The following is a 144,179-nucleotide window of genomic DNA, read 5'->3' as shown; positions in this document are numbered from 1 at the left end:
AACATCATGCAAACATCTGCATTATCCCTGTGCCAAGCGTTTTGGCTTAGCAGGCACTACATGAGAGATGCTCTCCCTTCCAGTCAGTTCTCCCAGTGCTCTCTTCTTGGGAGGCTGAATCTGATTAGGTCTTGGACAGGAGGACCTGATGGAAACACTGCAGACAGCGACACAGCAGGCTCCCTTTCAACTCCAACTCTTCAAATATTCAAATAATTAACTCCTTCCTACTAGAGGGAGACTAATGCTTTTATTGTACATGAAAATCTGAGGATATAGCTGAGAGTGGCAGTAAAGCATGTCACAGACCCCCATGAATGTGTCTGGTAAGACAACCAATGCTAAGAGAGCTGAACTCAATCTCTGGACTGGAAGCAGAGGTCGTCTGCAAACCTGGCATCTCACACCATTTGACATCTTTCTACCCCATCTCCATGTATGAGCTATGGGAGTGCTGCCACCAGTGTGGATAATGGGCTGTGGAGGCTTGAACATACCCTCTAACCATTGCAGGCCTCAGCGGAACCATCTACTTGGGGTCCCGACCTGTTCTCCACAAGACAGAGATAGTTACTGTGTTTTAATAAGATGTTGATGCACATCAGTGATCTGTTGCCTGGCACCACACAGTCTCAAGTTACTTTGATGAGATGATGCTACTCCTTTACATCCAGCACTGAAACTGGGTGGAGCTACTGCACTTCAGCCCAGAATGAAGGAAGGAAATTGATGATTTTAATAAAATAGAAAATCCTGTAGGTCAGTTTATGAGTAAATTGCATTTACTAATAAACAATATTTAAGAATGTAGAGCTTGCAAGAAAAGCTGATACTTCACATTTGAAAATTTTTCTCATAATAATGGAAAAAAATACATTGTGATGTCACTGATCTGATTTCTTTACTTTTAAACATTGGAAGGCACTGGTACTGTTATGGATAACCAGGTGCAAAGCTATTATTTAAACCTTTGCCTCTTATGGGTGAGAGTAACATAATGGGTGTTGGCACCTATGAATCAGCTGAGGTACACCATTTAGGCCCGTAGTCAGTTGGCATAAGGAAGAAAGTTGGCCAAACAACTGTTGCTTGTGCTAAAAGTATAGTCACCAATGTGGCAAAAGAATAGCATCACCACTAAATAAAGACTGGAGATTTATAACCGTGGTTCCCAGGTGAAACTTTGCAACATATGGAAAAATTCAGAGAGCTGAAGGTGAAGAAAGCCTGCAGGAAGACAGTCCAGTGGGAATATGCATCAATAATAAATAACAGTCATTTACATTGCCTAGTTAGGTGGAAAAAAACAACCCATTTCATCAATAAGACTAAGAAGGGGTACCTTGAAATATTTTGCGTGTGTGTGTGTGGGGGGGGTGTTATATTTTCTGTTTTGTTAGTTTTTATTTTTCCTTCTTCTTTTTTCCTTTTCCTTTTGCTTTTTTCCTTTTCCTTTTGCTTTTTTCCTTTTCCTTTCCTTTTCCCTCTTTTAAAAAATACTTTGGAAACATATACTTAAGAAGCCAGGGCAATTAAGTACTACAGGACTGAGAATTCACTGGAAAATGACATGGAAGCAGTGTCGCAGGGTGTTTGCCAAGCAAAGTATGAAAATTGGTAGGGAAAGGTCTCACAAGGAGTAGAGGTACTGAAGGAGACCAACAGTATGTGTCTGGAACCGTTGTGCAGTGACATCTGACATTGGAGGCTTAAATGTAGCAGGGTGTGCCAGCTGCAGCTGTGTGCTGGGAGTGTGATATAATGAGACACCTTGTGTCTGGCACGATCTGACACTGCTGGAGAGGAGGCTTGCACAAGAGCTGTTGGCGGAGTGACCAGGCCACTGGAGCTGCAATCCTAAAAGCTCAATAGCTTTGTTCCATTGTTGGGTGAACGCAGTCACATGCAAAACACTGGGATGAGCTGCAGTCAAGTGCCCTATCTCTAAGAAAAGGAGAGCCTGAAAGAATTAAAAAAAAGATGAAGGACATTTGTCTCTGGCATCTACATTCTTACTGCTGTGTGAGCATACTCCTAGAAAGTAGGACTTAGAGGCAGGAAAATGGCTTTAAAGCAGCCCTAAGGAAAAGGATTTGGGGATGTTAGTTGATGAAGCTGGCAATGTACTCTTGCAGCCCAGGAGGCCACCCATATCCAAGAGAAGTGTGACCAGCAGGTCAAGGGAGGTGATTCTGTCCCTCTACTCTGCTCTCGTGAGATCCCATCTGGAGTACAGTGTCCAGTTCTGGAGCCCCAACACAAGAAGGACATGGAGCTCTTGGAGCGGGTCCAGAGGAGGGTCATGAAGACGATCAGAGAGCTGGAGCATCTCTCTTATGAGGACAGGCTGAGAGAGCTGAGGCTCTTCGGCTACAGAAGAGAAGCTCCAGTGACACCTTAGGTCTCTGAAGGGGGCTTACAGGAATGTCTCCCTACATGAGGGACTTTTAATAAGGACATGTAGCAACAGGACATGGGGAAATTGTTTTAAACTGCAAGAGTGTGGATTTAGACTATATATTAGGCAGAAATTCTTTACTGTGAGGTGGTGAGACACTGGAATGGTTGCCCAGAGAGGCTGTGGGTGCCCCCTCCCTGGAAGCATTCAAGGCCAGGCTGGATGGGGCTTTGAGAAACCTGGTCTTTAGAGAGGTGTCCCTGCCTATAGCAGGGGGTTGGAACTACATGATCTTAAAGGTCCCTTCCAACCCAAACCATTCTATGATATCTCTGTGACTAGCAAAGAGCACTAAAAGGATGGTAGAGAGGTTGAGTTTATCTCGTAGTAAGGAAGGATGATTTGGCTGTTATAATCTATAATCTATGTCTTGAAAGAGTTGGGTTTGTCTGGACTTCTACAGATTTTATGCTCAAACTTGGGCAAGACATTCCATCCACATCATGTTTAGTTCTTTGTCCTGAGTTTACTGGGCCTTGTACGGTGATCCAAAGATTCAATAAGAACGTGTGTCTACTTCAGTTCATGGTATCTGAAATAGTGCAGGGGCCGTGTGCAGGCTACAAAATTGTTTTTTTCATAACCTGTAGTGTAATTATGTATTGAACATCCTGGAGAGAGGGAGCACAGGAGTGTGTGTGGTGTGTTTCAGGGTGCAGAATTTGAGGAGGTTGCAGGACAGGAAAAAAACCTGATGTAGTGGTTTCTATTTTGCCTTTTGGAGGGATCCCTGCACTGCCTCATATCCATAGTCAGACTTTGCTTGGGAGAAAGCTAGCTGGAGCGTGCTGTGGAAAAATCTAAAAATACAGCAATATGGACAACCGGTGTCAAGCTGTGTCCCCAGCCTTTTCTCATTTAGTGGTGCATGTATTTCATTGCTTCTATTTGCCTTCACTTCTGAGCAATTTCTAATTCACACAGATGGTATGTCAGGAGGAACAGCAGGGACAGAGAGGCCACTGAGAACTACAGTAGTGATGCTGGATTCACATTTAAGTAGCTTTGAAAACTGCAACATGAAAACACTATCAAAAATAGTTACACTGAATAAAAACCTAGAATAAAAAAGTTCAGAGCTAGGAGAAAATAGGGTCACTAATGGATTAAACAGAATGTCTCTAGCAAGAAGCAGAATTAGGCAGAACTGGGAAATAAAGTGTTTTAAAAGGCTGCACGATGCTTGGGTTGTCTTTATAGGAAAATCTGTCTGTCTTTAAAGGTTCACTGCAGGCAGAGATGAATAAGCAGATTTAGAGATGTCTTCCATGTTTGAATCTGATACCCAGAATTATAACTTTCATTATCTGGTTGAATATCTGGAAATTGCCCTGGGCCTGCTGTACATGTCTCCCAATACCAGCATGACTTCTTTCTAGAGAGAATTTTGAAACTTCAGAAATAGGTTTTCCTTCAATTCTAGAAATCCCCAAATAAGTTTCCCATTTGCAGAGCTCTCTCCAGGGAGTGTTACTGATGCATGGTGGAACAGCTGGCTGTTGTTTCTCTGGGACTGTAGGCTGCCCATGCAGGAATGCAGCTCCCTGCCAGGGGGGAAAGTTCAGGGCATACCTGATGGATCTTGTTGGAATGGCTTGGTTTCCATCAGGTCATGATAAAACAGCATAAATATGTTCTCTTGGAAGCTTCCCAAGTGGAAACACCCATTAGTGACACCACATCAAAAGCATCCAGTCTCCCTCAATCATAAGCGCAGAGATGAGCTTGCTAAAGCATAGCAGACAAAAAGTTTTAAAAAGATATCATAGAATCATAGAGTTATAGAATAGCCTGGGTTAAAAAGGACCACAATGATCATCTAGTTCCAACCCCCCTGCCATGTGCAGGGTCACCAACCACCAGACCAGGCTGCCCAGGGCCACATCCAGCCTGGCCTTGAATGCCTCCAGGGATGGGGCATCCACAACCTCCTTGGGCAACCTGTTCCAGTGCTTCACCACCCTCTTTGTGAAAAACTTCCTCCTAATATAAACCTAAACCTCCCTGTCTCATTTAAAACCATTCCCCCTACACAGTGTCCCTAAAAATGGCTTGCCAATTGAAAACACTTGACAGCAGGAGGATCCAGTTCTCAAGGGCTGCATCTTTTTGCCAAAATGTAGTGATGAATTCATGTATCCTTTTATTTACCTGAGGAAAAAGGCTTTTTTTTTTTTTTTTTCCAATTTAATCAGTCAGGGTTTTGTGGGAATTTGCATGTTGTGAGGTCACGAGACAGACATTAGTAGTGATCATCCTGTGGAGGGTTTCTTTTACAAAGTTGGCTGTGCTGGGTTTTGGACATGAGAAATGTCGGTGTTTCCTTGAGAAAGGAATACTTCTCATTGGGTCCTTGGAGACAGGCATAGTACAACAGCTTTTAAAAATGAGGTGATTATGTGGGCAGATAGCATGGATATTGGTTATAATCAATGCAAGACAGAAACAAAAGATGAGAAGTCAGGACCGAAGCATGGATGATTAAATGCTTGGGAGGAGAGGATTTTAAAGTTGGAGTAGGTATCTCTTATAGATGCTCTTTATCTCCCATCTCTCCTGGATTCCTCATTTGCAGTTAAGTACTGAAAGTCACCTTAAGTACTCAGTTCATAGAATCGTAGAATTGCTCAGGTGGAAAAGACCTTCCAGATCATCAAGTCCAACCACAACCCACATGTTCCCCAGGCTGGGAGAATCCTGGACAGTTCAGGAGCTATGAAGGGTTAACACTCAAAATAAATATTTGGAAAAAAAAAACAAACACAAAACCCAACACTTAAACAAAACACTTTAAACACGAAATTTGTAAATCTGCATACAGAAGAGATTAAAATCAGAGACACTTATTAAATGTTTTCAAAGCTCTTGAAGCCTGTAGCAGCTACACCATTGCAAAAGCACTGCAAGAACAAAGGAGACAGAGACTGCAAAGTTTTCTAATAATCACAGTCCTTACTAAAACTGGAAAGGAAAGCTATAAAAACTTATACTGAGTCTTGCAAAGCACAGGGGAAAGATATAGTGCAATGAACACTTAAGGTCATAATATTATAATCCGAGAACACAACCACTGCTGGCAGTTACGCTGTCAGAGGGTGCCAGCAAGAGTCTCAATGCCTTTGTGATGAATGATCTGGAGCCCTCCTGCAGCTGTGAGTCATTGTGCTCGGAACTGCACAAACAGGGCTGACACCCGGTGGTGTGCTGGGGTGTGGGAGTCCGGGAGGGAGAATGTTGCATGTGAGCAGGTGGAGCTGGGTGGAGGAACTGCCCTGGTCCTATGTGGTGTGAGCCCTTGCTGGCACTGCTGAGAGAGAGCTGTTACTTCAAAGCCCTGTGACTGGATCTGTCCCTGCAAAATAGAGTGTACATTTTCTCATTGCACCCTCGTGAGATTGCAGGAGTAGTTGGAAAATTCAGCTCCTTAAGTATTCTGTTGGCTGAAATTTGCATAGTCATATCGCTGTTATAATAAAAGAAGTATTTATCTCATTCTGTTTTTTTTTTTTCTCTTTCTTTTTTTTTTCTTCCCTGCCCATCAAGTGAGATATAAAGAAAAGGTTACGGGTATAGTGTAGCATGTATCACTTCTACATTTTCCAACTTCTTTGCTCTGGGAATGGCCGGAGCCCACTTCATGTTTTTAAGAAGAAACATTAGCCATATTTAAATATCTAAGCCTGAGGTCATTTGGCTGCATGCAGCGATGTATAAGTAGCTGTATATTGTAACATCTTTCTCAAATACTCATGAACTTTTTTTCTTTATGATGGATTACACAGGGTTGCATTGTTTCCCTCAAATCGGTGCATCCCTTAGCGCTTACTGAGCTCCCTGCTTTGGCTCTGTTTTTCTTCCTCATCTCCCCTCCTCTACACATATGGCCTCATCCCACTTCTCTGATGCTGTCTTAAGGATTTTCCTTCTTTGTTCTTCACTGTCCCTCTTTCAGCTCCTACCAGAATTTGGTCATTGTCATTGTCACTTTATCCCACTGATTCATTCAGAATCAGGAAAGCCTATTAGTACCAAATCTGATTTCTAATACTGGCAGGTGATGGCTTCATTCTGATGTGTGCACACACACCTGCGCTGCCTGATGGAGACAGGTGCATTCTCCAATCCTGGATACACCACCTGGAGGACAGTGATGAAGCAAGCCCAATTTTCTAACTGTTCTTAGGAAGTGAGTTCCAGCATTAATTCCAAATCAAAAAGAATGAAGTTATATTATAATGATATACCGAAATGTGGTAATAACAACTTCTTACTGTACCCTGGCTGTAGCCTGAACCTGATTACCACTCCACATGTTTTTGTTTAGCACCAGTGTGTTACTGGAAACATGGAGAAAACCCCATGCAGAGAAACATGACATTTCTTTTGAAAGAACTAGCACATGATGAAGTTAAAATTAGAAATTATGACAAATGAAATAGAGAAACCCTTTAAGCTGCTCTAACACAGCTTGTGCCTGCATTTATCTTCATCTGCATCTTTGTATCTTCAGTTATTGTTCTATGTTCTGATGTTCTAGCAACATCACTGGGAGGATGGTCACAATCAGTTAGGTCTTACTGGAGCAGGAGCAGCTTATGAACCATTTTCAGCCTCTGCCTGCCATGTTCCCAGGTATCTGGAGCTGGTGTTAAGCTTTTCCTCCTGTCATTTCCATTTCTTCTGAGATCTCCAAGCATAAATAGTCAAAATATTTTTGGCTCTGACCAGTGCAGGTCCACTAAATTCTCCATTAGTTCCTGTAGTGTAGTGGTGGATCTCACCTCATTTCTTTCCTTTTAAAATTTGACATTCTAGACATTTTCTTACAGCGCCACTTTAAAAGACAGCTTTTACCACGTGTCCTCTTTGCTGTAGCCAAGCATTTGTGCATTCGTTACAAAGGAACTCACTAAGTGGTCTTGTTACCGGAGTCATTTGTGCTGTCTACAGATTCATTGCCACATTTCTTTCTCGGAACAAACTTTCATTACGCACACAACACCTTCAATAATCCTGGACTTGATTTTTTTTTTTTTTCCTGATACTGCTTTGCGCCTTTTATGCATGTTCTTGTAATTGGCTATTTTTAGTATTGAATGCCCTTCCTTGGTAATTTTACAAGGACATTTTTTGTTAAAAGCCAGCATAATCTGTTATTTAAAGAGCCACATTCACAAGATTGACATCTTAGTTGTAAGCCTGTGAAAAACTCAGTTCCCTTGTACTTTGCTTTTATCCTGAGCAGATACATATATAAGTGAGAATAATCTGCTTACAAATGAAAATCTTCCAAGTTTTTCATCCATTCTTCAGAGCTCCCCTCTTCACTGCAGCTCCACTGCGCACACTGGACGGAATTTTCCAGGCAGGCAGTGCTGAGTGCAGGTGAAAGATCTGCTTGGATTTGTAGTTTACTTACCTCTCTGGCTTTCCTATAATGTTCAGCTTGCTGTCTGAACCCTTTCCATGCATGTGTTTCTCTGGTTGGTGACAATGTCCTTATACAGGTGCCCTGGTAACTATTTGAAACTTTTTGGCACTCTGTATTGTACTTCTGGCATCACTTAAATTTCATTAACAAGTGCAACTGGTTTCAAAGTAAAACTGTTGTTAGAACCTGAAAATACATGCAGGAATGAAGTAAGACAGTGTCCTGAATTTTGCTAGGGGTACCCAGGGAGAGAACCATTGAGCTCATTGTTTCCATTTCAGTTCCTTTCAAAAAATAAGAAATGACACTGACATCAAGAGTTTTTCTCCTTAAAACTCCTATAGGTTCTGACTCAAAGTGCTTGTGCTCTGGGCCAACAATCACAGTGAACATGGCTCAACTTGAGGGGTGAAAGTTGATGTAAATCTATTAGATCCGTTTATCTTCATTTCTGGGTCTCAAAAAGTACAGCCATGAGGTCACAGAATCACAGAATCACAGAATTGTAGGGGTTGGAAGGGACCTCTAGAGATCATCAAGACCAACCCCCCTGCCAAAGCAGGTTCCCTACACCAGGTCATAGGATATGGTCTTCCTATCTGAGTTCCTTCCAAAATGCTTCACTGACAACTTGGTTTATCACAGTAACAGAAAGAATAGTATGTGATAAATCCCAAGGGGATAACAGAGATTGAACTTCGGAACTGTCTTATTGGAAATCTGGCATGTTCAGAAATGACAATATCATCTCTCCCAGTCAGTCTTCCCAGCCCTTCTGAGTACCTGACCATGTTTGCTCTCCATACACTCAAAAGAATTTGAGAGACACATAACTGCCTGTCCCCATTGCTTCTTTCTTCTCTTCAGTATAAAATAATAAATAAATAAATAAATAAATAATAGTTAATAATAAGAAAAGAAAGATCGCTACAATCCACACCTGAGATCATTTCTAGGAACAAGGACAAGCGCTTAAAAAGGTTGGGCTTGGAAAAATTTGATGTGAGGGAAGAGACAGTGAAAATGATGTTAATTTGCAAATGTAAAAATATTAACATGAATACCAAGGTTGGGAGCCAGGAAAAAAAAAAAAAAAAGAAGAACCACAAACACAAAACAGGCAAAGAAACCCTGATACTATATATTTACCACTTCCATAGCAGAGAACTAAAGAGAAGCATTTGTGAGGAGCAGCTCAGCAGATTGTAGAGTCTGTTCTGTATTAGTGAGCATCTGGTTGCTTGTCTGCCGTGCTTTCTTATTGCACAGCTGTTCATATATTTTATCTGGAGTGAAACTCAGTTTTAAAGAGGGAATTGAACCTCATTCATTACCACTGCCCCCAGTTCATCCAGATGTATTTGAATGATTTACTATTGATACTGTCATGTAGCATATATAAAGCTATCTTGCATCCCTTAAAGAAAAAAACTATCACTGACTTCAGGACTTGGCATTGTCTGGTCTGATCTGTCCTCACAGCACTGGCCCAACAGAGAATTCTTAATAATATTAATTCTACCTTAGGAAACTCTTGCTACTGAGCTTTTGTGAATGGGTTGATTTTGGTACTGGGGACCTCTGGCAGATGAGACAATATTACACCTCAGTGTAACTATATATTTAGTCTTCTCACTGACTTTAGATATGCTGAGTTAAGCAGCAGCTTTCTATCTTGCTCTGAAATTTGTATAGATATGAGCAGACCAGTTTATGCATAGTAAGTTATTATGCTGAGCTTCAAAGAAGCAGTTATGCCTTCTTCAAAGAAGAAGGAGATGTGTAATTCTGCAGTTTTAGAATTAATACACATTTCACTATCTTTTTACTTCTTTATGTATTTTTAACTGAATAAAACTACAAATGTCATTTTGGGGCTTGCATTTGCCTTTTCTGTCAAAACAAAAACGTTTATCTAATCCTAAATTCTTCTTTGACTTCTTCCTGCCCATTTTATGGATCTACTTCTAAAACCATGTGCAATTTAAATATTGTACACTCTGTACTGTACAGGTACTGTACTCTTCATCAGTTTTATTAATTATCTTTTTTCCTTAAGAACATCTGCTGCCTGGGGTAACAGAGGAAGTACTGGTTTGGCTCCAGACTGAAGAGATGAAGAATGTCACACCTCTGCTTGTAATAACTGTGGCCTATTTTTCCTTCCATGTCTGCATGTTCATCTCCCCAGTAATATGTAAATAGGAATAGAAACATGAAACTTAAGAACTGGATTGCTCTGAACTTTAAGCCAACTAAACCACATTTTTTTTATTGTCTCTTTTTCATTTCCAAGAGAATTTTGCAACTTAGGGAAATGAAATGACAATCAACTGAGTTTTGATATGCCCCAAATAGCTAACCAGAAGTACACAGAAACTGTTCTTGTAATTACTGTATTTTAATTATAATTATGCTAATATTTATTATTTAATTATAAATATTCATAATTACTTAACAGTTATTTATTATCCCAGTAATAAATATGGTATTGATGTTCTTGAATAAAATAATAGTTTGGGCCCAAGTCAGTAGTCTCCTTCCTTTTGTGGTTCTTACCTGAATGTGCTATGAGTTTGTGTTTGAACCCTGAGACTGAGGGCTGGATAGCTGAATCTGCATGCAATAGAGGTGACCAAGTGAACAAAGCCCTTTGACTGAGTTACCTCATGAAAGAGATGCCAGACCAGAGCATGGAACACACCGAGACTGCTGCTCTTGTGTCTGCCTGTCCTGAAGCAGAATTAGTGGGTTTGGTCACAAACCTTCTCTTAGAAGAGGATAGTTTTGATGGAACACACCTGACTGAGCCTCTGCAGTCTGGCCAGCAAAGTGAAAAACAGTGTCGCTAGACTCCTCTGTGTCTCCCACTACTCGCTCCTGGGGAGAAGGAGGCCAAGAGGTGATGCCCTCTGCCATTCCATGAGGAGGGGAAGCAGAAGGAGGTGCCAGGCTCTTTTCTCTGTTAAACAATAATGGGATGCATAGGAATGGCAAAAAGCTGTGCTAGAGGAGGTTCAGGCTGGACATTAGGAAAAATTTCTTTACTTTGAAGATGTTCAAACACTGGGACAGGCTCCTGGTAAGCCAGTTAATGCCCTGAGTGTCAAGAGGCTTCAGTCTTGCAGGAAGTCCTGGATGGAGCAGGGCACTGCAGCTGCTCAGAGAAGCTCCTGTCAGTGTATGGGAGTGCTTGTCAGGAGTTTAACATCCAAAATTCCTTCCCTGCCCAGGAGGACTTTCTGGCAGTAGTCCATTTCCAGGCTGTTCTGGGTGGGGATGGGAGTGGAGGGGTATCTCTCAGAGCACACTGTGTGCAGAGCTGCCAGCAGAGGCAGCCACCTCTACCAGCCTGCGGGAAAACTATCATTCAGCATCTTGGGAAAACATCCTTGACTTGTGAAGGTGTTTTCACCTCGGGGCATAACATTATAGGCAAAGCCCCAGCTGCTCCCAGCTTCTGCCAGTGCTCACCTTCCCTCCCTGTCTTCCCGGTACAACCATTTAGGAAGTTAGGACTGTTAGGACTACTTTCAACACATGGCTCAGTTGCACCCTCACCCTATACTTCACAGTTTCAGCAGGTCAGATTATTCCCTCAGCTCTGTCTTTTCCTGCCTTCATTTATGGATGAAGAAAGTGCTTACTCTTTAAAATGTAATTGGTGGTTCAGGCTTTAGGAAATCCTCCTATTCAGTTAAAGTAAATTATTTCTTTCCCACATAACTTTTGACTTCCTAGACTCCTCTTCTTTGAGTAGATCATGGCAATTTTCTGTAAAAGTCAGCAGGCTCCTGTGGAGGAGCAGATGTAGCCTTTGGGCAATTTGTAGGCAGCAAATGATGGCAAAAAGGAGGAATGTGGTGACCTTGGGAAAATCACAGTTATTTGTACAGCATGGATACTAGTAAGGCAGGACTTAATAAGTTATGTCATCCCAAACTACTTTGTGCTCAGTCTGGATGTCTCTGCCTCCATGACGAGTTTTGGCCTCAAACCTGATAATATATCTGCTGACACCAGAGAAAAATGTTTTTTCTCTTTTTCTACATCAGGGACATTTTAGATGCTAATGTGATACAACTTCTAATTTAGATGTCACATTTAGTTATCAAACAATGTTAGAGTTATAACACACCATCTTCTGTGTTGCGTTACCAGCTTAGATGAAGAAATACTAGTTTAGTAAAAAAAAATTGCTGAATGTAGCTGTTTGTACTCCTTTCCACTACCAGGTCCAAGACAAAGAGCCATATTTCCTGTTTTTATCGAATGAGTGTGAGACAATAGAGAGCTCTGAGTAGCGGTTGTTGTACTGTCTCAGAAAAGAAGAGCACACTTTAGCGAGAAGGAATATCGTTATTACTTAGCTCTATGTCTAGTTTAAGTATGCAGTGAGAAATTAATGGAATTTCCATGCTGGTTAACTCCCACCATAACTTTCGTAAGGTAGTACCAAAGGGCAATAAATTACAGAGGTTATTTTATGTGTTATTTTAAAGTAGTTAATGACATTCTCACAACCTGAGCTAGTACATGGTCTAGCAGTTGGCAGCCCTGTCTGGGGCAGGTGAGTTGGAACTTAGTGATCCTTGAGCTTCTTTCCAACCCAACCATTCTATGATTCTATGGTTAAAATAAACAAAACAAGGGATGGACAAAATAAATGAAATGCATTAGCATCAGAAGCCTGCAGAGATACATTAACATTTCTTCATATCTTCAAAGCATTGGTGCACAGTTATTCTTACTTTCACACAGTAAATATGTGCTGAACTGCACCAGGAAATAAAATGACTCTTAGTAATGCAGCTTTGCTGGAAAGGAAGAATAATTGGATGGATTGGAGAGGACAGGGTATTTTAAATGGTCAGGAATTGTAAGACAGATTGCAACATATTGCTGCAGAGTGAATGCAAATTTACATGTTCTTGTCACCAAAAACAAACAAACAAACAAACAAAAAACCAGTCACAACTTTCTTTTCACCATGTTCTTCTTTTGCATTTTAGTAAAAGGCTAATTTCAAGGGCTGAAATCTCAGTCTGACTATAGCTGAAAATAGAATACTCATTTTCTTCCATGCATGGACATTGCTGGGCATGTCTAGTTTATGCATTTTCTGAAAAGAATGTTTTAGTCATCTTTGTAAATCATTAAGTATTTTCCAAATTCACACCCCTGAGCCTGCAAATCCAGCCATCACAGGGCATCTGAAAACAGAAGAGACAAAATCATTAGTGGTTTAAAAAGAACATGACCTTTTTTTTTGGCATAATCTTCATTTGGTATATTCCACATGCAGAAAAAAAATGCACACAGCATTTGAAGGCAGCATAACTGTTGCTTAACATAATCTCATGCGTCTGAACATTTTTTTGTTTATTCTAATAGTCAATTTAATATTTATGGAAATTACTTTTTTTCAGGCAAGAAACATTTGCAATTTCAATACTGAGTTGTTTACCTTCTTAATGGCACTGCAGTTTGTTTTTGAAAATATTTATTGTACAAGGCAATTAGACATTAATTTTCCCATTCCAATATCTTTCCAAGAAGCGTTGGTTGCAGAAGATGAGCAAAACTACCCCAGTAAGGGTGTAAGGCACATTGTTGGCCCAGGTGAAACAGCTGCTGGTTTGAATGCTAATAAAACAATACTTTTTTTTCTTTTTTGTCTCTGTAATCACACAGGCCAGAAATGAAAATGAAAAATAATCTAGTCTGTTTGCATGGAAACTTCCTATATGCTTTTGATTACCTTGTGTTGACAGCCCTTTGGATTATACTGCTTCTGATGCCAATTTGCACAGAATTTGCAGACAGAATTTACGAGGTACTGTCACATTTCTAAGCTGTGGGTTTCATACATTTTCATGATGTGCTCTGTGTTTTGACAGAAACATTGCCTCTTGGAGAAACTCCCTTCCCTTTCTGAATCTTTTGTCGCCGATGAAAAGTACAGCTCACAGTTTTTTGGTATAGTCATAAATCAGTATTATATTACTCATTGTTTCACTAAAGGCTCCAATTCATTTTCTTCTCTTCAAACATTTTTTTTTTTCAGTCCTTTTGCCTTTTAAAACCAATTTCTGCATTAGCTGATTCTCTCTATGATCACTGTCCCTCTTGTCCATCTATCCTTTTCCTTAGGTCTCCTCACTTGGATTTGCTGTGACTTCTCTCCACCATGTTGTCCAGAGACCTGTGTGCATTACTTCTGGGCTCTGCTGTTATGCTGGTGGCAGTGAGTTACTGAGATAGTAACTCAGAAAATCGTAACACTAGATGCAGTACTAGATTGCAAGTGACATCTGAAATACTGTTTTTAAAGCAACTTCACATGTTGCTTGTGGAGGAAAGTTATGAATTTTGAAACAGTTACAAGCTTTGAAACAAGACTTTCTGCCCACTAACTGTGTTTAAACCAGTTTTGCTGGATCCCTTCAGCAGCGTCTGCCCCTCCATTGATTAGAGCATTCAAGCTCTATACTTAGGGGATTGGTTTATCAGGCCCTTACAATTAGATATGTAAGCCAGGGATGTAAGGCAAAGAGCTGAGTTTTCAAACACATTTAATACTCTGTTGGGAACAAATACAGTCTGAAAAACTCCCTGAGTCAGATAGAGGTCCTCATCTTATAAACAGTGAATTTGTTTTCCTACTTGCTAACATGTTTAAAAATATTCATTAGTATGCATTCAGCTTGGACCCTTGCCATAGCACTGACTTCCAGATATTAACTTTATTCTAATAATATTCTTCACTTCTATTGCCTCTGGATCTCAGATCAGATTCTCATAGCTGGAAAATCTTGCACACTTTACACTCATAAAGAAACACTTATATGCTTAATAGCTAAGCCAACCATTCTAGTAACCATGGTGTTTCTGAAAGCTTGTAATTCAAATGAGAAAATATCAGCTTGATTTGCATTTTCTGTAGAACCAATGTAATCCAGGATTAAGTAAAACCAGTTTAGTAAAATTTTTATTACTTGCTGGCTTTAATGTTTTTACATAATATTTCTGGTTGATTGATTCCTATAAATGAACATTTCAAGCCCATTCACAAAATATAAAAACTTCAAATGCATCCCTATTACGCATAAAATGATATTGCTTAAATCCATCCGGTTACATGTATAATGACATCAAATAAAAAGAACTCAAAGCTCAAAGGGTGCTATAAAACCATAGTCTTACTCAGCCTTATAAACAAAGTCATAGAGATTCAGCCTCAACAGATATAATTTGTTTGATACTTATATGTCCAGAGAAAAGTTACCTATAAGGCCACAAAAGAAGTGTTAAGGTGTCTGATTTTAATCTGCTAGATGGCAAGTTTCTTGCACTTTCATAGCAGTTTCATGTGGAAGCTGCATTGTATTATTACTGTTAATATCAGGTTTCCTATTTTTTTAGGTGATGGGAAATTTTTTCCTCTGCTCTGACTGTTTTCTCATGAAACAGCTACCAATACTCTAGGTGCAAAAGCCATCTGCCTTCTAGTATCTAAATGTGCCATAACTAAGCTAGAGAAGGGGAAAGGAAAACAAAAAGAAAAAAAAAGGAGTGTCAAGGAAATAAACTAAAATTATTAGTTGATTAGTTGATCATTAGTTATTATTAGAAGAATATAGACAATTAGGCACAGATGAATAACAATTCATCATTCATTTCATATTTACATGAAATAACAGAATTTTGTGAGCATGAACATCTGTATTGGGTTGGAAAGAATTGCTTCAAATCTAAGTTTTACTGAAAGCATACAGTGAATCTGTGAACTGTTGTCAAGATGACACTTTTCTTGGGATAGTATCCACAAAAGACATGAGCAAGTTGATAAATCCAGCCCTGAAAAATCCCCACTGAAGCAATAGCCAAACTGATAGAGAGAGCAGCAATGTGACCAACATTAGACTGAAGGGCTTCCTATGGAATGTAAAAAGCCATGGACATTTTGGTGAATTCGGGTCTTCTCTGAAAACTGAAAGGATGAGGAAAGTGAGAAGCAAGGAACAAAGAACAAGAAACACAAGAGAACCTTGAGAAGAAGCTTGGTGACGGGACTCCAGGGCCTGCTTCTTTATTTTTCCCCTAAACAAAACTCACTGCAAAGAAGATAGCTTAATCAATTTTCATTTTATCTTAGCGTAAATTTTTATGGAGACCAAACAGTGGGCATGAGGCTGTGGGTGGTGTATTTCAGCAGTGGTGACAGTGATGTGAAAGACAAACCATGTTCTGGATGGCCATGCAAATGTTCATGAATGTGGCATTCAGGCTCTTCTTCATCTCTGGTAAAAGTGCACAACTTATTGTGGTGTGTATATTGAAAAACAGTGTTTTGTATCTGAGAATTTGCTTTATCAAATAGTGCTGTTGTGCTCTTTGTATCTGTTGTAGTTTCCATGGAAATAAAAAGGAGGCACTACTTTCAGAACAAACTGTCTTAAGGACTATAGTGGTGCCATGCTGGTGAAAATCAGGTGCTGCGCTTTGGCAGTTATGCCATTTCAGTTGAACTGATCTAGATTTTTCTCTTTCTCTCTCTTTTTTTTTTTTCTTTTTTTTTTTCTTTTTCCCCCATAAATCAGTCATTATAGTTTGTGTGATTTCTTTCTTGAGCAAAAGATTATTGATTCAAGTAAATGGTATCTGATAACTTATTCTCAAATATTCATCTCTTCCCCAAATAGCATTCTTAAAACATTCACTTCTCCCCTTTTTTTGCTTATCTTCTATGAACCTTCTACATTCAATCTGCAGTAACAACACGAGTTTGAAGAGAGACTTTTGGGAGGCCCAATAGAGGAATTGGTCAGAAAGGTTTTATCAAATTGCTGCTGAAAACAGGAGTCTTTCCTAATGCGATAAAACTATCTCCACACTGATAGAAAAAGTTCCTTAAGCAGCAAGTATTACTTATACATGTGATTAACTGTCTTCACCAGAGCCTTTTATGAGGTTTTTCAAAACTCAAGTGAAGAAATCTTGTCTCAGTGCTTACTTCACTAAAGAGCTTCATGTTACTGTACAAAGAAGGCAGGTTTTCGTATCCTGAATCTCTCAAAGCTTCTTAGAAATTATTCAGTTCTTGGCAGTTTATTTTTTATCCGAAGTTGAATCTATGATATTTTAAAATTAAATTATTATGGAAAATGAAAATAATAAGTTTCCAATACTCTTACCCAAAGAGGCAAAAAGTGTGATATTTTAAAAGGAATGCAAGCAGAATTTGGCTCTGAAACGTGAAGTGTAGCTTATAACATTCCTTGGGTATTATTTCATCTAGCATACAGCAGCAAATAAGTTTTTTAATTGAAATGTTTTTGTTGTTGTTGTTGTTTTTGTTTTGTTTCATTTTTTGTTTGCTTTTGTTTTTTGTTTTTTGTTTTTTTTTTTTAATTACCAAGAGATCCAAAAAAAGAGGAGCTTCCAAACACATTGATTTAACTTCTGGAGAATCCTTCAGTGGCTCTTTATTGCCAGGAACAAGATGCTATTGTGTTGATCTGGAGTCATGGCAGGAAAACACAACAAAGATGAAATCAAAGTTCTGTGTCACACATGTTGGCTGGAAAGCCTTTAGGCAGTTAGGAAGGGGATATTTTTCTCTTCTGCTTTTCGTGTTGCCTCCTGTCTGACTAGTCCTGAATTTACCTGGTGAATGGATGTAAGAAATATTTTGCCTTTTTCTGTGAAAGAAAGTGTATGCAATATTCCCTTTTACTCAAATCAACATTATGGAAAGTTGGAGTGCCATTGTTTTGTTACATATTTCAGCAGATAATCAGCCCCAACCATAATGACTTAATCTAAGCCTCTGTGAGCTTCTCCAGAGAGATGTCTGGAAGATGACATTTGGAAAACTATCATTATTAATTTGGAGGCTTAGAAATGGAATTAATGTAAGATCTGGGCTAGCTGTGTAAAGTTTAAATTAGAAATTGCGTGTCTAAAAGTACCTGACATTTTCATGGTAATACTTTTGCAAACCAGGCTGTTATTTTGGTATCTCAGATCGGATGTATGATTCTTGGCCTTACTTGAAAAGTGTGATGGCCTCAAATCTCTCAGAATTACATGTACTAACAGCTGAAATCAGACTGATTCTTCCATCCTGTGATTGTTAACAATTACTGAGATGGTGCAATTGCATAGCATCCATACAGTCTATTCCTAAAAGTGCCCATACAGTAGAGCCCTGAATACTGTGGGCTTGTCAAAGGTGCATTTGTACTGCAGCTCACAGGTGAGGACACAGATGAGGCCCGTGGAGTCTGCATGCTTGATCTGGATGTGAACCTGTGGTAGTAGGTGATGCTGCATGGCTTCCATAACTTTATGTTATGCTAGGGCTTCTTTCAACCCACAGCCATACTGTGCAATGCTCATATAGCAACAGGGCAATGTGACAATTCTCTGCATTGGAAACCTGTGTATCAGCTCTTCCAGCTTGTCTCATTGCAGAAATACCTGCCAGCTGCTGTCTGCTGCAGCAGGAGAGGTGTTCCAGAGGAAGGTGGTGGAGCAATGGAGTATTGCAAAGACCACAAGATTTGACACAAGTCTGATAGTACATAGATTTTGGCATGCAAAGACTCTGCTGCAAGCCTACCTGCTCTGCTACAGGTAGCTAACATCTGCTAACATCTGATTTCAGAGCAAAACCATCTCACCTGGAACATTTTTTGGATCAAAACATAAAGTTAAGGACTCTTAGAAAAACAATAGCCAGGATCATACTTCAAACTCCTCTAAACTGAGGAGTTGGACTAGATGGCCCTCAGAGGTCCCTTCCAACTCTAAGGATTCTATGATTCTATGATTCTATGATAAATCAATACTTGTTCAGAGTAATAGTTTTGTTTCAAACCCTTTTCTACTTATTCTGAATAGGGGGAGGAGCTGAAAGCAATTTTAATTGTGGAACAAAATTTTAAAATAAATGAGGTGTTCTGAATATTGAATTCACTTTAGTAGTGTTTTTTTTCTCAACATAGTCAGACACATGCAAATATCTCACTTCCCTCAAAACCGCATCACCTACTGGAGCAGGAAACTAATTGATTTGAAGTTTTCATCACTCTTAACCACTGAGACTAGAGAAATGATATCTTCACAATGTTTTCTCTTACTTTTGCAATATTCCTCCTAAATTCATTACATGAAAAGTAAAAAAAAAAAAAAAAGAAAAAGAACAAAAGCAAAATTAGGGCTTTCTCACATTTATTAATTCTTTGGAAATAAGTTTGAAGATTTAATTAAAAACAAAAGCTGAAAGAGTTTCTACACTGAAATCTTCTGTGGAAAAATTGAAACTTTCTATTTTGAAATTGTTACACAAAATGCACTTTAACTGAAACCAAAGCAAATATCTTTTTCTCTTTTCAAGTTGCTGAATCTTGACCTTTTTCTAAAAAAAGTGTCTGAAAAAATCTGCTTAACCTTATTTCTAAAGCCTGAGCTAGCACATTTCTAAAGAAACAATCTCAAATGCCCTGGCTGTTCTTTTAGCAGAACAATACACAGCAGCATTTTTAGCACTCAGTCTTGAATACAGTATGATAAACTGCGAGTTTTAGCCTCTTTAAATTTTTACTTGCTGAGTTAAGACTCACTATAATACTCTGAACAAAATGGGTTTGTGTAGGAAAAATATACTGGCTTCACAGCAGTTTCTGAATCCTCAGTAACTCTGGGTGCCAGGATTGCCAGTCAGAAAACAAAGCAAGAGGGAAAACAAATCATAAGAGTGTAAGTGATCCCTGATTCACTGGTCTATGTGCTTGGCTACACTGGCCATCATATAGCCTCAGCTGTAAACATACCAATATTCTTCTTTAAGTCTGCTGGTTTTGAAGGTAGCTGATTTTCTAATTTGTTTTAAATATTCAGTAGAATTGTTTGTTCATTATGGTGCTGTTCAAGTAGCATAAAATCAGGCACTAATGCATGCTAAATCTGAAAGTATAGATAGATAATATTTAGTTCATGTAGAATAACTGTCAAAATAAGATAATTTTGGAGAGAATATTATCATTTGAGACACAATCTGCTTTTATAACTAGAAATATTTTGCCAAGAGGATCTAAGAAAAATATGGAACTCCTCTATGCAAAGTCCTGTTTCTAGTAATCACCTCTCACTTTCTTAGCATCTGTTGAATAGTTTGTTTTTACAAGCCGGTGGAAAGCTCACTCGAGTAGGTGAAAGAAGAAATCTGTGATTAGGCTCTACAGAACAATATACAAATGGTTTCTACTAAATTTAGTTTATCTAAGAAGAAAACGAACAAACAGTATTTGGTGCCAAATAAAACAGGAGGTACCTTCTATGAGGTAAATCGTCATTGGATTGTTTTACGGTTCATTAACAACACAATTTTCTCAGAAAAAAAAAAAAAAAAAGATAATCATTTTTTTGAACACAAATATATTAGAAAATTGATTTTTTATGTGATCATCATTTGATTAGGTATGATAAACAACATGAAATTAAAGAGGAACTTGCTAGCAAGCAAGCAAGAGTTCTGAAAAAAGGTATAAAGGAATCATAAGAAGAGATTTCTTCAAAACTTATAGTGGAGTTAATAGGAATATTTCCAATTAAGCTTAATGTGTAGATCATTTACATTGCTTGGTGGCCTGATTTCAGTCTTGTACTTTGTGGTACTTCTCTCTGTTTTACAATAGTTTCAGCAATCCTATAAGCCAATAATGAATAGGTAAGACCACAGTAAAAGCATCCATAGAAGAGGGCATGTTCCTCCTTACCATCTTTTTGAACCTACTGTCAGCTAGTTAGATTCAATGTTGAACCTACCAACACTCTAACTACCTAACTTCCTGTAGCAACAGATTACAGAAGATCACCATTTTCTGAATAAAGAAGTATTGCTGCTATTCATTTCAAACTGATCTCCTGTGAATTTTAGTGGTTTTAGCTAGTGCAACCTAGCTGTGGAAATGTGAGATTGGTGAAAACAACCCTGCATATGCCTTACCCACTGGCTCTGATGCTGCAATGAGTGTGCTAAAGAGGTAGAAAATAAATCTGAGAAGTGAAAGAGCAGACACTTCACCACAACTATAACAAAAGCAACTCCTATTCTCCTTGTTTTGTGTGATGGAACGTTCCATGCAGTGTCAGATGACCACCCAGAAGTGGAGCAAGGGAGAGCTTGGGAGTCAGAAGGATGCGTTGGACCACTGCCATCAGCAGTTGGATAGTTTCAGGTTCCTCAAGTGTCAGTCTTCTGTATTTGGAGTAAGCAAGCAGCAAACCCTTATTAAATATTTGCACAGCTCTTAGGAAATCACTGCAGTACTTCATTTGATCTCAAAAATGAAGAAAACTGTCCAGTTCTGTTAAGCGTATGAACTTTGTCATATGGCTGCAAAATAATCTATTTTCAAGCTTCTATTCCCATTGTAAATAATTATCACCTTTGAATGAGTAGCAGTATGCCTTTGAATTACCTACTTTGAGTTAATTTATTGTGTCTTTGAATCTCAGACATTTCTCAGCCCTGTCATGCAGTGGTTTCTGAATGAGGCTTTCACAATGACCACCAAGTCATCCTCAGGGATTTATTCCAAGGATAAATTGCTTATCATAGATGTCTGACCTCAAATTTGCTGATATTTGAAAAACATATCACTTGAAATGGGAAAAATAACTCTAGATTATTATGAATTATACCTCTCATATTTCTGTGATTTGCAATCTCTAGCAGTAAGGGTGTATGCTTTTATTAATAGGAGAGTCAATGACAGATCCTTCCAGGACATCACCTGAATAATGTCTGTGTGATGTATCTTTTCCTAATACCTGTTGGCAACTACAATTTGAAACCTGTCATTAAGGATCTAAGCCAGTAATACGTCTAGTTTTTTTCTTAGCTAGAAATCTTTTTTTTTTATCCCAAGATTTTATCACTAACATTTCCTTGAGACATCTAAAATTTAAAAGTGCACCATGATTATTGTCTTACATAAGTCCACTTTATGTAGACTTATATAGAAAAATGGATCTTATCAAGAATTATATTAGTGGACTATAGTACCAGTGAGACCTGAAATCAGAATTGCAGCTTGTAAGAACTTGTAGGCTTAGAAAATTATGTAAGTTATACACCAGTGCTGAATGTTTTTAGGTCAAGAAAGAAGCAACAGAAGACATTTTTGTTTAAGAAATCCCATCAGAACAGCAGCTGAAAATATTTTCATATCCCTCAAACATTTAAGAGATTACTTAAGAACATTTTTCAAGTAATCAATAGTGCTTTTTAAAAAAATTCTTACTGATCCATGGATATTCTGATTTTTAAATGACTTGGCCGCACTTTGATAATATGTTTTTCTCTGGAAAAGAAATACAGCCAAATTGCTGCCAAGTGAAAAACACAGAGCAAATATGTGAATTACAGTATCTTTTACTGAAGGAGTGCTTTTGTCAATTAGCATTAGCATTTGTACTCCTTGAGAACAGATGTTTAAATGCTCTCATGCCTGACTCAGTCTTTTGGCCTTTCAGGACAGACAAACCATGTATTGTTGTCTTTTCACTGACATCTTAGTAATAAGTCTAAGTCATCAGTGCCTCTGTGAATACCACAGGAGAATGGGTTTGTTCTATACTATTGCACAAAACAGCTTTTCTTTTTGTGCTCTATTTGTCCACTTGCCACCTTTGAGAGATCTTTATTTAATACTGCTTCACGTATTTAGTCTGTGAAAAATATATAGTCTGTAGAGTTCTTGAAGATTAGCAAAAAAATCATTTTTGATGTTCACATAAACCACTCCAAACCTCAAAAATTTGCCTGGAAGGAAAAAGTAATACACTGATTTTCTTGAAGTGCTACTGTGATGCTTCATCACAGTTTGTTTTTGGCTGTCCTAGGAGCCTCTGCCTTTCTGTGCCCAGTACTGGACCTGGAAACTTTATAACCAGTCACGCACCATTGCCTTTGACTAAACTGATTAAGTGCTATAGGTTATGGTGAACGATGGGATATGTAGTCTAGAAAAGACAGTCTAGACAGGAGGGTGGGATCATGAACAGTTCTACTTAGTATACTCCTGTGAGGCACCGTGGCTGCATTTCAGAAATAATTTGGAACCTATGTTTCAGTTTTGTAACTTTTCTGAATATTTTCTATGAAAAAAATACTTTCTGCTCTATTTCTTTTTAATACATGTGTCTCATGTATCTCATCATAAAGTAAAATCCATCACAGATTTTGTGACTTGAGTCAAAGTTTTGAGAGAAACAGGGCCTTGACCATTGTTTGTCAGTACTGCCCAGATTAAAAAAACAAAACAAAACAAAGCAAAACAACCCCCCCCCCCGAAAAAAAAAAAAAAACAACAAAAAACAGTAAGGCAGTTTGCAAACTGTTTTCTGTGTTGTTTATGTTGCTTAGATAATACTATAGGTCAGTAATATATATTGGTAAGTAAATATAGTATCATAATGGCAGAAAAAAAGATTATAAGAACTGCAAGACACATGGTAAATTAGCTGAAATTAATCAGAAGTTTGTTGCTAGTTGAAGCAGGACCAGAATTTAATCCTTCAGATTATATTTTAGAACTCACTTTATGCAAAACAAAAGGTAAGATAACATTTCAGTGAAAGCATTCCGTTTCAAACCAGAGGAATAATTGAGAGATTCTGTGGAGTTAATAATATTTATCTTGTGCTTTGTACGGTTAGGGTATAGCACAGTAAGTAAGATATCTCAGTGGAGACCTCATTGTACTCTACAGCTTCCTGAAGGGAGGCTGTGATGAAGAAGGGTTTGGCCTCTTCTCCCAGGCAGCAAACAGGACTGAGGAAATAGTTACAAGTTGTACCAGAGGAGGTTTAGGTTAGACATAAGGAAAAACTTTTTCTCTCAGAGAGTGGTCAGGCACTCTCATGGCTGCACAGGGAGGTGGTGGAGTCGCCGTTCCTGGCAGTGTTCAAGAGGCGTCTGGATGAGGAGCTGCGAGATGTGGTTTAGTGCTTGTGGTAGCAGTGGTAATGAGAAGACGGTTGGACTAGATGATCTTATAGGTCGTTTCCAACCTTGTGATTCTATGATTCTGTGATTCTATGATATAAAGAACTTTATGATCAAAAGGTCGAGTACCAAAATAGAAGAGAAAAAACATACTGGTTGAAATGAAATTAAAGTGTACAATGTAGTCAATTTACAAACACCAAGCTTCTTGGCATTATTCATATTTTTCCCTTTATTTATAAGGAAAATAATTCATCATCGCAATTCTTCCACTTTAGCTAAAATCTTTCCAACACCATTAATCTATAATTATAACTTAAGATAATATTCATCTGTCTTCTCTCACAGTAGATAATGTTTTTCTCTAAGTTCTGGCCACTGAAGGTGGATATTTTTAGGGTATAATATTAATTTTATGTGAAAGAGAATCTGACTTCTGGAAAAGAACATTTTCTTTAAATAAAATCCTTAAAATTTTTTAAGCACATAATTTGAAGTAGTTCGTCACAGACTCCTTTGGGAGGTATTTGCTTATTTTCATACAGCAATAGGTGATATATTGTTCTTTGTCCCAACAGTTATTCTGTGCGTATGTACTACATCACATCAAGCAAGACTGTAGCTGTTTTGAACAACTTCTATAGTCAATGGCAGATATGAAGAAGTACATGGGAACACTTTTCCACAGTTTAGATGTCTTAAACAGGTATGATGAGAGTGTAGTTGATCCTGGTGCAGCTATTTTTCTTCCACTGACAGTGACTCAAATGACTAACTCAGGTAAATAAACATTTATACTGTTTATTTAAAATTAGATGACCAGAGTCCTACTCATCCAAGAGCTATACTAATCCCCTCTTCTCAGTTAATATACAGAGACCCTAAAGAATCTAGACTACTGAGTACCCAAACCTATCTGCAGGTCTTTTTATGCAGGGATAGCAAATCTTTGTGACTCAGTGGAAGATGATTATAGAAATATGGTAAAGTGACCCGAAGGAAAAAAAATAATAAAAAAAGTGAGTATTTCCTTACATACACCCATACATTTCCCACTAATATTGAAAGGTTCCTAAGAAGCTACCGAAAAAAGCCTAAATTATGGAACTGTAAAATCATAGAATCACAGTATTATAGTATAATAGAATCATAGAATGGCTTGGGTTGAAAGAGATCTCAAAGATCATGTAGTTCTAATCGCTGCTGTAGGCAGCCTCGCCAGTCACTAAATCAGGCACTAGATCATGTTGCCGATTCTAATAGAAAATGTAGAAAGGATTTGTTGGTGTTAGGACTCTCTATGTTGTGGTCAAACAGGGAATGACCATATATTTCTTCTTTGAATCCATCTAAGGAGCATGTCCAGAGAAGGCCAAGAAAGCTGGCGAAGGGTCTGGAGCACAAGTCTTATGGTGAGCAGCTGAGGGAACTGGGATTGTTCCATCTGAAGAAGAGGAGGCTCAGGGGAAACCTTACCACTCTCTACAGCCACCTGAAAATAGGCTGTGACGAGGTGGGGGTCAGCTTCTTCTCCTGGGTAACAGAGATAGGATCAGAGGTATTGACCTCGGTTGGATCAGGGGAAGTTCAGGTTGAATAATAGGAAAAACTTCTTCTCAGAACAGGTGGTGAGGCATTGGTACAGGCTGTCCAGGGAGGTGGTGGAGTCACTGTCAGCTGAAGGTAATAAAAAATGTGTAGATATGGTAATTAGGAACATTGTCTGTGGGCAGTATTGGTGGTAGGTGGATGGTTGGACTAAGTGATCTTAGAGGTCTTTTCCAACCTTCTTGATGCCACAGTTCTGTGATTCTAAGATACTATGACACAGATTTTTGTCTGTATCCCTTCTAGGACAAAGATTGCATATTTGGTATTTTTTTGTTCTAGGTCTTATCCAGTGTTCAGCGAAGGAGGCCTTTGAATGCTGATAGATTGATACTTAACAGACACAACAACATTTTTTGTCCTAGATAAACTGCACAGAAATAAGCTTGAACTGATTATCTAAATAAGGGAAAGCTAATTAGCCTGGTTTAATTATTAACTGTAACATTTTGTGTTGTATTTACATTACTGTGCCACTATGTTAACTAGCACATGATGCAGCCTTATGGCTTTGTGTTCTGTATGAGTAAATGAGTTCTTTCTACCACACAAGTGACTTCCCACAGTGTTTTGTAATTGATATAAATACTGACTCTAGCAGCGTTTCTGAGGAATCAGATTGCTGTGTAAACTCCCTCACTGTCAGTGAGAAGAGAAAGCTGTCTGAAAACTATTGTTCCCAGGAGCATAGGTTTCATGAGAGGGTCTGAGTCAGTAATTGTAGCCATATGTAAGTTCAGTTTATTTCACAATAATTGAACAGTTGTAGATGCTATTCAAAAAATAAAAAACAATTCCATATTATGCATATATAACAGACTGACATTATCCCAGCTTGCACAAAAATGTGTCTATTCCTAAAGATGACAGATGGTGCTGGTATCAAGAATACATTCTACTGTATTCTGTCATTTTTAACTGATGTTTTAAGGCTCCCTAGAAGTGTTCTTACAGCTTCACTGCACCACAGTCTGACACTCCTCAGGCATTACCCACGAGTGAATCAAACACAGTGTAACTTGAGGTTAACACTGAGGGTACTACAAATTTCTGAAATTTTGTATTTTTAGTTATTCTTGGTCAGCTGAGCTCTCTGTTTTCTTTTTGTCTTTCACAAAGCAGCACAACATTGGTCACATCCAGTCATCTAATCCTGGTCTCTGAAGTCACAGTTGGTAATTACACAAGCTGTTGCATGGGGCATAAAAACTCCAGCTTAATATCCATGTTTTTGGAGAGATGAAGTGATGGGAGTTCAGGAAAAAATTAGAGATCTGCCAAACTATTCGAAATATCTGATGTTTTTAAAATCGTCCTAATCAGATTTTCATTTTAGATGATATGGTGGGAAGCGTTTTGCAGGTTCTCTAACAATTGGAAGGAACCATTCAACATTTTCAGTGAAGAAAATATCTTAGCATTAATATCAAAGAATATAATTGATATGCGATCAATGTTTCTTAAGGTGGCACTAATGGATTTAAAGAATTGGCAGCATATTGATATTCTGAATACAATCATGCATTATTTTAACCAGAAATGAATTCTTAATGCTTAAAGCCTCTCAGCACGTTATTTGCTGTTGATAAACAAGACAGATAATACTTGAAGAAGACCAATTTCTCTGCACTTTCCAGAAAGTTCTTTTACAAGTTATCTGGAACTACATTAATATTTTAAGTTCAAATACTGATTAAGTAAATGGAATCAACAAGACCATTCACATAGAAGCAGAGAAAATCCCCATATTTATCAGTTTTAAGTTTGAAGTCCTGTCTCAGATTAGATCTTCACATTCACTTGAAACTGACTTGAATGATCTGAAACTAGCTGATGGGTACAACTGTAATTGTAAAGGGTTTTTAGATAGATCAACTCAGTGTACACCTGCTCATTTGCAAATGATTAATGAAGAATGAGTGAGCTGATGGTCAAAAAAAGAGATCCAGACAAGTAGCAGTGAGGGGGAATTGTGAGCTGTTGGAACAAGTCTAATTGATGCAGAATGAGGACAGCAAATGTAGCCACAGAATTTACAGGAAGTGGTTGGGTGGCATAAATTCTTGTCTAAAGCTGTGGTTTGCTGAAGGGTGAGACAGAGCAGAAGGAGAACTAGTGTACAACATGTATCTGGCTCTTTCAGCAGTTAAACTATAAGGCAGAGAGGATGGAAGGGCGACATCACTTAGATTTTCCTCTTTCTAGTCTTCTTGACATTAATTGTCCTGGTATATTTTCATTTTCTTCTTCTTCTTCTTCTTCTTCTTCTGCTTCTTCTGCTTCTGCTTCTTCTTCGCAGTGAAACTATTTCACTCATTTCCTTTCTAAACTGGGCAGACATTAATGAAAGCCAAATGACACAGCAGTTTCTGAGTGCTGGAGGCTAGAATGCTAACAACTTTGCAGACATCATAATGAGTGCAAGAACCTAGCAGTATTTCCTTTTCCTTTGTAATTTAAAACTAACTTAAATATAATTGCTTTTTAGGGCACACTAACTGGGATAATTATATGACTGTATGAAACTGACGCATTGGCTTGAAACTCACCATGGCCATAAAAGAATAGTGGCTGACTTGGAAATGTAATGCTTTGCTCAGTCTGTACAAAACTGGAATGAAAAATACTCTGGTTATTGCAGAGAGACATGTCTTATTTTTCTAGATTGCAATTCTGATTGACTCTGAGCTCTAGCAAGCTTCTTTATAGAAGAAAGTACTGGATTGCAGGACAGATCTTGGCACAGTGATTGTAGGGTCTTAAAGTTCATAGGACACAGCTTGAGAAAACAAGATGAATTACATTAGTGGTATGTCCATGGCTTCAAAAACTGGGATGGGCTCATACTTCTTTCTATGCTAGTGTAACTGCGAATGTGTATACTTATGGAAATGGATGTATATGTAAAATGATGAATCTGTATGTAACACAAACTTTGAAATGCATGACATAAAAATACATTTAAACAATCTTAGAAATGGAAATCATTAAGATCTTTCTTCTGGAGACTTGTATAATTAAAATGGAAGACAAAATATGTCATGCCACTTGGTGGGATTTGTTTGTTGGTAGTTTCAAGCTAGAAGAGTCACATGCCTCTTGCACAAGAAGTCAAGCATGCAAAATTTAGCAGTATTCAAAGTCTCAAGTGAGGTGCTTTTTCTTGAACAGGGTTGGTGTTCAGCCTCTAAAGTAAATGAGAGCATTCTCTCATTCCTCCTTAACTGAAACATAGAAACATATTCATAACCCATAGGGACAGACTTCATCGTTGTATGGTGGGCGATATAAAATATTTGCTCAAACTGCAATGGGTCACAGAACTGAAAGCACTCAACCCTTAAGCTTCAGCTCCAAATGTGAAATTTGCTGATCTGTTAGGTTGCTCCTTTTGCATCTTTTCTCTTTCCATCATCAATTCTTTCCCCCTGAAACATATCATGTTTTCCTTCAGATAAACATACAAGATTTACTTAAAAAGGCAATATATATTAAAAAAAAAGATACCTTCACCTCTACGTATCAAAGTAAAAATGAACAATTGTTTTTCCCTGCCTCTAATTCAATCAAGCAGCCACTGAATAAAAATGATGCACAGTTACATTATTTTAAAAAATGAAAATAATCTATGAATGCGTAAGAGGTAGCACATTTGGATAACAGGGCAGGATGCCTTCAGGTACTGAAACAGAAGTATTTTAGCCATGACTATGAATCCAACTATTTTTATACAAAATCTTTTATCTTCTGCAGCCTCAGTGTAAGCCTCAGCATCTCTACTGATATGGTAATGGTAATGCTTGCTCTCCTAAAATCTCCAAGGGATGTACAGAAAAGTCTTTTTCTGCATGGGATGAGATAGGTAACTCAGAGAGAGTGGTGAGGCACAGGAACAGGTTGCCTAGTGTGATTGATACCCCATCCCTGGAGGCTTTCAGGGTGAAGCTGGATCAGGCCCTGGGCAACTAGATCTAGCTGTGGTGTCCCTGTTCATTGCAGGAGAGTTGGACTAGATGGCCTTTAAATGTCCCTTCCAACTCTAAGGATTCTATGATTCTACGCAAGAGATTCAGCTGAAATCTGATTTGTTAGATAAATGGAATATGTTGCAGTAAATCTGACAATGACTTAGTGACTACAACTGAAGACTGCAAATTTGATTATACCCTCAGCCTCTAGAATAGTGACCGAGCATTATTAGTGGCATAATTTTATTTTGTTGAATAAAAATGCTGCCAAATACTTTGAAGTTGTTAATTTAAATTGAAAATCCCTCATGTTCAGATGGAAATTCCTGTGTTGCAGTTTCTTCCCATTGTTCCTTGTCCTCCCATTGGGCACCGCTGAAAAATGTTGGGAAGTATCACAGAGGACTCACCATATACTTATAATCTTTCTTAAGCACCTGCTGTTGACTACAGAAGGAAGGCCGGGGGCTATGGGGACCTTTGAATTAACCCAGTACAGCTATTCTTATTTTCTTTTATTTCATAGGGATAAGGAATGAGGATGAATATGCAACAGCACTACACAGAAAATTTTAAATTAGAAAAAGAAAGCTGTATATAAATTTGATGAGAGAACTAGCCTACATGAATTAACAAGGAGCTATGACAATCTATGACTGTCTAAATTAGATTACAAAGAAGACATGTTTGTACTTCAAGAGACTCAAAAGTGGATGAACCAGTGATCTTTACAGTACAAGGGAAACATTGTGCAATAGTATTTCCAACTGGAAACAGATGTTGAAAAGTAGGTGCTATTCAGGGAAGACAGTTAAATAGGTTACAAATTGCAAAGAAATATGTGACAAGGAAGGTAAAAATAAACGTCATATCGAAATCAGCTAGAGAAAGTAGAACTGAGTAGTGTTATAGTACAATAATCTTAAGTTTGTTTATAACTCATATATTGAACTTAAATTGAGAAGATTGATAAAATAAAGGAAAAAACTAGTGACATTAAATGCTGAACTCTGGAAATGAAGTACAAAAAAAGCCTTGAAATTTCTTCATGAAAGAGATCCAAAACTTTTTGGAGCTTATATTCAAGTGAATAGAATAACTTGTAAAAATATCTTAACCTAATTGAGTGATAAATCACAGGGAAGGATACCAACCACAGGCTACTGGGAGTGGAAATCCACACTTATCAGTTTGTCCTTTAGTACAGTGTGCATTGCTATAAAGTGAGGAATTCTGGAAAGTACAAGATAACCTTTGCAGCTGTGAGAATCACAGAATCGTAGAATGACTTAGGTTGGAAAGGACCCTGAAAATCAGTAAATTCCAACCTCCCTGCCACAAGCAAGGCCACCAACCTCCAGGGCTGGTACTAGACCAGGCTGCCCAGGACACCATCCAACCTGACCTTGAACACCTCCAGGGATGGGGCATCCACAACCTCTCTGGGCAGCCTGTTCCAGCACCTCACCACTCTCTCTGTAAAGATCTTCCCCCTGACATCCAATCTAAACCTTTCCTCCAGGTGCTTAAAACCATTCCCTCTTGTTCTATGACTATCTACTCAAGTAAAAAGTTGATTCCCCTCCTTTTTATAATCCCTTTTTAAATAATGGAAGGCTGCAATGAGGTCTTCTCTTGTCCAGGCTGAACAAGCCCAGCTCCCTCAGCCTGTCTTCTTAGGGGAGGTGCTCCAGCCCTCTGATAATCTTTGTGGCCTTCTTCTGAACCATCTCCAACAGCTCCACATCTTTCTTGTACGGGGTGCTCCAGACCCGGAAGCAGTATTCCAGATGGGGCCTCATGAGGGCAGAGTAGAGAGGACAATCACCTTCCTGTCCCTGCTGGCCATCCTTCTCATGATGGAGCCCAGGATATCATTGGCTTTCCAAGCTGCAAGAGCAGAATGCTAGCTCATGCTCAGGTCCTTCTCCACAGGGCTACTCTAAAGGAGTTCTCCCAGTCTGTATACATATCTGGGATTACTCTGACCCAAGTGCAAGACCTTGCACTTTGCTACATTAAACCTCATTAAGTTCACATAGGCCCATCTTTCAATTTTGTCGAGGTCCCTCTGTGTGGCTTCACTTCTTTCTAACATGTCAACCGCAACACTCAACTTGGTGACTTTGGCAAACTTGCTGAAGGTGCACTCAATTCCATCATCAGTGTAATTGATAAAGATGTTAAAGAACACTAGTCCCAAGACAGACCCCTGGGGTATGCAGCTCATCACCAGCCTCCACCTGGACATAGTGCCATTCACCACAACCCTCTGTCTGTGGCCTTCTAATCAATTCTTACCCACTGAATAGTCCAACCCTCAAATTTGTATCTCTCCAACTTAGTGATAAGGATGTGGTGGGGGACCATGTTAAAGGCCTTGCACAAGTCCAGGTAGATCACATCAGTTGCCCTTTTGTCCACTGATGTTGTCACTCCAACATAGAAAGCCACCGGATTGGTCAGGCATGATCTGATCTTCCCTTTGAAAAGCCATGCTGGCTGTAACGGATCACCCACTCATCCTCATGTGCCTTAACATGTCTTCCAGGAGGATCTGTTCCCAGGCACAGAGGTGAGGTTCTCCAGCCTGTAGTTCCCTGGGTCCTCCTTCCTCCCTTTCTTGGGACTGACATTTCCTTTTTTTCAGTCCCTGACAGCCATGACTTTTCAAATATGATGGAGAGTGGCTCAGCAAACACATCAGTCAATTCCTTTAGGACCCTGGGATACATGTCATCCAGCCCCATATACTCGATATATGTTCAGTCTGATGAAAGTATACAAGACCAGACCTCATGAGTTGGCCTTGGACTTGCTCGGCCTTTACAGTGGGGAATGATTTACTCCCCTAGTTCCCATCTAGAGGCTCGGGGATGCAGAAATATGAGAATCATAGAATCATAGAATAACTTGGGTTGAAAAGGACTAGTTTAATTGTCTAATTTAATTAATCTAGTTTCAACCCCCCCCTGCTATGTGCAGGATCACGAACCACTAGACAAGGCGAGGCAAAAAACTCATTTAGTACCTTAGCCTCCTCTATATCTGTTGTAGCCAGTTCTCCTTTCTCATTTACCAAAGGAGGTATGCTCTCTTTGGCCTGCCCCTTCTGGGCAATGTACCTATAGAATCCTTTAATATCCCTCACCAAGTTCAGTTCCATCTGCAGTGAGGGAGGAACTATCAATTCCTTGCTCTTGTGTGTATAGTCATTCCTATATGGAAACAGAAATGTAAACATCAAGGCAGAAGTATAGCTCTATAGAGCTCTCTAGTGCAGAGAGTAATAGTGCCTTTCATACTGAAGAAAGATGAATTCACATTGCTTGAGTAGGTAAGATATTGCTGGAGAAGGCTATGAAGGTAGAACATACAGCTAGGCATCCAAAGATTGCCCGTCTAATCAAAGTGAGAGGTGCTGATTCTGTCATGCTATGGAGAAGAACATGCACTGTCACAGGGTTGTCCATCTGCAGCTGCTACTGACTAGGCCCTTGGGATCTGTGTGTGCTGAGTCTCCTGAATGTGGTACGTGGTGTCTTGTGTGGGCTGGATGTCTTCCTTTTTTACATGTTCACTGCTTGCATAGACAACAAATTCCTATCTCTGTAAAGCCATTTGGATTTTACAAAGAAAATGAGTCATATCTCTGAGTGATCACAGAATCACAGAATCACAGAATTGTAGGGGTAAGGGGCCTCTAGAGATCATCGAGACCAACCCCCCTGCCAAAGCAGGTTCCCTACACCAGGTCGCACAGGTAGACGTCCAGGCGAGACTTGAATATCTCCAGAGAAGGAGACTTCACAACCTCCCTGGGCAGCCTGTTCCAGTGCTCCGTCACCCTCACCACAAAGAAGTTCTTACGCACATTCGTGCGAAACTTCCTATGCTGCAGCTTATGTCCGTTTCCCCTCGTCCTGTCTCCGCGTACCACTGAAAAGAGACTGGCCTCACCACTATGGCCGCCACACCTCAGATATTTATAAACCTGGATCAGGTCCCCTCTCAGTCGTCTTTTCTCAAGGCTAAACAGACCCAGTTCATTTAGCCTTTCTTCATAGGGGAGATGCTCCAGGCCGTTCACCATCTTTGTGGCTCTCCGCTGGACTCTTTCCAAGAGATCCCTGTCTTTTTTGTACTGGGGAGCCCAGAACTGGACACAGTACTCCAGATGAGGCCTTACCAGGGCAGAGTAGAGGGGGAGGATAACCTCCCTCGACCTGCTGGACACGCTCTTCTTAATGCACCCCAGAATGCCATTGGCCTTTTTGGCCATGATGGCACACTGCTGGCTCATGGCCAAGCTGTCGTCCACCAGGACACCCAGGTCCCTCTCTGCAGAGCTCCTCTCCAGCAGCTCATCCCCCAGCCTGTATTGGTGCATGCAATTATTCCTCCCTAGGTGTAAGACCCTACACTTGCTTTTGTTGAACCTCATCCGGTTTCTTACTGCCCAGCTCTCCAGCCTGTCCAGGTCTCGCTGAATGGCAGCACAGCCTTCAGGCGTGTCAGCCAATCCTCCCAACTTCGTATCATCAGCAAACTTGCTGAGGGTGGCCACTATCCCCTCATCAAGGTCATTGATGAAGATGTTGAACAAGACCGGACCCAGCACAGACCCCTGGGGGACACCACTGGTTACAGGTCTCCAGCCAGACTCTGCACCACCAACGACGACCCTCTGCGCTCTGCCAGTCAGCCAGTTCTCAACCCACCTCACTGTCCACTCATCTATCCCACACTTCCTCAGCTTTGTTATAAGGATGTCGTGGGAGACAGTATCAAACGCCTTTCTAAAATCAAGGTAGATTACATCTACCGCTCTTCCCCCATCCACCCAGCATGTGACAGCATCATAGAAGGCCACCAGGTTGGTCGAGCACGACCTCCCCTTGGTGAACCCATGCTGACTACTCCTGATAACCTCCTTTTCTCCCAGTTGTCTGGAGATGGTATCCAGCACAAGCTGTGCATCACCTTTCCAGGGACAGAGGTGAGGCTGACAGGCCTATAATTACCCGAGTCTTCCTTCTTGCCCTTTTTGAAGACCGGAGTGACATTGGCTATCCTCCATTCTTCAGGGACCTCCCCTGTTATCCAAGAACCTCCCCTGTTATCCAAGAATGTGGCTTCATTGTGTGTCTAATCTTTTCTACAAAATATTTTGTCTTAAGCATATCAAATTCGTGTGGTCAAGATTTCTAAGGAACAGATAATGTAAACAAACTAATGAATTTGTTGTTGAAAATTTCCCAACAGATCACAAACTGTTTAAGAATGTTAACAGATGTATTTTGAGATAGTAAAAACAAATAGAAATAGTATCTGGAGTGTCCTTATTGGTCTGTCCTTCCACAGCAGTTGTAGTATCCGGAATGAATTAACATAAATTAAATGGACTTTTGTTATAGAAGGTTGTAATTTACTGTTCTTAAACAGAGGTGTTTTTTTTTTTTTTTTCCCCAGGCATATGATACTCTACAACCATCTCATTTCTTCATTTGATTAAATAAACCAAGCAAAACCACAAAGACAAGGGAATTATATGGAGGCTTTGAATTTATTCTCAGTACATATTCCAACAACTGTGGCATATATGTAAAGTCTGCATTCAAATGGCAGCAATACACGTGACAGCACATTTGAAAAAGATGGTGGAACAGATCACTACAGGGACAGATAAACAGGGACAATCTGTTCACAATCACTGAAATCTCCATGAGTACGGCTTCACATTTTGCTTGAGCAGCTATAACTTTAGTACAGTACCTGGGATATCAAATCAGAGGAAAATCAAAGCATATTATTTTTTCAGAGGCTTATATATATGTCTGTATATATTCCATGTGACTTCACTGAGCAAGCAGGTTTCTTTTCCTTATTGATTTGCTCAAAATAAATATAACGTATTCACATGTATGAAGGCTACTGCAAAAATAGTGCCTCCTATTTTATTACCTTAGTCCACAACATCAGAGGTGTATGTTGGTGCTTTGGCAGCAGAAGTTGGACCTTCCTGTCAGTATTCTGTTATATTTTGTTGCTGTGCCACGGATAGCAGCAGAAGGGCAGTCTGACAGAATGGCATATGACGTTGAAGAGCATATGAAGGAAAGGTGTGGTTGAATCTCTCCATGTGGAGAACACTGCACTCACTGACATTCATCAACACCTGTTGAACATTTATGGAGACTGAACAGTGGATGTGAGCACAGTAAGGCATTGGGTGGTGCCTTTCATTGCAAATTTTAAGGAGCACGGCATCCAGGCTCTTGTTTATTGCTGGTGAAAACGCACAGCCACTGCGTTTCAACTATATGGAAAAATAGTGTTTTCTATCTGAGAATTTACTCTATCAAATAGTGGTATTGTGTTTTTTTTAATCTGTTGTAGTTTCCATGGAAATAAATAAAAGGCATTACTTTTGGACTGACTTAATTGTGTGCATGTGTATGTATATATATGAAGCATGACTTTATCATGAATGAGGGATTTGTTATACCAAAATTTCTGTGGTCCTTCTGATTTACTTGAGTTAGATGAGTGTCTCTAATTTCCTAGTGTGTTTTCAGCTGGCTTCACCTTTTGGGTTTTTGTATATGCTACCTCAGATATAACTCTAAAAATATTCCTCTAGACATTTTTGCTGTACAGTGTGTCTGGAAGGAGAGATTCGTCTGCTTGCCTTCCTGAATCAGACTTTCCTGAATCAAACTTTCCTGCAGAAAAGCCAGAAGAAACTGCAGAACACAATTAAAAAACTAAAAATGAGAATTGCAGAAATGCTGGATTTCTCTTGAAATGTCTCTTGCAGTCCTGTATGAATGTTACAGCCTCTGGAAAGAGAAAACAATAATGGGCTGTAATGGGTTTATCATCTCAAAAGCACATGACCTGATGCTTTGGATACCTCTTTATGTTATTAATTTATACTATATCCTTCTGTACATTACCTGATCCTGACAGGGAGGTTTAAGCTGTCATGCTGCATAGCGCAGACTTCCCATTCTGAACTCTTTCCTTTCCATACAGGAGAAGAGTATCGAGGCAAGTATTTTATACTCAACTAATAGAGTAAATGAAACCACTTTCTAAGAAAATACCTTTGTAATAAATAAATCAGTAAATCTCTGAGACTATCATGTTCAAGAGCAATCCAGTGATTTCTAGAGAACATCTAGAATGATGAAGTTAGAATGGGGGTAACTCCATGGGAAATGTGCCAGTAGTTCAAAATGTAGATTTGAATTCTGAGAGAGTTCTTAAATTAAATTGTCCTGCAAATCTTCAAAACTTGAAAACTCTAGTACAGCATCTATTTACTCATTCATATTGAAAAACCAAAGAAATCTACAACCGTCAGTTTCTATCAGCATTGTTACAGGGCTCACCATCAACAGAGAGGTCCAGCTTCTTGATCTTTATTGTTTTTCAAGGTTTGTTTTGGATTTAAAGCCAGAAATCAAAATTGAACTAAAGAAATATAGTTCTGATTGATAAAATAAAAGACAAGCCTTCTTTCTAATTTTGATCAAACTAAATTTCTGAGCAGCCTAAATTATTTTTTTTAAATTATATCATTTTTTTTCTGGGCATTTTTTCAGCCTCCTTATCTCCAGACAGTTCAAGTTTCTGTTAATCTCATCTCTTTGAAGAGTCATATTGATTGTATTGCATCATATTGGACACATTGGTTGTGCATCCAGTTCTGGGCCTCACTACACCAGAAGGACATCAAGCTGTTAGAGCGGGTCCAGAGGAGAACATGAAGATCATCAGAGAGCTGGAGTACCTTCCCTTTGAGGACTGACTAGGAGAGCTGTGGCTCTTCTGCCTGGAGAAAAGGTCTTGGGAGAACTGAGAATGGTCTTCCAGTACCTGAGGGGAGCCTGCAGAAAAGCTAGGGAGGGACTTTTTATAAAAGCACGTAGCGACTGGAGAACGGAAAATGACTTTAAATTGAAGAGGATGCATTTAGACTAGATATTAGGAAGAAAGGCTAAGTGAACTGGGTCTGTTTAGCCTTGAGAAAAGAAGACTGAGAGGGGACCTGATCCAGGTTTATAAATATCTGAGGTGTGGCGGCCATAGTGGTGAGGCCAGTCTCTTTTCAGTGGTACGTGGAGACAGGACGAGGGGAAACGGACATAAGCTGCAGCATAGGAAGTTTCGCACAAATGTGTGTAAGAACTTCTTTGTGGTGAGGGTGACGGAGCACTGGAACAGGCTGCCCAGGGAGGTTGTGGAGTCTCCTTCTCTGGAGATATTCAAGTCTCGCCTGGACGCCTACCTGTGCGACCTGGTGTAGGGAACCTGCTTTGGCAGGGGGGTTGGTCTCGATGATCTCTAGAGGTCCCTTCCAACCCCTACAATTCTGTGATTCTGTGATTCTGTGAAGTTCTTTACTGTCGGTGTGGTGAGACACTGGAACAGCTTGCCCAGGGAGGTTGTGGCTGCCCCCTCCCTGGAAGCATTCAAGGCCAGGCTGGATGGGGCTGTGAGCAACCTGGTCTAGAGGGAGGTGTTACTGCCTATAGCAGGGGGTTGGAACTAGATGATCTTAAAGGTCCCTTCCAACTCAAATCGTTCAATGGTTCTATGATTCTATAAAAGTACAAAATGCTTTTAGTATCTTCTCTATTGCCACAGAAACCACTGATCTGAAATAAATAATATTTAATATAATCTTTTGTAGTGGGGACTGTTTTAGATAATACAACACAGAGGCAAATCTAACAACGCAGTCATTTGTGCCCTTAATCTGTCTTATTAACTGTGGATGTGAACAAATAATTGACCAAAATTAGTCTTTACACTCAAATCTCATCTTACAGCACAAATGGTAAGCGAGTAGGCTGCTATTAAGAACTTTTCCACATGAGGGAAAAGCACAGCAATATGTAGTTGGGTATCAGGTCTCTTGTTAATTACATATGTCAGTTCTACAACAGCAAGTATTTAAAAGAGTAATGATACAGCATCTGTGCTTACAAATCTCTTTTACTGCTTAGTTTGGCATTAAAAATTTTTGAACTAATTCTTTTGCATGCAAAGTTATATATTATATATAATTTATATGCATTTGATTTGATTCTTCTGTTATAATTCATAGCTAATGTCATACTATTTTAGTAGATAAGCATGAAATTCTAAACTTTCGTGTTCTGGAATATTTAACATCTGTGTTTGTTTTGGCTGACCTCGTCAATATGATGTCTACATTGTTAAATACTCTCCAGTTCTGCTGCAAGACTGGCCACTTCATATCAGAGCTGAGTCCAGCTTCATGATTGTTGGCTGCTGCAGGGACAGGAAATAACAACAGCAACAAACTTATAAACCAACATGTGTCTTCACCTGTTTTTTTTCCTTTTTTTTTTTTTTTGCTTTTATTATAAAATGGTTTTAGCACTAGCAACTATTTCTCTGGAGAGAGGTCGTGCTGGTTAAAGCTCTGCAGTTGGTGTTTTCAGTGTTGCAGTCCCTGCAGTCCCTGGCCCCCTGTGGAAAGTGGGGGCGTTTCCAAGATGCACAGGGATACGTGCCCAGTTTTACCCCTTCAGTTATCTCTTTCTTTAAAATTGAAATAATGGAATAGAGTAAAATAGAAGGAAGGGATCTACAAAGATCTTCAACCCATCCAACTGAGGCTGATAAGGATGTTAAGAGGGAGTCTGCTGTGACAGTGACATAAAGTGCTTGGCAATGTGGCAGAGCACCATGATGAGCTGGTTCCTCACCCAACACAAGTTCATTTTGGAACTTTGGTACTTTAGAACCACATTTTGGCTTAGGAATGATTCATGGTGAGAATATGTGAAAGTGAATTTGGGAATGGAGAAGGAGAGGTGCCTGGCTCAAGATGAAACTGGGGAAGGAAGAGAAAATGTATTTTCTTAAGTGTTCATTTTATTTTTTTTTTTCTCAATACCAAATGAGTGACACTGAAGGCTCTTATTCATCACTGGCAAAAATGTATAGCTGATGGTGGTGATATACGAGAATTTATCCTATCAAATAGTGCTCTTTGTGCTTTTTGTATCTATTGTAGTTTCCATGGAAATAAATAAGAGGCATTACTTTCGGAGTAACCTACTTATATACTGAAGGGGAAGAAGAAAATAACTTTTCTGTGCAGAAAGAAATTGAATTTTGCAGATATTAAATTTTAACGGAATTATATCGTCTTGTTGACACATCTGAAAAGACATTCCTGAAATATTTTCTCCCATGTTTTTTGAATATATTCCATTATATATATACATGAATACAGATACTAGCAGACTTTACCTTTCCTAATACCATTTCTTTGTTCTGTCTCTCACTGATAACTTTTATTTCCACATGAAATTATCATGCTTAAATAGATATGCAACATTCTACCATCCTGATATTCCAGAGACAGTGTCAGACACATGTCTTCAGTACTCGAAGAAGCAAAAGCGAACAAATGAATACCTATTACAAGTATTTTACAGCTGGTAGCAAAATCTGATTATTGGGAAGCTCATGAGAAACGCTGTAACTAGATCACATAAAGAGATGAAAGCTATTCACTTCTAGAAAGAATATTTCTACAACTGATTTATTTGGAGACAAATTTTGAGGGAGTCTTGGTTAAGGCCTTTTCAAGCATAAGGAAGATGCCTAAGATCCGATTTCAGAAGTATGCACACACAGATTTCTAGAGTTCACAATGCACAGACTCCCATCTACCAAAAACAGTGTCAGGCCATAGACTTTCTGTTTCTTGCTAGCTTGAATTTCTGGGAAAATTTAGGCTTGGTATTAAAAGAAAAAGATTTATGTGTATGTTTGTGATTTGCAAAGCATCGCTGAATATCCTGAGATAGGGAGCTCTCAAGATCCCTGTGCAAGACCTCTCTTCTACTAAAGGATTTAACAGCTCCTCCTAAATTAGCGTTGTCTGCAAACTTAATTAAGATGCATTTGACTTCTGTATCTAGATCACTTATAAAAACATTGAAGAGAACCAGCCCTAAAACGGAACCTTGGAGAGCCCTACCAGTGGCCAGCTGCCAGCCTGATGTAACCCCTTGAGTCCAACCCATCAGCCAGTTGTTTACCCATTGTACCTTTCTAGCTGTATGTTGCATCTTTTGTGCAAAGATGCATATCCTGAGAGGGAAGCTTTCCTGAAAGTAAATCAAGCTACCAGGTAGCTGAATTTCTCCAGTTTCTTCTTTCTACCTGCATAATTTTTCTTTCCAAAATAATTATATGCCTTTTTTTTTTTTTTTTAATTATTATTTTGGAAATCTAATGGTTCCACTATTTATATTGCATGGTACTTCTAACTGGGCTTGTGTGCATTTCTGCAGATGTGTACAAATGACAGTGCAGGGTATGACAGTCAGTCTGGAAAGGTTGACGGATGCTGTGTTTGCATGCACATCGTGAATCTGATACCCTCCAACTGCATCAGATTTACTACATGGATTTCTCATCATTTTCTCAAGATGTACGGACAGGAACTGATATTTCATTCCTGCATAAAAATCACTACCCAAAGCAATAAATGTTAATCTGTCTTTGCTGCTGATTTTTTTTTTTTTTTCATGGATTTTTTTTCTTCTCAGTTAGCTGCTGCCCAGAGTGGGGGATATGGACTGACTTCTACCTGCAGTCACAGAATGTTTTTTCTCTGCTTAAACCTTATCAAGAGAGCTCTTTGAGAATTGCTGAGGAACTTGTTATACAGTCCCTGAGAATATTGATCATTGCTAGTTGGGTTGGACACTTTGTGACAGACCATATTAGGGACCTCTTGAAAAAAAGAGCGTGTGGGTGTTTTTTCCCCTGCAAAATGTTGGCTGCTCGGAAGGGTATTTGCTGCCAGTGCTCCTGTTCTTCAGAATCATAAACTATGTCTACTAGCTTTTTATCCTCCAGTCTTGTTTGGTTTTTATAAATTTGGCTGATCTTATTCTGCTACTTTGGTTAAATAAAGTTCTTCTTGAAAAGAGAACTGACAGAAGTCTTATGGTAACTAAGGCACATTTTGGAATGAATACCACTTATTTTTAAACAGAATATAAGGAGTTCTTAGTTCTTCAGATTTAATTGGCATCAGTGTGTACTAGAATTGACAGACCCATCTTAAGTTATTTCAGACAGTAGAAAAATATTTCTATCTAAAGTAATGTACTCTCCATAGGAAAAATGACTCAATTCCTTACAACTTCCATGTGGAGTATTTTAAACATGAGGTAATTCAGGATCAGATTATGCTTAGGAAAATTGTCTGTACTGAACTTTCTGCCATGAAAGTCAACAGCTAAATTCAAGTGGTTCTGCAAATCTTCACAGAATTCATAGTTTCAAATAAAAGTACAGGGCAACCCCGATGGGAGTTAAGTTTCTGAATGGAGATATTACAGCAACATGATCTGAAAAACTGAGATCTAGTTGTGAGAGCAGGGCTTGGTTAAAAGCGAGCTAGGAAAGGAGGTAATCTAAATTGATTAGCTAGAAACAGCCAAAAAGCAGTTTGTGTAGATATCTTTAGGCACAGTACAGGATTTGGCAGATGCTTGAAATCAGTGTGGGTTAAAAAAAGATCCTGAACAGTGTGATCTAACACGAAAGGTGACTTTGCTCTGAGCAAGGGCTGGACTGGACCTGATATCCTGAGGTCCCTTCCCTCCTGAATTAGTCTATGATTCTGAGAACTAAGATGCACTTCCCAACTGGTACAAGAGGGGAAGTTCACAGCTAGTCAGGTATCCTTTCAGGAAAATAAATTTACTTATCCAGACATATTTAGTCTGTGTATTAGAGGCCAGAAATGCTTCTGGTCTTGATCCCTTTTTTGGGATGCACAGGGGAGCCTGGATTAATGCTGGGACTGGCTGAGAAGCTTTAATTGAGTGGTTCCAATTGGAGCTGATCTAGGCCTTGGAGTGACGATTAGGATCAGTGGCAACACTGATGGAGCAGAAAAGGACCCAAAGGGGCAGCCATGGCAAAACTGATACCTGCATAGACACACATTCCTCCCCACATTTCTCATGTCAGAAGTCTTGGAGCTTAATCACCATTTATCTGTTCTCCAAATTTCACGGCAAGAGACTGTCTCCCTCAAGCCAGGAGTCTGTCACAAATAGAAAATAATTATTTTAACGCACCCTTCCCTGATTCAGTACTTAAATGTAAACCTCTCTACTGGCCAAAAAATTTGTTAATACAGTTGTTGACTTAATAACCAATTGGTCCTGTGAGAAATTATATTTTTAGTTGAAAAGAAGCTATAATCAGAGCATAGTCAACAATATCTTGAAATACAAAGAAAGAGTGTGGATCATCTGGCTTTGATTAAATTATCCAGAGAATTGTTATATGAAAGAAAATCCTCAGTTCCCAAGTAGTTGGAATCACTGGTGAAATTAGCCATCACAGTCTTAAATTAAAAGCTTTTTCCTTTTAGAGAATACATTAATCTGAGGATCTCTGACAGGCAGAGAAAAACAAATAAATATCCATTTAATGGAATGATGTACTTGAAACAAGAAGGAAATGTTAGATCAGTCCTCTTCTACTGCAGCTAAAGCTTATCTTTCAAAAAGACATCTAATCTTAATTTGAAAACATAAGAAGCATCTTCACCAGAAGGCTGGGCTGTCATCCAGAGGGACTTTGGTAAGCTGGAGAGGTGAGCTGACAGCAATCTCTGCTTTATCTACATCTTTGCTCTGCCCCTAGCTGATAGAGAAAATTCTGCTGCAGGGAGCAAAAAGGGAGCAGGAAAGCTGCTGAATCTGTAGTGCCTCTCAGAAGTCTGCTTGCTGCATATTTTATATTTCCTGTGTATGAAAGTCTATTCCTATTATATCTATTTCCACCTCTGATATCAACTTTATGTCAACCAAGATTCATTTAATGGGTTAATCTAAACTGAGAGGTATTTTTCTCATTAGATAATAGAGCAAATATGAGTGAAAGTAATTTTCTTCCAACAGCCAGTGTTAATTTCCCAAGTACATGAAAATTATTTCCTGCATTTTGGGGGATATAGAACGAATTTCTTCCTATTTCAGAAGGTGAATTGGCAAAAAAATTATATTCCTTTTTATGGTTTTTTTTTTTTTTTTCCCTATTTATGATTTGGAAAATCTGTAAGAGGAAGACAGTATTTTCAGAGGACATACTTTTTTTGTCTTTGATGTTCTTCATCACTTCTTAGCTCACAACACTGAGTTTTCACATATTTCCGTGGTTAAAACTCATCACTTTGTTTTTGCAACTTTCTTGATAATGGGACAATCAATAAATATTGCAAGAGCTGAAAGTCAGCTTGCAAACTGCAGGGTGAATGACACATAGGTAAGTACCTAAAAAGCTTATTGGAGCAAAGCTTATGGAAACATAGTAGAGTAGTCCTGTCAAAACTGGATGAAGTTCTCAACTTGGGGTAATTTGCAATAGCCCGTTTCAAACAATGCTGTTTCGAGCAACAGTAATATTCCATATCACAGATTTTTAAAAAATCAACCCAGGACTTTGCTTGATTATCCCTCTCCTCATCTGAACTGAATCCAAATATATAATTCTACTGAAGAAATGAGGAATGTTTCTCTGGAATTAACTATCAAGCCAAAAAGAACTCACACTTTTTATTCCTCAAGTCTTAAAGTTATTGCCTGAGAGTTTTCATGTACTCTGTAAAACGAAGACAACCTTTGTCTGTGATAGGACATGGAAGACTGTTCAGCAATAAGTGAAGCTATAAACATAGAAGAGAACTGAGACATATGTCCGTGACATATGGAAAGATACTTCCATGTCCTTTGCTTTTTTCCATTAAAAAGATGAAAGAAGTATCTCTTCTTCCTACAGAGAAGTACCTGAATATTGACCTGAATATTTTTTTTAGCATTAGCTGGACAATTCACAGACTTCATACCACACAGATTACTTGAAAGCATCTCCTGGATGGCAATGACAGGAAACTGATCTGTAGAGAAAAGTGCACAATGAAGACAAGCAAGATATGTTGATAGGAACGAATAATTAATTGTACTCAAAGGGTTGCTGCTTTGCTAGAAGATTTACTCAGACTTTTAATATTCATCACATTTTACACAAGGGAGTTCTTCTGGGGTATCTGGCCATTTCTAGGTTCTTTGGGTAAACAAGAGAAATGAGAAGGAAAAAGTTTTTTCTCACCTTGTATGGCTCTGAGTGTTTGTGGAACAGCATTTGTACTGGTGGAAAAGTATTTGTACTGAAAGATCTTCAGTGCTTACTGCTCCTTGCTGTACAGAAATGCTTAACCTTTAAATGGAATTTGCTTACACATCTAAATCTAGTTTTTATTCAGCAGTGCAGTGGCTTTGCAATTTCCATAGGTTTGTTTGGTGTTTTTCCTTCTGTGATGATATGTTCTGCAGAAATAGCTTTCTAAGAATTTGACATTATTACCATGCTGCTTTGAACTTAGAGAATATTGAATGGTTTGATGATGTAAATCTAAGAATGTCCCTTTGGTTTATTTAACATTTGCTGTGCATATAGAATCTTGATTCTTTGTCTTTACCATTAAATTATACTGTATGTGTTTTTTCTATTATTATTGTTGGCTCCCACTGCTAGAGAACTACATTCAATCTGGCTTTTATCTGGCAGTTATGTAGAGCTCTATATTCCTGCCCAGTTGATTTTTTCATTAATTCTTTTGTGAGTTGGTTTGCTCACACACATACAAATCTTCAGCTGCTGCGTGAGGAACTGGTACAGAGTAGATGGAACAGATAAGCCTCTCTTGCATCTTGGTATCTAGGGTCTGCTTTACAGCAGATGTTTCACTCATGTCAATAAATGACATATGTATTAACAATACAAAGAAAAAAATAATATATATTTTTTTCATTCACAATATACAGTCCCAAATAATAAAATGATGCGTATAGTTTAAGAAACAACAATTTTTTCATAAACATGCAGTTTAATAAACAATCTTCTGTTTTCCTCTCCAACCAATCGGAAAAGTCAGATGGTTAATGTGCTGGCTGGTTACCACCAAGTCTGAGTGCTCCCCTTTGATTCTGCTTTATTTTATTGGATCAAATATATAAATATGTTAAGATAAATGGGCTTAAACAAGAATTTACCTGACCAGTTCCTTTATCAGGTATTAAACCAATACTTCTAATTTTTTATGATGTTAAGCATTAAAAAACTAAGAAATAGCTTCCAGTCCTGTCTTTGCCATTCCTGTCATCGCCAGTTCCTGGCCTTATAACTGATACTTGATTTGATGCTAGCAAATGGATTATATTTAGTTTTCTTTTATGGTTGGGAAATACTTGCAGTCTTTCTAAAACATTTGAAAAGGAGATAGATCAGTGATATACTTATGTTGTACCTGAAAATATTTGTAGGCAAGATGGTTTCGTTAGTGTGCGTACTGGTGAGAGCTTCTGCATGACTCATACAAACTCTGTCAAAAAACTGCAACTATGGCTTTATTTAGAAATCAGATAACTACATAAATACATATGCCTTTGGTATGCCTCCCTGTTTCCATCAGTAAGTACTCTGTCTGACTCAAACCAAACCAAATAAAATTGAGAAAAAGATCACCGCGGGCGAGGAAAAGCCTATGCAGCATGGAAAGGTGAAAAACGTGATTCTAAGTGGAAAATCATGGTGCAAATATTTATGCTCATATCCAGGCATCTGTGGCTTTAGTCTATTTCCAACTTCTACATTAGATAAAATAAAATGTACACAGTATGCTTTAGGCTATAAGATCTGAGAAAAAATACTTTATCTGCTTTAAAAAGAACTATGCCTAGATGTTCTTAGGCAAAATTCTGAGAAAAATGCCTGAATCAACTTACTAAATATTTAACAGGATTTTGTTCAGAGCTTTTTGCTTCCATTCTCCCTGACTTGGGCTGCTAGAATTTGGTCTTTTGGAGGTAACAAATTTTATGGCATGTTCAATTCAATCATTAATGAGGGCAAAGAGTCTCTCTGAGCCTATCTTGGGCAAATGAGTAGGATATATTCTAGAAACCTGGAGATGTGGAGTCTTTCATTATCTCATATATGACCTCTAGAAAAAGCTATTTAATGATTAACTACTAGTTTCCTTTCTCTCACAGTTCCTTTTCTTTTACAGTTTATCTGCTCTGTCTACTCTGACTCAAAGGTCTTTGAAATTGAACGTGGCTCTGCAAATGACAGGTAAAGTCCCTAGATGTTGAAATGCTGTAGAGAGTTTCCAGTTTTCTACACTAAAGAGTTTTCCCAGATACGTTAGATTTGCAACAAACCTTCCAAAAATAAATAAATAAATAAATAAATAAATAAATAAATAAATAAATAGATAAATAAATTCTAATGCTCACTTATATGAGCTTTGGTCAAAAGCAACAAGCAAGAAAACTGAACAACAACAAATAGCTGAAAAGGTAAAATGTCTGTTTTGACCTCATACCTCGATTACTATCTTCTACATCACAGTCTGCAGTCATGCTGCCTTCTTCCTCTTTTTTTCTCGTCTTGGAATTGCACTGCTCTGCAGAAGTAAATATGCCTGAGTCTTGGGAAGATCAGGATCTCTCACACACTAGGCAACTGCCATAACTGCTAATCTGTGAGTACAAATTCTTGACAGTCTCTTTCTGTTTCCTTGGCTTTTGCTTCTTCTCATGGAAAAAAAAAATCAAAACCTGTAAGATTTGTCTTGATGAAAACTGGGAATATTTGTCTAAGCTCATAAAGTTATGTGAGTTGGGAACTCTTTCCAAGTTAATTCTATTAGGATTTTCTAGATATTCTGTAGCGCAAATAAGAAGTGTGTTGCCAGCAACTGCAGGTCAATTTCTGGTGTTGTTGCTAACTGTAATTTTTAGCAACAGCTCTAAGGGTTTTGGGTAGAAGAAGAACAAGTTTTTTCAGAGGCCACTACACATTGAATGGAGAAACCTCTGAGAATCCTGAAAGTTAAGCTATGTGACTGAAACTCCCACTTACAGAAGCCGCAAGGATCATTGTGTCCATGCTGACCAACCCTGTACCTCTCTCCTCACTTAGCACAATCAGATGTCCCAGTAAAGTCATGAGGGCCAATTTTTATCATTTGTCCCAGTGGAAATGGAGAGTTTTACTGCCTATGTCCTAGAAGCATGGCTACTAACCAGCTGCAAATTTCTCTAAACAATTGCTGCCCCCATTGGCCAAAGCTAATCACCAGGGAGTAATAGTTGTAATTTTCACTGGACAGATTTAGCAAATTAACAAATGATGTTGGCATAGTTTTGGTTTTGATGTTAATTTTTTTCAAAGAGACTTGTATGATGCTGTATTTTAGATTTTAATTGAAAATAGCAGTGATAACAAACCAATCGGTTGTGGTAGAGCAGTGCTTACACAGAGTCAAGAACTTTTCTACTTTGCATGCTGCCCTGCCAGTGAGGAGCTGGATGTGCACAATGAGCTGGGAGGGGACAGAACCAGGGCAACTTGCTCACACTGACCGAAGGGGTGTCCATCACATCCAGAGTGGGATGCTTAACGCTAAAAGCTGGGGAAAGAGGAGAAAAGGGAGGAATATTTAGAGTGATGGTGTTTGTCTTCCTAAGAAACCACTGCACATGATGAACCCTGCTTTCCTGGAAGTGTCTGCTGATGGGAAATAATGAACAAGGCCCTTATTTTTATTTTCTTGCATGCTCAGCTTTTGTTTTACCTAATAAACTACCTTTGTTTCAATCCATGAGTTCTTGCACTTTTCCAGTTTTCTCTCTCATTCCATATGGGTAGACTGAGCAAACAGCTGGGTGGTACTTAGCTGCCTGCTGTGGTTGAACCACAACAGATGTTAATGTATAATCTGCAAAAACACAGATCCTTCCCGAATGAATAAACAATTCAAAGGTTTAGCTGGGGATAAGCCAGGACACAACTAACCACAAATGATAGATTCGTGTTCATATCCCTTACTGGGATACTGGAGCTGCTCGGATTTAGTCAGAAGACAAATAATGTGCAGAAGACAGACCAGATGAAGTAAATGTACATATGCCTCAGGAGTGTGGGAGCCACCCTGTTTTGTCAGTTGTCGAGTCAAAATACTACATCTAGCATGTCACTCTGTGAGATAGACTCCAGATTAATAGCAGTGTTCATTGAATTTTGTGAATGAAAGATCTTTTTTGCTGCCCACAGTACTTTTTTTAAGTGAAAAGGAAAAAGCCTTTTGTCAGTCTTGCTTTGAAAGGAAAAAAAACCCCCGTATATTTGCTCAGCTCCAACTTTGGTAGGTCCGCTGCTATCTGATTTCATTCAAAACTTCCATTACCAAAATGTTTTACCTGAACGTGGACAGGTAGACATAGAAACAATTCAGAAATGATGATATAGCATAAAAAAAACACAAACCCCATATTTTTTTCTATTTAGAAAATCCTGGGAAAGATTTATGTCTCTGCTGTTGCCATATACAAATCTCGGACTTTGTGTTGTAACATAATTTAAATAAAAAAAAAAGTAATAGATTTGCTCTGGTAGCTGCCACTAAAACATTTAAACATTACAATAAATTTTCACATTGGCAGTTCACCTGGTATGTGGTAAAACATTTATTTTCATTTATATTCAGGCTTCTGAATTAACACATTTTGACTCTGAAATCAGAATTAATAGTTTTGACTAATGACATTAGTTTTCAGACCATTCGTTTTCAGGAATGTCTACTCAGACTTCTTTGGCAATATTTACACTTGCTAGTAATTAGACTACAGCTGTCAAAGCTTGCTGTTGAAAATATATTCTAAAATCTCAGACTCATCAATGGCTTCAATTTTTTTATTGCTCACGTAGTTATTGAAAAGCAGAGTATTTCAACTTCCTACCTCAAAATAAAGGCCTTTTCTTTTTCAGTGGTCTCTGTGATATACAAGAAGTCTATTGTGGCCGTACCAGAAACTCCTCTCCATTCGGAGGGAATCAGCAAATGAAAGAAGTCTGGGACTGGAGTGATAGATTAGCTGTTAATTTGCAAATCCTTTTCTTAGACTTGCCTGTGCACAGGGACACTCATACCTCAGTGGAATTCATTCTTTTCTACTCACTTCATATCTATCACAAGCAAAGAAGGTTCAGAAACTAAAGCCTGCTATCCCTTTGATATTATTCATGAGCTGTGAGTCTAACTCACCAAGTTCAAGGCCTTGCTTTTATAGGTAACAACCACTGTACATTTTTTTCAAGGTCAGATCTATTTGGGTCTTTTGGTTAAACTCATATGATCCAGTAGTATCTGTTGTGGCACTTGTAGAAGTTAAAAGAATTTATTAAACATATCTATAAAAAGACTTAAGCAGAAATGGAAAACACCTTTAGGTCATCTAGTCCATGTCTTTGCCAAAGGGGCATTGTTCCCTCGAGTATAATTTCTAGGACTTGGAATAGATTTCCAGGTTTGTTTTTTTTTTTTTATTGGTTTCCTCTTTTGAAAGTTAACCCAGGACTATAGCTATAAAGTTCAGATTGAAACTGAAACTCAGTGTTTCCAAGGTACATAGACTGCTGATCCTTCTGGAAATATTGTTCTATTTTGGACTATGATTCTATGGTAAATGGAAAGAGAAATATCCATTATTATATTTTGAAGATGTTAATATTTCTGAAATAAAGGAATGGAACCTTCTACTTTAGCAGTAGTTGTTAATGTTGTCCAATGAATGCTGTCCTGCATTTGTTCACCTTTTTGTAAACTTTCTGTTACGAGCTGAAAAAAACACATATGAGGCAGAACTGTGAAGAGAAGAAGTGTTGTTGTTCACTGTAGATCTCTTTTGCTTGATCTTGTCCTTTCTCTTCTGTCACGAACTGAAATGATATGCAGAGAGTCATCAAACAGAAATCTGGTTGAAAAATAGATTTTTTTTTTTTCAGCTCTAAGTGTATTTTCACTTAGATTATTATTAAATGTGGTCTTGATTTGCACTGGATTTATGTTTAAAATCTCGGAAGTAGACTGAAATGTTCTGTTCATTGTGATATAAAATAGGTTATGATGATACACTACTTTGAGTGAAATCTCCTTGGTCACTTAGAGAGGCTCTCCTCTGTTAACTGCAGAGGAAGAAATTAAATTATAATCAGGAAGTCACAGAGAAGCTGAATAAATGAATCAAAATACCATCACAGCTTCTATTTTGGTGTGTTTACATAAGTCAGACTGAAAGTAATGCCTCCTATTTATTTCCATGGAAACTATAACAGATACTAAGAGCACTATCAATATTTGATTGAGCAAATTCTCCACTACAGAACACTGTTGTCAAAACAGTCACCACCATTGTATTGTTGTTAGTGATGATGCATGTTATGCTCATAAAAATCTGCACCAGCAGAAATGACCTACTGTCACCACTGCTGAAACACACCACCCACCACATCACTGTACTCACATCCACTGTTTGATCTCCATGAATGTTCAGGCTGCAACCATCCAACAAATTCTTTATCCACCTATTAGGCCAGCCTTCAAATCCATATCTCTCCAATATAGAGACAGGGAGATATGATGCAGGACCATGCCAAAGGCCTTGCACAAGCCTCTTCCTTTGTTATCACTCTACCATAGAAGGCGAGCAGATTGATCAGGCATGATCTGCCCTTGGTGAAGCCATGTTGGCTGTCTTGGATCACTTCCTCATTTTGCATGTGCTTTAACAACTCTCCCAGGAGGATCTGTTCCATGATCTTCCCTGGCACAGAGGTGAGGCTCAGTGGCCTGTAGTTCCCTAGGTCTTCCTTTCTCCCTTTCTTGAATATAGGACTGATGTTTCCCTTTTTCCAGTCTCTGAGATTTCACCTGACAGCCAAAATTTTTCAGATATGATGGACAGCAGCTCGGAAACCACATTAGCCATTTTTTTTAGAAGCCTGCAATGCATGTCATCTGGCCCCATAGACTTATACACATTCAGACTCATGAGACTGTCAGACTTGCTCTGGAAGTAATTTTGCTCCCCTGACCCCAGCTTAGAAGTTCAGGGACATGAGAGACGTGAGGAGCCTGACTGGCTGTAAAGACTGAGGCAAAAAACTCGTTTAGTACCACAGTCTTCTCCATGTTGGAGGAGGCCAGCTCTTTTCATTTATCAGAGGTAGTACACTCTGCTTGTCTCTTTGGCCTAATGTATCTGCATAAACCTTTTTATTGTTTTTCTCATCCATCACCTAATTCAATTCCATCTGTGCCTTGACTTTCCTGATCCTATCCCTGCACATCTTGACAGCATCCCTGGATTCTTCCCAGGCCACCCATCCCTAATTGCACTGCTTATACTTTTCCTTCTTTTCCTTTTGTCCTGGCAGCAGGTCCTGCTCGGTCATGCTGGTTTCTACCTCTTCTGCCTCATTTTTTTATTTGGGAGATGGAGAGCTCTTATGCTCTCAGAAATGTGTTCTTAAAGTGCTGCCAGCTCAGTTCTGTTCATTTGTCCCTAAGGACAGTTTCCCAGGGATCTCATCCAACAATTCCTTAAACAGCCTGAAGTTTGCTTTCCTGGAATCGGTTTAGCTTGGTCTTCAATTCACTCTAGGCGTCTTTATAGGGGAATCAATGAAACAAACTGAATAAGTGAATAATAAGAGTAGCTGTTGCTAAATCAATCAATAAATTAGAAATTAGAATAAATTAGAAAAAAATAGAAATTCATCTCTATTAGGTAAGAGTTTATTTTTAAATCAGCAATATAAAAACAATGAAAACGTTCAATACATAGTAAAAATAAAACAACAAAGAAATTTTGTTTCTAGATAAACATACAGATAGTCTCAAAAAGCTTAAGCATTCCGTTTTGTTTAGGTAAGTTCTCTATAAATTAATAGATGTAGCCAAGCTTCCAAATGCGAAAGTGATCGTGGGAGAGAAAAAAGAAAGGTGAATTTGAAAGAAAAATGTTTCCAGAAGAAGAGGGAAAGGATAGATGTGAGCTAGCCCTTTTGCAAGTAGAAAATCCTATTCTCCAGTTTACATCAGTAAATACAGTTTTTCATGTTATGTCCTGACATACCAGACCCTCTTACGTTCTTTTATTCCCATTTAATGAACTTTTCCAACACGATTAAGATCAGCAATAGGCTGAATGATACAGAGGTGAGACATTTGTTGAATTGCACATCAGTCTTATCATTGACAGTTTCCTGCAGTCGTTTCTCATAAGTTGCTGTAAGTAATCAAATGTGAGGGCTGCTCTGAAAGTAATGCCTCCTGTTTTATTATGTTTTCACATAACTTCAGAGACAGATAGTGGTGGTATGGCAGGAGAGGTTGAACCTTTCCACCAATATTCCATTACATTTTGTTGCTGTGTGACAGATGTCAGCAAAGGGGAAGTCTGACATGGAAGTGCTTATGAAGGAAAGATACGTGTTTGAATCCATCCTTATGCAAACCATTGCACTCACTAACATTCATCGATACTTGCTGAATATTTATGAAGACCAAGAGTAGATGTGAACACAGTGAGGTGGTGAGTAGTGCATTTCAGCAGTGGAGACAACGATGTGAAAGACAAGTTAGGTTCTGTACAGCCATATACTGTTGCCACACCATGAAATGAATAGTATCTTCATCAGCTCACTTGCACATAATCAGTGGATTACAACCAAGGAACTGTGTACGGAACTGAATACTGGCTTTGATGCATTGGACGTAACAGTGGCAATATTGGAATATAGCAGTTTGCACCAGATTGCAGATGGATTCCTCAAATTCTCACACAGGAACAGAATGAACACTTTCTGCAAGTTTTTCAGAATCAATTGAAAGAGTATGAGGCAGAAGAGGCCTGTTTACAAGATCTCATCATTACCTGTGATGAGATGTTATGTCACTTCTGTGAGCTGGAATCAAAATTGCTGTTTGTAAAGTGATGACGTGAATCAAAGAAAAAGCTCAAGATGCAGCCCTCAGCAGGTAAAGTGATGAGTACTGTCTTTTGGGATAGGAAAGGTGTGATGCTTCTGGATTTCCTGGAACCCAGAAAAAACATCAAATCTGACCACTAAATCGTGGTACTGACTAAACTAAAGGCTTGGACTTCCAGAATTAGATCAGAGAAGAAGACAGTCTTTCTCTTGTAACATGAAAATGCCAGGCCCCATACCAGTTTGAAGACTGTGGATCACATTGCAAATCTTGGCTGGACAATCCTACTACACTCACTATCTATTCTGGATTTGGTACCTTCTGACTTCTGTCTGTTAAGGCTGATGAAAGATGGACTGTGTGGGCAACATTTTCCTAGCAATGACACTGTTACAGCAGTTGTGAAACAGTGGATCACCTCTGCTTGTGCAGATTTTTATGAGCATGGCATGCAGGTTCTTGTTCACTGCTGGTGAAAACACATAGCTTATCGTGGTGACTGTGTTGAAAAATAGGTTTTATAGGTGATAATTTACTCTCTCAAACAGTGCTGTTGTGTCTGTTGTAGTTTCTTCAGAAATAAATAGGAGGTATTACTTTTGGAGAGACCAACATTGTGAGTTATGGAAACAAAGCTTAATGAATAAGAAATCATTTTTAAAATGCCTTTGATATGAAACTTTGGATAAGTTAAAAGTAACTAAACTCAAAGGAAAATAGATTTCAGACAACTTGAATTAAGAATCAATTAAAAACACATTTCCCCTTTCAAACAGAAACTGTAGTGCAACCAGTGCTTCATTATTATTGTATTTGTCTGTGGTCTAGCAATGTCTGAATCACAAAGTGTAGGACAGACTGTGAATTCAATTTCAGCTATTCTAAAAGTGGAAATTACAAATCTTAGATTGGTGTTTGTGCTGACTGGATTTTTTTCCTGATGACTAGCATTGATAAGTATTTGTATTTCATATTCTTTTTATGATCTCTTGAAAGTTAAGTGCAAAAAAATGGGGCCAAGATATAAAATACAGATTTTTTCAACCCATCAATCCTCAGCTCAGACCTAGAGGTGATAGAAATGAAAAATTCAGAAAATCTAGGATTCAGTTTTGTAATAGATTTTCTTGGCAATACAGGTTTGTCTGCTAGACTTATTACCGGTACATACTTAAATTCCAGATATACTGCAAACTAAATATATAACCAATGCTAAAAATTCAGAAGATTTTTTTTTTCTAAATAGTATCTGATGGTATTACATCTGGAGCTTTTTAAAAATGACAGTTCTGAACAGAAGGAAAAAGGAACAGAGATAAATCTGCTGGAATAAATATTCACAGAAGGGAAAATAGAGAAAGCGATCCAACCGAACAGCCCTATGTGTTAGACTCTTTTCGTGATGCATGTATGAAGCTCACATGATTTGGATAGGCCTGATGTCTCATACTGGGTAGCAGTTGATGGCGCCAGATGCTCCATCAAAGAAAGATAATCACAAACTGAATCCTGCCAAGCTGTTGATGTATTAAACACTCTGTCTGTAAGTAGTGTTATAAAGAGAGAGGTTGTTGCTCTCATCAGTCCTAAAACTGATGATGTTCAAAAGCAACTTTAAAAAATTTTTATATATGTGGGTGTTACAGAGGTAGAGATACCTTAGTTCCGCAGATCGTGCTCCAACAACAAAACTGCCTGTAGCTGTTCCTGCCCTTCTCCCCTGCCTCCATGCTTATTCCCATCCATACCTCTTCTCATTAGTGCAGAGATGCTTATGATACAATGGATTTGCCAATTAATCACACATATATCAGCCGATTCTGATTAAGAATATCTTTTAAAAAGGGCTATTTTTAACCTTAAGCCTTTTAATCCCTTCCTTGTATTGGTTCATCTCACAGTCTGACAAACAGCTGTGCTGCACAAGGGTATGGCATGAGAACAAGAAAGAATACCTCTGGGCAAGGGTGGAGCAAACTGAGGAGCAGCCAAAGGAAACATCCGCCGAACCGCAGTTCAAGCCACATTATTTCCTTTGGAGCAGTCAGGCAGGGAGGCATATGCAAAATCAGAAGTAGTCCTACAGCAGAAAGCTAATAATGTAAAAGAAAAAGACAAAAGGCTTCAGTGTCCTGCTTCACTGATAACTGCTGACAGGTGGATCCCAAATGCTGATGGTTATCATAGTTACCATAATGCTGAACATCATGGCCCTTTCTTTTGCAGTTCTAGTGAATGTAATATTTCTGGATTAGACCTATGGACCTACTTTCCTGCAGATATGAGACTTGCTCAGCACAACAAGAATGAAACTCGCTGCAGATAACTGAAAAAAAAAAAAAAAAAAAAAAAAAAAAGGAATAAAAAGGAATTTATGATATGCTGAAAATGAACAGAATAGGAAAGTTCCCTACACGTACTGTGGCAGATTAAAATATTCCCATAACAAAGAGTAAAATCCCTCTGAATGCAGAAGAATACATGCACAACAGCCATAGAAAAATACATAAACACTGCAATTTCTTCCTTTATATGTTGTTTACCCTGTGCCATCCATTCTGTAAAAATGTTCACATCATGGTGATGTATATTTCTGAGATTGGGGTTAAGAGAACAATGTATTTCTAACAGCTACTTTAAATGTATTGGTCCAGAATGGCTCAATATCAGTTTTATTTTGAACTCTATGCGGTAAGAGAGAAATGTAATTTAGATTAGGGCATGTATAACGTTAAACTCTCATATATATATATATATATATATATATATATTTGTTGAGTAGTCCCCTATGAAGTCAGATGGAAATATTTTTTATGGATATTCACAAAATATGGATTCTGACTCAAGGGAAGACTTGAAAAATCCCTTCAGGTTAAAGCAAGAGAGATAGCTTGCCAATGGCTTTTACTTATATCTTCTTTTAGGAGAAATGACTGATAATATTTTTCACATTTTATTGAGGGTGGGCAACTTGTACTATGTACCAAGGTTTAAGTAACTGTTTTGCAATGAATAACGGATCTGGACATATTGAGAAATGTGCATTTCTGAAAATATTGGTCACTACATCTGCTCTTTCTGATTCCAGGTTCAGAGTATATGCCTAAAAAGTTCAAAGTGATTCATAATTTGGTATGAATGCAACTTTGCTAATTTTTTTTTTTTTTTTAGAATTAAAGTCTATTACATTTCTGTTTGAAATCTTACTGAACGTTAAGAAATGTATTCAGTAATTTTTATTCAGGACATAACCATACCTTCTTGTTCTTTTAATTCATAGAATCACAGAATCATAGAATGGCCTGGGTTGAAAAGGACCACAATGACCATCTAGTTTCAACCCTCCTGCTATGTGCAGGGTCGCCAACCACCAGACCAGGCTGCCCAGAGCCACATCTAGTCTGGCCTTGAATGCCTCCAGGGATGGGGCATCCACAACCTCCTTGGGCAACCTGTTCCAGTGCGTCACCACCATCTGTGTGAAAAACTTCCTCCTAATATGTAACCTAAACCTCCCCTGTCTCAGTTTAAAACCATTCCTTCTTGTCCTATCACTATCCACCCTGGTAAACACCTGTTCCCCCTCCTGTTTATATGCTCCCTTCAAGTGCTGGAAGGCCACAATGAGGTCTCCCTGGAGCCTTCTCTTTCCAAGCTAAACAAGCCCAGTTATCTCAACCTTTCCTCATACGAGAGGTGCTCCAGCCCTCTGATCATCTTAGTGGCCCTCCTCTGGACCCATTCCAAGAGCTCCATGTCCTTCCTGTACTGGGGGCCCCAGGCCTGGACGCAGTACTGCAGATGGGCCTCACAAGAGCTGAGTAGAGGGGGACAATCACCTCCCTCTCCCTGCTGGCCACCCCTTTTTTAATGCAGCCCAGAACACAGTTGGCCTTGTCATGGAGACTCATACTTTGTAAGAAATACTTCCTAGAATTTTTTGTCCCAATTCTCTCAGATTCATCTAAACTCTTTGCCTCTCAGCAACATTATTTGCTGAACAATTTGAACCTTCCTGCCACAACGTTCAGTGTCAGAGTGCAGAAAAGGGAGAATTTCATCCTTGTCAAAACCAGAATTCTTTTATTCAAAATACATGGGAATATCTCCAGAAACCTTGAATAAAGGTTTGATATTGGATCAATATCAAACAGCATGGTTAATATGTAATAATATTTATATATTTTTTTTCCCTTATGAAAATTAGTTTCATAAGAAATGTACATTTTTGAAGAGATTTTGCAGTGGCAAGAATAGACCTCTGCTGCAACTTTGCTTAGCAGTGAAAAAGAGTGAGGGAGCATACTATCAGAGCCTTAAACTATCTTGTAATGTAAATGCTTTTCTTATTTCTTTCCTATTCAGTTTAAATCTACTCAAAAGATGCAAAATATTTTCTTATTGAAAACTTCAAACTTAAATAACAAAATCCTACCACTTATAAAAGCAATCTGAATGTTTCACAGTTCAAGAAAATTACCAGTGCACAGAAATATTCTATGGAACATCTTCATTCCTTCAGAATAATTTATTTTCTCTCTTAAGGATGTGACCTTTCATGATATATGCAGTGATTGAGATAACAAAGCATTAGGTGCCTGGCCAGCAACATCACACTAACTCCCTTGCACTGGTGTTATAGTATCAGTGAGATGTCCATTCCTGCTGCAGCAAAGTTATCTAGCACTGCAGTTGACTTTTAAATTAAAAAAAATTCACATTGTTTATACAATGTATATCAATTAGCTATTATATATAAAATACACTATTTCTTGCAGACCTTGAAAAATGTTCTGAGAGGACAGGAATAAGCTCCAAAGAGATAAAGCCTTCTTGAGAACCTGCTTATTTACATTTTAAATTCCTTAGTTTGGAATGATTATTGTATCTTTATTTATTCTTTTATAAATATTTCCGTAGAAATATGAGAGTTCTAGCATCTGGTGGTGTTAAGCTAAGTAAAATAGAACCTATTCTTCAGAAATGAACTACATGAAAAGGAGTGCAGCAGTAATTGTAACCTGATAATCCCCTGCAAAAACAAGAAGTGAATTAAAAATATCATGTATCTACACTGGAAAGCTGTATTTTAGTCAAGAAGAATCTCTTGCAGTGAAATTAGGATATAAAGCCTGCTAAGGAATTAACAAGTAGCAGAAGATAAAAATATTTCCTATTGTTAAATATTTGACGGTATAGACCACATATTCCTAGAGAGGAAATGTGGGTCAAGTATGGATAAACAAAAGGTTAGGATACGATTTCTGAAGTCTGAATGTTTTCTGTTTTCTCTCCCTCTAAGCATCCATCTGGTTGGCTTTGTCTGAGCAACTGACAAAGTTTTCTTTAATTTCTTGGTATTCAGATTTATTCACACTTAGGATTTGAACAGTCATGCATTTCACTTCTTTGGTATATGTTTAGTGATATTAAATAAAAATGCTGACAGTTAGCAATATGAATTTTTTCTTTCTGCCTTGTAATCATCTTTGTCTCAGTTTTGAAGTGATGATCTGTGACCTAAAGACCCGAAAGAATGATGATTCTATTCAGAACCACCATCCTCAGGCCTTTGCTTACTGCTGGGAGCAGTCTTCTCTGAGTTTCCAGAGAGAGTGCAGTGGACTCCTTCAGAAAGGAAAGACCACTTGAACCTCCCTAAGACCAGAAATTGTTTTGGATTGACAGGAAATGCAACACTTTCCCTTTCCTCATAAAAACATTTTAAAGAGTCCTTTTTTTGTTCTGGTTAAAAAATGTATTTTTTAACTGATCGTTCTAGCTAGATTTGATGCAGACTGGCAGGTGATTTCTGTTTTCTAAAAATATCTTCTTGATAAAGTGCTGTCCTTATGTCTATCTGTGAATGAACTCATTTTATTTTCTTCAACCTTGTTAAAAAAAAAAAAAAAAAACCTGATTTAAATAACATGGCAAACCCCATGAACTACAAGTAAGATATTAAAATGGAGCAATGTGCAGCTGTTGCTGCACATGTAAAGCAGGTCAGAACTGAGGCCCGGAGTCCTGTGCTGACAGAACAGCTGTTGACCTAAAGACACAACAGAGGAGGGTAACAGCATTGTCCAACTCCCATTTTTCACTGTTATTTTCTGTGCAAGTAGGAGGTTAATATTCACACCATGTATTTTTTATATTCCTTCAGGCAAACGTCTTTGCTGGGACAGATAAGGGTGCCTGATGTTTCCCCTTCTTTCACTGCTGCTTGGTAGTCAGACAGCGTATTCTTCCGCTGCCGGTGGAGTAGAGCCAAACCCAATGAGCTTAGCAGGAATGCACAGGAATTACAGAAGGAATACAGAAGAAGAGAGACCTTGCTCTGCAAGATCCTTCATGGCTGTTTGCACTTCTGATATTGTGGGATGAAGATGAACCAGCTGCTTTCTCTGCTGGACTTTCTTTTTACTGCAATTTGATCTTTTTTTTTTTTTTTTTTTCTTCAAACGCAATGAATGTACACGGAATGCTAGCTTCACAGTGATTAAAAGTATGTCTTATGAACAGAGACCAGTGTCCTCCAATGGGTCTCCATCTTGGTTTGCTCCCCAGGTGTGTGAAGAGATCTCTTATTAGTTCACATATTATACTAATTATTATCTTGGGACATGGGGAGATCAGGAGTCACTGTGAGAAGCAGCACTAACTTCTAGCTGCAGGTGGTGACTTTTGTTTTCTTTATTTGCTTTATGCTTGCGTATGAGACATGGCATGATTGCTTCCATTAGGGAAAAACAGAGAACTTACTCTTAGAATAATGTCTCATCTCCTCAAAGGCAGCAATTTAAGAGGCTATGTGAGCTTTTTCTTTATCCAGATTTCTTGAAAATGACTTTGCCACTGTAACAAAATATGTAAATTAATGGAAAAGAAGAGCTACAGATTTTAGCTACTAATCTGTTAGAGATATCTTCCTGCCATTATTAGTTAGAAGCTGTTTCTTGAAGGGCAAAATTACGGTTAAATAGTTAAAAGCGGTTATCCAATAACAGGCTACTTTGGTAGTACACAGCTGGATTCCATCTAAGTCATTTAATCTCTTATTAAGGGACTCATCTTTTTAATCATAAACATGGTATTTATGCAGATTTTATAAGAAAAGTAAAACAAAGATTAGATAATGTTTGAAATAGCAACGTTGAGTCCTTCTTGTCATTAATGGAGCATATTTCACTTTAAGTAGTCAGTCAAATTCAGCAAGCAGCCATAGAAAACTGACAAACACCTGCAAAACCCTTCTCAGCTTCTATTTGTTTTCCTTTGTTATAAGGGTAAGTATGCAAATATACATACCTATGTACACACACACATAAGTATGTCTTACGAACTCATGGCTTCACTAATAGTCTCAGACACTGCAAAATGATTTTCAGATGTAACATATTTGATTCATAATCCCTGAAAACCCTTGTAGCCAGAGAGTCCATATTTATCTTTTCTATCTTAAAAGTCTATTTGCAGGAGCTTTGCAATGCCAATGAAGAACCCACCACATGTGATCTTCAGTTTCTTTTTATACAGGGCTGAAGACTATGTGTTTCAAAGAATGTTAGGAAAGCTATAGAAGAATTTATGCTGGGAAAATGAGTAGCACAAGCAAATGACAGGCACACTTGTTTTATTAGCTATGATATGTAGAAGTATCTACTATTGGTGTTGATGGGTTGATGGTTGAATGAGACGATCTTAGTGATCTTTTCCAACCTTCATGATTCTTTGATTATCTACCATTATCTACTATCACCTAAACATGCAGAAATCAAAGCAAGAATATTCTCAATACTTTGAAGAACAATGGTTCAATGCTGTAGTTTGGTGACAAAAAGTTACTGTGAGTTATCTATTCAAAAAGTTACTAAATGCTTGTTTAATAAAAGGTGACATTTCCCTGCAAAAAATTCTTATCATATTGCAGAATTAACTATGAATTATGTTACAGAAATGCAATAAGTATTGTGTAGAAGTGTCAGAGTTCATACTGTATATTGCCATTCTTGACTATAGCTGTAAAATATGAGTGTTTAGGTAGGTTTGGCTATCAAAATAACTTCTGAATTATGAAACGAGGCCTTGTAGTTTTGTGAAAACAATTTCAATTTTTTTTTTTTTTTTGTGGTGAAATTGGTCCCTCTGAGTAATGCATTTTCTAGAATACGTGCAGAAATGGCTAAATACCCTGATCTGCTTTTGGAAGAACAAATAATGTATGAAATGTGAATTAAAAAGAAAAAAGAAACAAGTAAATCTGAATATTGATCTATATATTACAAGTTCTTGTTTTAATAGATAATGACATAAAGATAGAAACCATTTTCACCAACTGTGCACCAAATATCCCGTCTTTTAATAAAACACAGAATCACAGGATGGCCAGGGTTGGAAGGGTCCTCAAGGATCATGAATCTCCAACCCCCCTGCCACATGCCGGGCCACCAAGCTCTCCATTTAATACTAGACCAGGCTGCCCAGAGCCCCATCCAACCTGGCCTTAAACACCTCCAGGGACGGGGCAACCACAACCTCTCTGGGCAGCCTGTTCCAGCACCTCACCACTCTCCTAGTAAAAAACTTCCCTCTGACATCCAACCTAAATCTGCCCTCCCTCAACTTAAAACCATTTCCCCTTGTTCTGCTGTTATCTACCCTATCAAAGAGTTGATTGCCCTCCTGTTTGTAGGCTCCCTAAAAGCGCATATAAACTAAGTAAGCAACAATTTTCATGTGCTATATAGATATTTATTAAGTGATGTGCGTAAAATAAATCTTCAGATGTTTGGTATATCTTAGTGTGAATGACTGCAAAGCAAACTTTAGTATGTTGGAGCCTAGCTGAACAGTTTCCTACAATAACACATATATTGTGCCTCATTTACATATGCAAATCCCACTGGGTATTTCTGTTAGTTGAGATATGCATAATGGTCATAGTGTTTTAGTAGACTCATAGGGAGAATATTTGTTTTTCAACATCAGTATAATACAATACATTTCCCCTCAGTATTCTTTATAAATTGTCTTCCATATAATCTCAGCAGATGGGACGCAGATTTGTAGATGTTACAGAATCAAATGAAAAGCATATGCAAAAATTAATTAGCAAGTGAATGAGATGGCTGTGGATTTATATGTAAAGACCATGCACAAGTCTCAAATGTCTCATTTTCTGCTCCAAACAAGGAAACAGGACTGAAATCTATGTACATAACTATGTGCTATTTGCCGAAGCACATACTTATAGATGCATTGATAATCATGCTTAGAAAAGACTGCAGAAGGACATTTAGTCCTTTTCCCTAGGAAGAATATAATGTTTTACTTCTTGTAGATGTTTATCTAGAAATTTCCAATAATTTATCCCTGAAATCAGTATACTTAGAGATGATGTATGGATGACATTTTTTCAAATTTTAGTTCTTAAAATGATATTCTTTTTTCTGTTGATTCTGTTTGTGTCTATTGGCATATGAAACTTAAAGGAAGGGTTTTCGTTCTTCTGGTGTTAAGTCCACTCTCTAGCTTACAGAAAGGTAAGGGTTCTTTACACTTTAAGGAGATGCACTTCTAATAGATGACAATTTGCTTTTCAGATGAACTATTATTTTTCATTGGACAGTGATGATACATGGGGAAATACTTTATTTGACATATATATTTGAACACACTCTGTATCAATATTCTTAAACTTTCTTTTGGGAGAAGAAAATATAATATCCATATTACTTTATGAACAAAACAGACTTTTTCTATTTAGAACACTGCCTCCATTTTTAGTATTTTATATTTGGGGGTTTTAGCAGATCAGAGAGATTTGCCGAGACTAGTATGGAAAAAGCTGAAAAGCTGTAGGCAAAATTTAATACAGATATTTATCAAGCAGTGCAAAATTTTTGCAGTGATTAGAAAATCACTTCTTTAGTTGCTTTAACTCAAATGTATATTTTGTATTTATGCATTGTTTATACAGATTTCCTTTAGATGAAGAGATACATTATATTGTGTACTACATAATAAGTTTTGCCACACTGTCTCAAACAAAATAGTATTTCTTCAGAGGAGAAATTCTATTAAAGATCCAATCTGCAAAATTTACACACCTGCTTAACTATACAACATCTAAATATTCCCACTGAAATCAGTGGAAATGCTCCGAGGTCTCAGTTCTGCAGGCCACTGTTATTCTGCAAAGTATTTAAACATATTCTCAAGTCCCTTTACCTTTAAACAGCTGCAAGAACAAATTTATAATTAAGCAGGGAATTGTGACAACCATTCCATGTTGTCCAAGTACACTTCAGCCAAATGTCTTTGACTTTAACTCCTGCACCCCAGTTACTACTATATTGTACAGCAGCCTTTTCAAATGCAAGAATGGCTTTCTTTAAATGGGTAAATATTAAAGACATCAGCAGTAACTAAAGTAGAAAGCCATGTGTTATGAAAATTAACATGTAGGCCCTAATTTAGAAAACCTGTGATCAAATATTTACAGGCACTTCTAATCAGTCAAATGTTTACTTTTTTTAAATGCATACCCATGGCAATATCCATATGTTAAGGGTGAGGGTTTGTTCTCAGTCCCCAAGGCAAACTCCACAGCAAATGTAAAGCAAAGCAAAGCTGTCTTGCCTCAACCAGTTCTCTAAATGTCCTATGGGGAATAGTCCATGGAACAGACTCGTTCTGAATAATACCTACAAACTCCTGGAAGGCTGCTAACTAGGCAAGGGCAAAGACTTCCTGGGACTGAAATATCCCAAGGTTAGAGATAATCAGAATTGGATGTTCAGGTCTATGTCCTGGACCTCATAGTCTTTCTCACACAGACATGTATGGTAGATGTGGAGAATAGACATCTGAGTTTAAAATTTAAATACCACAATGAATGAGAACAGACTTCCTGAATGGAAAAAAAAAAAAAAAGAAAAAAAAAAGGGACAAAGGCTGTTCATGTTTCATAGAATCCTAGAATCATTAAGGTTGGAAAAGAACTCTAAGGTCATCTAGTCCAACTGTAAATTAGAATTGTGGTTACAAATACTTCATACTGCATGAAGTAGATTTTCTTTACTATAAATATAATGTGCTGAACATGTTTCTCAAGTAACTTTTGAGATATGTGCCTTTTTAATGTATTACTCTGAATTATTAATTATAAATATATTTTTCAAAATCTTTAGCTTTTTTTTTCTTGTCATGAATTCACAGATTCTTTCAAATTGGTGGCAATATAATTATCTTTCCACGGGGTTGCAAATTGTGCATTAAGAGTTTATTTCAGCTATAGATTTCACTGGTTTCTTTTTATTATTTTTACCATTTAAATTCAAATCATAACCAGATTGTTTTAGTCCTTGAGGAGAGGAGGGAAGCATTAGGAGGCTGAAGTATTTTAAATGGGAGAATTTTGACTAGTGATTGATGAATAATAAGCACCATCATCTGAATCATTATTTTTTTCCTAGAAGTCCACAGGCTTTTGATTCTGGAAGAAACTTTATTGAGTCATACCTTTGGCTTGGACTCAGACAAATATTTTTGTCATTCTGCAAATAACAGAAGTGGTGAATTGCAAGCTGTCATTTGTAGAAAATTTCCATCAACTCCTGTATGAAATAGTGGTACAGCTCTATGTTAGGGTTTATTGCACATTTTTCCTGGTTTAGAATTTCTCTCCATAATAAGACATTTCTTCAGCTAAAATTGACTAGATTGACGTGAGTTGTGGTTCGGATACTTTGGTATTAATAACATTCTAAATCATTACACAATTCAGATATGACACCTGGTAGTTCTTCACCTCTAATTTCAGTATGTCCCAACAGAAAAAAATGTATGAATAAGTAAAATAGCAGGGCTATCATATGACTTTCTTACACAGAATTCTCCTAACATCTCCAAAATACACACAATTAACAGAGACTTCTTCTTCCATCTATACTTGCAGGAAGTGCCCACCCTTAGGATGTATGAAAAATATCCAGAGGAAGAAGAACTGAACACAACATCAGGGAGAATCTGACAACATCAAAAGATGCAGGAATTGTATATGTTAATCGCTGGATTTTGAAGTATTATCTCTGCTCTATCACATAGACTTATGATTTTTGCACAGATATTTAAATACTTTCTGCCTTTTATGACATCTTGTTTAAGTGGAAAATGGTGGGGTGATTTAGGTTGTCACATTCACTTCCAGTGTTAATACTCTTAACAGTATTAAAATTTCTCCCACTGAGCATGATTAAATTTACTTGGGAAGCCAATTAAATATGTAATATTAAGGAATTTTAATACTGAATGGAGGTGATGAAAATCTTAATGTGGTTTGATTAATCAAATTTAAATTCATGCCTTTGGGGTCTTCTGACTCTCCAGAGTTTCCCATTAAGTGCAGCAAAGTAGATTTATTGTCTTCTTTCCTACCAGTGAGTAGGAAATGCCTGGAAAAAAGCTTTTGTAGCACAGAGTATAATTAGCACAGTACAGTGCCTTTACCCTTTATGGTGTCCTTAAAAGCCTAGAAGAGAAATGTTTCAGAAGCACAAGCTGAAGATGTCTACTGAAGCTTGGCTTCCAACTTACTGCTGAAATTCAGGTAACTTTTGTTGGTACCCTTGACAATTTTGCATCAGTCCACCAGAATTATTTGAAGTCACTCCAGAGCAATGCCATTCCCGCTCTGCTCCAGTGCGAGGGAGACGTTTTATGATAAATGCCCTACTGACTTGAAGCAAAGACAGAAATGCAGACAGCAATGTGTTTCACAGAATCACAGTATCACAGAATTGTAGGAGTTGGAAGGGACCCCTAGAGATCATCGAGACCAACCCCCCTGCCAAAGCAGGTTCCCTACACCAGGTCGCACAGGTAGGCGTCCAGGCGAGACTTGAATATCTCCAGAGAAGGAGACTCCACAACCTCCCTGGGCAGCCTGTTCCAGTGCTCCGTCACCCTCACCGTAAAGAAGTTCTTACGCACATTCGTGCGAAACTTCCTGTGCTGCAGCTTATGTCCGTTTCCCCTCGTCCTGTCTCCACGTACCACTGAAAAGAGACTGGCCTCACCGCTATGGCCACCACACCTCAGATATTTATAAACCTGGATCAGGTCCCCTCTCAATCTTCTTTTCTCAAGGCTAAACAGACCCAGTTCACTCAGCCTTTCTTCATAGGGGAGATGCTCCAGGCCCTTCACCATCTTTGTGGCCCTCCGCTGGACTCTTTCCAAGAGATCCCTGTCTTTTTTGTACTGGGGAGCCCAGAACTGGATACAGTACTCCAGATGAGGCCTTACTAGGGCAGAGTAGAGGGGGAGGATCACCTCCCTCTCTGCAGAGCTCCTCTCCAGCAGCTCATCCCCCAGCCTGTATTGGTGCATGCAATTATTTCTCCCTAGGTGTAAGACCCTACACTTGCTTTTGTTGAACCTCATCCGGTTTCTTACTGCCCAGCTCTCCAGCCTGTCCAGGTCCCGCTGAATGGCAGCACAGCCTTCAGGGGTGTCAGCCAATCCTCCCAACTTCGTATCATCAGCAAACTTGCTGAGGGTGGCCACTATCCCCTCATCAAGATCATTGATGAAGATGTTGAACAAGATCGGACCCAGCACAGACCCCTGGGGGACACCATTGGTTACAGGTCTCCAGCCAGACTCTGCACCACCAACGACGACCCTCTGCGCTCTGCCAGTCAGCCAGTTCTCAACCCACCTCACTGTCCACTCGTCTATCCCACACTTCCTCAGCTTTATTATAAGGATGTCGTGGGAGACAGTATCAAATGCCTTTCTAAAATCAAGGTAGACTACATCTACCGCTCTTCCCCATCCACCCAGCATGTGAAAATGTATCACTCCAACCTTCCACTCTCCAGAAAAGACAGTGCTTGTGAGATCTCATTCACATGTGTTGTGTGAAGGCAGCACAGTACTGGACCAGAGAAATAGTGAAATTATTTGTTGACTGCTCATATGTTATCCCAAGACATGATCTCCTTGATCTGTAATCAAGCAGATCATTCTGGAAGGGGAAGGCAGGCAGCAGATTGGGAAGCTGTGGAAGAGAAAAAGCATCAAGTTCAATTCCGCACAGCAAGCACTTAGAGAAAGCAAAAGGAAATGTAAGTCCACTTTTGATTAATCCATGAGATAGACCACCTCCTGATGTCTTTTTGCTGGTTATATGAGAAGGTAATTGAATTGGAGTTGTAAACACAACTAACTTCAGGACTTTGTATGCATCTTTTTGTTTTATATAACAGAAATGTAATATTTATGCTTTAATTTATCTTTTTATTATGCTGCTCCTGTTGTCTTTTTATTTTAAGTGAACATGGTCAGGCACTACAGGTATAATATAACCATGGACAGATGTCATATACTTTGACAGTAAAGTTGCAATATTTCTACTTAACAGGATTAGAAAAGGTGATATTTTTTCAGGTTATAAACGTACATATTTACAGGCTCAGAAAAATGCATCTGATAGTAAAATCAGATATCTTAGCTAATCATCCATGACATTTAGTTCTTATCAGTTAGAATTCATCAAAATAAAACATCCTGCCCCCAAAGCTGAGAATCTCCCTTGGCTATTCTCCACATGGTACTGAATTAAACATATCACAGCCCTTTTCTCTCAGTTATTTGCCAGTATATCTGGTAAATTTAAATTCTACATTCATGTTCCTTCTATATTAAATTTTAGCAACCCATCACATTTTGAAGTCAATTTCCCATGAATCCTACTTTTTTTGCCACCACAATACTTATTTATTATATATATATATAAAAATAACAGTTTTTATATATATATATACACTGCTTTTTTTTTTTTTTTTTTAGTAAGTGTAAGTTGGATAATAATCATCTTTCCCTTTAGAAAGATCTTAAAAATAACCATTCTAGGAGCCTTTATTTAAAGCAGTGACTGGAACACTTAAGACTGCAGACTGGACTGTGACTCCCAGTGTTATACAGATGAAAACACAGGAATTTAAGGCAACACTGGAATGTGCAGGGTTTTCAGACATATCTATCTTCTGATGAGTTACTCAACCTACTCAAAGCAGAGCTCTTCTAATGCTTTTGACTCTCCATCCCATGCTGCATCCATACAAAGTAAGTGGAAATCTAGTTTTTTTTCTGTCTAAGCACTATTCTAAGCATTTAGATTCTTGTTAAGAATTTTAACATGAACATAATGATGCTAAATGGAAAATTTATTCCCTGTTTATTAACTGTAAATTTTGTTTTATATAGAGCCACACGTGATGTGGATTATTGTGTAAAATATGTCCTGTTTAGAACCAACTATTAGATTAGACAGATTTGGTCTGTTATTGCATATCTTCAGATCTGTTTTTCCATAGGAAGTAATCAAGATTGACCCCTCAGTCAATGCAGTGGCAAATCTAATATCATTTTAATACAAAGAAACTTGAATTAAAATGTAAAAATCTGCTTCCCTTGAAGTCTGCTCTGTCAATATGTATCATGGTCATTGTTACCATGCAACCAGCCCACTTTTTTGAGAAGCATTCATTTAAAAAACCTAAGTAGAAATAAACTATCTAGAAAACTTTCTAAAAAACTGCTAGTGATGTATACTGAAAAGTCTAATCCTAAAACCTTCATAGGACTCAGTCGGATAAATTTCACTGAGTCAAAAGCAGGCCAAGTTCTATGCATCATTTTGAATTATTTTTAGGATTAAGTGTTCAAGCATTGTGAAAGAACCAAGCAGCTCTTTGAAAGTTGACTCCTTTAAGTACTATTTCAGAACTATTACATTTCTTTGTGTTAATACCCATATTTCTGAAGTGTCTACCTAACATTTGATTTCTCAGTTGCAGTAGTTATCGGAGATTGCAAATGGCTCCAATTCTGTCATGTGCAGAATTTGATGCTTGACATTAAAACAGCCTTATGCTTTCAGTTCTTAAATCCTTGCTGAAGTTGGAGGACACCCCAGGTAGATTCACTGTATTGAAATAGCTGATTTGCATGAATGCAGGACTCCCAGGGTGCAACAATATTGGGACTGCTCCTTAAGAATAAGTGGGCCCAGAGATAAAGGGTGGTAACAAGGCAAAGGCTCCATCCCGTGACACTCAAGCAATAGGAGTCTGGGAATGGAAACTGAGGCAGCCAAACAGCCCAGACAGCCACACAAGTCTGTGATGATGGGTCTAACCATTTGGTAGAGACAAATACTGCAGACACAATTAGCTCTTCTTTTATTTTCATGTGCTCTGAGGTTGTTCTTTTATAGTTAAAATTTTATTTCTCATTCTCGTTCCCCTGATTTACTGACAGGGTTATAGCTCTGTGATATGCTAGAAGTTTGAAAATTATCATAAATAATGAAGCATTAACTTACAGTGATCACAAGCATTTTTAAGTGCAGCTGTTATAGATCTTTGAAGATCTCTGAGATCATTAATGGAGAGAAAGTTAAGAAAGATAAATCTGCTAATCCATGTAAAAGTAAACTGACTTCCCGAGTGATTGTTTTGGCTTCATGCATCCTTTTCGTTATTTAGTTTGATGGTTTAGCAATTTCAGCTGCCTAGATGAACCTCGAAAATAGGGCAATGAAAACCATACAGAAATACTAGAGAAAAAGAGGTACAGAAACTCTGTTGCTATTCTTGAAATAATTGGTAACTAGGAGGATCTAGCTGCAGCTTCTCCTGAATTATTTTGCCATAATTGCTCTCTTTCAAGCCTCATTTTGAATGGTAAATGCCATGTTCCTTTTTGAAAACAATCCGTAACTCAAAGTATTTTGTGCATCAGGCTCAATTAGTTAGGTTAATATCTTTGGAACCAATTCACTTGACATTGAATGCAGTGGAGACAATGACTTTATGTAATGTAGATTAGGAAGTAGGAGACAAAAATAACTCTCTTTAGAAAGTTAAATCCCCACCAGTGGTATGTACCTGTATCTGGGTTTCCTTTTGCATATATTTATATGGCATATATTGGTTAATCCAAGTGAACTTGGGCAACTTGTCTTTTTTTTTTTTCTTCTTTTTTTCAAGTATGACATTGTTCCAATCTGACTGTTCCTGAATTCTCATTTGGTCACAGGTTGGTGGAACTGAATGTATAAAAGATGATAATTACTGAGGACTTTTCAGAGAACTCACAAGAATCCCTCCAGAGGGCTCACTTTGTACCAAAACAAGTATCAAAATAGATGAGTGAAACTTCATGGTCAGGAAAACCCCATTCACTGGGAAGGTCAGTATCACAAGAGAATTCTTCCCTGTGGAGAATTTGCTCTTCAAAAATATGATGAGATAAAACATTACTGGTACCATGTTATATTACTTCTACTGAAATGGGAACTGCGTGGGTGGCTGACAAACTTAAGGGAGTGATACTGTTTTTATCTTATCTTTTCTGTGGGCTAAAAAGCAGCATTGGGAAACACTAATGGAATGGTCTTTTCTTCATGGCTCTTTAACTTGATTATATCCTTATTTACTATTTATATTCCTTCAAGTTCTCCTTTGTTATATCAGAAGGCAATGCATGATAAAGGATAAAGGATTGAAGGTAAATAAGCAGTAGTAATAATTACTCAGAAGCCTAGTGATTTTTCTTTAGATATTTATGTTTGCAAGGCACTGAATCAGGTCCTCATCAATGAGTAGATTTTTAGAGCATGGATAAGATAAGATAAGATAAGATAAGGTGATTAACATTTCTTCCCGTTAATCTAAGTCCTTCTAATGTCTTTATCTTGTGTACAACAGAGCAAGTATTGCATGTTGATACATAACTGTGTTTACCCACATAGATGCTTTTGATAAACTTTTCCTAAAGCCCTCTTTGGTGCTGGGAGAGTAACTTTTGGCCATGGGTTATTCCAAAACAAAATAAATGTTTATGGGAAAGATCAGCTGACCAGTGCATCTGAAACGTGTGTAGTTTCCTTTCTGCCTCAAGGAGGACTTGTAGATTACGTTGGATCAGCCAAACCTGAGTTCAAGACCTCATCCAGAGTGTTGAAACTCTTTGGCAAACCTAAGTAACATCTGCAAAACCTTGGGAGGATGTTATGTATAGCTGCAATATGCTCAATACACGTTGCAAACTCTGTTAAGAATTACGCTTTTTAAAAACTATTTCAGCAGGATGTAGTGCACCAGTAACAAAGAAAATTGTGATCTTTGCTAAAGTTTGCTGGGCTATCTACTTGCATACATAAAAATAATTATACCATATATTCATATGTGTATAAGTGTGTGTATAAAAACTTTTGTTTTCAAATAACTATCTTAGATTTCAATCCCAGTCTTACTGCATGCAGTAGGAATTACTTAGTGAATAATAAGAACACAGCAAAATAATTACAAAAAACCAAAAACCAAAAACAAAAAAAAAAAACCCACCAGTGGATCTTACTTTCAGTGCTGTGTGATTTTAAAGCTGTTTGTTAAAAAAGATTCAGTAGATTTAAAGTATATATATAATTTGTTTATTTTTCCATTACTAATTTATATTAAAGACATTTGTATAAAACAAAAAGAAATAAGACAGAAAGCTCATTACAACAATCTTTGATATGTCTTTTTTTTTTTTTTTTTTCTTTTTTTTTTTCCATGGGCATTTTTCTAATCTGCCACAAAACCATTAAATTAAGTAAAATCTTTTCAGGTTTATGAGAAGTCTGCGTAACTCCAAGAAATGATTGGAAACAGACATTTCTCACCCTTGGAAATTTTTGATGCTTCAGTAGTATAATATACAGGCAAATAAGAAAAAAAATGCTTTCACAAACTTCAAAAATCTTAGTTGAAAAAAATAATTTTCTAAATTCTTGAAGGCCAGTTCACCACTGAATGAAGTTTGTTTGAACTTACATGTTGTCTAAGGAAGCTTAAATTTTATTTTATGTTTTTTTATCTTTTCAGTCTCCTACTTGCCTCGTTTCTTGGGTAGGCATCATGAATAAAAATATCATACAGTAATGGGGCTTTCAACCTGTTTTTCAAATGGGGGATTCAAAATAAGTTATGAAACATGTAGCATGAATAGGAATTTCGTCTTCTTAAGTTTTATGGCTCCCACAGTAAATATAAAATTGGTCTAAAAGTAAGTAAATAATTTAGAAGTGAGTCAGCACTGCTCATGAAATCTCTGCCATTTTGTGTGTCCTTTCCCCTCCAGACTCCCTACTGGCTCCCACCTGTGGGTGGAAAATCACTTTTTATACTAACCAGACCCATTGAGCAGTTTTACCATGAAAATTGTTGTGTGCAAAACACAAAACTCAGTGAGAGCTGAGTAGCAAATTTAATTGTAAGATTAACAAAGTGATGTAACTTTTGTATATGTATTGCAGCAGAGTATTTCCTAACAGAGGTTTAGTGTGTAGGCATATGTGTAAGCTCAAGGTGGCCATTACATGCATGATAATGAAAAGTGAAGGAACAGCAATACAGGTGGAATGATTGAGGGAATACATGACATGCATTGGGACTGTGAAAGAAATACACGCTCATGTTTACGTTTACAAAGACTATCTTCCACAAAACTGAAAAAATATATATTTCCCTATGTAATCATAATGTTCCTTTTAGTTAGCACTGAATATGGACTCTTGAGTGCTAGTATGTATTTGACCCTAACTGCACAAATATGAGCATCTACTTGGATTGGTAAAAGCAGTCTGGTTGTAGTCACTCATTACCAAATCAACTGGACTTTATCAGCATGTGACAGAGTATATAGAAGCCATCTTTCCTGAGGAAACAAGACTTATGCTAACTCATCTCTCACTCTTTTTCTTGGCCAATCTCTGTCTAAAAATATTTGAGCCCACAATTAGAGAAATGGAGGTATCAGAGATATTAAGTTATGACTGGCTCCTTAGAAGAGAGACTCTGTTAATTACTTCAATGACAGAATTGAGCTTTAATTATGTTAGACATCTGGGAATGCACAGAAATACTCATCCCCAAAACACAGCTCCATAGAAAATTAGGCCTTACTGTCCCAGCAAAAGTACAGTTTTTCTGTAAATGCTTTCACATGTAGCTTGGACAATAGAAATCTGCAGGATAAACTATTTTGCCCAGAGATTTTCTTTTACTGTTTTTTTTTTTCTTCTTCTTCTTCTTTAAGAAACACATACACATCATCACACAAGTCTCCACACAAGTGTACTCCAAGGGACCTAACCCTTTCATTTGGTGAAGTCAGCCAAAGGGAACTAGAAGGCCAGTAAGTAAGTCTGCTGTCTGTCTTTGGAGAATAAATTTGCTGAGTTCTGGGAACTTTCCAAACATCTGTACCTTTCCATGTACAGTATCAGAAATGTGAGCATCATTGACAAACATGGATCCTAAATGAGATCTCTTCTTCAGAACAGGCCTGGCGGCACTCAATCTAATCCTTACCTTCTGTCTCCAGTGCTTTATATTCCACATGCATTTGGCTGATGTGAACTAGGATTAAGTGAAGGGATTTGGATGTGTTCAGCTTGGCCCCCTTTTCAGGTTCAACAGTGTGAGAAGCTATGGGAACCAACTATGAGGCTGATAGACATAAAAACATCTATGTCTGAGGCATCTGGCTCATCACTGGCAGTGGACTATCAGCCAAAGGCAGCAAACAAAAGAGGCAGGGATGAAGTTGGTCAGCTGCTATTAGTCCTCACAGAAAAGTGTGGCATGAAGAAAGGCTTGCAGCCATCCTACTTCAAAGAATTTATCTGGCAATAAGAGAAATTCTTTTCTGCTGCACCTCCTCCAGTACAACCAGGTGATGACTCACAATACCCATTATGCAAGTCCACAGGAGGAGGAAAGCATCCCACAGACCATGAATTCTTCTTTTAAGGACTAAATGGAACCTATTACAGAAATGAATATCCTGATCCACTGACAGAATAAAAGTAATAATAATAAAAACAGCAACGGACAAAATGATTTCAATTTTCTTGTAAGATTTTGCTCAGTATTTGTTGTTGTTTGTTGCACTTTTACAAACATTTCAGTTAAATATAAGGTGACATTTGATTTGGCTATTCTTAATACGTTATTAGTTTGTTTTGTATGAAACATTCATGACCTGGAAGTCTGGCCCATCTCTTATCAATTTGCTTATGCAGTTATTTTATTTCATTTCACCATACTATCTCCATCCCTTAGATCCAGCAGATATTCAAGTAATTGTGCACAGAGTCCTGGATTCCGTGTAAAGGAATGGAAAAAACTTTCCTCAGTTCTGTCCCATAGCTTTGGATCTCAGGTATCCTTAAGAGTAATGTTTTCATGTGCTTTCCCCCTCTCCCCCCTCTAACTCCTGTGAAGGGGGTTGACTGGGGCGTATGTCTAACTTCTTGGCTTTAAAATGGGTTGTTGGGCAGATGTCTAAACATCCACTGGTATACACTGCCTGTAGCTTTGTGAGTGACTGCATGTAAGTGGGCTCTGTTAACTCGTCTCTTTCCACAGAGGTTGCCAGGTAGAGAGAGCACAGTTCCTCATGGGAGGTTATAATTTGCTTGACTGTCCCACCTTCAGTTTTCTTTGGGTAGAAAGCACAAAGTCCTATGCTACTTCCTAATAGCCAGCTCAGATTTCTCACGTTGTTTGTTCTTAAGGATGAAGTCTCCTTGGTCAGTGCTGTAGGTAATTTAGGGTTCAATTTGTCTAAAAGTTAGATGCCTTATTCCTTATTACTCCCTCATTTGTCTGATATTACCAAGGAAAGGGCAAAACCAACAGTCAGTAGCTTGGAAGAAGCTCAGAGCTTTATTTCTAAACAGTTTCAAGAGTCTCCTTCATGATCTTGAGTATTTGATTACAGTCCAAGAGTCTATCCAATCTACAAAAGGATAAACATTTCCTTTGTAAAGGCATTTCCAGCTATTAATGCTACTTTCTGGTAGCTAAGAATTTCTAATGTGTAATGTCTGTTGAATACTTCTAGATACGGAGAAGAGAGAGTGAAGGAAAGAGAAAGTATACTAGATTAAAAACAAATACAGGCATTAATTTAATAGACCTTGTTCTAAGCAAAGCAAAATTTGTGCTTCCTCACAGTTTCCTGACACTGAAATGCTGTTGTTTTCCTGATAAAGTAGTCAGGATCCATAGCTCTTATCCAAAATTTGCAGGTCACTGGTTTCCAAAAATACACAAAACTAATTATAGCTCACTTCATAACACAAAACTTAATCTTATGACTATTAATAACTGCCTTAAATTTCTGATTATCTGAACATGTCCGAAATAAAATAAAATTATAATTGTTTTAGTTTGAAAGAAAAAAAGTAATCTATAAATGTCAGGTAAATCCATCCAAAACACTGCCCTATCCTTTCCTTTGTTCTTGAATCCATCACCATACCAGAAATTCTTGGATAATACCTGTACAACTATGGAAATGGGGAGAATCATTTTTTCAGCATCTTTGTGGAACTGTAGGGCAAAATTATGACTGAAATAGTAATCTCTAAAGAACCAGTGCAAGTGTGAGGTCCCTTATACCAGGCATTATTTGAAAGAGGTGCCATGTAACAAATAATTTTCTGAATTCTGAACTAGCCTTACCTCTGGGGTAAGCCTATTGTTTAGCCCCATAAAAATTACTGTCCTACTAGTCTAGGTCAGAGATCTCATGGCATTAATGGCAGAAACTATAAGATTTGCTTGTGAAAGACCTCAAAGTGATCTTTAACAAATTGGTAAGTTCTGCTCCTGAAAAGTGGAATTCTGGATTACGTGAAGTAGAGTGAAAAACAGAGATGGCTATTGCTGCACTTTTCTTTCCAAATAGCAGCTGTGAGTACAATATGACTCTAAAGACCTGCTCCCACGCTTCTCTCTAAAGTCACCCTAGAGTTTTGCTTATCTTTTCTGGCTATTTTCATAAGCAATAATACCTTTTTATTTTTCCAGGCTGAGTCACAGCCAGCTGAATCTTATATTCACTTTAAACTTTCTCCGGCATCCATATGACTACTGACGATGGTCAGACCAGATAGTGAAGAGTAGCAGTTTTCATCCTTCTCAGCAAGCAGAGCTTAAATCTTTTTCCAGTGCTGTAGATGGCAGCATATCAACTTTCTGCTTCTTGAGATTCATCTTGTGAACTTCACATTTCCAGAAAAGGGCCATGAACTCTCAGGGATTTTTGGACTGCAAATTCAAAGTCGTTGTTTTAGAAATACAGCCTGAGTTTCTTGCAAGATCACTGAACAACCCTGGGGCAGAGGACTCACTGGAATGTGGGACTGTTGCCAATCCCTTGCATAGGATGCTGATAACCAGCGTCTCTTCCCTTGGAGCCATTCATGAATCTTCTCTGTGTTACTCTTTTCTACATCCTGCCTATCAGAAAAAAACTCCCCATAGGTTGAATGAAAAGCTTTGTTTCATCTGAAACTTTATTTTCTTATGCTTTAAATTAATCTTATATATAAGTAGAGAGTAGGGATCTGGAATTTTGCTACAGTGACTGAAGAGCATTGTCTACTTGGTGTTTATTTTGGCCAAAGTCCTGCTGAACACTGACAGTCCCATAAGTCCCGTCTGACAATCACTCATCCCAAGATACTCCTACTGCTGTTGTAAGATAATTCCAGACTTTCAGCTGAAGACCTGGCATGCTGATGTCTTGGCTTGTACTAACTGCAAGTGAACAGATTTTCCTCTCAGAGGAAGAGCCTAAGAAAGGGTGGCATTTACTCTGGCAAAGTATGTGGGGCTGTAAGTCTGGTATGTCTAATTGTCTTAATGGAAGTAATAGACGCCTGAGTATTTCAGTTAGATGATCAGTCAGTTAGAGGCTGCTCCTGGGCTTAGCACAGGAAGCAATCTCAGACAAAACACATCTCTAACTGGTCTTTTGGCATTTACTTCCAGAAATATGCTCTGCTACAATAGAAGGTGGAAAGAGAAGCATCCATGAAGTGCGAACTTCAAACAGCACTGAAGGCATCAGCTTGGAGATTAAAAGTTTGGAAGCTTTTATATTCCAAATTGTTATGGTGCAGGTCATTATAGAGAGCAATCCACTGCAAACTTTGGGTCTAATAAGACTCACTTTTCACATTTTTGGGTGATCATATTAGGAATTTTGGAAACCAATTGCTGCTGTGCTTTATAAACCCACTGCTACTTAACTATGTGAGGTTTAAAACACAGACCTGAGGGAAAAGAAAAAAGTCTCCAAAAACGTGTCCAGGAAAAAATCTAAAATCTCTTAAGTTTTTAGATGAAAACTACTTCAGATAGATTGTTGCTTTCTGAATATTCTACAGCTGAGTGCATTATGCTGCATTATCACTAACACTTCTCATCTGCATCCTTACTGCTATTCAAGGGTTTTCTGTGTATAATATATTCAAAAATATTATGAGCAAAATGAGACGTGGATATAAATAATGGCAAAGAATTCTTAACATGGATATACATGCTCTACTACATGGTGACATGGTTTCAGGGAACTTTTCACTCATTTATTTTACAAAATATCTCTGCTTCCATTCTTAGTGATGAATTTAAGTCACTTTCTTCGTATGCATTTTAAAAGAGGGGAGGAAAAAAGCCCACAGCTTATGCCGTATTACCAATTACAAAGTAAATAAAAACAAGACATTCTTGTAGGTGTTAATGAGTCAAACTAGTCCTTTTCTTCTTCTCTCATTTATTTCTCATGAGTACAATAGCCTTCGTTGAGTGCTCAGTTGGGAATACGCAATTAACACAGACACACAAAAAGCTTGTAGGCCCCCTGTTTTGGATTCTCTTAGGCATGTGGCTGTTCAGGTAATTTAACTTCTTCACCAGAAAACATCAAATTCATAAAAACATAACAAATTAAAGTTAATTTCAGGTCAAACTGATGGTTCATTTTCTCTGATACTCTGTCTGCTCTGGTGATGAACCACAGTTGCTTGAAAACAATTAAGACAAATGAAAGCAGATTGTGAGAGAATCTTACTTTTAGAGGCTTACTGAATCAGAAGTACATCCAAAGTTTTCACTGCGATGGTCCTCTTCAAATTAGTAATGTGAAATAACTATAAGGAGGCAAACATAGTTCATTAGATTACTGGACTGGTAGAAAACATGCTTGTTACAAGACACAGTAATAGCCATGGAGCTGTATATCTTAATATACAAACTGATACTCATTTATCCATGTTAAACACAAAATAAGGATCTGCAGTCAAGCTGATAAGCATAGGATACCAGCTGTTGCATTTAATATTAGAAAGCAAAGATAGATATCCATAAAATAAAATCTTAGTTCAGTGTTCAGTTATGTATACAGGAGTTTAGTATCTGATGAACACCTCTGGTGATTATGCTGATTAAGAAAAATGAATAAGCAATAGGCTTCTCTTGTTGCCCCGCCCCCATGCAGATTTTTATAGTGCTCACAAGGCACACAAGGCATTCAGTTCTTCAGCAGCCTTTCATGCACACTGCATTTCATTGCAGCTTCCAGATCTTCATTACCTACAAAAGAGATGCATGACACTGTATGTCATATGAACACTGAAATTTTTAGTAGACATCTGGTACCCTCATTGTTTTACCACAGAGAAGAAATGCCCTCAGATGTCTTGTGCTACTTGCATCTCGGGTATTACATCTACATGTGGATGGGAAATATGGTTAGTAAAGAGAACGAAGGAAATTAATACACCAGTAACAATTATCATTCATTCCAACACTGAAAGCAGAAACCTCTGACCTTCCAAATAAGACTAAGGATAGGAAATGCAGCCCTGTATAGAATATGCTGCAAGCAGGAATTCTGAGGAAATTAAAATATAAATCAGACACAGACTCCACGGTTCAAACATAGGTCTTCACATTTTAAGGCATTTTAAGGCATTCCTCTGTGAGATGGGTGCTAACAGTGGACAGTACAATCCTGAATAGGAAGAACTATGTTTATCCCGGAGTTGATCAGCAGAGCTGACCATTTGATCTATCGCTCAGATATCTGAAGCTTCTCTGTGAGACAGATCAATTCTGGCTGAAATATGTGTATGTCACAGTGCTCATGCCAGCTAAGCTTGAAGTGGCTGTGATGTGTTAGATCTATGTTTCCTGCAGTACCCCAATGATTTGCATTGTTTACACAATGATTTACATTGTTCTGCACAAGACAGATGTGCAACATGAATCTAGTTCAACTCTAAACTGGGAACAATGTGTTCAAAGCAGCACAGCAGATGTACGCATGATATAAAGTTAATTTGCATCACAAATAATGAATCAGGTGGCTGTTGTAAGCACACAGGTTATGTGTGTAGGACATGTAAAACAGTTTTAATGCATCCTGCATATGTGGAAAGCACAGCCTGTGAATTATAGAGATTGCTTTTGGATATTTGTTGACTGCTGGACAGATATTTTTGGCTGCTAAATTAAACAGGGAAATAAAGAGAGAATTCAGAATGTTTGTCTCAAATTGCATACCCATAATGCCTTTGCATTGCCAAATAACTTGTTTAGAGATAACTCCACTGGCCCTTCCTGTTACTACCTGCCTCATACAGACATACATGTGTGTCTTAGTACAAGCTTCTTTGAGGACAGTAGGTGCAGTCTTACCATATTAAACACTGTTCTGTTGGATCTTTAGCACAGCTGGATGGCTTTCCTGGCTCTGTTAGAAGGTGAGAAGAAGCTGATTGTTCATTTTGTTCCAGTTCATAGGAAAAATTGCACATTTTTTATATCTGTCTTATGCCTGGCTGATTAGAGTAAGGAGGATTAGTACTCTGGATCCCACAGATATCCTGGGATTTCTGCTCTACACAATACCCATGGAGCTTTTCCATCTCTCCTGTATATGCCTATTCTTCTTTTCTTCACAGTCCATTTTATCACCTACAAATCTATAAGTCTGAATATTTTCAGCTCAAATAACCCACTCAAGTCCTGGGAAAATGAACAAACCCCTTGACCTTTCAACACGCTTCCTTTGTATAGCACAACAGAGTTGTAGTGCAGTTAGTGCTAGATAATGATCCCGTAACTCCCTTCCAGTCCTATGGGATGACATTTTTTTATTGTCCTGCTTTGCCTTTAGCCTTTTGCTGTTTTTCATTATTGGAAAGATGTGGTGGGATGGCCCTGCCTGGAAAACAAGCACCCACCCTATTGTTTATCCCTGTTGCAGTTGGATGGGGGAGAGGAAAGGAAGAACAGGAGGGATCAAGAAAGCTTGTGAGTCAAGCTAAAGACAAGAAAATCACTTCTCAGTTACTGCCAGAGTCAAAATAGACTCAGATTTGGGGAATTAACTTGACTTATTACTAATGAATATAAATATTGAATTACATATTTGGAAGACAAAAAGAGCAAAAGGAAACAAATGCTAAAACACTAAGACAAAATCCATTCCTCCTTCTTGCTCAGTCTCAACTTTAATGCAGACGCTTTTCCTTGCCATTATCACCACAGGTCATACTCAGTAGCTTCATAGAGTAAAAGAATGGATGAGGCTCAAAGTACTGCCTTGACCTCATCATGAAGTTAGCCCTGCTGTGAGAAGGAGGTGGGATTAGCTGACATCCAGAACTCCTATCCACCTAAATTCTATGGTGTCACACTGCAGATGGACGTAGGGACAAGCGCCAGACCAGAAATTTTTCCTGCCATGACAGTTTTTGTTATGTTAATTGTATAAGTGTAACATAAAAAAAAAGAGATGAGTTCATCTGAAAATAGTAAAATAAGAATGATACAAATAGAAATAAAATCATGGTGGCAATAAGAGTGTCTTGTGGAATGTATTTTTTTAACTGAACAGAGGAAACTGAAATATCACAGAATCATATATTCACAGAATTGTAGGGGTTGGACAGGTATACCCTTCTTTGGATAAGGAACTGGCTAGAGGGCTGTGCCCAATGGGTAGTGGTTAATGGAGTTAAGTCCAGCTGGTGAACTGTTTCAAGTGGTGTCCCCCAGGGGTTGATACTTGTTTAGTATCTTTATTGATGATCTAGATGAAGGGATTGAGTGTACCCTCAGTAAGTTTGCAGATGACACCAAGTTGGAAGGTAGTGTTGATTTGCCTGAGGGTAGGGAGGTCCTTCTGAGGGATCTAGATAAGCTGAATCGCTGGGCTGAAGTGAATGGGATGAGGTTCAACAAGGCCAAGTGCTGAGTCCTGCACTTTGGCCTCAACAACTCCATGAAGCATTATAGGCTTGGGGATGAGTGACTGGATGACTGTGAAGAGGAAAGGGACCTGGGGGTGTTGGTTGATGCTCAGCTGAACATGAGCTGACAGTGTGCCCAGGTGGCCAAGAGGGCCAACGGCATCCTGGCCTGCATTAGAAATAGTGTGGCCAGCAGGAGCAGGGAGTTGATCATCCCCCTCTACTCAGCACTGGTGAGGCTGCACCTTGAGTATTGTGTTCAGTTTTGGGCCCCTCACTACAAAAAAGACATGGAGGCCCTGGAGCGTGTCCAGAGAAGGGCAATGAGACTGGTGAGGGGTCTGGAGCACAAGTCTTATGAGGAGCGACTGAGGAAGCTGGGATTATTTAGTCTGGAGAAGAGAAGGCTCAGGGAAGACCTCATTGCACTCCTGAAGGGAGGTTGTGATGAGGAGGGGTTTGGCCTCTTCTCCCAGGCAGCAAACAGGGCCTGAGGAAATGGCCGCAAGTTGTGCCAGAGGAGGTTTAAGTTAGACATAAGGAAGAACTCTTTCTCTCAGAGAGTGGTCAGGCACTGGAATGGCTGCCCAGGGAGGTGGTGGAGTCACTGTCCCTGGCAGTGTTCAAGAGGCGTCTGGATGAGGAGCTGCAAGATGTGGTTTAGTGCTTGTGGTAGCAGTGGTGATGGGAGGACGAATGGACTAGATGATTTTGCAGGTCATTTCCAACCTTGCGATTCTATGATTCATGATTCTATGACTTCTAGAGATTATTGAATCCAACCTCCTGTTAAACAGGTACCCTATAGTAGGTTGCACAGGTAGGTGTCTAGATGGGTCTTGCATATCTCTGGGGCTTGAATATCTCTGGAGAATGAGATTCCATCACCTCTCTGGGAAGCCTGTTCCAGTGCTCTGTCATTCTGGTAGCAAAGAAGTTCTTCCTTGTGTTACTGTGGAATTTCCTGCCTTCCAGTTTCTGCCCATTGCTTCTTTTTCTATTGCTACATCTGACCAAAAAGAGTCTGTCCCCATTGACTTGGCTCCCTCATTTTAGATGTTTATAAACAGTGATGAAATCCCTTCTCAGCCTTCTCTTCTCCAGACTGAGCACTCAGGTCTCTCAACTGTTCTTCATAAGAGACATGCTCCAAGCCCCTCATCATCTTTGTCACCCTATACTGGACTCATTCTAGGAATAAATGAACTTTTGGATTTTTTGAAAAAGGAAACATTAAATATGAAATACAATAAAATGTTCTGATCCAGGATATAGTCACTACATAGAATACTGGGAGGAGGCATGAAATAAAGTTATTGTAGTACTTGCATGACTTCTTAGGTTTAAATAGTTAAAAAACATTTTAGTATAAATATTTAGTACAATTTGAGCTATATACTCAATCTTATATTGAAGATGTGATACATTTTTGACATACATGGTAAACACTACAGACTTCAAACAGACTTGATGTCTCCATCTTGAAGAACTTCTCCAAGCCCATTTGTTTTTAATCATCCCACACCATAATTTACAGTTAATAGTAGAGATCATTATTTTTTTATTAGAAGATTTTATAGGCAATATTGCTTTTATTCTCTGGAGCCTGTGCACAGATTTGTTATGTACATTGTGTAATCCAACATTTGCCAATTTTCTGTCAAGGGAAGATGATTCATTAATGATAAATTATTTTTGTAGTATAATAAATTATTTTTGTTGTGTCAAAGTATAAAAAAAATCTAAGATTTGTTTATTTGAGAATGGAGTTCTAAGAACGTAGTTGATTTATATGCTAACTGAACTCTAGTCTACACATCAGTGATAATATTGCATTATTCTATTTTCAGTGCAAAATATTAATTTTCTTCCTAAGACAAATTCTAACCCCACCCTTTCCATCTGAATAACTGGCAGAACCACTAGGTACATGTGGAATGGTGTATGAGAAAAAGCTGTCAACTGATGAAAATCATAATAGACAAGATGGTTACTAAAGAGCCTTAATGTCTCTTAATAAAAGGTTATAGTTAAGTAAAAGGTTGCATCTTATTATATCATCTTACTGTAAAGTGAGGTTTTTAATTCAATGTGCATTGTGTATAAGTCCATCAAGATATGAATCATTAGACCTTGTTTTGGAAACATGGGATGAAAATATATATAGTTTATTCTTCATGACATTGAATTGAAAGAAACAGTACCTTCAGTGTTCACTGGTATAATCTTTCATAATTTTTACAAAATTTGGCCATTAACCAAAACTTGGAAACCCTGAGTCTGAAGACAATTTAAACTGAAATCCAAATTAATATATTACATATGTCATTTTTGTATAGTTGTGCAATACTTAAGGATAAATCAGATTAATTCATTATTATTATTATTAACTCAAATTATTTGTGGCCATCAGCTATAGACATTAAGCACAATATAAAAAGTTGATATAAAGCTGTGGAATAGAAACTTAGATGAGACTTTCATATATATACATCTGATCTGAGATTTCAGAGTTGAAAATAACCCAGCTTTACAGAAATGCATCTCTGGAAGGTGAGATAGCCTTAAATTATCCCTGTTCAATTGGAAGTTGATTAACAATCAATTGCTCAGAATTGTCACAGAAACTACACATTCAGGTTTCTTTGCTCCTTTTCTTTCATCATTTTATTGTCTACATGGCAGAGATGTTAATTTACACTTGGGATTCTCTCTGTGATGAATTAGATAGTTGCCTGACAAGGCTGCCAATGCACATAGAAGGCTAAGACTGGAATGGAAGTGAATTACTTTACCCAGCAATAGATAACAAGCTGCAGATGCGATGGTTGCATATAAGTAGAGTAACCAGCAAAGGAAAATTCAGATATTTTTCATCAGCATTGGAAGGTGTATTATAAAATGATCTCTGCCTAGATTTATTAAGCAACAAGACATGTTTTCAAAAACACTTTTTGAGGATCCATCTTTGCTTTTGTTATATTCCTCCAGTTTCAGTTTGTCTTTTATCTCCACCTATTATCATGTTGCAAATTGCATTGTTTTTGTTAGAAAAAGTTGCACTCCTAGAATGCATTGTAAACAGTTAATCCACAGTTAATGTAGAATAATTACTATTTCATTTGTGTGCATGGAAACCATAAAATTAGAAAATGTACGAATACAAACAGACAAATGTGTCACACAAACATATTTTAACTGATGGAAAGTATTTCAACAAAACACAGATACTGCATGCTGTTAAAATGAATCCGGCAACATCAGAATCAGTAGAAGAAGACAGTAATTATAAAGCATACTTCTGACAACAATAATTCAACCAAGCCGTTGATGAAGTGAAGTGTTTATGGGATAATACTGCTTCACTGTGAAATTGAACAACTCACCATAAATCTCAGGGCTATAACTCAACTTTTCCTCTATGATCTTATGAATTCTTTATGTATCACAGAGGAAGGAAAAATGTTTTCAGACAACAATAATTATTAATCAGCTTGTCTAAGCACTAGTCAGATCATGTGTGGAGATGGGACATATTTACTAAATTTTACAAATTGCTGCTAGAAATCCTTATGTGCAAAAGCTGCTGAGGACATTTATAAACGTTTATAAACTGCCCTTGAAATGAGGCATGAAATGAGGTATCCAAGGCCCATAGAACAGCTGGGAAGGAGCCCACCTTTGCTTTTCACTCATCCTTGCCTTAGTGTCTTTCGGACTGTTGAGTTACTGGGCTGATTTATACCAGGCAGAAGAAGCCTTTTTTTTGTTGTTGTTGAAAAGCTGGGTGGATGTGTTGCTGTTTACAGTATATTCCAAACATCTGATCTACGTCATGTCCTCCTTTTCACGCTTTCCAAATATTCCCACTCTGTAAAGAGATGATAGAATTCCTTTATATTCCTAAACATGAAAATTCATTATGTAGGAGGACTTTCAATGGTACTGTCACAGTTACTAAGCCCAGTTTGGCCCAGTTCCATGACAGGGGACAAAGGGACACATGGTCCCAGGGAAAAGGGAAAAGGGAGTAGGGAAAAAGGCAGGGAAATGGGCCTAGACAAAGAAAAACAGCAGCAACGAGCTAAGGGAGAAAACTAATTTACTAAATGTGATAGCAGAATGTGATATAATACAATAATACAATATAATTAGAATTGAAGCTAACAGATCAAATAAAATGAGAGAAAGAGTGTCCAAAACCAAAGACCTTTACGCTAATGCTATAGGCAAGGCAGCTAGGGAGCACACCCAGCAAAGTGGGCAGAAAGAAAAGATTGTTCTTGTGACTCCTGAGCAGTTTTATCTTTCCCTCTGAATGAAAACAGAAACAGAACAATGAAGTCTTCTGGGAGCTGTAGTTCATTCTTCTCTTCTGAGAGCAGGTATCTGGAAATATCGACAGTCCAAGAACTGCAGCATTAACTCTTTAACTCCCACTGCACTGCATTATGTTATAATGTGGAATACTGATAATAAAGAAAGGTTTTTAGTGAGTAAATGGATGTTTTTACACCAAAATTAAGACTACTAACAATCAATTTGCTTTTCTCTCATACAGCTCTCAGGAGTAATAGGCTGACATCTAGCCTATGGAAGATATTCAGTCATTCAGTTCCAGATGCAAGTTTGAGTAGAAGCCATTGGACTCAAATTTTGCAAACCTTCTTCTGTAAAACACCAGATTAAATGATTTTCACAGTCTTACAAATAATCATTTGACAAATGAAGTGCATAAGAAAATGGACTTCATAAGAAAATTTTCTTAAGAAAATTCATTCTAGACCCATTTGTCACAACAATAACCTTTGTCAAATGTTATGAATATATTAATAAACACTAATTTAACACTTTTTACTGAACAGTGCAAATAGAAAGACTGAATTATTTCTGAGGCTAGTCAAGATCAGTGAAAAATAATTAAAGTTCCTGAATCTTACTATAGATGTCCTTGACAAATCCTCATGACCTTTTCTTTCTGTTGGCCAGAGAACCTGTTAAATAATATAAAGAACGTAGTATTTAAACTACTGCTGACTGAAAAATTCATCTATATGTAAACAAAAAGCATTGGAATTTTACTGCAAACATATCCAGAATTTAATTTGGGGTGCATATTCTTACTCAGTGCAATGGCTTTGAGAATTACAGTAGGAGGTAATATTATTATCATTATTTTTAATTTTCCCAGCAGCTGGAGATGCATCATAACTCTGAATGGACAGAGAAACAATGTCAAACACAAAATGATTCAGCTAGGACTATTTCAGAAAAGCTATTTATTTCAACTGAAAAAAAGAAAACCAGGAATGCAAATGTATGTTGAAATGTAGTACATATCTGTAGCTTCAAGGACAGGTATGTTTATTCACTGTCAAGATGGCTTTTCAGAAAGATCAAGCTGTATGATTCCTGGAATGCAATTGCATGGTCAAAGACCTTTACTAATGATAACATTTGCCAGCATTCTTTAATAAAATGATTTTCATATACCTTACTCTCTTTTCCTTTATTAAAATGGATGCAAGCTAAACCGCTATCTAACTACACAGCTTAAGAACAGGAACTGTATTTCTACCCTGAATGATATAGAAGTCAAAAGAGTTCTTTAAACAGTACTTAAAAATGAGATTTTCTTCACTGTTCTCTGGAAGACTCCGGGTTTACTGCATAGAAAAAACTATAAAAAAATTAAAAAACACTTCCTGAAACATAAATAATCTTTCATATTATTTATGTTGTAAATAAACCTGGTTTCACATACAGGTGAGATGTTCTCTTAAAAGAAAATGAAGTGATGCAAGTACTGCGAACTGAAAGGTCTTAAAGTGTATAATAAAGGAGATGCAGCCTAGTACCTGTGTGTGATAACACAAAGTCCTAAGACAAATTTTCAGTTTTTGTTGCTCTGTCTTTAAGTAGTACAGCTCTGCTTAGGAAAGAGATCTAAAGGGATGTAAAGGGCAGAGAGTGGGAGCATAATCTGGTAGAATTCAGAGAGAAAATCAATAAGAGTGAATTATTTGTACCATGAAAAGCCGACACCCGCAAGAAGCGTCAGCCATGTTTCAAGAAAAAGAAAATATTTTTCCACAGAACAGATGTTTGAGTGTTCTCCTTATGACTAACTCATCTGGTAGCCTCTGTTTGATACTATCAGGTATCAAACTGCCACTTGGGCAATCTTTTTCTGCTAGTCATTCTGCCCCTGCCTGAACCCCAGAAGAAAAGGGTGAACCCAAAGGCTCTGCCTGCTGATCATGTTACTGATGGTTCCTGAATCGTCTGCATCTTTTAAGCCCTCATAACTACCCCACTGTGGGGGTAAAGGATTAATCCAATCACGTCGCTTGGTTTTTGAAAAAGAGCTCATAGCTGGACTGCCATTGTTGTGATACCAAGTTAGCAGCAACAACTTTCTGTTTCTTTAGACTCCATCTAAGAGGGTATCAGTGCCATGTTCTTAACCATATCAACTCTATAAATAAGAAGGCTAAAAATAAGAGTAAATACCAAAGACAAGAGCAAAATAATTTAATAAAGGCAGCTAATATTACAAATGAGCAATAGGAAATACTTAGAGATAATGTAACATCTGTATTAAAAGCACCAGATTTTTAGCATGATATCTGATACAGACATCTCAGAAAGCAAATGCTTCTCTCTTTGCTCTGTTACAAGGTAGAGAGTTCAAAACTAAACAGCACATGAAGAAAAAAAGACATTATGCATATAGTTCAGAAGAACTTATTTTAGAAAAGTCTGCTCAAATAGGAAAAAAAAATCTCTCTCAGTGTAAGTGTAAAACATTAGTGCAGCACTCAGTAAGAGATCAGTAGATTAAAGAACTTCACGAGAAGGAAAAGTAGTGAATAAGATCAAGCAAATAAAGTGAAAGAAAAATGAGCAAAGCCACAGATGGCAACCACTTCTAGGAAAGGAGATGAAACATTAAATGGCACATTTTTGTAGGAACTTGTAGGAACCCTCAGGTGGAAGGCTGATGAATCCACGTTTTGAGATATAAACTAGACTAAATAATAATCCTAACTCGAGTTGCTGAATTTCCTATGAAGGATTATAGCCTCTCTGACATGTGCAGTGATCAATTAGATTACATAAAGCTTCACAGGTTTATCAGGGCAGTCCAAGTTGTGCAGGAATTTTCAGTTATTCTAATTGAAGGCTAAATTTTGCAGAATGCCACTGTGATTGCCAGATCAGGAATAGGCAAGGGTTTGTCTTTGGTTTTACTAAAGGAAAAAAAAAAAAAAGACACAAAAACATTGTATAGACAAATTTTTATAGCTTCCATGAAAACAATATGTTAGCTCAAAGTTGTGAATGGTCTTTAATCCAAGTGGTCTGGCTATCATCTTTTGGTAAATTTTAGAGTTTAATTTCATTATGTGTCATTCTGTTGTAGAGAAGTATATAGGGAAGCATTTGCCTTTGGGAATGCTTTTCTCAGGTGGTTTTTGTTCCTATCCTATGAGGCCATTGTGGGGAAAAAAAAAAAAAAAAAAAAAAGGATCACATTGATTTTTCTCCAAAACAATGCGTGGCTTATGTAGAATTCTATTTCTGTCATACACATACATACTTTCTTCTCTGCTGAGAAATCTATAGAATTGATTGAGGAATTCTTGCAGAAGGTATTAATTCGGTTGAAGCTAAATGACTGAAGGATATACTTAATTCTGAACATATTTAAAAAATAATTGTATTTGAAATTCTTCGGTTTGCAAAATCAACAAACATAGCCCTTTGTCTGTTTGCAATGCCTAAAGAATTTATCACAGCAGAAGCTTTTTAATGCAAAACCATCTTGAGAATACTATGCAGAAAAAATTGCATAGATCAAGCCAAAAATACTCATTCAAGAACCTGGGAAGAATTTGGTAGTATTTGCTGTCACTGTTTCTGCAGTACTTCCTCGCTTGCCTGGATGTATGCCTGTTCTCACAGACACCCTGTTTCACCCATATGCAATTGATTCTTTGAGATTGCAACAGATTCCCCATTAGACAAGAATCATCTTGACACACCTACTAATTTAACCTAAATAAACCTATTAATTTAATAATGTTTCATTTTCCTCTCAACAACATGCCTCATTAACTCTCTTGCATTCCAGAAAGCCTTTTTCTGTCCTTCACTAGGGCTGTTAGTTTTCTGTTCAATGCTTATCATATGCTGAGAAGATCCAGAATGAATCACACCTTCTCCTTCACTGATCTGCTTCGAATAGTGCCTTACATTTAGTTTTCTCTTTAAGCATTTTACTTACCTTAGTATGATCATTTCACTTGAGTGTGAATATCATCACGCTATACACTCATATCTTTTCAGTTCTGAAAACAATGCCATCCTCTGAGTAAATATCTATGGCTGTATTTGGAGAGTCATGTTAAAAAATAAAATATCCTACTCGTAACTATAGCAAAAATGAGAGAAGAAAATGGATCCTATTACATGTTTATTTATTTATTTTGTTCAAAAAGCAGTGAAATACACAGATGGTTACAAACTCAAAATCCCTCTTCATACATCTCGGATTTGTATAATATTTGAATCTTCATAGAAGAGTGTCTGCTTAACATAAGCTTCCCAGAAAAAATAACTCAGTGAATTTACAAAATATCTGGGGAAGAATTAGATAACAGTAGTCAATGAGGTGATCAGACTAAGTGAAAAAAAAACCAACAAAAAAACAACACAGATGATGAGATGATGTTAACCATATATTCCAAATTATCCTTTCAATTATCTTAAACCAGATCTAAATTAATAGGCAATGAAATGGACTTAAATGAGGAAGATTCATCTCCATATAAATAATTCAATTCAAATTCTGAACAGGAATTTCATATTAAGCACACATTCTTTCTTTGCTGTTTGATTCAATCTCGAAATTCACATCTATGCATTGATATAGGTTGGTTTGTTTAGCAATAGGGATTAATATATTATTTTAAGGACCAATGTATTAGTTTTGCAAAAGGAATCAATGAGTACTACTTCTAAAACTTTCAATTTTGTCTTTGCTTGGTGTGTGAACAGCCTTGTTTGACCCAATGATTCTGCTTCATAAGAAGCACTGGAGTCTATTATGACTACTTTTGCTTTGCATTTCTCCAAGTGCAAGGACTTTTTCCTCAGATTTTCACACACATTGTTTTGGAAATTGCCCATTATGTCCTAACAAGAAATGGAAGTTTTCTGTACTGGAGAAAAACAGCTGAAGTTTGGCTAAAAGTCTCTGTGATGAAGCTGATGTTGGAAAAATGGAGACAAAGTAAGTGGTCATACAACCTCCTTAGATGCAACTGTGCATGTCCAGAGGAACATTATCATATATTAACGAGTTCTTGGAAAACAGTGAACATGTATGCCAATGTCCTGCATATGTACGTCTTGACTTTCAAATGTAGAACTTAATCTGCAAGATGGTACCCTTGTTTGTCAAGTTGCCTGGTACATATTGTGAGGAATAAAGGAAAGCCACTGTCTAATACTAAACTGGACTTAGAGATTTTTCTTTCACAGAATCACAGAATGGCCCGGATTGGAAGGGACCTCAAAGATCATGAATCTCCAAACCACCCCGCCACAGGCAGCACCGCCAACCTCAACAATGAAAGCACAATCATTTATTCTACTTTTTTTTTTTTAATTATAGAATTATTATTATATATATATTATAATTAGAGCGATAATATATTCTTGCAGATTCTTCAACTATCTATGTAAGACCTCTTTTTCAGTTGAGTGAGTGTTCCACAGCCAGTTATGACAATGGGAAATAAACTTGCAGAGCCAGAAATCACCTGTTATATCTTCATGTCAAAAGTATAAGGAAATATCTTGTAATTTTTAGATTTCTGAAGTGTCTATTGTGTCTGATGGGGAAGAAAAAGCCAGACCAAGTTAAATGGTTCCTTGTTCATCATGATGCTTTTATAGTTCTTGTTTTCAAAAAACCTAACTCTTTTCAACTGCTATGTATGGCTTGGGTCTGAGAAAAGATAGTGTTGTTTAGACAGTAAGCAAAAAAGAATCACAGAGGTGTAGGAGTTTAAGGGATCATCTTGTCCAACATTCCTGCTAAATCAGGTTCCCATGAGTAGGCTGCACAGGAGAAACATACAGAAGCAGAATGCTTGACCTTACAGATCTGATTTCCATAGAAGTCAGTAGTTACTGGAAAATGGCATTCTCAGAAGATTTCTTTGGTCAGTCCGGCTAAAGTGCTCCTGGACATGAAGCAGCTGTGCAACTTCAAGCACCCCAGGCCAGAAGAATCTTGTGTGCTTGCCAGCTGGGCAGGGTCTTTTGGACTGGCCTACTGGGTGTGTGAGCCCAGAGTCTGTCTAAACTGCACTTTAGGAATTTCATTCTGTTTTTGTCTATGTTGACATCACTGCAAGACGAAGAGTCATGAGACCTCTTTTGCTTCTGGTCCTGCAAGTCACACAGCTAGATTATGACAGAATGGAGACTTTTACTTATATCTGAAACATTTAATCACCTACCCTCTGTAATTTCCTTCCCAACATTTACGGCAAAAGCAGAATTAACCTGTTGATTTGCCTCTGTGTGTTGAGATACTCTATTTGTTCTTCAGAAAATGAGAAAAGCACATTCTTATGGGGAGGCAAAAACGATAAAATTTTATTCTTTGCATGATATTCTTCTCTATTTACAGCAAGGTACAGGATATAAAGCAATTAGACAGCATGAAACGTTGCCCAAATCTGTTTTGGCTTATTATTTCCACACTAGAAAAGAGTAGCCAAATTGCTGTGCTTGTTTGCTGCCATAATGGACCATAAGGATACTGTAGAAAAGTTCTTTATCTTATCAAGGGTTTCACTTCTGGGCTTATTATAGTAGCATAATACATCCATTCTTCCCCTTTCATCAAGTGTTTTTCCTTAAATGCTTTCTTCATCTCTGTCTTGAAATTATTTTCACTTGGTGCTGCAGATTTTCCTTTTGCAATACTTACCTGATCCAAGAAGTGATCTGTCTGCAGCAATGATTGTCACAGTGTCAGAGAATGAAACTGACTGCTGTCTACTCTCCATGAGAATGTCTTTCCTTTGTTTTCTTGGGAAGAATCTGAATCATTCAACAAATATAAATATGAGGAAATAAAATGGGAAGAAACATGTACGCATTATATTTCCCCCCAAGATCTAACATTAAAAAACAAGTTGTGCCATTTTCGAGTTACACAGGCACGTTTTTGTACAATTTATGACAAAATGGGATATTGCTGAGTTGAGCAGAAACATACATACATACAGATTGCATTCTCTTCTCTTCTCTTCTCTTCTCTTCTCTTCTCTTCTCTTCTCTTCTCTTCTCTTCTCTTCTCTTCTCTTCTCTTCTCTTCTCTTCTCTTCTCTTCTCTTCTCTTCCTTCTTCTCTTCTCTTCTCTTCTCTTCTCTTCTCTTCTCTTCTCTTCTCTTCCTCCTTCCCTTCCCTTCCCTTCCCTTCCCTTCCCTTCCCTTCCCTTCCCTTCCTCCCTTCCCTTCCCTTCCCTTCCCTTCCCTTCCCTTCCCTTCCCTTCCCTTCCCTTCCCTTCCTCCCTTCCCTTCCCTTCCCTTCCCTTCCCTTCCCTTCCCTTCCCTTCCCTTCCCTTCCCTTCCCTTCCCTTCCCTTCCCTTCCCTTCCCTTCCCTTCCCTTCCCTTCCCTTCCTTCCTTCCTTCCTTCCTTTTCTTTTCTTTCTTTTCTTTTCTTTTCTTTTCTTTTTCTTTTCTTTTCTTTTCTTTCTTTTCTTTTCTTTTCTTTTCTTTTCTTTTCTTTCTTTTCTTTTCTTTTCTTTTCTTTTCTTTTCTTTTCTTTTTCTTTTCTTTTCTTTTCTTTTTCTTTTCTTTTCTTTTTTCTTTCTTTTCTTTTTTCTTTTCTTTTCTTTTCTTTTCTTTTCTTTTCTTTTCTTTTCTTTCTTTTCTTTTCTTTTCTTTCTTTTCTTTTTCTTTTCTTTTCTTTTCTTTTCTTTTCTTTTTTCTTTTTCTTTTCTTTTCTTTTCTTTCTTTCTTTTCTTTTCTTCTTCCCTTGTGTAAATCATTTTATCACTGCCAGAAATGATTCTGACTTTGTCCAAATTTATATGAGTCAGAGCTTGGAAAACATACCAGTAAGTTTGCTGTGTCTCTTGGATGGTGTCCATATGTTACAAAGTGTTTTGATAGGGTAGTGTAGCTTGCTTCATTTTGCATTAATTCCAGTCAAAAAACACAACCATAATTTTATTCCCAGACAGAAGTTCAGTTTTCCATCAGCCCAAGGCTAAATTGTTGTATCACTGCAATACAAAGATTAATTTCTGTATTTTATTGCCTAATTATGGTGGCTTTCTTTGAGCAAATACCATTTTATATGCTGTGGAGATTTCAAGTTTGTTGTGTAGCACAGAAAATAAACATGCTCAGATGTAAAATTAACTAGTTCCTTTGTTCAATTTACTTACTAAATCAAATGGCCATTACATAATAATTTCTTTTGCTAGTCAATTTTGCCTACACATTGTTGCTCTGGCTGTTTCAATATGTCTTAAAACATATCTTTTGATGAAATCACCATAACTTTGCCAAGAAAAAAATGACCAGTAGATACTTCAGTAAGCAATCACTGCCTTTTTTCAGTCAAAAACTTTTCTTGTCCAGGATCTATACACAAAGCTTATAAATTCCACATAAAACTTTGGTTTGTTCTTTGACAGATCTATTATATTACTTACACTATCAGCTTTTATTTTTTATTAGATTTTATTATTAATTAAATTCTTCTGTTATTCAAGTTTTTTTCTCTTACATCTTACATCTTACACCAGGCACAGATTTTAGAAAAAAAGAAATACATTTTCCTCATTTTTTTCTCCCCAAACTCCACCCTATCCAGCCAAAACTTGATGTCTCTGTCCTTCCAGGTTAATGACAATATTAACATTGACTTTGAGTGCTTGTGGATTAATACATACACAAACTCATGGCCAAGTCATTATTTCCAGATGAAGCACTGTGTTTCAAATGAGAAAGGGTATACTGAAGTAAAAAATACTGCATCAAGAAGAAGGTAATGTTTGTCATTTACATCATAGAATACTGGCAAAATTTGTCTGGAGTTTTGCAGAGTTGTAGCAAGGATTCCAAGTAAAGCTATTAACTCAGGAACTGTTCCATATTGTGCTTGATCTGTCTGTAGTTAACTTTCCCCACAGCAGCCCATATAGCACTTGGCTTTGCACTTTTGATATTGCACCAATGTTTTGGCTATTGCTAAGCGGTGCTGAGATAGCATCAAGGCCATCACTCCAACTCACTGTCCCAGTAGCCAATTAGCTGCAGTTGGCAAAAGTTAAGGAGATTTTTCTGTACCTTAGATGCACAGAATCTTATTCATATCTCATTGAGGGAAAACAAACAAACAAACAATAACAACAGCAAATAAAACAAAAACAAAACCAAAAAAACCGTCAAAAAACCTAAACCAGTCAAAAAAAAGAGAAAGCCCAACAATAATAGAATAAAATAAATTAGGACTATTTTTCATTTTAGAAGGAAGATAGGTGAATGCACAATGCATATTCAACCACTCTTGGAAGTCTGTTGAATAGGCATTTACTTTTTTTTGAAAATCAAATCCAGAAAAAAAAAAAAAAAAATCACCAGTGCCAAATGTAGGACTCACAAAAAACACAGCATCTAAATTTAGACAGAAATTGGAACTCTTGAGGCTTAGGTTCTCTTTAACTTTGGCAATATAAAATTTTGGATTGTTGCATCTTGCATTGTATTACTGTAGTCTTCCTGGAAGAATTCGAAATACTTTCAAGACTGTGATCAAGACTGCTTTCACAATCCAGATTTCTAGCTAGCTAGAAACGAATGTTTTGAAAAATATGTTCTCTCACAAAAAATGTTTTGCAAACCAATGACTTTATTTCCCAAATACAAAACTTTAAAAAATACCCCAACAACTAATCTAAAAGCTTATTAAACTAGATACTTCAAAATTATGTTTGAGAATTCACCAGTCAACTGGTACGAGCAAGCTCCTTCCCTAGAAGTTTCAAAATTTATTTTTCTTAATAGGCATTATTCTAAAGACACTGACATTATTTTCTTCAAAATTTGCGAGAAAATATTTATTTATCAGTGGAGACCACAGAAATGACTGTTAAAAGAAGTTTACTTACTGACTTTTCAAGCCATCTGGATTCATTCTGATGCCTTGTACAAGCTTTTGACTGAACCATTCATATGTGTAAATAACCACTAAATTAAAATCACTACCTTCCTGCCAGATGTAACAAGACAGATTCTACCAAGCATAAGTAAATAGTGGATTTCTTTATAGAACAAAGTTTCCTGGCAAGAAAACTGTAAATGTAATTTGCACAATTACCATCCTTATGTGACTAATGTGTCCAGTTTATATTTAGGTTAAAAATGCAAAGAAGAAAAATTACTACATGTACAATCAGTATAAATGAATGTTCTTCTTATTAACAATGTTCTTAATGATTTCTTTTGAAATGGAGAGAGTTCCTTATGTTGCATTTGTGTATAGCTTAAAATTGTATGCATTTTTCTTTGTATGTAATTTGAAAGAATCTCTTTGCAAAATATTGTTCATGTCTCCTCTCTCTCACGGAGAGAAGAAAATAAAGTTTGTTCATGATGGAGCATTTGTAGAAGGTACTCACACCATTCACATCTACAATTTTTACTCATCAATTAAGTGGCAGTCTGGACATCTGCCACTAAATATCAAATGTCTGTCTAAATGTGAAGCCCTCAGTACAGAAGAGACATGGACCTGTTAGTGTGCATCTGAGGAGGGCCACAAAAATGATCCAAGGGATGGAACAGCTCTCCTATGAGGACAGGATGAGAGAGCTGGGGCTGTTCAGTCTGGAGAAGAGAAGGCTCCAGGGAGAGCTGAGAGCAGCCCTTCAGTATCTAAAGGGAGCTATAGGAAAGAAGGAGACAGACTCTGTAGCAGGGTCTGTGGTGATAGGACAAGGGGAAATGGTTTCAAACTAAAAGACGGTGATGCAGGTTGAATATAAGAAGTTTTTTTACAGTAAGGGTGGTGAGGAACTGGAAAAGGTTGCCCAGAGAGGTGGTAAAGACTACTAGTCCTAGAGACTATCAGAGCATACAATAACTGTCCAGTCAATCTCGGGTGTGGAACTCAGTGTCCAACTCTTTGATTTCACTGTGGCAGCCACCAGGCACAGAATAGAAGTGTACCCTAAATATGACCTCTAAACAATATGAGGAAGAGATACTATTATCTATTATGCTGTTGGGAATGAAAAGGAACTCTGGTCAGTGGAGTGGAATCTAGACTTGGCATAGCTACATTTGCTTGAATCCATCTACAATCACACATAAATTACCGACAAAATAAATCTGCATTGCTGAAGGAACTGGAATGGTGTTTCAGCTTACATAAATTGGTGGCACTTGAGTGATCCAGACCTGAAGCAGTAACCGGGATCTTGATTTGACAATTTGTTTTGCATTCCACTTCCAAAGCTACTAGGAAAAGAAAAAGGTGAAATCTATGAATATTTGAAGAAAAATGTGATTGAGAGATTAAATGATTCTCAGCTTAACATTCATCTGGTCTTTTGAAGTTTGTTTACAGACCTCACAGGCCAAGAGGCAGAAGATATTTTCCAACATTCATGTCTGATCAAGTCAGAGTTTTTGATCTACTAAATTATTTATTTTACTTGATTTACTTTCAGCTGAATGGGCCAAGTAGTCTACCCAGTGTGATTTTTTTTTATGATATTAAAAAGCTTGATGACTCAAAAATATTGAATTTTAAAGATGTGAGAACCAAATCTTTTGCATATGGTTTCCACTAAAAAAAAAAAAAAGATCATTTGTAAGCCTCCAGTGAAACCATGATTCTGTATCTAAGTCTACAGTCTCTAAATGTGCTTAGGCACAAAGGCACAGGAATCAGTATATTAGTACAAAATATTGCAGACAGAAAGTAAAAATAATGGATAGAGGTAAATATACTCATTTTTCATTTCTTATTAGAAATTATATTCATTAATTCATATCCTTAAGCTGAATCAATTGTATAAACAAAGAATGTCATAATGAAAATGATAATAAATGTAGTATTTATACCTTAAACAAAAAGTACACCAGGATATAGAGCTTATAAAAACGGACACTGGAATTCATAGTTTCATCGGTTTGTCCCTCACAACCTTCTTGCTTAATTCATTTATTTTTTATTGTGCTTTGGCTTTTAATACTCACACAAGAATTGATCAACAGATGTAGACTACAGAGAAACCAACAAAGTGATATAACTTTGCATGATTCCTTCGTGTTTTATCTATGGATTATAAAAAATCAAGATGAATATGCCAGATAATTTTATGACATACAGAAGATATTCTGTAAGGAAAAGACCAACACCAGCAAACTCATTTCCTTTCAGCTCATTTACAGAGCTGAAAAATTTGAGTAGTGTCACTTTGCCAACTTCAAGCTGGAATCCAAAACATTCAACAGGTGCTCACCAAATTGGTCATGTTATTTATTCTGTCTGCCTTCTTCAAGTAAAAATCTTTGAAGTTGTTGGACCCATTATTTTGAACAAAGAATGTGTAGTAAAATTCAACATTGGAGTCTCACTTACACCACTTTTGATGATGAGAATAATATAGTCAGGGCAAGGCAGTGAATTTAGTGAATTTACACATTGGTAAAATGGATTTATTTCTAATACTTCTGAATACCACACAAAATACAATAAAGGTGGACAGCATTCAATGGATTCAAGCCGAAACTGCAGAAATATTTCATACGTATTACTATGCTTCGAGTAACATGATGTTTTCATTTCAGGCTTGATATGACCTTCTTTTTCTAGGTAGGAAGTTTGAACTACGTTAGAGCTTAATGCGATTCTCATCTGATACTTGAATTTGTTGCCTTAGTATTGCCTGTTTGCATCTAAGAATCCTGAGTAGGTGAGAATTTGTCACGTTTTTAAAGCAACTTGAACTATTGAAGTATTTTCTTTGATATGCAATCTTTTCTTCATTTTTTGTGTTTATATCATTCTATAGGAGACAGTCAGGCCCTAATGCTTCATCCATTGGAATTATGTGTTTATTCAATCACACTTGGGTCCTTATTCTTACTGCAGTATGCTCAGCAAGTGTTTTTCTCATATCAACTTGTTGCAACCCATTATTCATGGTAGGAATGTAAATGATGAGCATTGCCATTTGAAGGAAAATGATTATGCACAATGTGAACCCATTAAGCGGTATCTCAAGAATGGGTAGTAGTGATTAGGTCCAGGATGAATGTTACTATAATATGAGGAAGCACCAAAGAAATTTGTCTACTGCAGAAGAAGACTAAGTAGAAAAGCATTATTACAGATTATCATTATAATGAAATTTGTAGTTTGTATAAAATTCTTACAGTAGAAAACGATGGCACTTTAGTCTGAGATACATGAACATCATGCCTATTTAGCCACAAGAGTTTTAGATCTCTTTCATTCAAATGAAGTATTCTATGGACTGCAATAAATTACATCAGTATTGGGTTAGACCTGTCTTGTGGTGAACTCATCAAGTAATGGAAATGCATTGTTTACTACAGACATCACTTTCCAGTGCCACTATTCTGAAGGACTGTGGCTTCTCATTTCTGCCTGAAACAAAAGAAAGTGAAACTCTTCATCTCTTAAAGCTGGTTTTCCATTACCTTTACTCCTTAAAAAGTATCTTTGAAATCATTTATTTATTTGTTTATCTCTCTTGTCTCACTGGAATATTCTTTATTCTGTAGTGTGTGTAGGAATGAATAAAGATGGGATGCAGATTTCCTTCCTTGGATTAATGGTGATATGTTGAGGACTTTTAGCCTACTTTACAGGACTTGTGACAAGCTTTCACTTGTTTTTAGGCTAAAATATACCATAGAGACCTTGTCTCTAAGAGAAATTGTAGTGTGGATGCTGACAACTTTCCAAAACCTAAAGTAAATTCAGGTACATTACTATTTGGCTTGTATAATTCAAACAAACTCATACAATTCTTCTCAGTACACTTAAAAAGAATTTTCTTAGGAAAATGTTCTATGTCAGTATAAATTTTAATGACCATATATTGATCATGGAAATGAGATCGTGCAGACTACAGAGAACGTATTTGTGAGTAGGCCAGAGAACAGAACATGGTATTTGACTTTACAGATTTTTCATTTTCAATACATTACTAAGATAGTACTGAAGAATGTGTACAATGTCCTGTAATATATGTTAATTTCCATATCTGACTTTGTGTTTTAAAATTATGCAGCAGGATACATGACTGTCTTCTCTGCCTGTTTCCTGAATACTTCTCTGCCTTATTGTGGATTTATTTCATCATTCTGTTGAAATCCTAGATTCCTAGACAAATTCTGTTTGTAGAGCAGTGTTAATGTCATAGTTGTACATTTCTCGTGAGGGTCATTAAGCATATCAGGAAAAAAGTGCTGTAGACTACAGTCTGGTTACTGACTTCTGCAATGTTGCTTAAGCAAGGAGATTACAGCAATTGGTTACTTATAAACTTTAGAAAATCAGATGAAGTCACTTTAAAATGTCCTTATCAAAAGTGATATGATGGATTGATCAATTTTAAATTAAAAAAATATTATTTTTTTTAATAACAGGCACTTTACATTTTTAATAACAGGCAAGTTTAACTGAACTCATAAGTCTGGGCAAGTCAATCTTCTCCCCAAAACTTGGCTTGTGGCCTTTAAGAAAGTGATCTTCCATGAATAAGTCTATTGATAATTTGTGAAAGTCTGCTGTTGTGGAAATGAGCACTCAAAAGCTGATTTTTTAAATATCTTCAAACAAGCAATTATCTTAAGCACAGCATCAATGGGAGAATTTATTGTGACAAAAGAAATCAGAGGTGGCAATATCAGGCAACTTCTTAAATACTTGCAGATTAATTAAGACTATTAGGATTTTTATTCCTTTACAGAGAAGCTTCTAGCAAAAATGTGATAGGGAATTTGGTCTTTCAAACAAAATGATTTTGTGGTTGTTTGGCATTGGAAAGAGGTTGAGTTGCAATATTCCTTGTGATTGTAATTGTGTCTTCAAAAAATCACTGTTCTGCTCTGTTCTCATGGTCCTACATTACCACCTCAATGCATGCAAAAATTCATTCCTATCATGACATCTCTTAAATATCATAGTATCATAGTATAAGAAATGACTGCATTCCTAGCCCAAAGGCTACTATAAGGAATGTTCCCTGCCAGGGTTAAAGACCTTTGTTAATGCAAATCTCTGTTCCTGAAGTGAGTCTTTTGAAGTTCCATTCCACTGTGGAAGAAACACAAACTGCTTTGCCCTGCTTCAAAGGAGCTAAAAAGACAACGGACATGATGTTGCACAAGACAGCAGTCCTAGTTATGGAGCCAGACTCGGTCCAAGAGCAGACTGACATGACTGTTTGACCAATCTGCTGGGATGTCTACATAAAAGGTCACGTAATTTAGTTACACAAATATGAGACAGCTTATTTATTTTTCCCTGAGGTGGTTTTGTTCTCAATTAATAGTAATTTGTTTAAAGAGAGATAGGTAGAAGCTGGATAACAAGTTCTCTAACATGATCAAGGAAGATAAAAAATTAGACCTTGTATTGCAAAATGGAATTAATTACTGGCCACTGCAGCTGATATAGGGTCCATTCAGTGTGGGGAGACTTAATACCAGCTCAGAGACCTGAAATCTTTATGAAGTACCTGAGAAGAAGCCTCTAGGAGACTGAGGACTTAGTAGATCAGCAGACAGAAAGATTATGTTTATACCTATCGTTACCAAGTTTAACTAAGGTAAGAAACAGAGCAGAATATGGCTACAGTACATCAGTGGCAAAAATTTGTGAGCTTGGTCTCAAGCTCTCTGACTTGAAGCCAGGGGAAAGTTCTCATGGAGCTGGTGACTTTTTAAAAGATCTTTCTTTGTTATATAGATACTAAAAGGCAAAGCCTTTGGTGAGTCCTTGCATTCTCCTCTGGGGAAAATACTGAGTGAAGTCCAGCACTTGTGTCTTGTATCCCATTTGTAGAATTTACCCTAAATTTCTAATCTCTTTGTTCCTGTAAAATTCCTGCTGCTTTCAGCTGAGTTGCGAGAATGAATTATATTTGATTCTTCTTGAAGGAATAGCAAATAAGAATGAATGTTTTGGGATCCAGTCCAGCAGTACAAAGTGAAAAGGGCTCTCTGTAACACGAAAGGGCTCAAAGATATTAAAACAAAATTTGTTCATATTTGATATTTCTGGTGAATGCATAATACTTTTTAAACTATGATCATCTTGAAAAAATGAAATGTACAGACTAGTTGGTATAGGTGGCTTTCTGCCACCAGGTTTTCCTGTACTCCAAACTCAGAAATTTGGCAAATAAAAGTAATACTCACATGACGTACTGGGCCCTCTGAGTCACAGGCACGTGGATGAACCATGTGCTTCTGGTTAGATAGATGACTTTATTTTTGCTATCCTGTTGGACTATCTTGATTAATTAAAGTTGAAGTCTGAATCCTATGCCACAGAAACATGCACCACACATGTAAATGCTTTCCACCTTCTCATAGCCAAATCCTATCCAACTCATCATAAGCTTATCCAACAGGGCTTCTAGTGTTCAGATTCACATATTGCCCTCTCTCCTTTTAACAACATTTGGCAATATGTTTGTGCAATTAAGGGGAATATTTTTTGTTCTTTGTATGTATTTTACAACAACAAACAGAAAATAAAATCCTATAACTAGATTAATGTATGAATACAGCCCATTTAGCTAAGTCAGGAATCATAGACTAGCTATATATGGCGATAGTAGACACTTCAGATTAGAGAAAACCCTTCCAGAATGAGATTTAGGACTGCTAAAGTTAGCAGTTACTTGTGATGTAATCTACTTAGAGTGGCACAAGACCCATGGTTGGAAGGCCCATGACAAGTACTGCATCCACACTGGGCACCAACCATCTCTGTCACTGTAGAACTGAATGTTCTTGGTACTTGTGGTGACTGTAAAAAAGGGATTAATCTGATAAGGAACAAAACTATGAACTGAAAGTGGGTGAAAATTTGAGGAATTGGCTACCATTCTGTTAAAAAGCAGCTGCAACTCCTAGATATTTTTTTGAATTGAACAAAGCAATGTTTTCATTTTGAGGACCAGAGCAAAGTCTCTCTCCTGATCTCATCTTGGTAACTGCTTCACTAATTTGTTAACTCTGCAAATAACTTGTCTTAAATAGGAACACTGGAAGAAAACTTTTTTTTCAAGATTTCTCAGTAAAGCTATGAGCATCTTAAAATTTCCTGTAGAAAACATGATTTCTTTCTTGTCTTGTCCTCTTTCAAATACCTTTAGTGCTCCAGAGCATCTTGAATTAAAAAGAGTGGAACAGTGAAATAAAGAAACTTTCTTGTTCATCTGAGCAAAAACTAAACAGAGGCATCAAACCTGCACTGGAGTTCACCTACCAGAACATACCTAATCACCCTTCCTCCTCTCAGTAAAGAGGGCACTGGACAATTCTCTGGCCTTGAGGTTGAGTAACTTAAACCACTCACATTCTCCTTATGATGCCTTATTAGAGCACTACATGTACTGTTGTAATGCATTTCCTTTCTCCTTCCTCCTTTTCCCTTCCCTTCCCTTCCCTTCCCTTCCCTTCCCTTCCCTTCCCTTCCCTTCCCTTCCCTTCCCTTCCCTTCCCTTCCCTTCCCTTCCCTTCCCTTCCCTTCCCTTCCCTTCCCTTCCCTTCCCTTCCCTTCCCTTCCCTTCCCTTCCCTTCCCTTCCCTTCCCTTCCCTTCCCTTCCCTTCCCTTCCCTTCCCTTCCCTTCCCTTCCCTTCCTTTCCCTTCCCCTTTTTTTTTTTCTTTTTTTTTTCTTTTTTCTTTTTTCCCCTCTGTATGTATGATTTTTATGGCAGGGATGTGTGTATTTGCCTGTGGGACTCATGGGAAGGATGGCAAGCCCACTGAAGGAGGGCTTCTTACATCCTTGTCAATACAGCTTTGAGGAAATGTTTTCCTGCTTGTGCATAAGCGCTGGTTTGGAGACAAAACCATAATTAGGGAGAGAAAAGTGAAATTCTGTGGAGTTGCACAGAGGGGATGTAGAGAATCTGCAAATCTGTGAATTTGCGTATTTGCTTTGTGAAATCTGACCTGGTGAGATCACATTCTTTTTCCAATTGGGATGTAAGAATATACTGGAGATTAATTTTGTACATTTAACCACACAAAAAGCCAAGGATCTGCAGTTAGGATATGGGCCTAATTTCATACCTGAGTTTTCAGATGAGATTTGTCTAAAATGAAAGAAACTTGATGCATTAGATTTAAACAAAACAGTCTTAGAAAAGTCTGGTTCTGAATGTCTGCCTTTGATAGAGAACTATGAAATTTATATCCATGGTTCTGGTTTACGTCTCTTTAAAGAGTTTTAAAATTAATCTAGATGTTTTAAACTTCTTTACATTTGCATGTTCACATTTGTTATTTTTTTTAATTTTTTTTTTTCCCAACAGTGCACTGCCTTCTGTGTTTGTGTGAGTTGGCCGACTGGTGTTGCTGTTGCTATCATTTTTTTATTCCACTGAGGCCAACTGAGTTTGACCAGAACTTCCTCAGAATTTTCTGGTATCACTGTCCACACAGGATGGCTGATAAATAGAAATTCATTTTCAGAAAGGTCAAGTGGAAAAAGAAACCTCTTTGTGGTTACGCAGTGCTCACATGGGAAAACTGAGTCCTCTCTGTGTTTCTCAAAGCAATGAAAGCAATTTAGCATCTGCTAAGGAGAGATAGAAGCCTCAAAATTCAGCAATTAAGTTATTATAGTAAATATTGTTGAAATAAAAAAAAAAAAAGGATTTTCTGGGAAAAACTAAACTGTTTTCAGAGAAGTATACAAGGAAATCATTTTTTTCTGCCAGAATCAAAAAAGCCCCATACCAGCTTTACCCAGAAATTACCTCACCTCATGACTTTTTTGTCATACCAGCTTTCTAATTGAGAACAAAGCATTTTGAAATTGCAGTGTGAATCTCTACTTCTTACAGATACCACTAAGTATGGGCAAACTATGCAGTAGGCTGAGGATAGTAAATCACTTGTTTCTTTGGACATTCTGGCCTGAGAAGTTTTGCTGGGTGCTGCAACTGTTGAAGAAGTAGAAAGAGCACATGGAGATACACTGATATGCTCCATTTGCAGCTGCATCTCTTCTGTTTCTTATCAGAGCAGCAAGAATTTAATCCATCCTCTTTGGGGTGAAATTCCTTTTTGTGGTGTGTGTGTGTGTGTATAAATGTTGTGTTTGAGATAGTTTATTTCTTTCATTCAAATCTTTTCCCAGACCACATAATAGTCAGTAGGATGATGGTGCAATACATTGCAATACATTGGAGGTTGACATTACATAATCTCGTACCAAAATAGAACATAAAGATGAATTGCTCTGTGTAAGATGTCCACAGATAGAATATCCACACCCACTTTCATATCTTCATGCTGGATTAAATAGCTACTTAGAATTACATTTGTTCTCAGGGAACAGTGTTATGTAGAGAGTGAACTAAGAGAAAAATTGGAAAGGAAGAAACTATGTGTATACAAAGCTTTAAGGGTGGCTCTTTTTGCTGCCTTTTAGGAAGCTAATCTGCAGGTCCTCACAGATGAACTGGGTGGGAACAGTAGTGGGGAAGTGTATGAGGGTAAGGCAAAGAAAGGAGTAAAAAGAAAAGAAGTTGGGGTCTTGAAAGCTTCTGAAGTGGGAAGTAAGCAGCTTGGAGGACATCTTAGGGGAGGTTCTCCAGCTGGCAAAATATCTTCCTGAGATAGTATACGTGGAATATTTTATCCTGTTACACTGTGATTTAAAGATGAAGTAGGACATGTGAACCGTCTAAATCTTGTACTGGGCTGTACTGGACTTTCCTCAGGGAAAAGCTGATGTGATAGCGAAGCCTGTGTAGCTACAATGTGAAATATGTCTTATGCCTGGAAGTAGATAGTAAACAAGTGCTTTGTAAAGTCCTTACTGTCACGGAGTTAGAAAAGACACAGCTGCATATATTTCCTTTGAGGGCTCTCCAAAAGGAAGTAAAAGTCTATTCAATTCACCCTGATGGGTACACAGTGTTACATTCTATTTGGTTCCAACAGGCACAGTATTTCAAATCTTTCCCACAGCATCTGAAAATGCTCATCTAAGCAAAACTGCCTACTGTCACTTGATGAGAACATCTGTGAAATTAAGGTAGTAAGTGAAAATTCTGGAAGGAAATTAATATTCACTGGTTGAAGAAAAGATTAGGAACAGTTACAGCACTTAATTTTTTCCTTCTACACAGTGGAGCTATTGCTGTAGTATAGTGAACTTAAACATTAAACCTGGCTTTCATTCTTACAAACACATCAGAGTGTTTCTCACTGTTCTCTGAATGCTTTCAAGTATAAATATGGCTTGCAGAAAAGTGATGTAATAGTATATTTCAGTGTGGACGTATTTGTCATATACGAGAAATGAGGAAACTATATAATGTTATACATGAGAAATTAGGAAAGCATATAACTATTCAGAAGAGGGTTTTATTTCTCTGCTTTTAGTTTCAACTATGCATAGGTGACACAAAACACCAGGTTGTGTCTGGTTTTGAAGACTTCTCACCCACTGAAGCTCATAAGAGGCAAAGGAAGAGTCGAGGTTTAAAGGAATATTTAAGTCTGCAGGATTGAATGAGAAATAGTTATTTTCCAGATAAATCAGTGGAAATTAAGAATCTAAATTGCTTATAAACTTTTGGTAGGTAAGGTTCTATGTGGTACTGTCTACCCTTCACCTCCACTGAGTTTAATAGAACATAGATCAAGACCAGTAGGTCCCAGAGCAAGGATTTTTTACTACCCCCTATTTATCTTATTTACTACCTCATATGTATCTTAAAAAATGATGAGAAAGCAGCATTTTCAGCTACAGCAAATTTGAACAAAATCCCATTGCTAAATAAGTTATAGAGAAGTTGATCCTAAGCCTCCTGAAGTAAGTGAACAGGCTCCATCTGAATTATATTGGCTTTGGATCAGATTCAGAAAGGCAGTAGGGAACTGTAATGAGATAGTTTAACTTATCATGAGATTGCCTAAGAAATTCTGCTCAGAAAAGGCTGTCTCCTCTGGACGTGGAAAGACTCGGTCTTATGAACTGCTGTCTAGTAATAGATGTTCGCATTTTTGCCAATGTGAGTAGCTTTTGGACTCAGTGTGAACTAGGATCTGCAGTACTACTAAGTGTCTGGAATTTGATTAATAACAAGAATATCTTCAGCAGTATAGTATGACTTGCTTTATATGGCACTTTGCCACTCACTATGAATTTGGACTGGTATTTGGACTCATTGTGTGTAATTAAGTGATAATGTAATATATTTCATTTCATGCCTGTTTATGAAAAATTAGAGGACAGCAGAGGCTCTGAGAAAGTTAACTACTAAATAAACATTTCTGAATAGCATCAGAATATCCCCAAAGATAGACTGTCTAAAGACTGTTGGAAAATAGTGGTTTCACCAATAAAGTTTAGAGAACACTTTCTACTTTTCCTCATGCTTTTGAAGTTTGAAAAGAAGTCCGGTGCTCATTAAACATTCTTCTAGATTTATCCTAATGATAATATGAGCAGATTAATTTGATCATCACACCTAAACTGACCAATGTTATACACTGTAAAACAATTTTGGGGAGAATATTCTCAGTTTTCTTTGTAATTTTACTCGGTGTTATTAAAGGTAATTTTATTGTTTCAATTCTAATCAGAGTAGTACTTTTAAAGCTATTAACTACAGTGGAATCTTCCATATTTGTGAAAAGTTGAGCTACTCATCAAAGTAGTAAAAATTTGACATAACCACCAAAATCTTGGCTGAATTACATTTTGAATATCCATTCAAAGCAAAAAGAGCAGAAGGAAGGAACGAAAAACAGCATATACAATATATATATATATATATATATAAAGTATTATCACAGTTCAACATACCAATTGTTTCTCTATTTCATTTTATGAAAAAAATTCCATCTGCATTTAACATTTATTGTGACTCATAAAATAGCATTATGTTAGGTAACTTTTTCCTTAGAATGGGTAACAGTAAAATAGGAATGGGGAAAGACTACGATGGAATAAACTCAGCAAGACCGAGATCCAGGTTTAAGAGGGTAATGTTTATGGACACAAAAAGAATTTTAAGACATGGATGTGAGTCTAGATAATAAAATAAAAATACATCAGTGACATGCTTTGTTCCAAAATATTACCCGTTTATATAATGCTTATAAATGATGAAGGCATTGAATACTATTTTGTTTAAAAAATACATTTTTCACATGGATTGCCAGCAGGTTTTATGTGTGCCACACTGGTATACATGTGTTGTAAACAGGTCTGTAAGAGACAAAAGATATTTTATGTGGCTGCAGAGACAGGAGCTGCAGTGCCCATGGAGATAGATGATCAATGGCAGTGGGCCCTCCTGCGAAGAGAGATGGCAGTTTTTGCCTCCACCACAGCATATGATGCACTGCAGTGATTCTGGATTTGTATATGGGACAAGTTGCATGTGGTTGGGCTGTGACAGGAAGATGGAGGACAATTAAAATAGGAATAGCATCCTGTTTAGAAAGACTCAAGAAATACATGGAAAGAACAGTGAGTAGTCAGTTATTTTCCCTGATAAATTCTTGTAAGTGAGCTGGACAACTCAGACATACCTTTTGGTTCTATTTCAAAACAGCAATTTGTTCATCTTAGATACATATTGCTATTCCCTGTATTTGAGATTTTAGAGAGGTAGCTTAGATCTCTCATCAAACTTACACTAAATAAAGCATAGCTTTCAGTTAGCAACACTTGTGAAAGCTTGATATCTTCAGTTTTATATCTCTTGCAAGAGGATATGTATAGTTCAGCTCACAGATCCAGTATGGGAGCTTTGTTGTTTGGCCTTCTTTCACATGGTTATCCTATAGGCAATCTTCAGCTGTTGATTACCTCTTCAATAGTATAACTAATGCAATCTATTTTTTTGCCTTCTTAATTTATTTTTCTAATTTCTTTTTTCATTTATTTGGCATGTCTTGTTGTGTGGATTTTCTGGTGTCCAATAAAGCTTTTCCTGCTGCTAAAACATTTGTAACTCTCTTCCCCTCAAAAATTTTGTTGTATAATAAACAGTGAGTTCATGCTGCAGTCCTCCCTCAGGTTGTCACCACTCAGGAAAGTATACCGAGCTATGTCTGCTCATGAAATCTATGTAAACATTGCACCTTTGGGAATCATTTTTCTGTGAAGCTTGGTTAAATCTATTCAGTGTATTCAGAAATTATTTGTGAAGTTTTTAAGGAGATTATATAAATCATTTTTTGCTTTGGAAATCTATTCCTTAGCATTTTCAAAACAGTAAAAGGGAAAGTAAGGTTCCGAAAGAGGATATAGCAAAGCATGCATTTGTTTCTTCATGTAATTTATAACAGGCACCAGTAGTTACATATAGGTCACTGAGATATTTATGACAGGAAAAAGCTTGTGTATGTGGGTTGTTTTTTTGTTCATTTGTTTCTGCTATTTTTTCCTTCAAATAATACGCATTTTATATCAATAACTAAAATTGATGTGTCCTATAAGATAATTAACTGTGAATGAGCAGTCTGAGACAGCAGAGGCCACTTTTGCTTTGGATGCTTTTCCATTCACAGCATATGAACATAAATAGATAGGAGATTATGAAGCAGATCAACAGACTCGTAACTTCAACTTTTGCTTCTTTGATGCTTTCTATTAGATGGAAGAGACTTGAAGGCTGCTTTGTATAGGGGATTGTTTTCCCTAAGGTATACTTTGGATATTTTGGGGCTGAGAGACCTTTCACTGGAACAACCATTGTTGTTCCCTAAACCCCTAAACCTAAAGCAGTATCTTTCCAGTCCCTTTTGAACACAGAAACTCTTAGTTCCAAAGGAACAACAAGTATTTGTTGTTCTCTTTGACTCATGCTAAAGGAAGCATTTTCCGCAACCTTTTTCCATTTTCACCAATCACAACATTTACAAGCTTTGTGGCCATATAAAGTACATTATTTTCTCTTCTGATGGATGAAAACACTCTAAGTACCTCTTTGAAAAAGAGCATTGAGCCCTCCTAGAGAAAGATGAAACTACTTTTAAAAACAAAAGAGAAATCATGGAGTTATTTTAACTAGGAGTCTAATTACTGAGTCCAAATGAAAGTCAGATTATGAGAAGGATTTCCATTCTTTTTCTGTACTCCTACGCATTTTACTGTTGACTGCCTGCACTCCACTAAGTAATCTCATCTCTAATTTGCTGAGCTCACATCTTCAGCAAAAGATGCCTTAGTATTTGGGCAGATGAACACAAGGATGGTTCCATGAATTAGCATTAAAACCAAACCTTGAAAATTTAGTAATTATTTCAGAAACTAGAAAGTTTGGTCTTAGTTTTAACAATACAATCATGAAATATCCCGAGTTGGAAAGGCCCTATAAAGATCGAGTCCAACTCTTTGTTCTACACAAGACAACCTAGGAGTTAAACTATATGTCTGTGAGTGCTATACAAACGCTTATTGGACAACACCTCCCCACTTCCAGGGGATCCTGTTCCAATGCCTGACATGAAGAAGATGTGTGACATGAGTGATGAACATTTTACTAACATCCAATCTGAACTTCCCCTTTTGCAACTTTAGGCCATTCCCTTGTGTCCTTAACCTGTCAGTTAGAACACTGAGCCATCACATTTCTGAATCATGAAGTGTCATGTACCTCCTTGTCCACAGCTGAGATGAAAACAATTGACCCAGGTGGCTGCAGGTTATGCATAAATCACAATGAGAATTTACTGGGCTGATAGCACCAAAACTCTGTTTTTTTTAGGCGACATGTAAACCACAAGCAGTCTTTTACAGAACTTAAGGAAAGCAAGAATCAAAATCCTTGTAGTCTTTATTTTGTCTTGTCTTCTGCAGAATTTTCCTGTCCAAAAAAACCCATGCTGAATTGTGAACATTTGTCACTTTTCTTTCAGAGTAACTCAGTAGCTCAAAAAGATAAATATTTATCTTACTTTTATAGCAACACTTTGATTCAACTCTTTCTACTGGAAACTCATGGACAACCTTGTATTTGAGGAGATAGTGATCCAGAGCAGGCCTTGTTTTCTCTATTGGGCCTTGCACTTAAAGCCTGACCACTGCATATATTGGCATGAGTAGCTGTTGGATGGGAACATGTTGGTATACAAAGTGGCATCATGATGGGTTCTGCAATATAGATAACACTCCAACCTGTCAGGAGAAGACACATGACTGCCTGATATATGGAATAAAAGTCATCATAGCAAGAAGGGAGGAGCAGCCTCCCCATGGAGGGGACCCCCATAGAGGGGACCTATGTAGCATGCATTTGGAAAAATCTTCCAGGGCCCATCTTTCATTGCATGGGGTGAGATTCCTAGCATCTGAAGGGAGGCAAGATTTATTCACTATTTCTATTCCTCCTTTTATTCCACCTTTTTATTCTTGAAACAGTTATTATGTTCTTTTTTTGAGAGAGGAGCACTTTCTTCTCAACATAATGTGCCTTTCTGAGAGCATAGGCACTCTCCATCCCTCAGTATAAGAAAGCAAGCAGGGGAGGCAGGAAGCTGGCATTGCTTGGCAGGAACCTACTGGTCAAACTGAGGGAAAAAAAGGGCAAATACAGGCAGTGGAAGCAAGTATGTGTAACCTGGGAAGAATACATGGATACTGTCCAGACATACTGAAATGGAATTAGGAATGAACTTGGTGAAGGATCTTAAAAACAACAAAAGGGGATTCTACAGGTGCATAGGTCAGAAGAGACCTGCCAAAGAGATTGTTCCTCCTCTAAATAGTGAGAAAGTAGAACTAGATACAACAGATATGGAGAAGGTTGAAGTACCCAACAAGTTCTTTGCCTCAGTCCTTGCTGGCAGGTAAGATTCTTACATCCCTGAACCTCATCTCTGAACCTGAACCCTTAGGTGGGAACCGGGGGAGCAAAATCCCCTCCACTGCAAGGGCAGAGCAAGTCCAAGACTGACTCATGAGACTAAATGTGCGAGTCTGTGGGGCCAGATGACTTGCATCCCAGGACCCTAAGGGAGCTGGGTGATATGATTGCGAAGTCATTCTCCATCAAATTTGATCTCCATCAGGCTAAGTACCCAGGAACTGGAAGAAGGGAAACATCGCTCCCAAAGGAAGGAGGACCTGGGAACTACAGGCCAGTAGTGTCACCTCCGTGCCATGGAAGATCATGGAACACATCCTCCTGGAATACATGTTAAGGCACATGAGGGACAAGCAGGTGATCCAAGACAGCCAGCATCGCTTCACCAAGGAAAGATTGTGCCTGACCAATGTGGTGGCCTTCTATGATGGAATGACAGCACTGGTGGAAAAACAGAAGGCAACTGATGTCATCTACCTGGACTTCTTCAAGGCTTTTGGCATGGTCCCACCTCATCCTTGTCTCTGAATTTGAGAGATATGGATTTGAAGAACAATTTACAATTGACAATTTGGTGGATATGGAATTGGTTGGAAAGTTGCAGCTAGAGTGTTGTGGGCAAGGGCTCTATGACAAGGTGGAGGCTGGTGACTAGCAGTGTCCCCCAGAGGTCCATCTCAGGACTGGTACTCTTTAACATCTTTGTCAGTGATGATATATGTGATGGGATTGAGTGTGCCCTCAGCAAATTTGCTTATGATACCAAGCTGAAGAGGTGCAGTTGATACACCACAAGGAAGGGATGCCATCCAGAGGGACCTTGATAAACTTGAAAGGTGGGCACTTGTGAACATAGTGAAGTTCAACAAAGCAAAGTGCAAGGTTTTGCACTTGTGTCTGGGTAATCTCAGATATGTATACAAACTGGGAGAAGAAAACCTTGAGAGTAACCATGCTGAGAACGACTTCGGGGGTCTGGTTGATGAAAAACTACGTGAGCCAAGAGTGTGCGCCTGCAGCCTGGAAGACCAAAATTATCCTGCGTTCCATCAGAAGGGGGATGGCCAGCAGGGCAAGGAGGGTGATTGTCCACTGCTCTGCACTCACAAGGACCCAGTTGGAGTATGATGTCCAAGCCTGGGCCCCCAATACTGGAGGAATATTGAAATTTTGGAGACCATCCAGATGAGGCCAAGAACATGATTGAAGGGCTGGAGCACCTCTCCTGTGAAGATAGACTGAAAGAATTGGGCTTGCTCAGCCTGGAAAAGAGAAGGCTATAAGGAGACCTCAGTGAGGCCTTGCAACATTTAAAGAGAGATTATAAACATGAGGCAAATCTACTTTTTACACTAGTGATAGGATGAGGGGGAATGATTTTAAACTAAAGGAGGGAAGATTTAGATTAGAGGTTGGGGGAAGTTTTTTACTGAGAGAGTGGTAAGGTGCTGGAACATTTTGTCCGGAGAGGTTGTGGATATCCTGTTTCTGGAAGAGTTTGAGGCCAGGTTGGATGTAGCCCTGGGCTAATACTTGGTCTAGCAGTTGGCAACTCTATCTGTGGCAGAGTGTTTGGAAGTTGATGATCCTTGAGGTCCTTTCAACCCAAGTAGTTCTATGATTCTACAAGAAGAAGCCTCCCTGGGATTTTCAGTATTACACATCTCAGTGGTTTCAATTGTCTAGCTACTTATAAATTTCTCTTCATAGCTCTTTCTGATCTCATTTTGAGCTTCTTGTTTCACCAGAATTCTATTTTCAGCTCTGGGATCATGCAGAATATAAAGGCTGTTTTAAGATCTAGTTAAGATCTAGTTCAATTTTCTTTTTTATTCTTATTTTTGATAAATCTAAAGTTTAATTATTTGAATTCAGATTATGGTACTGTATTGAAAAGATAATTAAAACATCTATCTGAAAGGAATAGTGATTTGGAGTACATTTACAATTTTAAATACATTCTTGATTATGCATTAAGCATAGATTGCTAAAACTTTGAGATGAATCTGATCCAACTGAGAATTCACTAAGCTCATTAATTTACCATGACAGCATTTAAATATTCATAAAGTAAATATTCCACAAACAAATCCACTAATATCAGTGAATATTTCTGCCAAAATTTTCTCTTGTTACAGTTTCTTATCTCTACTTGCCCTTGACCCAGCTGACAGGCATCACCTGAGCATTAGCTATTCATGTTTTTCAGAGACTACTCACCTTGCTGAAGGTAACTACCTAGTTTTTAGATGACTAAAGTGAGTGGAGAGCAAGAAGTTTATTGTAAATTAATTCTGACATTGGTACACAGCTCCCTTGTATAGACAAATTCACTGACATTTTGGGACCTTTTGTGGAATTTTGATGCTGTCTAGTATAAGATGTCCTTTGGGGTTCTAGCACAAAAGAAAAGAAAAAAAAAACAGAAAAACATAGTCTTTTCCTCTTTTAAATTATCAGTTGGTTTAATGAAAACAGCCATCTCTTTCAAATCCCTCCTACAAATCCTATCTTGTGTAAATGCATAGTTCGCCACAACTACACAACATTGCCTATGGTTTAATAAATGCTAAAAAGAGATTTTTCATGACTGTGGCCAACATCTCTGTCTAAAAGAAAAAATCACATATTTCAGAAAAGTGAAGTATGACATTTATCATCTTGCACCCATAATGTGTAGTAAGAATTTTTTTTAGTAGCAGTGAAGAGTGAATAGACATTATCTTCCTTATCTCTTGCATCTATATATATTTTGCAGGTCTTATAAAGGACCTTAGAAAGTTTCCTTTTTAATACAAGAATTGTTATGCTATGAGGTAGTTTTAATCTCCAGCATCTTTCTGACTAAATCTGATTCTAATAAACTTCATGGTTGATTCTTGAAAAACAGTCATTGTCAAGCAGCAATAAAAGTAAATAATGTACTGTTTGATTCAAGTTCTAAATATCTGGATGCAAGCTACTTCCAAAAACTTGTCATAAGTAGCACCATCCAAAAGTGCTGATCCTTGCTTCTAGTCACATTCCAAGGGCTTTGGATGTTGTTACAATCAATAGTGGTGACTCATTTCAGTGTACAGTCATCTGTTGGATCTGGAATTTATACTTCAGGAAAACATTACACAGATGTCAAAGGAACATATTTAATTGATTTATTTATATTTGAGGGGAGGGGAGAAGGCTTCTTTAGAACCCCTCTCAGAGCCTGAAGGATCCTTCTTTCTGATTCCTCCCCTGCATCCTTGCGGCCCTTGTGGTCCTTTTGGCCATGAGGAATAGGACACACCTTATTCAGCTGCCAAACACTTATCATTCTGGGATGGGGCTCCCTGCCATCTACAGCTAAGCATGAGAAATATGGAAATATGACCCAACAGAATAGAGCACCCTTGGGATCTATCTTCATAAAATATAGCAGAATCGCTATTTCACACATTTGAGTGATTTTTCCTTTTTTTAGCTTCTGGCCAGCATTTTGTGCATGAAATTCGAATGTGTTCCTTTCTGTAGATTACAGGTGGCATTGTTTTAATAATTCTGAGGGCAACTCATGAGAGTATGCTTGTGTGGGGGTAATGGTGATGTGGAAGATCTGGATTTTCTGTGTGACTCTTTTCATTAGGCTGATGAAATAAAGACATCCCTTTTGCAGTTACTTCATTGTTTCACTTGTGAATGCTGGTGCAATGCATTTGGAAAGCTGTTGTTTCAAATCACATTCTGACAACTTAGATGTGAAGGGATGATGTCTCATATCCGGTATTACAAGACACTGAAATTCTTTCCTTTCAAACTGCTGTGAATTGACATACTGGGTGCACAGCAGTTACTTAATGGCACAAACAATTAACTGTTATAATCTGATAACAAATTTAAGTAGGCATAATACTTCTTATGAGAAGATGCATGAGAACTGTAAGGAGGAAATCCTAGCTGAATATATATCTAGTTCATTTTTGACTAAATATGTTTTGGGTTCAGTTTAGAATGAGAAAAACACTGGCATAGGCTTTGATCTTGATGGCATGTGCCATCAAATAGGTACATTTTCTCTCACTCTTGAAGAACACGACAAAAGCCACACTTCTGATTATGAATGTGGAACTGCAACTTTGGTAAGAGAGTGAGCTATGTCTTCTGACTGTGCTCAGAGTTGGAAAGAAAAACGTAGATGAATTTTTAGATGAATGAGGCTTGATCATCTGAGAGTGGTAGCCCAGCATTCTGTTCACAGTGTTATTTCTGATTGAATAGTTGTGAAAAACTTACATGATACAGACTCTAAAAATGACAGACGACCCTACATCATTTTGCAGGTGCAAAAAAGGTCATAACACAATATCTGTCTTCCCCATACTCAAAAATGACTTCCTAATTAGAATGTGCAGTAAGATTATTTCTTAATTAAATTCCAGTCGTCCTCGCTAGGTGCTTATGTCAAACATATGTCTGAGGTCTGAATTGACCTGAGTGATGATGAACACTTGAAAATGTGAAACTTTTTAGAATAGCATTTGGCAACTCAAGTTATTATAGTGATGCCATTTAAGTCAGATTTAAATAAAGAATTACAGGAATAAGAGTATGGAGTTTTCTAGGTAAAACTGAATATTAAAATATTAAAATATTTTAAATGTATTTCTAATTAAGCTTTTGTATATTAAATTAAAAGTGTATTTTATGCATAGAAAGATAGAAAATTAATTAATGGAAGCATTTATATATTCAATCAAAGGTACTTTTAGTCTTTCATTTAAGTAATTCTTCATAATTTCCACAACACTCAGGTGGAATTCATCTCAACCAGCTTGTGCTAATTGAGTTTTTGAAGTTTATTTTAAATGAGTAATTTAAACTTCCGGTCATAATAAAAAGAAAAATTACTTTCTGTAAATAATATAAATGAATAAAATTAAATCTTGGTGTTACTTTTTTCTGTTTCTTTTCGGAAGAACCTTGGAGGGTCTCCTCATCTAAACACTGGACCTTTAGACTATTGAAAACAGTTGAAATAAATTACACCACTACTGATTATAATGGGACTACATAAATTTAGTGCATGTATGGGTTAGAAGATCATAATATATGCTTATTTTCTCCGATGGTTTAAAAAAGCAACATAAACATCTCTATTCTGAAAATGACAGACGTGAATTAGAGAGACTATCTAGGAAAGATTTTAGTCAATTTTTCATTAATAAGAATGAATGCATTTCACACATTTAGGCTTCAAGTTTTATGTGCATATTAAGTATAGAATAGAAGAGAATTTCATGTGGACAATATATTACTAAAAAAAAAAAAAAAGACATATTACAGACATACTAGAGAATGAAAGAATGGGAAGTGTTTGTATATTGTAGGAATGCTGATATTTCATAGAAAGTGATACATTTACCTTCCAGTAGAAAAGGCTCAATAAAAAAAAATTTGTCTCTTTCAGATTTTGTTTGACAAAAATAAAATAGAAATACTTTATCTATGGTGCAAGTGAAACAAAAACATTCTCAACAATGTATTAACAGTTGATGAAAGTAAGACCTGAAAGCTGGCACAAGGAAGAAGTTTTATTTAATCTTCATTAGAAAAAAAAGAAGCACATATTTAATATCTTACTGGTAGATCACACAAACTGATAGATTTCACATACAGTAAACTTTATTTTGCCATTAACAGCAGTAAATATCAAGTAATGATCAGAAATATAGCACAGCAGAAAGATTTGCATTGATTACATGGGCCTTGGAATGAACCTTGGTACCTTGAATAATGAAGAACAGGCATTAGCTAGCAGATGCACTGTATGACTGAATGGGACCGTGAGATACTTTTCTGGTGTCTCATTTCTGGGCTTGGAAGAGAGTCTGATGGCTGGCAAGGGGAGTACCAGCTATTCTGCTCCTCATTTTCTGGGTTATAAGGTTTTCTCCTACTTTGTCACCTTGCAAGAAGGATCAAAAAAGACCATAATGATCCATGTTCACCTCCCTTGGCTAAAAAGAAGCATATGTGGCTGTCCTGCAAATAAAATCCTCTACACCCCAAATAAGTCAGAAATGAAAAGACCTGAATTGTCTTACATGATATGGGAAATTTGTCTCTGCGTGAACTAGCAGCAAGTACAAACCAGCATAAATTCATTCATAGTCACTGGGGAAACACGGGTACTTATAACAGCAATTCATCCAGCCACATAAGCTTATTTACAGCAGATAGGATGAATTACACTGTGAAGGTGCCCCTCTTCCTCTGTTGATAATAAAGGGACTCCGGCTGTAAATTTAAGGCAGACCTCCAGCTTCAGCTGGCTCATGTATGTAATGCATGTTAGCGTGTGTATATAGAGAAGAGAACATGAAAGGTTTTGTCTTCTGGTGAACAATAGCAGCTTTAAGAAGTAGAATACTGATTAACGGTGCCAACCAATGGATAGCCATGTCTGCACAAGAATCACAAGAGAAACTGCCAGTTTCCTCCACAGGTGTCCCTGCCCTGACATAGATAATCCCTTGGGCCATTGCGGAGCTGCTATTCTTTGCACCATGAAAGGGAAACACTTACCTTGATTTTCTAGAAGTGCAGTGCAACCTTTCCTTTTTTTTTTCAACTTGATTTTCTTGATGCACACCATGAAAGCCACTGATTGTCTTTGGTCTCAGTATTTGATCTGACATGCAATGAAGGGTTTACAGCGTCATAAATGCTTGTCAGTTGTTGAACCATAAACTTTCTCCACAGCATTTAAGATAGATAAACTTGAGAGATTAGATTGACTCAGTATGTGATATCTTTACATAAATTAGAAAAATCTGGGAAAAAGATCAACAGTTCTTTATGTTATGTCTAATACCATGAAAACACATTTATTGCATATTACCAAATGTGACAACACACTATAAATCCATGCTGTTTCTCATACTTAAATAAAGGATCTGATCCATCTTTTCTTAAGGTGGTTTGTTGGGATTCAGAATACAAAATAGCACGGTCCATTCCAATTCAGGATTTCAGTTTGCACAGTACTTTTGATCCCAGACAGATTGCATGGCTCGTGAAATCAAATTAAACAAAATAAACATAGAAGTTTGTAAATATTTTACTAATCTATACTTTGTAACTTTTTATGAAAGCAATGATTTTCCCATGATAATGTCAAGAAAAAATGTTTTTCTAGAACTTGCCAGCTTTCTTACTATTTTCTGCTGCAACTATTGAACTTAAGTTTCTGTTGAAGTAAGGTAATAACATTTCACATAAATTTTGTCTGAAATTTTCCCTTACACTTTTCTGCAGTAATGTGGAGACTCATAAGCAACTTTTACTGTTGCAGAAAGTGTAGATGATATCAAAGTTAGGTTTTATTCTGATTATTTAGGCTGCTAATGTAGACAAAACATCTCTAAGAATGGCTCCTTTCACCTTCTACTCTTTAAAAAATTCAAGAAAATCTTTTTTTACTGTACTTATACACTATATACACAAGGAAGAAATGTTGCTGTTGAGCTAAATGTAATAATTACCACTGATACATGCTCTGCTTTTCAACAAGTCATACTTTTAAGCTCTGTACAATTATAAACTTTTTTTAGTTGTGGGACAAAGATTTTCCCTGGGAGTTTTCAGGGTCTGTTCCTGTGACCATAAGCTTACAAAGCACGCTATGAAGTATAGAACTTACAGGCAGCATAGTCTTTTGCATGGTCTGTTGAATGTGCCAGAATAGACTGAAAAGGTCATTATTGTACGCAAACAAATAGATATATTGAAGAATAAGTAATTTCTTAAGGCAGAACTAGTAAAGATCCATGTCTAAAGTAGCTCTTGTTAGTGAATACTACAATTTACTCTAAGATACCTGGCAGCATCTCCAAATTCTGTGAGAAAACAAGCCAGAGAGCAATTAAATCATTAGCATGATTGGAAGCTGCTCTCTACATTTTCCAGGAAATCAAAAATAAAACCCTCATGCATAAAACATTCAATATGATTTACAGATAAATAGGCAAAATTTCTCTGAGTTACTTTTCTGAGAAAATGCGGCAACTGTAAGGTTTGTCGTTGTCGTAGATGAGGCAGGTGAGAGGCAAGCTTGTACTTCTGTGAGACAGTGAAACATTTCTGAAGAAATGTAGATGAATGCTCAAGTACACAAAAGTACAATTCAGAGCATAGAAATCGAACATTCAGCACATAGCTATGGATCACATAGCGGTGCCTACTGATATCAAAATGCAATCACTTAACTCTGGGTCACAGCTTTTACTTTCTTTGGGTCACAGAATTATACACTGATGTCCTTAAATCATCTGGGAAAATCAAAGTCACATCTTAGATAGTCCTTCAATGTTCAGAAAATGCTTTCCTTTTCTCAGTGTGAATATCTCATGCTGCAAGCAAAATTATTTTTGTGGAAAGCTGTTATCTTATTTGCATCTAGTTTTTCACTTTTTGTTTGTTTCAGTTTGTCAGAGTTCCTAGGTGTATCTGAGCCAGTTTGATTCCTGCTCTTTACCAATTTACTCACTTAAATTGCTATTTGGGGTTCAGCAGATGGAGGGGGAAGCGGTCTCAGAACTACTGTTTAATTAATTAATACTGAAATGCATTGATTTAAGCATAGCAGTTAAAAAACAGTTTTTCAAAGAATGCTTAAATGCTCAAGTTCCACTCTGATCATTTGAACATCAATAAACGAGATGCAGTTTTCTACTTTGGGCTGCCTAGCAGGGACTCCCTTCCAGTTTACCTCTGTTTAATTACTTTCAGTCCAGATGTAATCATGGTAAGTTATGACTGACTCCATGGAAGTTATTGCTTACCTATATTTATCAGTAAATACCTCTCAGACTAATTGCATAAACATTTCTCAAATAAGATCCATATCAAAAAGATCTGAAGGAAATACATTTCTCAGTCTAATCCTTCTGTCTTTCCTGAAGAGGTGCTTGCCTGCTAGAATCTCCAGAAATGTGATTTTTTTTTTTAAATTCACAGAAGATCGTTTCTATTCTTATTGAATATATAATTTAAGCCAACAGCTTGTTACATGGAATTTACTTTCATACATGCTTCATTATGTCATATGGCACATTTTTCCCCTTGAATGCAATTTCCAAATTAATCTGTTTTGTTTTCTGATCATCAACTTCAGCAGCACACTTGAAAATTAAAAAAAAAAAAAAAGTAGACAAAAAAACTAGAGCACAAACAAAAACAATGGCACATTGAACATCTGTGAGTTGCATACAGAAATCATAATATTCTATAAGAGCTTATTTTTGAACTGCCTTTCCAGGGGATGTTATGAGTTTGAAGTTTCACCCACTTGAGGAAAACTTAACACTTGTAATCTGAGAATTATTGCAAGAGACAGTTGCTGGTTTTTTTTTAATCCTCCAAGTTCTTAATAATTTAATGTGTTTTCTTGATAATGAAGAGAATATTAGAAGAAAGGATGCAGCTTCTGTGTTTGCAGAAACAACTATGCATTCAAGTACGCAATTTCTTCCAGCTGGTCTGGGGAGGTGATGTTCTATCCAGCAAATCATTCAGGTAAAGCCAACGTCATCTGCACTTTGATGTTCAACCATGGACTGAAATGTTTGTTCCTATTTCCACGGTTCCTATTGTTGGAGGAAAAGTGGACGAGCTTCAGTGAGACCAGGTGTTGATAAGAGTATGATGCCCTTATCCAATTTGAATTCCTTACGTTTTAAGGCATTACATTAGAACATACGTCAACTAATATTTATTTAATTCTATAACAAACAACAGAAAAATCATATTATTGATTTTTCTTGATAGTAGGTTCATAAGTAATTTTCTTGATAGTAGGTTCATAACTAATGATAAGATCAATCAGATTAATTGTTCAGCTAGACAAGGCATTTTAAACCGTGGGTATTTTTCCTGTATACACAACTGGTGAATTTTTTTTTCTATTACTACTCAGTCTAAAGATAACCTTATTCAGCTATTCTGAAATCTAGTATAAAGGCCAAATTACAATCTGAGGTAAATGTTTATGCTCTTGTGGTGTTCAATAGAAAGACGTAGATTTAGGAAATTATTATTTCCACTTTTAATGGGTACTTATTTCCAAGTGAGATGAGTTAATCTGTAAAATACTTCTAAGTTGATTACAGAGGGAGCCTAAATTATTAGTGGACAACACACCTACTCAGAGATGGCTAAATTTAAGTGAAATTAATATTGAGTGAAATCATTCTTAATTAGTAATTCTGCTCCAGTGACTGAATTGTCACTGAAGTTTTGAATCACTATTAAAACTAGGATACAATAAAGCAACAGCTTACAGGACAAATGAGGCTTACTAAGATGGATTCATAACCCTATTCAAAGGTTGCTGAGCTGATTAATCTCTCCAGATCTCACAGCTTGTGTGGTCAAGGATGTAATAAATAAATACATGAAAGTTCTTCAAAATGAAGATATGTAGAATCATAGAATATCCTGAATTGGAAGGGATTCAGAAGGATCACTGAATCCAACTCCTGGCTTCACAAAACACCACTCAACATTCAAATCCTAGGTCTGAGGACACTGTCTAAATGCTCCTTGAACTCTGGCAGTTTGGGGCCATGACCACCGCCCTGGGGAGCCTGTACCATGCCCAACATTCTCTGCAGAAGAATCTTTTCCTAATCCCCAACCTGGAACCATCCCCTGAATATATTGTGGTTTAATCTGGCAAGCAGCTAAACACCACACAGCAATTTGCTCACTCCCTCTTAGGTGGGATGAGAGAGAGAATTGGAAATAAAATACAAGTAGAACTTGTGACCTTGTGTGTTGAAACAAAAACCATCTGCTAACAAAGAAATAGAAAAAAATAAAGCAACTATAACAATATTTATAATCTATAAATAAATTATTTGACACTCACTGACTAATGCCCAGCTAACAATACAACTGCTGGTGACCAGTGCCCCGGCAGCAACACAACATCTCACCAATTGACACCCAGCAATCCCCAAGCAGCAGGCACCCTTGGCCAACTCCTCACAGCTTTATAGCCTTACACATAAGGTCACACGGTATGGAATAACCCATGCTTAACCCAGGCTAGCTGTCTTTACTCCACCCTGTTGTCCCCTGCTGTTGTGCCGTAATAGTAGCAGATCTTCTACTGAGTGGACCAGCCTGTCTTTGGATGTCCTATCACTCAGTAACAACCAAAACATTGGTGTGCTATTAACACTGTCTCAGCTGAAACCAAGACAACAGATCAGCTAGCAAGTAAAGAGTTTTCTTTCCATGTTTTTAGCAAAAATAAAACTGTTTCTTCACACACTTTCAATGCTGAGTCTCTGGGTAGGTCCATATCCAAAATTTCTGATTTTTTTATGTATTTTCATCAAGTTTTCAGTATATAGTGAGATGTTTCTATCCAGACTTCTATCTCAGGGCAGAATATAGCATTAGGTAGGCTACAGTAAACTCTCAGAATTTTTTCAGTCCTATAAGTTGAGTAAAGATGCCAGGAGACATGCATGAATCAACAAACAGTCCTGGCAACACTAAGACATAAAAATGAAATATACAGAAACTGTAATCAGGACAGGAAACCTGCAAGGAAGTTAGAGAACTTGCATGGGCATGCAAAGATGTAGTTAGGAAAGCTGAAGCCCAGCTGGAATCAAATCTGCAAGGGATGCCAAAGACAACAAGAAAGGAAGACTAAGGAAAATGTGAGCTTGCTGCTGAATGGGATGGGAGACCTAGTTACATGGGCTGGTGAAAAAGGAGGTGCTGAATGCCTCCTTTGCCTCAGACTTTACCAGCAAGTCTCATCTTCAGGAATTCAGGTTCCAGAAAGCAGAGGAGCAAGAGAGATATACATTTGTTGGAAAAGAATCAGATCAGGGAATACTTAAGCACACTGGGCAATCTTTGAGTCCATGGACTCTAAAGAAATGCACTCATAAGTGCTGAAGGAACTGGCTGATGTCACTTTGACGCCACTATTACTCATCTTCAGATGTTCATGGTGACTGGGAGAAATTGCTGAGGACTGGAAGAAAGTGAATGTAATTTCTAAGTTCAAGAAGGACAAGAAAGAGGGCCTGCAAAACTGTGGGATGGCCAGCCTCACCTCAATCCCTGGGAATGAGACAGGAGCGGTAATCCTGCAAACCATTTCTAGGCACATGAAGAGCAAGGAAGCCATTGGGACTAGTTGTGGATCCATCAAGGAGAAGTCATACTTTACTAAGTAGATTAATTACTATGATGGAACGATTAGCCTGGTTGACGAGTGTAGAACAGTGGATATTATCTGCATGGACTGTAGCAGGACTTCTGAAACATTCTCCCTAAAAATTCTCGTAGAAAAGCTGATGTATTAACTGAATGAGTAAACAGTGATTTGGATCAAAAAGTGGCTGAGTATCTTGTCCCAGACGGTGATCACTGGCAGGAAATATAGATGGAGGTCAATAAGTAGTGTACCCCAGGGGTCAATACTGTTCTGGTCCTGTTTAACATCTTCATTAATAATCTAGATGATGTAGCAGAGTGTGACTTCAGCAAATGTAGAGATGACACAAAACTGGGAGGAGTTGCTGATACACTGGAGGGTTGTACTGCCATCCAGAGAGAACCTAAAAGGACAGAGAAATTGGCTAACAGGAACCTCATGTAATTCATCAATGAGAAATGCAAAGTCCTTCACCTGGAAATGTGAACCTTCTCCCAGGCACAAGGACATGCTGACGGCCACCTGAGTGGGAAACAGTTTGGTGGAAAATGACCTTGGGTTCCTTGCTGTACAACAAGCTGAACACGAACTGCAGTGAAGAAGGCTAAAGATATTCTTGCTGCATTAAGGAAAGTGTTGACATCAGAAAGAGGGAGGTTTTCCTTCTCATCAAGTCAGCGCTAGTGAGACTACATCTGGAGTGCTGTGCCCAGTTTTGGGTTTCTAAGTAAAAGAGACATCTGGGGTACTGGAGAGATCTCAGCAAAGGTTGCTAAGATGTTGAGACATGGTGTATCTCTCCTATTAGGACAGAAAGGATTAGAGCAGTTACAGCTTAAATAGACTGAATTCTGTCATCCATGGATTAGCTTATGGATCTGTGTCTTCATTTGATGCCTTAGAATCTCCCACATGGCTATCTATGTGTGTTCTGTAACCCAAAGAGCACCTGAAATGTGCAGTCTTGTGTGACCTTTAGAGGAATGTATAGCTGTTGGCATAAATAACTGTAGATGTCATAAAGATCTATAAGACGCTGGGACATCTTTCAACTCAGACTCAAAAGGGAAAAATAACCATTTCTGGAAAATGATTCATCCTATTTTTAAAAATGAATTCAATGCACAGAAGAGATGTCTTCGGATGAACTGTTAACTTTCCACTGATTATTAAAAGGGATCTAAACAACTGACTTTAAATAGATATCTGTAAGACTGCTAAAGCTAAAGATGATAAATAATATCTTTGAGGAAAAAATGTTAAACAGAGTCAAAGTAGAAATGCACTTAGACTAAACTGTATGAGCTAGAATTGAGGGTCACTGAGGAAATCAGCTAAATAAATTAAATTAAGAAAACTTTTGATTTTACTTCTTTGTAAATCCATATTTGATGAGCTGATCTTGAAGCAATAGGTCTTTGTTCTGTATAAGTACACCACCTTTAAATTCTAAGATTAGCTTCTGAGATAATTGGAGCTTATCTACATTTTCTCTGTAGTGTTGCTCTCAGGACTTTTTCTGGAATTAGAACCATTAGCTGAGGAACAGTCCTCCTGCTCCTGGAACTGCTTAGGATGCTGCATGTGATTCACTGATGTGAATAAATATACGCAGATGCAGGCATTAACAGTGAGCAGAGGTTCCAATCTAGATCTTTGGACAAGTGGACAGGTTATGTATCTCACATGCCATGTCCACAACCTCTAGAGATTATCAACCATCCAAAGGATGGAACTCTTCCTGTGCTCTCCTAAGCACAGATTTTTCACAAGATTCCTTTCATTACCTGTTCCAGTTTATTTCTATGTTGTCAAAATTTTACAATGAAAAGAAATTATTTTATGAGAGATGTAGGAAGTCCCAAGAATAATTATTCTGGAAATATATGACAATTTGTTTGCTATTGATTTATTTAACAAAATGATGTTCTTTTTCTCTTCTGGAAATGCCATTCTATGTTTCAATCTTTATGATTAAAAAAAAATGACGGAGAGAAAGAAACTCAAAATATAATATTATTTTTTTTATCACATAGCACTTTCCAGGATGTCATATGATGAATTTGGAATTGTGAGCTCCTAGTCTGATTGAAAATTCAGAAGACTGAAGTTAGGAAGGAAAAACTTAACTTTAGTCCAATGTGAACAGAAAAACACCCTTCTACTGATTTCCTATTTTCACTGACATCAGCAAATTAAGATTTTCTGAAATATTATCTTAAAAAATTAACAAATTTATTTGACACAAAGACAGCCTTCCAAAATGAGGGACAGACTTTTGAAAATGAAAAATAAAGCTGGAATATTGTCATTAAAAAAAAAAGTTTGGAGGAAATATGTTAAACTTGTTTGTTTTGAAAATTAATTTTTCATTTCTTTGTTATTACTATTTTCAGAAGAAGAAAGGATGCTTATCAGATTATGTTTCTGTTGGCAACAATAAACAAAATCAAACTTGGCTTGAATAATGGTGCCATATTTTCCAATTATGACATGATAGATTAACTGTCTTTTGCTAATACTAGGAAAGCAAAAACTGACTCATATTTTGGTCTCTTGTGTAAGTTACAGAGTTCTGCTTTCATCCAAGATAACCTTCATGCATCTCCATTTGGCTTAGCTAATATAGCAATCTCATTTAACACATCTGGAAAGCTCCTGGTTTCATAAATGGCTGCCCATATGTTTGCAGGCAGTCCAGGGGATGGACTGGATTCCTTACTGGACTGTAACATCGAGAGGTATGAAATGGTAAGGAAAGAGACACTCTCAATTCAGTTTATAAGCTACAGGGGAACTAAATGCATTCATTGGTCTCCCTTTACCCTTGGTAAACCCTTGGTTTTTCAGGAGACTGCACAACAGATCTCCAAATGTGCTGCAGGATGGGACTGTATAGAGATCTCTTCAAAGGCTATGTACTGCATATTTGGAAATCCCAGGAAAATCTGGCTAGTCCTACACTCAGGAGAATCTATGAACAACAGACCATGGCTCCTGTGTTCACGATACTCTCCTGGTTGCTGACTGGGTTCCACACTGTGCTGTCAAGAACAGGGCTTACAATATTTCTCAGTTTTGAGTAGGTAGCATCCTTCCCTTGGCTACTCCTGTGTCGAATCCATACACTTTATATGAATGGCAATCTGAAACTAAGCTGAGGTGCTGAATGGACTAAGTTGTCCCTACTCAAGGATCTGTGTTTTGGCTGGAGATGATTATAACGTGGACTGAAATTATAATGTGTATGGTGACAAAATGTAGTGTAAGAAAAAGAGGGCATCACCACTCAATCAGTCTTGCTGTTTCCTTTGGGATAGCCCACTGATTGTTATATGCAGTAACATTTTCTTCAGGAAAACATAACCACCTGAAATGAGTTCAGTGGTGCTTTTGGCTGAGGAAAGACTGACTGTGAGTTGCAGGGATTTTTCTTATGAAGTTGAACAGGAGATGACATAAATTAAATTTAGATTGATGTTTTTTATATGAAATTCCATTATATTATTAATTCACTCTATTTATCCATTTGAATGTGTTTCAGTATTCTTTAAATTGCATTTGATCTAATGAAGTTTATCTACAACACTGGATGTTCACTTTGAAATACTGTTCTCAGAGAATCCAATTTTTTTTTAACTATTGTTTACAGTAGAGATCTACTTATTTTAATCTTCTGATTAAGTGATTTGATTAATATAATTTATATTACAAAGTTTGATTTTTGGTTAGAAATGTGTGGCTTTTCATGACGAAAATACACCTTTCTCAGGTGGTGTATACACAAATTAAGGAGGAACAGAGAAAGTACATTACTAGTTAAATCAAAAATCCATATTAAGCACCTGCTCATATTTAAATAACTAACCGCACAGTGTAAAGCAGGAAAACTCCTGTTGGAATTACTCTATGTTATATAAATCGTGATTGTTCTCCGGATTTAGTAAGTCAGAGGGGCTATAACTTGAAATTAACTTTTCCAGATATATGATGACTGGCCTGAGCACAGAGATCCTGACTATCTTGAGGCTGAGCTCAATAAGTATAATCAGTAAATTTTAAAAAACTTGGTTGTTCATAATATGAAATGAACTACGCAACCAAACCCAAAATGCTTCTGGCAAACCTAACAAAAAAAAACAAAAAAACATTTTCTTGTTTCAACGCAAGCTCTTCTTCTTTAAGCCTGTGTAAGCAGTACTGGTATCTTAGCTTCTAGAATGGAAATGTCAGAAGTCTATAAGATCTGATTGCTCCCTTCCTGTGAGAAAACCCAGTGGTGATCACACAGGCATGCACAGACTGAGCTGACTCCAAATTCCTGTGCTTTACATTTCATGTAAAAAGTCTTTGCTGGAACTACACAATGCAGAAAATATGCATTAGTTAGGCACACAGTGACATATGTGATTGATCATGGTTTGCATATGCACGCATTTGCAAGGAAAAAAGAGCTTAACTCAAACGCTAAATTTCTTATGAGAGTTTAATCTTTTAAGTGTACTTTGATGTGTTTTTTTTTTCTCTCTCAAGTAATTATAAAAGCACTGATGAATGAATATCACTTCATCAGTTTAAACATTAATCAACATCAAACATTAATCAAACCATGACAAAGATGATTGATTCATTTTTCATGAGAATGAAATTGGGTTGTGATTCTTCCAGCTCTTAAATAAACGTATTTACTCCTATAGTCAATGTTTTCTTGATCAACATATTCCTCCACAGATAGTCCTATCATTAAATGCAAGGAGGTGAGAGGGACTTTGCTACAAGTTTTTAATGTTTTAAATTTAGGGAAAATTTTTGATCTTACTTTTTTTCCCTCAAGAAAGTATTAGAGTAGTGTAGGCTTAAGCAAGTTCTGTTCCCATGGAAAAAAGATCTTACCTTTAACTGTTTTATGAACATAGAATCAAGTGGCTTGGGTTGGAAGAAAACTTAAATCTCATCCAGTTCCAAACCTTTGCTGTTGGCAGTGTCACCCACCAGCTCAGTCTGCCCAGGGCCCACCTAACCTGCCCTTGAACACCTTCACAAATGAGGCATCCACAGCTTCATTGGGCAGCTTGTGCCAGTGCCTCATCACTCTCTGAATAAATAAGTTTTTCCTAACAGCTTTTCTACATTTCTCCCTTTTTGATTTAAAGCCATTCTCCCTTGTCCTATTGCTATTAGACCATGCAAAGTCAGTCCTCCTCCTGCTTGTAAGTAGTACTGGAAAGCTGTAATGTGGTCTTCCTGGAGCCTTCTTTTCTCCCAGCTAACCAAACCCAACTATCAACCTTTCTTCAAAGGAGAAGTGCTCCAGCCTTTTAATCATATTCATGGCCATCTGGAGCCACTCCAACAGTTCCTCATCCTTCCTGTACAGGAGGCCCCAGGCCCAGACACAGCACTCCAAATGGGGCCTCATGAGGGTAGAGCAGAGGGGAGCAATCTCCTCCCTCATCCTGCTGGCCACCTCTCCTTTGATGGCCTTCTGGGCTGCAAGACTACACTGCTGGCTCATGTCCACCAGGACCCCATGACACCAAACTTGGAGGCAGCTCTGATGGCAGACTCTGAAAAACAGAAAGCAGCATAAGGTGGATATTTCAGTCCACAGAGGGGTAATAAACAAGACCCTGGAGTTTATTCTCCAAAGATTTCTTTGCTTTTAGGTCTCTGTAACTTCGTTGTGACAATTTGCTTCCAAAAGACCTAGACATTCTGAGGGGTAGATTTGTGGGAGGAAGAGCAAATTGATCCTTGAGCTTTCCCCTTCATAAACAGGGTGACACAAGCTTCTTCATCATCTGATTCAGTGTCTGATGGAAATGGCAGAGCCCTTCACCCCATGCTGTCTCATCATATACATACTTCCACTTGGAATTATTATATTGTTTTCTGTGTTAATGGCTGGATTGACAGAAGGGAATTTCTAAGATTTACAACACTTTTTCTGCAGAGTTCTGAGATATTTTAGCATGGTGTTACACCCAAATCAATCTTTACTGCTAACTTCTATTTAAAATGTAACTGAGGAAACTGCAGGATGGGAAAGTATATTTTGTAAGCTTAATATCATTTTTATAAATAGGGCCAAAACAGTTGTTTTCATTGTTACCTGAAAAATTTTATTTTCAAGGCATCAGTCATTACATATTTTACAAGAACTCAATTGCTTGTTCAGTTTTGGTTTTCATGTCTTTAAGGAAAATTAATAAGGATTGTGGAATGATGCTCCATTCCATAAGTCCCGGGAACTACAGGCCAGTGAGTCTCACCTCTGTGCCTCTGAAGATCATGGAACAGATCATCCTGGATAACATGCTTGATCACATGAGGAATGGGCGTGTGATCCATGACAGGCAGCATGGCTTCACCAGAGGAAGGTAATGCTTGACCAATCTGGTGGCCTTCTATGATGGAGTGAAAGGTGACTGATGTCATTTACCTGGACTTGAGCAAGGCCTTTGACACAGTCCCCCACCGCATCCTTATCTCCAAATTGGAGGGATGTGGATTTGATGGGTGGTCTACTTGATGGATAAGAAACTGGTTGAAAGGCTGCAGACAGAGGGTGGTCATCAATGGCTCTATGTCCAGGTGGAGGCCGGTAACGATTGGCGTCCCCCAGGGGTCTGTCTTGGGAAGGGTGCTTTTTAACATCTTTATCAATGACATCGATGACAGAATCGAGTGCACCCTCAGCAAGTTTGCTGACGACACCAAGCTGAGTGGTGCAGTTAACATGTAGAAGGAAGGGATGCCATTCAGGGAGACCTCAACAGGCTGGAAAGGTGGGCCCAGGTGAACCTGACGAAGTCCAATACAGCAAAATGCAGAGTTTTGCACTTGGGCCGGAGGAAAATCCCAGGCATCCATACAGACTGGAAGGAGCAGTCCTTGAGAGCAGCCCTGTGGAGAAGGACCTGGGGGTCTCGATGGATGAAAAACTTAACATGAGCCAGCAGTGTGCCCTTGCGGCTCGGAAGGCAAATGATATCCTGGGCTCCATTAAGAGAGGGGTGGCCAGCAGGGAGGTGATCGTCCCCCTCTACTCTGTTCTTGTGAGGCCCCATCTGGAATACTGCATCCAAGTGTGGAGCCCCCAGTACAAAAAAGACAGAGAGCTGTTGGAGAGGGTCCAGAGGAGAGCCATGAAGATGATTGGAGAACTGGAGCACCTCCCCTGTGAAGATAGGCTGAGGGAGCTGGGCTTGTTCAGCCTGGAGAAAAGGTGGCTGCGGGGTGACCTCATTGCAGCATTTCAATACCTAAAGGGAGCCTACAGAGGGTAGGGGAATCAACTCTTTGAAAGGGTTGATAACTGCAGGATGAGGGAAAATGGTTTTAAGTTGAGGGAGGGGAGATTTAGGTTGGATGTCAGGGGAAGTTCTTTACAGAGAGAGTGGTGAGGTACTGGAACAGGCTGCCCAGAGAGGTTGTGGATGCCCCATCCCTGAAGGGGTTCAAGGCAAAACTGAATGGGCCCTGGGCAGCCTGGTCTAGCATTAAATGAGGAGGTTGGTCACCCTGCATGCGGTGGGGGGTTGGAGATTCATGATCCTTGAGGTCCTTTCCAGCCCTGGCCATTCTGTGATTTCTGTGATAAGCCTAGCCAGAATACACTGATAGGACTATTGCCAATTCAACAATTGATAAATATAACTCCTATTACAAGGCCAATAAATAAGTTATGTAAAATAACAAAAAATCAATTGCTTGTGACCTTGTGTGGTCAGTGCACTGAAAGTCATATGTTTCAGAGCTGTGTTTCCTCTCAGAAATGGCCTATGCTGTCTGCGTACTGTGTGATGAAATTTGTTGCTCTGCCAGAAGAGAATTCCTATGTTTGAAGGTAGTGCTGGAAGAAGAGGTCCAGCCCTAAACCATCTGCTAGTGCAACAGCTTCCTATACATCTCTGTTGCTGCATTTTGTCAAGTGTTACCTTAAGTACAACACACGTTAAAAGGTAATACAAAGAATATTTTCATTCTGAGTTAACTGATGGTTTTCCAGTGACACTGCTAGAGCAGAAACTTGTTTTTTTTTCCAGGCATATCACTTACATTTTGACTATGAAGAGTGTTGCTTGTCAGTCCTCTCACTGCATCATTGAAGTAAGGGGCTGCATGAAATTAAACACAGTGTAAGCCTGAACATGTTACTGATAATAAAGGAAAATCTTTTGAAAAGTTTAGTACTTAGTAACAGCTCTATCTTGGCACAGAACTTGCCTGTCTCTTGGTATGTTAATAGTTTGATCCAATTCTACATCAAAGGATTGATTTTGTAAGACTGTTGTGAAATCTTTGGTTTCACAAATTTAGCTGCTACCTTAGACACTGTGATAAGCCTGAACTTTCAGACAAGTAAACCAACACCATCTTAGCAAATAAATTAACAACAAGCAAAGAAAAAATCATGAATTACATAACACACACAACAAAGTTATGCAAAAATTATTAATTTAATTAAGGCTAATGCAAAATGTTAACTGTAAAATCTATAGCTTGTAAAGCTGAAGAATTAAGAAAACTGAAACACTGCTAGAAATTTCTTATTTTGATCCACTCTTTTGGCAAATCTAGTCAAGTAGATATCATGTCCAATCCCAAAAATCATGTTGTCAGACAGTAAACAAGAAATGTGACATTCATTCTTACTAAAATAATTCTTTTTCCTTATAATTTTCTTCTGCACAAAATAAAAATTATTTTATTTCTTTTTGTGTATGGGAATAAAATTTCTCTCAAATTCTGACTCTCTTTTTGACTTGAATTCTATGTTCTTTGCTTCTAATTGTAACAAATATGAAAATTATTTTTCAGCAGTAACATTTATCAGTTGACATAATACTTTGTTGTACTTTTTCCAATGTAGTGTCCCTATGAGATAGAATATATCTCTACTAGTCAGATCGATGACTTCCATTTACCAATAATGACTGCTAACATAAAAATGTGAATATGTACCAATGTACAGAACCTTCTGCAGATGAGCAGTTCTACTGATTTCAAAGAAAATATGCAGATATATGGAGGTAAGGTGCATATACTTATCTACAAATCAGACAAATCAGATAAATTAATTCCAGATAGACCGGTCATTAAATAAAATTCTTTTATTTTGTAAGACAAATTTTTCTTCTTTTCTCTATTATAATGCCATATAACCAACACTACAGTAATTTTTCTTACTCTTTAGCTAAAACGTAAAATGAAAAATCAGGTTTTTGCACAACCTAGCACTTGAACTTTTACATGCTAAGAGAGTTGAAGAAGGATTCACCTTTAATAATGATGTAGTAATTAAGAGAAACTAATCGTAAGATAAACTACAAATGCAATCATTAAGAGAAACTACAAATTCAAATTCAAATTCAAAGACAATTCAGGCAGTTAGCATAGAATTTAATCTCTGAAACAAACCTCAATAGACTAAGAAAGTCAGAGCAAGTGTCTCTACTCCTAAAAATATAGCAGACCATGACCACAGCTGTGACAATTGCTCCTTAAAATCACATTTTTTTTCCTCTTCATGCTTAGTTAGCTACAGTAAGTAATAAACAATGTTTAATTCATGTCGTTTCAGAGAGAAATTAAATCAAATGTGATTAAAAAAGAAATAAGTCAAACTTCAGTGCAGTTAATATGTCTTTTAAAAAGTTTAAATTAAGAGCCTGAGATGCCTTTGTTGTGTGGTATACCAGCTGGTCTACATAACACAGCCCTCTGGACTCAGTATAATAATAGTTTTCAGTTTCAGTGCAATTTATGGTAATACTTTATGATTTTATAATTTATTTCTCCCTTAGTCCCAAAGCACATATCTCCAATTATATCTGCCAATCCACACCCCATAATTGTAAGATTATAAAAATTCCTGAGTGATGCAAAAAATCATCATGATAGATGTCATAGAACAGTTCCACGAAGGAAGTAAGTGCATTGGCGGAGCCTCCAGCTATACAATTTGTTGTTTTATTTAATATGTGAGATAATATAATTAATATAATAATACAGTTGCTAGGTTTTCTTTTAAACTTGATAATTTAATATAAGCATAAAATCTCCAGATTCAGAAAACATTACAGTTAAGGGAAGAGTTTAATGGGATTTGGATTTGTTCTAGAGATGGCAGTAATCTGAAATTCAATTTATGAGCTAGATACTTGAGTCACAACTATTCACTTTCAACTACTTTTCCTGACTTGAATCAGATATTTGTACCTGTTTGCCTGTGTGTCTAGGACTCAGTAAATACATATGGAATAAATCCCTTGATTACTGCCTGAGGTTAGGCAGCAGTGATAGTTTATTGCAATCAAGATGGGAACTACTAGTAGAACACTGCTATCTACACCCATCCCAAACTTACAGAATAATTAAGCAAGGAAATAGCTGAGAGTGGAAGGCCCCTCTGGAGACAGCCATTCTGAGAAGGGAAGTTTCAGCTACAGTAGGTTGCACAAGGATTATTTCTGTGCATACTCCATGGCCTTTCTGGGCAACCTGGTTTGACCATCCTGACATTGAAACATTTTTTCTTAGAAGAAATTTTAGAAGAAATTTTCTGTACTTCAATTTTCACCCGTTGCCTTTTATCCTATCACTGTGTATTGCTGACAAGAAATCTCTGACTCTGATGTCTTTACTTCTCCCCATCAAGTATTTATATGCATTGTATACATGTTCACGACTCTGTCCTTAAGCCTTTTTTTTTTTTTGCCAGGTTGAACTGTTCCAGCTTTATCAGCCTCTCTTCATATGAAAGATGCTCCAAAGACTTAATCACCTTAGTGGTCCTTCTCTGGAGACAATCCAATGTGTCCACTTCTCTCTTTTACTAGAGAGTACAAACTTGGACCCAGTACTCCAGGTATGACCTCGCAAACACTGAGTGAAAGGATCACATCACTCCACCTGTTGGCAACATTTCTCCCACTGCAGCCAAAAGTATCTTTAGGCTTTTTTACTACAAACTCATGTAACTGGCTCATATTGAACTTGTTTCACACCAGGATCCAGAGGTCCTCTGTCATGTTGTTTTCAGCAGGTCTGTCCCCAGTATGTTCTGGTGTATGAAGAGTTGTTTCTCTTCAGTATTTCCCTTTGCTGAGCTTCATGAGGTTTCTGTCCGTCCATTTATCCAGCCTGCTGATGTCCCTCTAAATGGTAGAACTACTCTCTCTGCTGCATCAACAACTCCTCCCAGATTTGTATCCTGTGGAAATTTGCTGAGGATACAGCAAATACAGTCATACAGTCCATTAGCAAATATTTTGAACAGTGTTGGCCCCATATTGATCCCTGAGGTATACCACTGGTGTCTTGCTTCCAAACAGGACTTTGTACCATTGATTACAGTCCTGTGAGACAGTTTCAACCTACCAACCTATTTTAGTCAGTTTTCAATCCATCTAGCTGTCTACCTATCTAGTTTGTCCATGAAGATGCTATGAGAGACCTAGAGAAAATAGAGACACCATATCCAGCGCTCTCCCCTTATCCAACATGTTGGTCATTTCATCACAGAAGGTGATCAGGTTGGCTGGATATGACTTCTCTCTCACAGATCCATGCTGACTGATACCTTCCTGTCCTTTTTATTTTGGAAACTGTTTCTAGGGTTATTTGCTATACCAGCTTCCAGGAGATCAAGGCGAAACTGGCCTGCAGTTATTAGATTCTCCTTACCCTTCTTGAAGATGATAAAGAAATTCATTATATCTCAGAACTCAAATACTGTGAGACAGAAAACTGTGGACTTAGCATAAGTATGTGTCTCGCGTGGTAGTCATCTAGACAAAATTAACTGAGGAATATTTGTTGATTCCCTCTCTCCCCTTCCAAAAATGAAAAAAACAAAACAAAACAAAACAAAACAAACCATGTTAAAAATATTTTTTATTCACTATTCCACATGCTTTTTTCATGCCTGGTACAGGAAGGCTGACTGATGTCACTGAATTGATGAGACTGCACAGATTGTTCGGCTTTGACTTGTGCCATTGTGATTTGCAAGGAACACCTCACATGGGTGGTCCTGGTCAGATTGCTGCTACTTACTTAGTAATATGATGCTACTTATTTTCTTTTATGCCTCTAACTTGTAAGGCATGCTTTCACAAAGATGTGAAACTTTTTCCACTCCATCTCAGAGCTACAGCCTTAAAGATAGGACGTGCAGATGAATGCCTGGGTTGGTGAAACGTACTCTGCACATCCTGCAAGTACCTGCAACCTCTCAGTGATGCACATATTCACTGCATAAAAGTTTTTTTTTCTCTTAATTCCACTTCTCTCAGGGAGATGTAACAGCAAAAATGGGCAGTGTGTTGCATTTCCTGGTGTGTGGTGTGGTGTGACAGTGCACAGATATTTTCAAGGGACAAATGGCAGCTTGAATAATTATGAAGGACTGAATAGGGTTGAAGCCTGGTGGTTGCAAAGCCATCTTTCCTTTTAGGTTAGTCCCCTGAGACAACTGTCCTCAAAAAAACAGTTGGAAAGAAGTGTAGCCAATGCTATCCACCAGGTATCTGTTGGGATTTCAGTGGGGTTTGTCAGAGATTTATGTGTAAATCTGTCTAATTTCTGGGTCACAAGTGGAAGTTCAGAGATAGATTCCTATGACTGCTCCATGTAAAATAGCCAAGCCTCTGGACTGAACTTTCAGTATTAAAATACTAAGTTTGCTGTTAAGTCAGGTATCTACAGAATTAAATAGCGCTTCTTTGTTGATTTGTTTCTACTTTATGTAAAGCTACAGTTTGCCAAATTTGCACCTCAAATGGACTCATTTGAAATACTCATTTGAAGCACAAGTTGAAGTACTCATCCGGATCTTACTTAGGAGTTTGAAATAGTTTGTCAGAATGATGGCATTCTATTACCAAACAGAATGAATGAATGTTAGAGAAAATTGTAACAGCTATGAAACACAGCAGAAAAAATATTTTATCTGAGGAGGAGGTAGATCATATACTTTCCTTTTTGGGGATTTGCCTATTAAAGCAAAAATGTTTTGCAAAACACAGTATTTCAATCTACTCTAACTCCATCAGCAGAATTAAAAACAGTCTTTGTTAAACTCTTAATTATGTGATGGCATATAAAAAGCAGAATCGTAGGCCTGTAAAGTGTTTAAAAAGTAAAGTGCAATGAAAATAACCATTAAATTTGATATATTGCCAACAGAAACAATAGCTTGTTTGCAACTGGCTATTCTCACTAAACCCAAGCTTTTAGAAGTATGGAAAGAACAAATTATGTGTTAATACAGGATCACACTATTGTTCTATTACTAAGGAAAATGCATTAATTTAGGATAAAAATGTGGCAATATTTGCTTATTTACAGTTAGTCTAACTTGCCTATGGTATGAATTTTCCTACGTACTTTCCCATTTCCATTGTAGCTCTGATTTATAAAACCATCAGAATTTATATCTGTCTGAGTTTATTAAACCTAAATTGGGAGGAAAACTTGCAGTATAACCTGAATTTCAGGCATACATTTAGCTGCTGCTATACTACCAGTCAAATTTTCAGCTGAAGGACCCCGTGCATAATAAGATTTAGCAGTTAAAGGCTTAGGTTATTTTTTACAAGTTAGGTTATCATTTTTACATATTTCTGTGTGATTGCATGGCTTCATGAGACAGGTATGCATCAAATATGAGGGGAAGTCTTAGGCTATGACAGTTAATGTAATGCTGTTATTAAACTGAGGAGACATGAATCTAGGAAACTCAGAGTCAGAAATCTAAGAAATAAGGAAGAAAAAAATGTGTTTCAGTGCAAAGTTTCAACGCAGTAATGCCTCTACACTGAAAAAAATGTGAACAGTGCTTCTCTTGACAAAAGTGAGAGAATCAATAACTAAATTAAAATGACAAGTAATATATACATTTTTCCATCTGAAATTGTAAGAATATATACAAAGTCCTGAAACAGGCCTGGCTAGTACGTTAGAAAGGAAGGCAGAGCTGGAGCAATCTTCTGTGATATATGTATATTCTAGGAAGAAGAAGAGTTTCATATAGAGATCTAAGTTTTAATGGGGTTCTTATGTAGATGGTGTGATCCTAAGAAAAGAGAAAAAAGCAAGGAAAAAATACACCATCTTATACATCTATTTTTATAAAGTTTCTTAAAGCAACAGTCTTTCAAACATTTACTTCCATGTTTAACTATAAGTGTATTTCATGTGGAATATTGAAAACACATGTCATTACTCAAAACACAAAGTTTAACTATCTAAATATGGTGCTGAAAAGAATAATTGAAAAAAAATGAGACAGAACTCCAAGAAATAATTCCATCTCATCTCCAAAAGGAAGTGTTTTCAAAATAGTATTTATGATCTTATTTTTGGAGAAGGTGTGAAAAGATCCTTAGGCATGAAAAGCTTGAAGAAACACTGCAGTTTGGATAGTAATACAGTCAAAATTTCCTGGCAATGGTTCTCCACCCAGTGAAAAGATGCTCTATGGAAACCAAAGGAAGAAGAAACTGCGTTATCCTAAAGCAGGAAAATGTAATTTAATTTACTCTTCTATTTTTATTTATGCAATAGTCTGGAGAAACAATCATCTCTTCTTGTAAAAGAGTCAATTCCCTATTCTCTGGAATAAATTTTATAATAATGGTAAAAAGACACATTCTCGGTAACAGTTCTGTCCTCTTTCGGTGAGCTTGCATTGATTTCAAAAAAATAAAATAAAAATACATCCCCGCCAGTAGTGTAAAAACCTATATGCATGAAAAATAGAACACATTTTTTTTTATCAGTATGCCTAATCAGATGTCCAAAGAGAAAATAAAACTTGCTATTACCTTTGATAAAACAGCTCAAATATACAACTCTAAAAGCCATGGATGATGTACACTGGGCAGAAATACAAGAAAAAGCTTTCTGAATTAATCCAAGGTCCAAGAAGGCAATTATAGTTCTTGACATCTATGAAAACAAATTATACCAGTCAGATAATTACACTAATATGGAATACAAGGTTATAAAAAGGTATAGTTGGAAACTTCATAATCAAGTGTTTGGAAAGCAATGGAATTCTTCTTGCCTTATTTTCCAGCCAATCTCTGATTATGGTAGTAATGGTAGTGGGAGGACAGTTGGACTAGATAATTGTGTAGGTCCTTTCCAACCTTGTGATTCTATGATTCTGTGATTCTATGATTCCTTGAAAATTTAGACCTCAGCAGAAAAATCTCTGAACAAGCCTTGCTCTCTCTTGTCTTCCTCTGCAGCACCTAGATCAATTCATAACTAGTGAAAAAACTGTGGCTTATCTTCTGGCCTGACCTTATTGAAGGTCCTCCATTATGTCTAAAATATGCCTTTGCATTTCACAAATAGGTCTTTACATTCAACTTTAACACTGAAAAACTGGAAAGAAAGGAGACACTATTGGGTTGGCATAATTCCTGCTGAATCAAACACCCAAGCAAGATGGCACTATTGTCTATATTGCCCTGTTGGGAAAATTTTTTGAAGAAGTTATTAGAATTTATTGGGTATATATTACTTGGGTATAATAGTGATATAAATTTAACAAGCATACAGGTTTTTAACTTCTCCAAAAATAAAATCTAAGTCTTTCTGTAGCTCAGAGTAATGTGAAAACAGAAGTTCATATACAAAAACCTTAGATTACCTTGAATTATTGGAAAATCAAGTTGGAAAAGTTCTCATTGCCACCTCATCCATTACATGATGATTTTATGATATTTTATGACTCTGAATTAATTTATAGTATTAATGTAGTCCTAAGGATGCCACTAGTTTAAAAAAAGTATTTTCCTCCTGCTCACTTCCTTGGCCTGAGTGGTGACTTGGTAGGTTTAGAGAATAGCAAAACTGAAGCAGGATAAACATTCCAGTTTGAAATAGTAACTATGACAAAACTGATAATTACAACTCTTAAGTTGTCTTCTTCAGGCTAAATGTTATCATTTTATTCATCCTCGGGAAACCTGAGATACACTGAGACAAGAGGTGTCCTTTTCAGTTAGACTGTGGAACATGAAAAATCAAAGCATTGCATTGTAATATTTATATCGGCCTTCAGTTAAGCCGATATATATTCAGCGGTGTTTACTGCAGATAATGTAGATTTATATCAGATACTATGGGAAATGTTCTCTTTTTCTCTTTTCTTCTGAGGACTGCATGTGTTACTTATTTTGCCATTCATTGTAGTGTATTGCTTTTGGGAAATAACAAAGTAGAGATATACAGGCATTTCTGGCTTTATATAAGGAATAGCTGAGTTTTCCACCAGATGAACAGCACACTGGAAAAAACAGTATTAGTTTTCAATGGATAAGCAGCTAGCTACTTCCAAAATTATAGCTTAAGTTCACAGAATGTCTTTAAGTTTGCAGTGTGGCTGCTTGCCCATAGCCATGTTGAGTTAATGCCAAAAGCCAGAGAAGTTAAATGCTTTGAAATAAAGCCCATGTTCAACAGACTGCTTCTTTTTCTTTTCCATATTTACATCCAGTTCAAGCTAACAGGAAGATTTTCTGAAATTAGGCTTGGGAACCTGAAAATTTGGACACATTTGAAAATCGCTAGTAGATTTCATTGATCGTATGAGATGTATTTGCTTACTTAAAAGAGCTGTAGAAATGTATTTTGGATATCACCTCCTGGTAAGGTGGAAAACTTTAGCAGGAGAGTTTTATTAAGTCGTACTATAATTGAGGTTATCATTTAATAACATCGTTCAAAAGACTTTTGTGTATATATCCTTACCAGAATGGCCTTGAAAACCAACAAAGTTTGCCTCATTTGTGTGGAAGTGAGTGGGAACAGTCTCATTGATTTCAGTAGGCTTACAACCAGACCATAACGTTGGAGAAGAACTGACTGACTTCTCCAACATTTTGTTCAGTATATGCTCACTTCTGTTTAAGACCCTTCCCTTTCTTGCCATACGCATTAACATTTCTCTGTCTTTCCTATACAACAAGGTAACTAGAAATGAACATTAAAACATTCCTGGAGAGCCTGGAACCTATCATATTACCAGAAATTATGTGGATGTTTGTATCTAGATATGGTAGAGTAGAAAAACCTATATGTTAAAGTATAACTTAATTCTTAAAGGAAATTCTAACTGCATTTACCTGTGTTTACTTGGTATTCAGTAAGTGCAGACTGCTAGCAAAGCAGTAATTACACTTTTAGAAACCCTGCAGTGTGAAAAAGGGAGATCAACACAATACTGTACCTTGACTAAGGCTTCCACACAGGCTATGGTAAAGTTAGAAATCTGGTTTTGATTAGAATTCTAGGAAGGACCTGACTGTGAATGTCCTTGGATGCAGTCTGGCATATAAATAGAAAGGCAGTTACTCTGTGCTTTATAGTATTAGATATGGTAGAGGAAGGGAAAACAGATCACTATGGTAAAAATTATAATTCTATTAACATCGTAAAATAGTTTTCAAAACAAAATGGGCTTGAACAGAGTTCATCTGACAAAAAAGCCTTCTTCATATGGATGCTGAAAAGGAGTTTGATAATGGTGATCACAGGAGGACATCCAACAAAGGAAGTGTTATGTTAATTGCCCTTCTGGTTTTAGAAGGGAAATTGCCTATATGTCTATGATTATTTATCTGTAGAGTGAGATTTGTGTAGAACTAAAAGGGATTTTCTGCATCCCAAAGCAATCTTCAAAGGACTCTTTGTATGGAATTAATTAAAATGTTTGAGATTATGATCTAAAATATAACAGGCAATTTAATTTTGCATATGTACTCTGATGGGAAGATAGCTGCTTTTTTAAAAAATCTGCTGAACTTGAAAACAAGCAACAACACAACACTTTGTTAGAAGTGAAAGGAGCTGGATCTGCTACCTAGTAATATACAGAAATAAGATTTCTTTATAAGTATGACCTAGTAACAGTCTTTGATGTTATGATTCATTAAACATCTAATCCAGAGTCTCTTGAAGCTAAAACTCAATAACCTGTCATTTAATTTTTCTATGTTGACAAACAAGTTCTAGCTATGAAACTGCTTGGATTGTAAAGTTTCTCTGTGCATAAACTTTCAGACAGCTTTGTAATGCTGAGTTTATCAGCTGTCCTTTTCTTTCCCTGTAAAAATAAGCAAATCTTTCATTCTTTATATAGCTATTAGTGAAATATCACAAAAATTTAACTTTACTCATCTGAATTCAATGTTTATGGTTATCAAACATAAGAGATAAAATTAAACCAAAGAGAGAATCATGTTTTTTGTTTCTAAATTGAAACGATCGATTTTATTTTGTAAATTGTTTGTTTTCAGTCTCAAATAGAGAGTCGAGACCTTGAAGAATATTATCTGGGTGCCATCTCTCTCTCAGCAGTTTTTTGTATATCTAAAGAAATGAAATAAAATAATAAATGGCCTAGGATAAAACCAGACAGGGTCACTTCCAGAAAGAAATAAGGTGTAAAAACAAAAACAAAAACAAAAAAAAGATGGGGGTAGTCTCTGCCATAGAAGATATATCAGTCAGACATATCTATCCTATCCCTTCTCCAACTTACATATTTGAATAATAGGAAATGATAGAATTTTTTTCATCTTTATCCACACTTGCATTTCAAACTCAAATTCTGTGCAATTCAAATTAGGAAAATCTGGTTAATCCAGTTGGGTTTTAATTATTAAAAAATTACATCCCCAAATAATTTTTGAAAATAGATGGCTACTCCAGAGAATCAGAAGCTAAGGACTGTAAGAAAGTGCTTTGAGTTTTTTATTCAAGTGGATCAGAAGATGGAGTGAAAATGCATCCTTGCTCTCATAAGAGTAAGAATAATTTCCACTGAAGTGTCATGATCTAAGGTGTGCAAAAAATGCTAAAAGTAACTTCTATTTGTGGCTATTTTCCAGGAAACCAGAGAGATCAGTTCTTAATTTATGTGTCATGTTGTGTTTCCCCACCTGCCAGAAGTGTATCCATCTACATAAGTACTAGTGGTTCCTTATTTATGTTCCAAAGTCAACTGCTTGTGCCTATATCACATGAATACAAGTAAAATGTCAGCTCACTATGGTAGGTGATAGTTTTGGCTAAATAAAAGAAATGTGGATACTTCACTTTTGGCTTCAGGCTTTGAAAGTCCATTCAGGTCTTGGGCACTATCAGTTGATTGAAGTTGTAACTAACCATAACTTAGCTTTTCTAGTCTTACTGAGAAGCTATCTTCCAAGAAGTTTTATAGCTTTTCTTCCACTGCAGCATAAACATCACAGCTTTATATATGTTTCTTATGTAGCTGATTCACTTTCTTACTGTTGATGATGTGTTTCTGTATATCATCTTCTCAGCTGGTCTTGTACAGACCTTTCATGAATTTTTCCCTTCTTCCATGATACATAAAACCAACAGATGTGTGAAATGCATTGGTAATCCCAGCATCTCTCTTTGAAAAAATATAAAGTTCCTTTCACTGGATTTGATGTGGCCATTGTTTAAAAGGGATGTTATTTGTATTCCTTCCCAGTCACACATATCCTGTTTTATTTTCTGGTTGACTGGAATGTACTCTTGGATACTATAGTACAGAGTGTGCTGTGAACATAATCTGGAGTAGCACATGGGAAACCCAATGTGAAATCCCAAAAGACAAAATAGTTGATTTGTCACACATTAATGTGTTTTTCCTTCAAAACCTTGAAGTTTTATAAATATGTTTAATAATCACAGAGGACTTTTCTGCCCTGTTTATACAACTTAAATATCTATTTATTTATTATTTTCAATTTATTATTTATTATTATTTATTTTCAACTGAAAATAAAATATTCCCAAGCCTATTAATGAAAACTGAAGAGAGTTAATGAGAAACTTTTAATTAATTTTGTTTTTTAATTTATTTTTTTTCATAAGATTTCTGATTTTTTTTAGGTGTATATTAACTGTCTTGATCTCAGCATTGATACAGAGGGTCAGATCAAAAGTATTTAGAGGTAGGATTATTTATTTTTGTAAATCCAAAAGAGAGATAGATAGATTGATAGATATTAGGTCTGAGAACAAAGATGGAAACTTGCTGCTGAGAAAGTCTGTGTCACCTGACAATTGTCTACTTCATCTTATCTAAGTACCTTCATGCTTTACCAGCAGAATCATAGGCTCATTAAGGTTAGAAAAGACCAATAAGATCATCTAAGTCCGACCATCGACCCATCACTG

The sequence above is a fragment of the Meleagris gallopavo genome, chromosome 1, assembly GCF_905368555.1.
Source record: "Meleagris gallopavo chromosome 1, MGAL_WU_HG_1.1, whole genome shotgun sequence".
NCBI lineage: Eukaryota > Metazoa > Chordata > Aves > Galliformes > Phasianidae > Meleagris > Meleagris gallopavo.
The sequence above is the reverse complement of the archived record's forward strand: the minus strand, read 5'-3'. Positions refer to the sequence as shown.